Below are 144,179 nucleotides of genomic sequence, written 5' to 3'. Positions count from 1 at the left end.
CTTGAATAAAAGTGCACTTTTGTTATACCTTTACACCAATATATGTTCCTGTGTTTGAACGACACGGGCAGATGGGGAGTGTCTGATGATTGCATATAGCGCCGAAGTTACTGCTCTTTACCATTCTTTCCTCTGCATGTCCTGGAGTACAAAAGAAACAGCATACAGCAACATGCGGGGACTGGCAGGAACACTCAATAAAACTGAATAAAAAGATAAGCAAGTGACGGTGAGATACGAAGACGGCAGCTTCGCCAGCGTTTGTTTGTCAGAACCCGGGCGGGGGATGGGGGTGGGGTGTCTTGTTTGGCGTTAGTATGCATCGTGGTACACTGCAGAGCTATAGCGCGTCTTTAGTGAAAACAGCCGTGTCAGATGGGTTTGTATGGATTGATTCTGAACGCGACTGAGAGAATGAAAAGTGAATTATAAAAAAAAAGCTAACCTTTACAAGGATCATAAATTGCACCGGCTGTTACAGACTGAAATCAAATGTATGCTTTTATTCTAAAACAGTAAGACTAAGAGCAGTTTACTTCTCAAAACGGAGGGGTGCAGGATTGAACTCGTGATCCCCAAGCGGGGGCTGAGTCTATTGAACCACGGAGGCAGTTACAATAAACTGCTGTCAATGTCAAATGTTAAAGCTGACTTTTGTTTCTGCAGTTATATTTTTGAATACAAGCGCAAATGTGAAAATGTTTCTTTGCTATTTGGACTTCAGGCTTCATACATTATATAGTTTATGCCTACATTTTGTCATCTACTACTAGAATATAAAAAAACGTTTCTGTTTTAAAAATGTGTTGACACAGATTACTGTAGAAACGGAACAGACATGAAACAGACGTGTTCTGTCCTCTACACAGACTACGTGCTTTGACAGGCAGATAAACACCTTTCCATATCCAAAACTCTATAGACTTTGTTTCTTTATCCACAGGTTTATTGGAATTAAAAAGGGTGAAACTAAAACAGAGAAAAAAAGGATACAAACACTAAGTGGCTTTATATTAACAACAAACATATCCTCTAAAATTATATTACTGTGCCTTACATATGTATTATTAATAAACTAGTAAAGAGTTACTTTTCACTGCAAATATATATATATATAGTGAAGGATAACATTAAAATAAAATAATACATACAGACGATGCCATCAAAAGCACTAAAGATAAGCACAGATGACAGAGGATTTGACTAGTGCGTTTCCATGCACATGACAGCAGCCTTCCTGATTCTTAAATTAACTTCCTGATTACCTCACATGACAGGAAGCAAGGGAGGGGAGGAAAAATACCAGCTGCACCCACTAGATGGAGCTAAACTGCAAATCTTAATACAAAAACAGTTTTAAAAGGTTGTAACAGAACAGCGTGTGTTCCAAATAACGATCTATTATTTCCACTCTAAAACTCCACTTCACTCCCACATACTCAATCAAGGCATGAGCTGAGAGAAGTTCGTGCACGTTCTAAATTGGTGGGGGATGGAATAGCCGGCTGCTCCTAGCTTCTCTTTATCAGCACATTTAGAAGACAAAGGGCGCTGGCGGAGAGGTGTGAAGGGATTTAAGAAGCGATTTAAGGTGGGGCGGAATTACGAGTTTTTTCGTAGGCTCTGGTAATTCTAGTGTTAAGTTGTTTTTTAAAAGAATTCATGGAGTCAGCTGACCTGATTAATTTTGGTAGGTCATTCCAGAGTCTAGGCGCTATACAGCTAAAGGCCCTGTCACCGTGGAGTGTAGATTAGTGTGGGGCACAAGAAGATTGCCAGAAACAGAGGACCTTAGTGGGCGCACAGGCACATAGTGATGAAGAAGGTCACTGATGTAGTTTGGCGCAAGGTTATTTAAGGCTTTGTAGGTTATTAGTAGAATTTTATATTCGATTCTGTAAGACACAGGGAACCAATGAAAACGGAGCAGGATGGGTGTGATGTGCTCGCTGCTGCTGGTTTGAGTAAGGACTCTTGCAGCCAAGTTTTGAATAAGCTGGAGCTGTGATATAAGATTAGAAGGGCACCTGCCAGCAGCGGGTTACAATAATCAATGCAGGATGTGATAAAAGCACGGACAAGTTTCTCAGCATTAGAAAACGAGAGGAAAGAGCGAACAAGTGATATGTTGCAGAGGTGAAAGTAAGAAAGTTTCTTAATGTGATTTATGTGGGCGGAATAAGAGAGGGAGGAATCAAAAATGACACCAAGATTCTTTGCAGTAGAGGCAGGTCTGATGAGATCACCACCAAGATGGACTGGGAAGGAGCTCATTTTATTAAGTTGCATTTTAGTCCCAATTTGCAGGAGTTCAGTTTTGTTGCAATTTAATTTTAAAGAGTTCTGCTCCATCCAGATTTTAATTTCACTGAGGCAGATTGTGAACTGAGAAAGCTCTGATGAAGTTCCACTTTTAACACTGAAGTAGAGTTGAATATCATCTGCATAAAAATGATAGCCCAGTCCATAGCTATGAATAATATGGCCAAGGGAAGCATATAAATACAGAAGAGAAGAGGGCCGAGGACAGAGCCCTGAGGAACTCCTTGTGTGACGGTGCTGTGCTGGATCTGCTGTTGCCAAGACTAACAAACTCTTGCCTATCAGTCAGATAGGACTTGAACCACTGGAGGGCAGTGCCAGAGATACCCAGCATGTTCTCCATTCTGGACAGTAGAATGTCATGTCTGACAGTGTCAAATGCTGCACTGAGGTCTAATAGAATTAATATGCTGGTTTGTCCAGAGTCTGCTGCCAAATCATTGGTTACCCATAGCAGAGCAGTTTCACCGCTGTGCCGTGCCCTGAAACCAGATTGAAAGAGTTCCATCAAGTTATTAGTGGTTAAGTAATTGGTGAGCTGGGAGGCTACAACACGCTCAAGAACTTTTGACAGGAAAGGTAAGTGGGAAATAGGCCAGAAATTGTTAAGATTGTCAGCATCAAGACCAGACTTTTTAACATTGGGGTTACAGAAGCGATTTTAAAAGTGACGCACAGAGCCAGTGTCAAGGGATGAGTTTATTATTGTTGTAACAGTCGGGATTATGGCATGAAGGCAGGATTTAAGTAGTGTGCTGGGGATGGGGTCCAGTACACAAGTAGTCGGCCTCATCTTATAAAGCAGGTTATTAACAAACGCAGATGTGACTGGTGAGAACTTAGAGAAGGAGCTGGATGGAGTGGGAAAACAGAGAGATATAAACAGATGATGTATTTATGTTAGTTGAATTATTTAGATCTTTAATTTTGTTACGGAAAAAGTGGAGGAATTCCTCACAGACTTCAGTAGAAGAGGTAGTTGGGCCAGATGTGGGTTGAGTAGTAGTTTATTAACTACAGAAAACAAAACCCTTGGGTTATCGTGGCGACTTTCTATTATTCTGCTATAGTGGGTGTTCTTAGCAGCAGTTAATGCTTCTCTGTAAGCTCTTTGGTGGTCAGAGAAAGCCGGGATGTGCACGGTGAGGCCAGTCTTACATTCTCTCAAGGCGTCAGCCAGCTGCTTTCATAGATCACAATAACGAATTATACCAAGGAGCTGAACGTTTAAAGGAAACCTCCATGTGTTTTAAAGATGCTGTTTTATCTAATGCTGAATGAAGGGCTGAGTTATAGTGGTCAACAAGACTATCTAGTGTTGACGGAATAGGTGCAGACAGTAAAAGATCAGAAATGGATCCAGAAAGGATAGAGGGACAGATATTTTTAAGGTGTCTGTAAGAAATTTGTCGTTTACAGGTAAGAGGAGGGAAAGGCAGTGAGACAGTGAAAAATACTGCTTTATGGTCAGAGAGTCCCAAATCAGTGCTGTAGATGTTAGCAACAGATAGTCCAGAAGTGCAGATCAGATCCATTATATGACCACCAGAGTGGGTGGGATAATCAACATGTTGTGTCATTTCAAAACAGTCCAGTAAGGATAGGAATTCATTTCTCAGTTTAGATGTAGTAGTGTCAATATGGATGTTGAAATCACCAAGAAGGATAATTCTCTGAGAATAAGAGCTTAGGTGGGTTAAAAGTTCAATCAGATCAGATAAGAAGGATGCATTGTATTTTGGGGACGATAAAGAACAATGAGTGAGACAGGACCTGATTCCGTTATTAGTTTAAGAGCCAGACACTCAAAAGACAGTGGACAGTCAATTGGGATTTGTTTGATATTCGTTTGATATTTAAGTCTGTTCTGATAATTACTGGTAGCCCACCTCCTTGTCTAGAGCTGCGAGATTCTGTATGGAAAGTGAAAACAGGTGGAGTCACTTCCGTGAGAGGCGTAAATTCATTTGGTTTTTGCCAAGTCTCTGTTAAACACAGTATATCAAGTTTGGTGTCAGTGATGAGTTCTGACAGCACCAATGCTTTTCCATTAAGAGATCTCGAGTTAAACAGTGCAATATTAGTTAATGAGGCTTCTTTTTTCACAGAGCCGTGATCAGGGTTTATTTCCACTGTCGAGGATGCCAGGGGCCACAACCCGGGCCGGGATGCCTTGGAGGACCGGAAGTGGGCGTGCGTCCAACTGGGATCACGTGGGGGCTGCCTTCCTGGTTGCTTTGGGGGCTACGGGTTCAGGGCATGGAAGCCCCACTCTGTAGGGGCCCGTGGTCACCGCCAGGAGGCGCCACAATGCCTTGGGAACCCTGGACCCCAGTACTTCCACCATACCAGGAAGTGCTGGGGAAGAGAAGCAGGGACACCCGGAGAGCTTCGGGGAGAACAGCCGGCACTTCTGCCACACTGGGGCGGAAGATTGCCGGGGAGCACCTGGAGCTCATCCGGGTGCGGATAAAAGGGACCGCCTCCCTCCAGTCGACGGCAAGAGTCGGGTGGAAGTGGACGGAGCTTGGAGGAGAGGAGTGGAGGCGGTCTGAGGACTGAGCAAGGCATCATTGTGCGGCCAGGACTTGAAGATGTGATTGGTGCTGCGGCACTGGGTTTGTGCACTTGACTTTTGTAAAATAGTTGATAATAAACATGTGTGTGGCGAAACAACATGTCTGCCTGTCTGTGTCTGGGCTGTACCCCACACCACATAATGTAAATTTGGCACACTGACACTTCTATTTCCAGGGCCATGAGAAGGACGGCTTATTCCTGAGCAAATGCTGGCAGTTGTCTTTTCATTCACAGCCCGCTGTGGCGGTGACCTGACCCGCGATGTATATATTTCGGGTGCTGCAAAATACCGCCGTATTTTAGGATGTTCCAGTCAGACCATTTGCTCTGGACAAACTGTTTAATAAGAAGGAGTTTGTCATGAGAGTATTTTAGCATGAAACTGGACTATACTTATCTAATAGCAGTGGAGAAGCAGCACATCACAGCGGAGCCGGTAGGACAGACAGGTGTGGTAGCATAGATGAGATGAGCGGCGATAGCAAAGCAGCAGAAAGCATAGCAGGAGGAGGTAGCAAGATTTGGAGGTTCTGTAAATATTAAACCAAATCCATGCAAATCAAGTCGGCTGTATCCACGAACTATATGTACAATAAAAGAAATAAAATAAGTGTGAGAAAGTGTAGAATTAAGATGAATTTTGCGAAAAGTGTTTTTAACAGGGAGGAGCGGCAGCAACTTGCATGCGCCAGCGTCCCCTCATCTGCTAGATTTTCTTATACAGCTGCCAATTAACAATTAAATATAAATGACAAATGAATCAGCAGCTCATGATCTCACTTGGTCCAATTTAGGCCTGTGTGCTCATTGTGAAGTATTAATTAATGGACAGATGTTGTTGCTATCCTTTTGTGTTAATCAGTTTACAGTAATCCCTCGCTATATTGTGCTTTGACTTTCCCATCTTCACTCTATCGCGGATTTTATATGTAAGCATATCTAAATATATAATGCAGATTTTTCGCTGCTTCGTGAGTTCTGCAGACAATGGGTCTTTTTACTTCCGGTACATGCTTCCTCAGTTGGTTTGCCCAGTTGATTTCATACAAGGGACGCTATTGGCAGATGGCTGAGAAGCTAACCAATCAGAGCATGCAGTTAAGTTCCCGTTTGCTGACTGGCTCAGCGACGGAGCGCTGAATTCAATTCTGCGGCGTTTACCAGGAAGTCTCGTCTCGTTCATTCAGCATCAACGTGTTTCACTGTGTAAAGAGTTAACTTTTGTGGTCTTTTGTGTTTATCTTTGTGCGTAGTCAAGCCCTTCATTATGGCTCCAAAACAATCTGCTCCTGCAATTGCTCCAGGGGCCGTGCCCAAGTGCCAATGGAAGATGTTAACTATTGCAGAAAAGGTAAAAGTTTTGGATATGTTGAAGGAAGGGAAAAGCTATACCGCTGTAGGACACCATTATGGCATCAATGAGGCTATGATTCTTTTTATTTTAAAAGTAGGAAAAGAATATAAGATCTACTGCCACAGTGTCCTTTTAACCAGGGAGCAAAACAAGTTGTAAGTGGATGTAATAAGGCAGTAGTCTGGATGGAATCTGCTTTAGGGATTTGGATTGAAGACTGCCAGAAGAAGAACAACGGCGGTGCTACACAATCGCCTGAATCGCTCCTTTAGAAGAGCTGTAACACTCTCCTTTGTTGTGCATTAAAACTAAATTCATCGTTATCGGACAAGTCATCGTGTCATTGTTGGTGAATAACCATAATAATTTTTTTACTTGCAGTACTCAGTACATGTACACATGTTTAGTGTCACTGTACACACATTTACTGTATACAATTTTTCTTACATTGTACGTATTTATTGCTGGTGGCCAGTCAATCGTAATGTCTGTAACATATGTGATATTTCTAAAATAATATTTAGGTTTTACTGTATATAAACAGTGTGTTTACATACATCATTTCAATGAATCTTACCTACAAAGGGTTTATGCTGTATAACTGTGTGGGGAATATATATAAACAGTGTGGCAGAGTTTATAAGAGCTTAAATTATATAAAAATAACCATACAAACATATAGTTTCAACTTTGCCATTTTTCAACTATCGAGGAGGGATTACTGTATACTTTGTTTTCTGTGTTTTTAACAAATCTGTATCTTTATATGTACTAATTCTTTAGTTATTAATATAATCTATACTTGTACCTGAGAATTTGTTCACAGTGCTCTGCCCCTGCTGTCATCAAAGAGCTCTATACAAAAATAAGTTGTATTGTGTTGTAATAAAATCTTTGAAATAAAATGGAAGACAAAAAGAGAAAGAATGAGAATTACTAATATGTCATAAATCATTTGGAAGATATTCTCGAAAAATAAAAATCTGTAATAACCTGAGATGGCAGAATAAAATGACATTTCTTTTAACATTTAAGCCCCTTAGTAGATAGATAGATAGATAGATAGATAGATAGATAGATAGATAGATAGATAGATAGATAGATAGATAGATAGATAGATAGATAGATAGATAGATAGATAGATAGATAGATAGATGCCTTTTAACCACACACCACCACCACCAGCCCCAGCTGACGACATACACTCTCCAAGCCGCTAAACAGCAATCACCATGTTAAAGCGAGTGCACTTGCATGCAGGAAGTGATTCACCTGTAACTAAAACTCTAACAATAATAAATTTCCCACAATGCATCCCTCTGTGACAGGCCCATCCACATCCTTTCAGATGTACAAATAACATTTATTAGTAATACTTGTTAGAATCTCATTGAAGACACCATGAAACAATAGACTATATATATATATATATATATATATATATATATATATATATATATATATATATATATATATATATATATATATATATATATATATATATATACTGTATACAGTTCACTGCTTTGATTATATTTTTAAACAATACAGTCACCAAAACAAACAATTGTGCAATTTAATTTTATGTACCATAACAAAAAGTTTTGAGGAAAATGTTACTTTTAATAATTTAATTAGCCTAAAATATCTAAAGAATCGCAATAGAAATGAATGCAGTAAAAACACACTTCCTGCCTCAACACCCCACAGGACAAAAGTTGCCATTTCAGGGAAGAACAAAACTGTAATACTGCTTTAAATAACTCTTGAAAACTGTTGTTTATTCATGCAGTAAAATAACAATTGCTTTGAAATTAAGATAACACTTTCTGGTTTAAATTATTAAAAACCACCACTCAGAAGTCAATTCTACAAACTAACATTGGAATTCTAACTCCGTGTGATTTGCAAAGTAACCTTACAAAACCATGAAAAAACAACAATATAATTTGTTTCTGTAATTTAATGCTGCATTTATTGTTCTCAGACAGCTTAAGGAAATCCGTCTCCAAGAATGTTTCTGTAATACGAGTCCCAAAAGGCAGCTGCAAGACATAATGCCTCCAGCATTTTCCTGTGTGAAGTGTCCATCATTTCTTCATCCCTAAGTTACCTGAACTTGCATGGCTTGCTCTGGACAAGCACCATGTGTAGCCAGAAGCTAAATCCGACTTTGTACTGGTAATACATAAGACGGACAGAAAGACAGACAGACAGACAGACAGACAGACAATGCTTGTTCTTTAAGCTGTCCTTCTTTATCATTGAACTGCAAACATTTAAGTACTGTGTTTTTTCTAACCACACTGTGTGAATCCAAGTAGACACAAAGGGCATACCTGCTCTTGTTCACTCTCTATGATCACCAGGTGTGCCCCATTTTGTCTGCAGCCATCAAGGCCTTCTGCCCAGGTTAGCATATTACTGGAGAAAAGGTAACACTTTGAGTTGAACAACATCCAGCTCTGTGGACAAACATAACGAGTCCTGCCTGTGAAAAAAGAACAAATGAAGAGATAAAGAGTAGCTGAAGAGATGATATCACATTAAGAGCTGGGTCATTGAGAGCCACATTTCATCTCCTAGACATGTACTTTAAACGACAAGCCAGTTTCTCCATCTATCCATCCATCTTCCTGCCCCTGCATTTTCCAATTCAGAGTTAAAGGGAGTGGGAGGCTATCTATCCTTGCAGCCTTACAAGAAAAGCCAAGATGTTAAATTATTACAGGCAGTCTGATAGATTCACACAAACTCAAACAGGCAGTTCAGGGTCATCATTTAATGTAATTTCCACATCTTGGGATAGAAACTGGAATATCCAAATGGACACTAGGACAATATGCAGACTACACACAAACAATGACCAGGCCGAATTTTGAATGCTGCTTCCTGGAGTTGTTAGATAGCAGTTTGAAACCATATTAACTTGCTATATTTATTTGGAAGAAAATATATAAATAATAAATAATTAAAAATTTTCAAACAAATTAAAATGCATTACTTGTGACCTCTCATTGTCAAGGAAAACAATCTGTTATCCTAACTCTAAATTAATAGTAAAGCAATGCATTAACAATCAGACAGCTTGAGCATGTTTGATTGGTCAGTGGAGTTTGAGAACAACCCATCCATCCACTTTCTGTATTTCTTAGCTTACATTAGGACTGGAATAAATTGGGAACCTGCTCCAGCAGTAATGCTGGGACACAAGAAGCAGCCCAGCATGCAATCCTCAGCATCACACACCCTCAAGCCCTGAGGGACAAAGACTCAGCAAACAATCCATGTAAACAGGCTTCTGTTTTCCCATGAAGGACAGCCAAAAAACTACAATGAAGAGGGATTGTTGATGGGTCAGTTGAATGCATTTGTACCTTAGCAGTTAAACATGATCAAGGTCATTGCATGGAGAATCTTGAGCAAATTAATTTACATTGCTAGAAATTTCAGAACCATTTCATAACTGCGGACAACACTTGTTACTCAACTGTGACTCAGAATCCTAAGAACATCAATAATAATAGACTGAGGGGAAATCTCTAACAGCAAAAAATTCCAGCCCAACACACTGCAGGAATGATCAAATACACAGTTCTATATGATTCTGAGGATTTCTTCCATATTGACTGCATACCTCAAAAAACCCACACAACTGCTCGATATTCCACTCATATTGTTTGGTGTTTGCAGCCAGTAATCAGGGAGAAAAATCAATGAAACCCATAAACTATTCCACTTTGTGCTTCACAGGAATGTCCCCATTCACATCACAGAGGATCCAAAATCTTCCTTATGAAACTGTGAATTTAAAGAGAAGTCCAACCCACGACATGCTCCAGACCAGGCCCACTATAACTGCAACCTGCTTCCTAATTTGAACAGATTCCTCTGAGGGATGCGATGTCAAATATTAAGACATCAAGTCACCTATACTAGGTTGTTTATTCAAGAAAGCAAATATTTTCTTTTATTTAAGTGACATAGAAATGCTTCTTGAACTTTATAACAAAACCTAATTAATCAAATTTAGTTTCAAAGGACCAAACAGCCTTAGTGTGGAATTTTATTAAGCTTATCAGTATGAATTATTTATGAATTATACTTTATGGGCTTTAAATTTTATCTGCAAAATGTATTCTTTGTTTTACACTGATGAATCCTATTAAATTTGGATTCCTTTTGAAATTGCTAATAACCAAGTCTGCTGTTATGCTAGAGGTGAAATTTTAAGATAAAACATAAATATTTTCAGGTACCAAGGTTAGACTGGTTATTTATTGTGTAGATAAGCAAAGCATTTCATGAGAGTAACTAATCAAGCTCAGTTTGTGGTCTCATGAACTGAAGCCACATTAAATGCTCTTTTTGAATATCCAGTCCTGGAATAACAGCTAAGAAGAAATCAATCAATTCTTTGGTCAAAAATGTAATTCATTCTGCTTTGATTATTGCTTCAAATACAGCAATTCATTATACAGAGAGAATGGGTTTGGGAGGAGGGACATAAACGCTTTTTTTGATAACTTATACGTTTATTCAAGACTTATTACCTTGAAGCTATAAATGTATGATAAAGACCACCTATTTGATCATTATCTGATGTGGCTCTCTTTATTTTCCACACTATGTCCAATGCAGGATAGAATCCTGGATGGGGGGCCAGTTTATCGAAGGACATGTGGATTAGTGATCATGCAGATTATGTTGAAAAACAAAACTTGTCTGAAAGCATTGGTGTTTATATTAATAGGTCTGGCTCAAACCATTTTGGCCACCACTAGTATATTATTCGATTTTAGGACATTACAAATTGAATTAGGTTTAGGCATTGGCAAATATGCCAGTGTTGCCATCTGACGGCTCCACGAGACCAAGTTTACATCCTGTGGCTTTTCATTGCCTGTGTGTAGTTTTTTACATTGTTCATGCATCTTCATGGGTTCTTCCAAAGTTATGCATGTTAGGTAAACTGGCAATTCTAATTTGGCATAACATGAGTATTGGTGTGTGTGTCCATTTGCTTGGATCTTGCAATGAACTATCGACCAGTGCAGGAGTGTCTCCTCCTTTCTGTCCACTACTCACAGGATAGGCTTTGACCCTTATTGACCCTGATTCTTAATTGGGTTTAGGATGTTATGTTACTCTAAATATTTGAGGTAAGCATGTTACATTTTAAAATTGAAACTCCCGCCTTCCTCACAAGTGGAATGGAAAGTGATAAGTGGGTTGGAAATAGATTTGTGGATTATTTGTATATTTCTAAGAAGTTTCCACTGCATAACACAAGCTAAGGGAGGTTATAGACAGACAGATTTCCAAAAACAACAATACAAAATTATTAAACTTCCACCATTAGAAGAAGAAAACCAAAGTGAAACTTGACCTTCTATAATGTTTCATTTACGCCCGCTGACAGACAAAGGCAAAAAGGTATTCAGTGGTCATATCTCGCTCATGTTCATTTCCTTCTGTTCTCTGCCTATATTTCTGTCATTGAGGAAGTTTTCACCACAAACCACCGAACATCAAGAAGCTCTGAATATCCTAAAGTTCCCCCAAAATACCACTACAGTTATGTGCCATTCCTATGATTAGATGAGTTCATTTCTAAACTTTGGATCATTTAAGTCATCTTGAGTACTGACCTTTATAGTAACTGAAATTCAAGCAACTAGTGTGAAGCTGCTTATTCAGATATATATATATATATATATATATATATATATATATATATATATATATATATATATGTCACAAACGAGTCAAAGACAGAAAAGGTTTGGGGCAGCCACCCATGTAATTTGGTATCCTGGCTGCAACTTCGTTTTCTTTCAAATACCAGCACTGAAGTGCTACAACAGAGTCCAAAACAAGACTGACTCAGAAGGGAAAAGGGAAGGCTTTTAAAGGGGAGACAGGAAGTGAGGTCATAAGGGTGGGCACGTGTTCATTGTTCATTGGTTTAGTCCCGGATGTGACATCAGGGGGCGGAGCTGGCAAGGTCTGTCTCCATTGGCTCGGTCCCAGAAGTGGCGTCCAGAGAGACAGGTGGAACCTCCCGGGTTAGGTCTACAGGGAAGTGAGAAGAGAGTTAGTGCGCTCTGCCACCTCCCGGCATGGCTGAACTGCCTTCACTCGAGCCCTTTAGCTGCCTCCCATGCTGGCGTGTGTGACAAGATATATATATATATATATATATATATAAACTACAGGTAATCTCATGAAGAAATGAGGATAAGGAACTGGAATTCACTTACTTTGAGAAGATGAATTTGATATTGGACATTGTTTATTCAGCTTTTCAATTATTGCAGAAAACTCAGCATTCTCCTGGGTCAGTGCGGAATAATAGGACAGCAGTTTGGTGTGATTTGCAGACAGGTTGAAATAGAGAGACTGCAGGCTGGAAAGGTTCATCTGCAGAGCTTTCTGGTACTCTGATAGGTTACTATGCTCTCTATTTAAAGAGTCACATTGCATTCTCAGCTGCATCAGTTGTTGCTCATTGATAGAATAGTTCTGTTTCATTTCATCAACAGCACCTTTGTCCTTGAAGGGAAATCAAATCTGAGGGAAGTGAGACAATGCATTATAGTTAACTCCAAGAATGATGTGTCATTATAATCGGACTAACCTATGAATACACTCGATAGTCGATATATTGGTACACCTTGTTTTCCTTGTAGGCTAATTTTTAATGGTGCATACTGTGAAAGTTACTATAAAAAGTAAAGAGTGATTCATGACATCAAGAACATGGCAAATGCATTACATTCTGGAAAATTAGAAATCACAAAGATTTTAGTTCCCAGTCTAATGTTCATCATTGTGTGAAAGTCTATTGTGGTTTTGTTCACTTTTTAAAAAAAAATGTTCAGAATAAAAATACATACCAAGATGTAAGTGTAAAACACATTCCAGACACATACTGTAAAAAAGAATGATGCTCATGGAGGATTCCGCTGTCTCTAAATAAACTTTCCCAGCCTGGACCCTTTACTAAAGACTACACACATAAGTCCACTCTTGTGCAGTAATGAAGTGGGACATCCCTAAGCTGCTTATCTCCTGTGATTTTGATCTTGCCTGTGTTCTGATTTAGTGTTTTCGGTTCTCCTGATTTTTGGGTCCAGCAGATTTTTCCTAATGTTAATATTTTTATCATTATATTGGTGACATCATCACTATCTTATGATCCCAACCCTGTTTTCTAATGTATTTTGTGGTGACATTATTATGGCATAACTTTGTGACTGCTTCTACATGATGGCAGTCATGTTGTTTATGGTTGCTATGCTTGTTGCCAGTTATGTCAGAAGTGATACAGAGTTATTACTCCCTGCCTATTTAAGTTGTTTAACGCAGAGATCCCAAACTTCTAGATTCGTAAACCAATTTTAACAAAAACGAGCTATTAAATTTATTTAGAAACACAGTTTTGCTTGGCCTTTTTGATTTTGTTGATTAAGATTTTTGGATTTTATTTTGGCTTGACTTATATATTCTTTTTAGGACTCTTAATCACTTTGGCTCATTGTTGACTTTTAATTAATCCACTAATCTACATTGAGACCACTCTGCTGCCATTTACAACAGCCTAGTCTCATCTTGGGGTCTCTCCTATCTTCTTCGGCTGATTTTGAGCCTTATCAGTAATACAAGATCTGTCATAATGAGTTATTTTTAATTATTTTATGACAAATTACACTATGTAGTAATATTTTAAGCCGGTTTGGTAAAAAAAAAGCAGCACATCAGCAAAATCCTCAGGAGGCTACCTCGCAGTCCCATCAGCATCAAGGCCAAATTAAAGATACTTACTGTAAATGGCCAACAAGACAATTGAAGCTAATATGGAACCACAAAGGAAAAACAGAAACTTCAAAAGGCAGACTTTCTTTTTTGAATTTTCAGAATGTTCTGATGCTCCTGAAAGAGGGAAAAGAAAAAGAATAGATGCCAGTGAGGACTGCGTTAAGTAGAATGGCACTAGTTCATTTTATCTCAAAGATCTCATCTTCTTTTGCTGGGATGTCTTTTTTGGCCCGTTCCCATTTTAAACTGCTGTAGGGGTCACTCTCTACTTTACGTTAAATGGGCTGAGAGATGCCTGAAACAGGACAATTGTTAGATGTGCTGGGTGAAGAGACCTGCTTAGTAGTAACAAAAATAAAAGTAGTTGTAGCAGTAGTAGTAGTATTAGTAGTAGTAATAGTACCTGTAATGGTGATCGTGGTTTTAGTAGCAATAATGGTAACAGCAGTTGTAGTATTGTTGTTAGTTGTAGTACCTGCTGTGTTAGTAGTGTGATGGAGGGCCAGGGTCCATGACCGACCAGGATGCCCCTTCGTTATATGCTCAGGGGGAGCAGCCATGGACTGTGTAATACCTCCCTCTGGACAGTAGATGGCTGCCCTCCTGGGTCGGAGCGGTGCCTCGGTTTCCTGCAGGGCTTCATGGGAATTGGAGTTGGGTGCAGCCCTGTTGGGTCCAGGAGGCACTGCCAGGGGATGCTGCAGCTGGAACTCTTGAGCCCTTATGTGTAATGTTTTCACCACACCCGAAAGAGCAGCCAGAACTCGGCAATCAAGTACCTGGAGAACGTCCAGGTGAACCAGAAAAGGGGCAAACAGCCACCACTCCGAGAGCCAGAATCGGGAGGAGGAGGACGAGGTTGCCTGGGAGGAGTGGTGGAGGAAGACGGAAATAGTGCTTTGCTTTGTGTTGGTGTTTATTTGCTGTGCTTGGGACTGTGTACTGCCTGTGGGACACGGGGAAGAAACAAATTTATTTTTAGTGTCCCTCCATGTCCAGTCTGTGTCGGGTCGGGTGCCTATATAGTGCATTTTCACAGTAGTGTTTTGTGACAACTCTCTGGCTGTACATTGCATGTCAGCCATACAAAGAGCACAATAGAGTAGGGCTGCAGACATACACTGTGAATCACAGCCTCAGTTCAAGTGACTGTTGTGATCATTATGAGGAAAGAAGGCAGCCCAATTCATGCTACTGTGAGGGCTATTATCGTTGAGTGTCACTCTCTCTATTTAGTGTGGCAATATTAATGGAAGAAATTATCTATGTGATGACCCGTGCCCTGACATTATCCTTTCGCAGAATATCTAGTAGTTTGTTGACCAAGGATGAACCAGTAGCAAGTGAGGAAACAGACAAGATTTAAAGTGAAAATAGAGCATAGTGTTTTTTCCACAAAGAATTAAGGTGTCCACAGTGCAGCAGAAATATCAGTGTCATGAATAAATAAATAAAAAGTTAACACTATCTCATTAAAAGCACAAGAGACAAATAAAATAGTTACGTTTAGAAAGATCAGAAGATTTCATTCTATTAATAATAAATTGAAAGGAACCTCTAGTCCCATTGAAGCCATCAATACTGAGCCAGAGTGTCACACACAGTTCAGCCCATCCTAGGAGTTCAGGTCAAACTCTGACAACTTGCCACGGCCACATTTGCCCCAAGCCCTTCACACAAGCAGCAGCTTTGCTCATTTCCCTCTGGACCATTACTTGAATCCTGCCATCCCCCTTCTGCCTTCACTGCCACTGGGTAAATAATAGCAGATGTGGACCTCTCTTCACAGCTGGACTGCACATTGCCCTCATTCACACCCCTAATGATAACCTTTTTTAAGCTAAATCTCCTGCTCCACTACTGTCTCATCTTGTCTCGTCTCTCTCTTTGCAATTTCATTCGATTTATTTCATTCTATTTCTTTTTCTCCCATCTTTACTTGCTTCTCTGTTTTTTAACCACACACCATCAGCCCCAGCTGACGACATGCACTCTCCAAGCAGCTAAACGGCGATTACCATGTTAAAGTGAGTGCACTTGAATGCAGGCAGTGATAAACCTGTAACAAAACCTCTAACAATAATAAATTACCCACAAAGCATCCCTCTGTGACAGGCCCCTCCACACCCTTTCAGATGTACAAATAACATTTCTTAGTAGTCACCCTAAGTTCTTGTTAGAATCTCATTGAAGACACCATGAAACACTAGACAAAATTTATACTATATATACAATTCACTGCCTTGATTATATTTTTAAACAATGCAATCAGCAAAATAAACAATTGTGCAATTTAATTTTAATGTAGCATAATAAAAAAGTTTTGAGAAAGATATTAACAATTTAATTTGCCTAAAATATCTGAAGAATCACAATAGAAATCAATGCAGTAAAAACATACTTCCTGCCTCCACACCCCACAGGACAGAAGTTGCCATTTCAGAAAACAACACAACTGTAATACTGCTTTAAATAACTCTTGAACACTTTTGTTTATTCATGCAGTAACATTTCTCTTGTTTTGAAATTAAGATAACACTTTCTGTTTTTAAAGAATTAAATACCCCCACTTGGAAGTCAATTCTACAAACTAACATTGGAATTCTAACTCCATGCGATTTGCAACGTAACCTTACAAAATCATGAGAAAACAGCAACATCATTTGTTTCTGTGTTTTTATGCTGCATTAATTGTTCTCCAAGAATGTTTTTGTAATATGGGTCCCAAAAGGCAGCTTTAAGACATAATGCCTCCAGCATTTTCCTGTGAGAGGTGTCCATCATTTCTTCATCCCCAAGTTATCTGAACTTGCATGGCTTGCTCAGGTCAAGCACCAGGTGTATTGTAAAGCCAGCAGCTAAATCCGACTTTGGATTGGTAATACGTCAGACAGACAGACAGAATGAGATTTACTAATATGCCATAAATCATTTGGAAGATATTCTTGAACAAAGAAAATCAGTAATAGACTGAGTTGGCAGAATAAAAAGACATTTTTTTTTTACCTTTGAACCCCTTGCTCAATAGTTAAACATTAGGGGGCATGACTTTAAAACAATTACATAAAGAAAGAATAGACCTTACTGTATCTCTGTAAATTATTTCCTATTCAAAAATTTTACAATAACTCTTAACATTATTTACTCCTGGTCCCTACAAATTCATTCAGCTACCCTTATAATTCCCTTTTTACAGGCTAAACAAGCTTCAGAACTCTTACCTGTTGGACCTCCAGATGCTCCTCTGTCCTGGAGTTGCACTGTGGTCGTGTAGACGTCTTCTGTTGGCTTTCTCAGTGAACAGTAACTGTTTTCAGCCTCCATTGCTTGATGCAGTTTAAAAATGAGTGAGTTACTATATGAAGGAAGTATTGCTTAAGTGTTAAGGACAGGAAAAATTTTACAATAACCACAAGAACAAGTTTAATGTTACTTCATGGGAACATCCTGTAAAAGCTAGAATATATATAACTAAATTCAAAAAAGTATGAAACAATTTAAACTGAATAAAGAAGCATTAATCCATAAAAAAGAAAAGAATACATTTGCAATTAACAATGGCTGTCTTTAATAAGACTGTTGGCTCTGAAATTTGTTGTTTCATTATTAATGTTGCATTTGCGGATCCAAAGTTCCAGATATGTGTTGCTCTAAGATTTCATAATGGCAGTATAAATGTTCAGGTCAAGCATGGCGTATAGAAAGTTTTCCGTGACTGTTGCTTCCCTAGAATGATGTGCCACCTATCCTCAGTTTTTTTTTTTTTTTATTAATTTTATTACAATCAATACATAGCAATCAAGTTTTACAAAAAGAATTATGCTAAGAACAGATCGATCCCCACCCTTGAGAGAGAGAGCAAGCCAAACGGTGTAAAATTTAAGGCTTGTAAAAATACCTAAATCAACAAATTCTCTGTGCTTTATAAACTCATTTCAAAATATTACTGATTAGATCCTGCCATGTTTTGAAAAAAGTCTGTACAAATCCTCTAACTGAGTATTTGATTTTTTCCAATTTCAAATAGTATAACACATCAGTTTCCACTGACTTAAAGAGGAGAGTTTGGGTTCTTCCAGTTTATTAGAATAAGTCTGCGTGCCAACAGTGTAGTGAATGCAATCACAATTTGTTTGTCTTTCTCCACTTTAGGACCCTCTGGAAGAACACCAAACACAGCTGTTAATGGGTTAGGAGGGATTGTGAGTCCAAGGCTGTCTGAGAGGTAATTAAAAATTTTTGTCCAGAATAATGTTAATTTGGTGCAGGCCCAGAACATGTGACCTAGTGAGGCTGGGGCTTGGTTGCAACGTTCGCAGGTTGGATCATGTCCTGGAAACATTTTGGAGAGTTTTAATGTTACTTCATGGGAACATCCTGTAAAAGCTAGAATATATATAACTAAATTCAAAAAAGTATGAAACAATTTAAACTGAATAAAGAAGCATTAATCCATAAAAAAGAAAAGAATACATTTGCAATTAACAATGGCTGTCTTTAATAAGACTGTTGGCTCTGAAATTTGTTGTTTCATTATTAATGTTGCATTTGCGGATCCAAAGTTCCAGATATGTGTTGCTCTAAGATTTCATAATGGCAGTATAAATGTTCAGGTCAAGCATGGCGTATAGAAAGTTTTCCGTGACTGTTGCTTCCCTAGAATGATGTGCCACCTATCCTCAGTTTTTAAATCAGCTTCAAATGTGACTCCACCTTGTTGCTGCTGCTTTGGACCTCCACACAAATTTCTACAGGACTGAGATTTCTGTTTTCTTACACACTTGCCTCTGACGTCACCCGACAGACACCCCACCAGGGTGAAGGACGCCCTTGTCCTCACTTTCTGTAATTTGCAAAGTTTAATCAGGTCTAGTTGTATGCATTACTTGAGGATAAACAGGAAGTTTTATGAAAACAATACAGAAATTCAAAAGACCTTTCTGAAAACAAAAGGTAAATGGAAAGAGAAATTGAGGCTGGTGTGAAAATCTCACAGACACAGGATTTAGTCGCTGAATCATTTACTCCATCACAAAAGCTTTACATTCTACCTTAGATCAAAAGAACCACCAGGTACTAGAAATCAAATATTATGGAATTTGGGAATTGCGAAATACCAAGTTCTTCCATAAAGAAGAAAATTGGTTAATGCCTTTAATGTGGTATATGATATTAGCTCACTCCTGGTACATGTTTTCCAACCAGAATACCACCTGATTAGTTTCTATGTTTGAGAAACACCAGGAAGACCAAGCATACTGTAACTGAAGAGTGAGTGCAATTTAACAAGCTCCCTTAACTTGAACTGGAATTAAATTTTTACTTTTTGGTCAGAGTTTAGAGAGTTTAATGGCATTAAGCTTGATGTGAATTTAATCTTTTTGCTGTTTTTTAGTCCACTAAATTTAATTATCTATATTAAAGGATGCTCAGCTCCCTCCAAACAATGGTGCCAATGTTCTAATTTATTCACTAAATGTTCACTAGATGTAACCCACCACGATGTGCTACATCTGAACTGGAGCACCACCAATGTGTTGAGGAGGTATATGAAAATTATTTAAATTAGGGAGTGGGAGGACAGGATGTTTAAGACAGGACAGGCTAACAATTGTGCATAGACAAACAACAATAGTGTAAAAATAAAAATGCAGAGTAATATAAATTCTAACCCAACATTTAAATGCAAAATTAAAATGAGTAACAGCTTGCCTTAATGCTAAAAGGATCAAAAATAAAACAAGTGAGTTGTATGTAGCAGAGAATAATTATAATATTTGTAGCCACAGTTGGTCTTCAGGACAAAAAACAACCTGAAGATTCGTTAGCAGTTTTACTATATTGGTGAACTTGCTGAGGCGTCAGCTAAGTGGGCCTGGACAGGACATGTCTTGTCCGAGTCGAGTGCAGTTGTGGCACAAACAGATCAGCACATTCTGGAAAAAATCTGTCTCAGGAAAACATGCAGTATGTTAGCTCATTGTGTGAAAGTGCATGTACCACTAAGCTGAGTTTGTCTGCTTTGGGTGAATGAGAAGTAATGTGCATAGAATCACCAAGAATATTTAAAAGCACATGCATGCACCATCTCACCAAGTGCAAGTCACACTTGTATAAGCTCCTACATGTTCCATAGAATTCACACCGATTCACATGGCTGTCAAGCGTAAGCCCAGCAGACTGCTGCATAAACACTACACACAGAGGCCCTTCGTTTAAATCTCTCTATTATATAAAACTATCTTGGGTCGAAACGTTCATGTCGAACAGAATTTAAACACAAGTTCTCTTCAGTGCAGACAAGATGAATTCCATTTTAGTGAGGACATCTGGCTTCATCTGGAAAACATCAGGGAAAGAAGTCTTACTTTAAGAATGTATTATAAACTGCCCAATGTAGAGAAACAGTAATTTCAATGTGTATATTTTTAATTATATTAAAAGGGCAAGTTTACAGTTTATATAGTCAGGAGGGTGGGGGGGAGCGCAGTGGGTAGTGCTGCTGCTTCGCAGTAAGGAGCCCTGGGTTCGCCTCCCAGGTCTTCCCTGCATGGAGTTTGCATCTTCTCCTTGTTTCTGTGTGGGTTTCCTCCGGGTACTCCAGTTTCCTACCACAGTCCAAAGACATTCAGGTTAGGTGCATTGGCAATTCTAAATTGTCCCGTTTGTGTGTGTGCGTGCGTGCACACCCTGCAGTGGGCTGGCACCCTGTCCTGACTTGTGCCCTGTGTTGGCTGGGATTGGCTCCAGCAGACCCTTGTGACCCTGTAGTTTGGAATTAGCGGGTTGGAAAATGGATGGATGGATAGTCATGGGCACTATAGCTTCAAAATTATGAACTGGGAAAACATTGCAAATAGTGGAGTACAAGAGCAGAAGTTTACAGACATAATCAGTGACTGTTTTTTTAAGATAGAATGTTAAGACAACAATGTGGGGTGAAGCCTGCTTAGATTTAATATTATTTAAGAAAGCTGATCCCGGGACTATTCTGATACATAATTGTGAGTCATGGCGGTAAACGATAAAGCTAGGATTAATAATCTACTGTCTGATCTATTTGTTTTTAAAATACGGGTTTTTTATCAGCATATATTCTCATATTCTTATATTATTATTACTTACTTATTACTTATCATTACTTAGTATTACTAGGGCGCTAAATGTTTATGTTTTATTGTGCTTAATTACGTTTTCCTCCTCTTTTTTCTTTTCTAATTATTTCATGTGTACCCTAAATGAGACTGTTCAATATCATACCCTTGGTTTGCTGTTATTGCTATTACTGCATTAAGACTTGTTATGCTTGTTTTGGACACATCTTTAACACCATCACCTGGGTTTATTATCTGGGGATATCATCTTAATGCACTAAAATTGATGAAGATTATATGTATATATGTATGTGTATATGTATGTATATTGTATGTATATATATATATGTATATATGTATGTATATATATATATATATATATATATATATATATATATATATGCAAAATTCTTTTCTTTTTTTTTTTTTCTTTTCCTCTTTTAAAGACTATATTGGTAACAGATATCTCTATCTTTTAACCTTAAAGCGCCACTGCATGGGGGCTTGATGTGCTTTGGGCGTGCTCTGTCTCTGGGTATGTCAGAGGACTGGGACTGCATGAAGTGGGTTTTAGCCTCACCTGGGGAGGCAAAAGGGAGGGTGGGGGGTTAAGGGGGGAAGAGAAAGAGAGCAGGCTTGATCTATATCTAATCTATCATCTCAATCTTTATAATTATAACTATCAACGTAATAATAAGCTGCATGGCAACAACTCTTGGGGGAATAGGAAATTAAGACCTAAACTATTTCACTTCCAGTTAAGACTATAATATGACACCAAAAACTCAGAATCAGTGTCTCCATGATGGGACAGTTAACTTCGTAAGCTGGAATGTTAAAGGCCTGAATCACGAATTAAAGAGAAAGAAAGTACTTTCTCACCTAACAGGTCTAAATGCTAAAATAGTATTTTTACAGGAAACCCACTTACTAAGTAAGGATCAGTTCCGGCTGCAAAAGACTGGACTGGCCAAATGTTCCATTCTAGTTTTACAAAGAAAACTAGAGGGGTGGGAATTCTCATACATAGAACAGTACCATTTGTAGCATCAGATGTAGTATTGGATCCTGAAGGGAGATATGTGATGGTCATGGGAGACTTATCTAACTGTAAAATGATTTTGATAAATGTTTATGCACCTAATGTTGATGATAAGGAATTTATACAAAATTTATTTGCATCCATTCCCAATCTGAACACTCATAAACTTATAATGGCTGGGGACTTTAATTGTGTTCTAAATCCACTTTTAGATAAGACTTCCTCCACAGGGGAGCGGCAACTAACACCGCAAAGATAATTACAAAGTTTATAACTGATCACAACTTATCAGATCCCTGGAGGTTTTAAACCCAAATTCAAGAACATATTCTTTCTACTCACCAGTACATCATTGCTACTCAAGGATTGATTACTTCTTTATAGATAATAACTTCTTGCCTAAGATTAAATCTTGTAAATACGATGCTATTGTTATTTCAGACCATGCTCCGATGATCTTGGAGCTGAAATTACTAAGCCCCATACACTCACCCCAGATGGCGTCTCAATCCGCTTCTATTAGCTGGCGAGAATTGTACTGAATTTATATCCAAACAAATTGAATTCTTTCTAGAGACAAATACATCCCTGAGATCTCTGCAGGAATACTCTGGGAAACTCTTAAGGCCTTCTTAAGAGGACAGATTATCTCATATCTTTCCCACAGAAATAAATCCGAAGCGAAGAAAGTAGCAGAGATAAAAGCGAAATTACTAAAATAGATGAAGAACATGCCAGACTACCAAGCGAGACTCTACATAAGAGGAGGCAGGCTCTACATTCAGAATTAAACCTCTTGACAACTAAAGAAACCGAACAACTAATTTACAAATCCAGACATCATTATTATGAACATGGAGAAAGCTAATAAGCTTTTAGCGCAACAAATTCACAAGCAAGATATGCATAGCGCAATCTCGGTAATTACTAACACGAATGGAGATAAAATCATCGAACACAAAAATATAATGTACACTTTTAGAGACTACTATAAATCCCTATATACTACTGAGTTTAAAGAAGACAATATACAATCTAATGCATTTCTGGATAAATTACAGATACCACAAATTGACGCTATTAGTGTGGAGGAGCTCGATAAACCTCTGTCATTATCAGAATTACTGGATGCTATAAAGTCACTCCAAGGTGGAAAAGCAGCAGGCCCTGACGGCTACCCTGCAGAGTTTTACAAGAAATTCTCCGCTCAGCTAGCTCCTCTCCTATTAGCAACATTTACAGAAGCCAGAGATAACCAATCTCTTCCACAAACCTTTAAGCCAAGCACTAATCACTGTCTTTCCAAAACAAAATAAGGACTTATTACAATGTGCATCATACAGACCAATTTCACTTCTGAATAACGACGTTAAAATACTCTCTAAAATCATAGCTAGAAGGATGGAGAAAGTGCTCCCCTCAGTAATATCACAAGACCAAACTGGATTTATTAGGGGCCGACACTTATCTTCAAATCTTCGACGCCTGTTTAATGTAATATACTCACCAACTAAATCAAACACCCCAGAAATATTATTATCATTGGATGCAGAAAAAGCATTCGACATGATTGAATGGAAATACCTTTTTACTATTTTGGAGAAGTTTGGGTTTGGCCCGAACATTTGTGCATGGATTAAATTACTGTATACTAACCCAGAAGCTTCAGTTTGCATCAATAACATTTGCTCAGACTACTTTAAACTAGAGCGTGGCACAAGACAAGGATGCCCTTTGTCACCACTGCTGTTTGCAATTGCCATTGAACCACTGGCAATACATTGTCGAAATACTGATCAGATAAAGGGGATTAGCAGAGAAGGACTGGAACAGAAAATCTCATTATATGCAGATGACATGGTACTGTATATATCGGACCCAGAAAATTCTGTGCCTGCAGTCTTAGCAGCACTCACAGAATTTCAAAAGCTCTCTGGTCTCAGAATTAATCTGAATAAAAGTGTACTCTTTCCGGTGAATTCGCAAGCATATAATATTAGATTAGACACCCTTCCTTTTATCATTGCAGAACAGTTTAAATACCTCGGGGTAAACATCACAAGTAAACATAAAGCTCTTTATCAACAAAATTTCGTCGTCTGCATGGAAAAAATTAAACAAGACTTGCATAGATGGTCAACCCTTCATCTCACACTAGCTGGAAGAATTAACACTGTTAAGATGAATATTCTTCCTAAGCTCCTTTTTATTTCAAAACATACCAATATACATTAATAAATCGTTCTTTAAGCAATTAGATTCAACAATAACCTCATTTATTTGGAATTCTAAACATCCACGCATCAAAAGAGCGACCCTACAAAGACAAAAGGCAGAAGGCGGCATGGCTCTACCTAACTTCCAGTTTTATTACTGGGGCAAATATACAGTCGATAAGAACCTGGACACAAATAGAAGAACATACACAGGCATGGACCGCAATAGAAGTAAAATCCTGCAGTACTTCTTTGTATTCCTTGCTTTGTGCTCCAATAAACACACGTTATCGGCAATACACTAATAACCCAATTGTGCTCCACTCACTTAGAATCTGGAACCAATGTAGAAAGCATTTTAAGACGGAGAAGCTTCTTTCTGTGGCACCTGCAAAAGAACCACCTCTTTCAACCCTCACAAACATATGCAGTTTTAATATCTGGAAAAATTTGGAATTAACTTGCTTAGAGATCTTTATATAGACAACGTCTTTGCATCCTATGAACAATTACATTCCAAATTTAACATTCCAGCTACAAATTTCTTTCACTATCTTCAAATCAGGAACTTTGTTAAACAGAACCTTCCAGATTTTCCTCATCTTGCACCCTCATCCACGCTGGAAAAATTATTGCTCAATTTCAAGGAGTTAGACTCCATCTCTACAATATATAAAATCCTTTTACAATCCCTTCCTTTCAAAGATCCAAGAGGACACTGGGAAAATGACCTCTCAATTAATATATCAGAAAAGGAGTGGAAAGTAGCAATGCAGAGAATTCACTCAAGCTCCATATGCAAAGCATACAATTATACAACTCAAAATTATATATCGAGCACATCTGTCTCGACTAAAACTCTCAAAATGTTTCCAGGGCATGATCCAACCTGCAGCGCTGCAAAAGCCCCAGCCTCACTAGGTCACATGTTCTGGGCCTGCTCCAAATTAACATTATTCTGGACAAAAATTTTTAATTACCTCTCAGACAGTCTTGGACTCACAATCCCTCCTAACCCATTAACAGCTGTGTTTGGGGTTCTTCCAGAGGGTCTTAAAGTGGAGAAAGACAAACAAATTGTGATTGCATTCACTACACTGTTGGCACGCAGACTTATTCTGATAAACTGGAAGAACCCAAACTCTCCTCTTTAAGTCAGTGGGAAACTGATGTGTTATATTATTTGAAATTGGAAAAAATCAAATACTCAGTTAGAGGATCTGTGCAGACTTTTTTCAAAACATGGCAGGATCTAATCAGTAATATTTTGAAATGATTTTATAAAGCACAGAGAATTTGTTGATTTAGGTATTTTTAAAAGCCTTAAATTTTACACTGTTTGGCTTGCTCTCTCTCTCAAGGGTGGGGATCGATCTGTTCTTAGCATAATTCTTTTTTTTTTTTTTTTGTAAAACTTGATTGCTATGTATTGATTGTAATAAAATTAATAAAAAAAAAAAAAAGATTTGATATTATTTAATAATCAGGATAGAATTGAGGGTGTAGATGTGACTGAACTACTCGGGTCAAGTGATCATAGTATAATACTCTTCTCAATGTTTTGGAAGAGTGCGGGTGCAAAGAATAAAACTAAGTTTAAATTTGGTAGATTTTGAGCAGATTTGGAAAAGTCAGTCTAAGAGGAATACACTTGGATAACAGTGGATGAGATTTCAATACCTCATTTAAAAACAATTTACATAGAATGCAGGACAGGTACATAATTACATCTGGAATTAATAGGAAATTAAAAAAAAAAAAAACCTCTGTAGTGGGTTAATTAAGAGTTGAAAAAGAACCTGTAAAGAAAAAAACAGCTGTATTAGGTGTAAAAGACTAGCAACTCCAGTGGGAATCATAGGGCGTATGAAAACATGGGGGCCACCATTAGGTAGGCTATTGGGGGAGGGGGGTCTAAAAGACAGTTAAAGAGGAATATACCAGATAAGGCTAAAGATGACCTTAATAGATTCTTTCAGTAACTTAGTAATAACAGAACAATCAACTAAGGGGCAAAATATATCAGGAATAGAAAAGGAGAATTTAAAAAATACAGACAGTGAAATAGCAGATGCTCTGAGCTCCAATTTTTCTAAGATCTTTATATGTGAGGAAGTGGAAAACCTCTGAGAGTGGTAAAATTGAAGATGGAGAAGTACTGCTATTATTAAATGGGCTGAAATCAAACAAGTTGTTGCGTGCGGGCACATGAGCAGGTAGTGCACTTGCCTCGAGAGCGACGGTTGACGCGGGAGGAGGGTTAGAGTTGGCGGGTGGGGGTCTGTAGAGTGTATCCCATAGTCTTAGAGTTGGTGGGCGTGGCTCTCTGTCTTGCATGCATCTTGTGTGCCCTTAGTGAATTATATATGTAGATTATTTATTTTCACTTTCAGAAAGCATTTGATAAGGTGCTACATGAGAGAAGTGATTGTTCAGGGTGTTGTTTGTAGATGAGTAAAAATTGGCTCAGGAACAGGAAGCAGAGGGTGATGGTGTGAGGAACCAAATCAGAATTGGCTGATCTTAAGAGTACTGTCCTACATTGGTCAGTGTTAGGGCCGCTGCTGTTTTTAATATATAAATGATTTGGAAATGAATATAAGTAACAAGATGGTTAAGTCTGCAAATGATGCCAAGACAGGTGGATTAGCAGGTAATCTGGAATGTGCTAAGTCATTACAGAGCTACTTGAACAGAATTCTGGAATTTTTATCAAGCACTGGTGATGGTGAGGCTTCATCTGGAGTACTGTGTTCAATTTTGGTCTACAGGCTACAAAAAGGAAATACCAGTAATGGAAAAAGTCCAGAGAAAAGTGACTTGGCTGATTCCAGTGCTAAAGAGGATGAGTTATGAGGGAATATTTAATGAACTAAGAATTTTCAGTTTATGCAAAAGAATATGAAGAAGTGATATGATTGAAGTGTTTAAAATTATGAAGGAAATGGATTGAGACTGTTACTTTAAAATGAGTTCATCAAGAGCATGGGGACGCAGTTACGAAATTATTAAGGTTAAATTTCACACAAACATTATGAAGTTTTTCTTTACACAGAAAACCACAGGCATATGGAATTAGTGACCAAGTAGTGTGGTAGATAGTAGGACTTTTTCTTTTTAGAAAGAATTAAGTGGATAGGAATGGCAAATATTAGATTGTTCTAATGTTGTAATATTATAATCTGTTAAAATGGCGATGTTTGCACATTAATTCTCATCATTTCTAACTTTTTCTTCATACTTTGCATTGAATGATAAAATGTGGTAGAATTTTTGTTAATGTCAACATTTTTGAATTACTTCAGGTTGCTTCATTGGTTGGTCATCTATGAATTTGGTTTATTGCAATTTATATGATCTTGTTTTGAAGGTAAATTTAAATGAAATAAAAGCATGAATCAAGACCAAGTACTCTAAGAACGCATGATACATTTCTTAGCTGATGATCCCCTGTATAATTGTCCATGTCTATCAATTTGTACATTTTGACATTATTGTGCTATTTTCCTTTTAAAAAAATTCCTTCCATCCTTCATTTCTGTTCAGGCCACGTTTTACTACTAAATAAAAGAAAATCATAAGAATGTTCCATAACCCCTTCTTATAAACATAGAGTAAAAATAATTTAATATTAAAAATAACATTGTTATTAACATTAAAATTACACTGTTGGAGAGCAATGTATATTTCATCCTATTTTACTAGGTGCTTTAGAAGGCAGGAGGCAACGACAACGACAACATAAGCTGTACAGTCTCCAAACATGAGACTCAGTTTCACAAATAAAGTGGTTACTGATGAAAAGACCAGGGAAAATTTCCAGCACTGACATTTTAAAATGTGTTTAAAAATATTTGGATAAAATCTATCATATATAATGGATGTCCAAAGCTTTAAAAACAACAGATTAAAAACTTGGGGAGTGAGCAGGCCTGTACTAGAGTGCAGGTTTAGAGAAGGGGCACTTCTTAAAATGATGCAGAGAAATGGGAGTCGCCCCGTTGACACTGACGGACTGGCTAAGGGAGAAGTAAGTGGGGTTTGGCAGGGAGTCCAACAGACACCAACAGACTGGCAGTAGAACCCCGAATCTATGATAACCTGATGACTGCATCTTTTGGCAGGTGTTTCCTCGTGGTTGGGTTAAGCTGAGGAGACACCAGATTTTCAGAAGATGCATTTGGTCTTGTGCCTGTTTTAACATTAGAATTACCAAAGCCTGGGCAGCACGGTGGCACAGTGGTAGCGCTGCTGCCTCGCAGTTAGGAGACCCGGGTTCACTTCCCGGGTCCTCCCTGCGTGGAGTTTGCATGTTCTCCCGTGTCTGCATGGGTTTCCTCCGGGGCTCAGTTTCCTCCCACAATCCAAAGACATGCAGGTTAGGTGGATTGGCAATTCTAAATTGGCCCTAGTGTGTGCTTGGTGTTTGTGTGTGTCCTGCGGTGGGTTGGCACCCTGCCCAGGATTGGTTCCTGCCTTGTGCCCTGTGTTGGCTGGGATTGGCTCCGGCAGACCCCTGTGACCCTGTGTTCGGATTCAGCGGGTTAGAAAATGGATGGATGGATTACCAAAGCCTATGAAAAACCTTGTAATTCTGGCCCACCTAAAATCCCTTTGCACCTCTCCGTCAGCATCTTTTGTCTTGTGAAGGTGTCGATTAACACAAGTGGTAAGCAGCCTGCTTTCACATCCCCCCACCACTGCAGATAGGGTAAAAACCTCTTCCAGCTAAAGCCTTTATTATCTGGGAGTGAGATACCCTTGAGCTGTATAGGGTAAATAATATATCGTTATTTGGAACACATGCATTTCATGTGTGTTATGTGTCTACAGCAATCTATATCTAAACAGAAATGTTTTTCATGTTTTATTAATAAATGACAAAATGTAGACATAAACTGTATAATGTGTGAAGACTGAAAGCCAAATATCAAATAAACACTTTCACAAAAGGTACAAGGTTAATACAACAGCTTCTGTGGTTCAGTGGTAAGAACTGGTGATGTGTAATAAAGAGGTCCCCAGTTTGATTCTGGCTGCATCGCAAATTTACCCTTTTAAATAATGAGCTGTTCTGATTGTTAATATTATACAATAAAAGAACATAAATTTCATTTGTGTCTGTAACAGACAGTGTAAATTTATAGTACTTCTAAAAGTAAGCTTTTATTTTAAAATTTTTATTCTCTCAGTCATGATCATGATACAACTAACCCCCAAACCCAGATCTGATGCTGTTAGTTTTTATTTGAAAAAAAAAAGTTAGCTTTTTTCAGTTGTTAGGATCAAATGAGGGGGTGGGGGGTGGGGAGAGCATTAATGTGACTGAGAGAATAAAACTGAATAAAAACTAATTTTTATAAGTACCATAAATTTACACATGATCTGATGCAGTTCGCTTTCAAATAATATTGTATTAGTGCGATGATGTTTTCTGATTGGTACTATTCAGTTCATAAAATGATTTCTTCAAAATGTCACATGTATTTGTCTCTTTCTTTTTTTCTCTGGTGCTGCATTGACATCATGCCCCAGGAGGTGTGAGTTTATTCAGTGGGAACATGCAGGTTGCCAGTTGCTCTGTGCTACAACATGCTGACGGCGATCAACACACATGTACTGTGCAGGGTATGCACGGGGTCCACTGAGAAACGAAGGGTGTTCTTGGCTCACCTTGCACAGGAACTTCATTGCTGCTTCTTACAAGAAAAGGCGATAGAAGCAGAAAAAGTGGATACAACATCGACACGCTTCTGTTTCAAGACCGCTGATCCCCTAGGAAAGCAAACTGAGTGAGTGTCAGGTGCCCCTTCAGTGTAATAGGTTGCAACAATTGCAACAGGTACACATGTCGTAAATGTAGGAAGGACAGTCCTTGGGTGTGTGGGAACTGTTAACATTTGAATTTGATGATTGTAAATAGAATGGAGCTGACCTCTCTGTATTATTCTTTCCTCTGAATGTCCTGGAGTTCAAAAGAAACACCACCACGCACCAAACGCGGAGACTGGGAAAGGTCAGAGAAACAATAACACGGTCACTGATTACAACTTTCCTTGGGAAAACCCATATAAACATAATGAGAACATCCAAAATTAATGTGCGGCAAAATACACATGTCAGTTAAATTCTGGGAGACATCAATGTTACTCCATGTGCCTAAATGAAGAATGTTGTATGTTTGAAAAAAAAAACATTTCAACATTTGCAAAAAAATGGTTTTCAGAAACAAATGCACCATGGACTCTATCATGCTATGAGGAAATAATTTAGGCAGCTAAATCGCCATATGGGGTGGCTGAAAACACCAGTAGTCTAACTGAACCACAATGTCAATTTGTCTAATGTGTTAATTTAACTTTAATAAACTACCTGCCACATGTTGTCCTCAATCATTTACGTAGCATGCTGAACCATGCAGTGATTTTATTGTTTGCTATTTTCCCATCAATCATATATTACATATTGTGCAGTTTGGGGAAACATTTATAGAGCTTAGGCATCTGAAATGTGGCCAGCCAGTAAGAGCTGTGATTGCCCAACCTGGTGATGTAATTTCTGCCATGATTTTGTGGGAGCTCAGGCCTGTCCACTTTAAGGTTTTGGGGGTTATGAACATCTCAAAGACTGATTGAGCAATTGATTTGCAGCTTTTGCAGTAATAACATGAAAATTAAAAAGAGAAGAAGTTCTTGTTTGTTTTACTTTAGCTTGATGGGTTAAGATAATTTATTTTTGCTTTCCATATTGTAGTCAGAAAGGAGAAGACTAGTAACAAGGAACACCCTCTGAATTACCAGACAAAGCAAAAATATGTTCTTTGATGGTACTCATTGTCTTTCAGTGTGCTGAAGTGGACAGAGATGATTACATAAAGCATCAGAGATAACTGGTTGCTACAATTACAAACAAAGAGCTTTTTATATGAATTTTTATATTAATCTTTTTGTGAAATGTTCTTGCAAGTTGTAGAAGGCATTTCTTTGAAATCAATCCAATTTTTATACTTTTCCCTAATTTTAGTGTGTAGGAAAAAAAAATAAGATGTGGTAATGGTCAGTTTGCAGGTCAGTGCAGACTTTGCAGTCCCCAGCTACAGATCACAATTCTTCTTAAGGAAATCTCGGGCATTCCTAAGCCTTCAGCATTTTCTGGGTATTCCACAGGGTCTCCACCCAGTGAAACATGCCGGAAGAAGCTCTATCAAGGGATGCCTAGAGGGTAACCTTATGACATTCCTAAACTACCTCAAGTGGTCAAATGTACTCTGAAGCTCTCCCAAATCCCTGAGGTTCTCACCCTGTCATGGAGTGTCAGCCTACCCATCCTGTAAAGAAACTTTATGTCTGCCACTTGTACTCACAATCTCCTTCATTTAGCCGTTACCCACAGCTCAGGTTTATAGGTGAGGACAGGAATGTAAATTGACCAATAAACCAAAGGTTCTGTCTTTACACTCAGCTCCAGCTTCACCACCATGGAGCAGCACATTGCTCTCAGGACAGCTGAGACCACTAAAATGCATTGGTCAGTGTCACGTTCTTTTTTTCCATCACTTGTGAACAGAATTCCAAGATACCTAACTCTTCCACTAAGGGCTGTTTTTCCACCTTAAATGGAGAAATAAATCCATTTATTTCAGATTAAAACCCTGACCTGATACTTAGAGGTGCTGATCTTCATCACAGCCACTTGACACTGGAAGGCGAAATGTTCAAGTTTGTATTGATTTCAGAGAGAACAACATCTTCTACATAAAGAAAGCAATGATGTCACTCCTATCACTGCTAACTGTATACCCTCTCATCCTCGGCTACTCTTTGATATCCTGTCCATGAAAACCACAAATAGGAGTGGGGATAAGATAGAGTCTTGATGGAGGCCAACACCCACAATGAACAGATTTGACTTAACACTACTGTAAGTACGATTTGAACACAGTTCTCACTACATTTATATATGGAATGAACATCAAGCAAGAGCTGCCCAGTTTCTCAATATTCCTGCAGCACCTCCCACAACAAGATAGGATAGGAATGGCAAGATTAATTTGGCCGAATGGCCTGCTCATTTCTAAATTTTCTAATATTCTAACACATTCGAAGGAACACGGTCATATGATTTTTCCAAATCTAAAAAAAACACAAGGTTATCACACTTCCACGCACCCTAAAGCAACTACACCAAACAGAAGAGCTGGTCTAACGTGCCATTGCCAGGATGGAATCCACATGGTTCCTTCTGTGTATTTGGTACAATCATCAGATTGAGCCTTCCCTTCAGCACTGTTGTACAGTATGCCTGACATGAAGGGCTAAGGAATGTGATCCCTCTTTACTTGGAACACACCCTCTGGTCAGTCTTGTAAAATATGGGGACTGCCACACCAGTCGTTCCAAGGGTACCTTACCAAAACATTTATGAGACATTGAATGTTAACCATGCTAACTCTAAAATGTCCAGGGCTTTCAGGATCTAAGGTCAGATATCATCCAACCCAGCAGCTTTTTCACCATATAGACCTTGGACCACCATAGTGATTTCAGCAACAGTGATGGGATGCCCCCATTGACCATGTCCAATGCTGCCTCCTGGTAGGACAGCACATCTACCAAGTTGATGAGTTCTATCCAGCATTCTTTCTATGACTCCATAATTTCACCAAAAGAGGTCAGCCCCTTGCCATCCCTGCTTAACACAGTCTGGGCAATGACACCCCCTCCCTTCTGAGGATTTGCACAGTTGCTAGAACAGTCTCAAGGCCATTTGATCGTCTTTCACAGTGGCCTCCTCAAGCCTTTGCTTCCACTAGCACTTTTTTTAGCAGCCCTCTTATCCTATCAGTAAATCTCAACCAGGACAGGAGATCCCACAAAGAGAATTTCCCTTATTTGTAAAAATATAGAATTATAAAAAATGGGAACATAAAGTGAACAGATTGAATTGTAGTAAGTTTAAAATGCTAACACCAACTTAATCCATGTTGTCTTTTTGCCGGAATTCTCCATGTAGCTTTTCCCTCTCGCACACACAGCCTTCATGACAATGTCATCAGTCTGCTCACAAAGAAAAGCTCTTTCTACAAATGCCCTGTGCATCTAATGGCTCCTTGTATGCACTCTGAATCGTTTCATTACTACTTACATTAGTTTTCGTGGTTATTTATACATTTTTATTGCTATTCTATCAATGGCATTTTTTGTTTTACTTTTTTATTATAAATTAATTATATTATGTTATACATTATCATTATTTTTATTATTATTAATATTATTTTATTTATATAATTTCCTAAGATGATATCCTAGCTTTGGGTTAAAGACATTTTTACAAAGTAATTTTTACTTTGTTTTCCTGTAAGTTAGGGAAAGGCCATTAGACTAGAGATAAGATTTTTTGACTTTTGATTTTTGAATTCCACTTTTGTTTTTGATTTCAGTTTGATTTTCTCTTCTCCTGCTACTTCAAACTTTTGGCCATTTTCTGGATGCTTACCTCCATCATATGTCCTTAATATTTTACTTATCAACATGCATTTTTCTTCACATATCATTGCAATATCAGGTATGTTAAAAGTGTCATTCAAAAGACTCAAGGAAATGAGATAAGGGTGACTTTGTGACCAGGTGACAATGACAGCAGATGCACTTTATAAAATATCTCAGTGACCTGGGTGTGCAGACACCTGTGAACTCAGAGAAACTGCAAAATAAATCAGCGCCTCTGAGTTAGTGCTCTCCTTTACAGTCAATGTAGAGTGTCCCGGTGATGCTGTAGATTCTGTGTGATTTATCACTTAAAGGTCACAGTGTAATTCCTTCTGCTGCTCTTTCACAGATAACGTTGTTTGTCTCTAAACAGTAGGCATCATACCAGCCACTAGCAGTAGCGGTTTTCTGTATTTTCACACAGTTTTCTTGATTTCTCCAGTTATCTGGCTCCATCGTTCCATCCCAATTCACACCCCAGAAGCTGAAAGAAAAGACAAGCCATCAGAACTTCTGTTGACTATCAAATCTACCAAATACACATCCAAAATGAACTAAACACAAAAGGGAGATTTTGGGTTTTTTTGAGGGCACAAAGGAATCATGGAGATAAATAAGGAAAGTAAACCAGAAAGAATGTGGGAGTTTTATGAGTAGATAATAAGAAAGCAGAAAAAGATAAGGAAAAAGGATTAAAGAAGTGAAAAGACCAAAATTCATAGCAAGTTGGGATAAGGCATGAGAATTAGAAGGAGCAAAAGTGAAAACAAAGCAAAGTGTGGCCATTAAGACTTGTGATGTACAAGTGACCCAAAGCAAAAGCAAACACCCACATTCTTCTGTTTCTCAGTCCTTAAAAAGACAAGACCAGAACATTGAATTTGAAAATAAGGACAGCACTTTGTTGAGACCACGGTTTCCTCTCACCTTCACTTTCTCTTTGTCTTTTACCATTGATTATTAAATTTGAACCAGATGTCTGTTAAAATAGAGTGAAGTTACAGTAGCTGTATTTTACTTCAGTTTTTGGTGCTGTTTTTATTGTGGCCACAATTTAACTGAATGTTATTTGATTTGTCCCACCAGGTAGACTACATCTTTAAAACTTACACATATAGAGGGTTTGCTTAATGCCTGTACCTTTTGCTTCGGTCCAGACGTTTGTTGTCCACCCAAACAAATTGACCTTCATTCGCGATGTCATTCAATCCAATCCAGTAGGTCTTCTTGGGACTTTGTTTGCTCAACTCGTTTAATAAAAATGTCTAAAAAAAATAAAATATATATACATATATATGTTTAAATAAGCAGACCTTGAAGAACAAAATGACACATACAGAAAAGGTGGTCAGGATTTTTTTTTTTATTGTCATTTTATTTTCTTGTAAGTTTAATGGAAGCAAAATAACACTTTTCATATATTCCTATGGGTAATTAGTAATGTTGCTATTTCCATAGAAGGGACTTCTATTTAAATTCGTTACTTTAGTGCTGCCACTTTCCATGATGGCATGTCCATCTTATCTCCTGCTCTCCCATCTTGGTCTTTTATTTGACATCAGTCTCTTCTTCAATGAGCCCACTTCTCTCATGACGTGTGTGAATTAATTTCTGCACTGCTAGGCATATAAAAAAATGTTTAATCTGACAGAATGCTGACTTTTTTTCCAGCCTTCAGCCTGTGCGCAGTTTTCTGTGCCGATAACACAGCTTTGTATTTTGATTGCCCTGTTGCTTGATTTTGTGCAGCCATTTCAGAAAGTCTAATTAATAATAACCAGTATAAGCAAGTATTTGATATAAACAGTAATAATAAAGTCATATCTTTAAAGTAGATAATAAAATCATAATACACCTATATATTCAAATAAATCTACATAAACTGAGTTAAATAATCAAAATCCAATGAGGTAAACATATGTGAACTTAGTAAATGAAGAACAATAAACATTGACAAAAGTAACAATGGGAGTGTAGTACATTTTATAACATTTACTGTTTCTAGAGGGTTTGTTCCTCAGAGTGATAGGCACCATACAGTTATTACAATTTCAGAATTAGAGAGTCACACAGTTAAGGTGAACTTCAGAATGAAACTGCTGGGCACAGAAATCCTACCTTGTCAGAGACACACAGGAGCTCTCACTGGCCCGGGACTACAGGAACTAAAGTTGTGGCTTCAGGTTTTTGTTTAAACTCAGTTTCATATTTAGATACCAATGGTTCTTGCTGAAGTAACATTTTGTATACTTAATTTTATTTAACTCTCCTGTTCAATGCTTAATTTCTTCTTTTAGTCTTAAATAACTACATTCTGTATTTTAATTGCTTCTTATTTTCATATTCAGCTGCCAATTAACAATGAAATGTAAATGACAAATGAACCAGCAGCTCACCATCTCACTTGGTCTAATTTAGGCCTGTGTGCTCATTGAGAAGTATTAATTAATGGACAGATGTTGTTGCTATCCATTTGTGTTAATCAGTTCATACTTTGTTTTATGTGTGTTTTAACAAATCTGTATCTTAATATGTACTAATTCTTTAGCTATTAATATAATCTATACTTGTACCTGAGAATTTGTTCACAGTGCTCTGAACCTGCACTCAGTGAAGAGCTCTATACAAAAATAAGTTGTATTGTGTTGTAATAAAATATTTGGAATAAAATGGAAGACAAAAAGAGAGAGAATGAGATTTACTAATATGCCATAAATCATTTGAAAGATATTCTCGAAAAAAAAAATCTATAATTATTGGTGACAGCAGAATAAAAAGATTTTTTTTTTACCTTTGAACCCCTTAATAGATAGATAGATAGATAGATAGATAGATAGATAGATAGATAGACAGATAGATAGATAGATAGATAGAGGTAGAGTTAAGCAGTGAAAGCACAGATTATTCATCAAGAGGTTACATGGGGTAGTTTGGCCGGTTAACTCAGTTGGTTAGAGCGTGGTGCTAATAACCCCAAGGTCGCGGGTTCTATCCCCGTACAGGCCAGCAGCAATTTGATCAACACTGACCGTTTGTTTCCATCGCATGCTTACCATGCTTTCATTCACCCTGCATGCTTTTTCATTTAAATTAAAACTAATTGAAAATTAGAGACAAACAATTTATTTACCATCCAACACAGTTTCTATTCAATTTTGATTCAGCAACTTTAATTGAAATGAATATCGCTCCATCATTCACCGAGAGTAGACAAAAATGACAGTCCATCCAGAACACTCAAGTGCAGCCCTCAGTCTGTGAGCAATTTATAGCAAAGTCCTCTGTGCAAAACAGGAATATTCTCTCTTTACAATCTATTCTAATCTTTATAGCATTGCTTTAATTAATTTTTGATTTCATTCTAAGCAAACTGTACATCTCCAACTTTCAAAAAGAGAAAGAGAGAGAGATAAGAAAATAAACAAATGAATAAATATAAACTCCATTGCCTCCTTTAACATTCCTGGAAGGAACATTCCTGCTTGTACATAGAATTATATTCTCACTGCTGAAAAAAACATGTCGTATCTTAAGATGGGTGCATCCAGGCAGCCCAAATGAGACAAGAGCTGCAGTAGACCTGCAACGCTGATAGCTGCATGAAGCATGAAGCTACTGCTCATAAGTTTAACATGATTTAACATGAATATTTAAACTAAAAAGCTGAAAGAACCATTTGAATACATGTTAAACCATGTTTATCTTAGATAGATAGATAGATAGATAGATAGATAGATAGATAGATAGATAGATAGATAGATAGATAGATAGATAGATAGATAGATAGATAGAACTTTATTTGGCTTTATGCTTGTTCTATAACCTGTCCTTCTTTATCACTGAATTGCAAACATTCAAGTACTGTGTTGTTCTAACCACACTGTGTGAATCCAAGTAGACACAAAGGGCATACCTGCTCCTCCTCACTCTCTATGATCACCAGGTGTGCCTCATGTTGTCTGCAGCCTTCAACACCACCTGTCCAGGTCAGTTTATTACTGGAGAATGAGTAACACTTTGAGTTGAACAACATCCAGTTCTGTGGACAAACATAACAAATCCTGCCTGTGAAAAAAGAACAAATGAAGAGATAAAGAGTAGCTGAAGAGAAGATATGACATTAAGAGTTGGGTCAGTGAGAGCCACATTTCATCTCCTAGACATGTACTTTAAACCACAAGCCAGTCTCTCCATCTATCCATCCATCTTCCTGCACCTGCATTTTCCAATTCAGGGTTAAAAGGAGTGGGAGGCTATCTATCCTTGCTGCCTGAAAAGAAAGCTAAGATGTTATTCTAATCACAGGCAGTCACACAGAGACACACAAACTCAAACTGGGCAGTTCAGGGTCATCATTTAATGTAATTTCCACATCTTGGGATAGAAACTGGAATATACAGACAGACACTTGGACAATATGCAGACTACACACAATGACCAGGCCAGATTTTGAATGCCGCTTCCTGGAGTTGTTAGATAGGAGTTTCAAACCATATTAACTTGCTATATTTATTTGGAAGAAAATATATAAATAATAAATAATTAAAAACTTCCAACCCATTCATTGTCAAGGAAAACAATCTGTTATCCTAACTCTAAATTAATAGTAAAACAATGCATTAACAATCAGACAGCTTGAGCATGTTTGATTGGTCAGTGGAGTTTGAGAACAAACCATCCATCCACTTTCTGTATTTCTTAGCTTACAGTATGACTGGAATAAATTGGGAACCTGCTCCAGCTGCAATGCTGCGACACAAGAAGCAGCCCAGCATGCAATCCTCAGCATCACACACCCTCATACCCTGACGTACGAACACTCAGCAATCAATCCATGTAAACAGGCTTCTGCTTTCCCATGGAGGACAGCCAAAAAAATACAATGAAGAGGGATTGCTGATGAGTCCGTTGACTGCATTTGTACCTTAGCAGTTAAACATGACTGACAGTATTCAGGGAGAAAAATCAATGAAACCCATAAACTATTCTACATTGTGCTTCACAGGAATGTCCCCATTCACATCACAGAGGTTCCAAAATCTTCCTTATGAAAGTGTGAATTTAAAGAGTCGTCCAACCCACCACATGCTCCACACCAGGCCCACTATGACTGCAACCTGCTTCCTAATTTGAACAGATTCCTCTGTGGGATGCGATGTCAAATATTAAGACATCAAGTCATCAATACTAGGGTGTTTGTTCAAGAAAACAAATGTTTTCTTTTATTTAACTGTCATAGAAATGCATCTTGAACTTTATAACAAAACCTAATTAATCAAATTTAGTTTCAAAAGACCAAAGCCTATCACCACAGCATTAGTGTGGAATTTTATTAAGCTTATCAGTATGAATCATTTATGAATTGCACTTTATGGACTTTTAATTTTATCTGCAGTATGTATTCTTTTTTTTACACTGATGAATCCTACTGAATTTGAATTCCTTTTAAAATTGCTGCTATGCTGTGGTGAAATTTTAAGACAAATCATATATATGTTCAGGTGCCAGGCTTAGACTGGTTATGTATTGTGTAGAAAAGCAAAGCATTTTATGAGAGTAACTAATCAAGCTCAGTTTGTGGTCTCATGAACTGAAGCCACATTAAATGCTCCTTTTGAATATTCAGTCCTGAAATAACAGCTAAGAAGAAATCAATCAATTCTCTGGTCAAAAATTTAATGCATTCTGCTTTGATTATTGCTTCAAATACAGCAATGCATGACATAGAGAGAATAGATTTGGGAGGAGGGACATAAACTCTTTATTTGATAACTTATATGTTTATTCAAAACTTATGGCCTTTAAATTATCAATGTATGATAAAGACCACCTATTTGATCATTATCTAATATGGCACTCTTTATCTTCCACACTTTGTCCAATGCAGGATAGAATTCTGGATGGGGGGCCAGTTTATCAAAGGACATGTGGATTAGTGATCATGTAGATTATGTTGAAAAATAAAACTTGTCTGATTGCACTGGTGTTTATATTAATAGGTCTGGCTCAAACCATTTTGGTCACCCCTTGTATATTATTGAATTTTAGGATATTACTAATTGAATTAGGTTTAGGCATTGGCAAATATGTCAGTGTTGCCATCTGATGGCTCCAGGAGACCAAGTTTACATCCTGTGTCCTTTCATTGTCTGCCTATATTTCTGTCATTCAGGATTTTTTCACCACAAACCACCGAACATCAAGAAGCTCTGAATATCCTAAAGTTCCCCCAAAATATCATTACAGTTATGTGCCATTCCTATGAATAGATGAGTTCATTTCTAAAGTTTGGATCATTTAAGTCATCTTGAGTACTGACCTTTATAGTAACTGAAATTCAAGCAACTGGTGTGAAGCTGCTATCCTTATTCAGATACATATATGTGAACCACAGGTAATCTCATGACCAAATGGGGATAAGGAACTGGAATTCACTTACTTTGAGATAATGAATTTGATATTGGACATCGTTTATTCAGTTTTTCAATTACTGCAGAAAACTCAGCATTCTCTTGGTTTAGTGTGGAATAATTGGACAGCAGTTTGGTGAGATATGCAGACAGGTTGGAATAGAGAGACTGCAGGCTGGTAAGGTTCATCTGCAGAGTTTTCTGGTACTCTGAGAGGTTGCTGTGCTCTCTGTTTAAAATGTCATATTGCCTTCTCAGCTGCATCAGATGTTGCTCATTGATAGAATAGTTCTGTTTCATTTCATTAACAGCACCTTTGTCCTTGAATGGAGTCAAATCTGAGGGAAGTGAGACATTGTATTATGGTTAACTCCAAGAATGATGTGTCATTATCATCAGACTAACCTATGAATACACTCGATAATCGATATATTTGTATACCTTGTTTTCCTTTTAGGCTATTTTTTAATGGAACATACTTTGAAAATTACTAAAAAAAGTAAAGAGTGATTCATGACAACAGGAACATGGCAAATGCATTACATTCTGCAAAAGTGGAAATCACGAAGATGTTAGTTCCCAGTTTAATTTTCATCGTTGTGTGAAAGTCTATTGTGGTTTCGTTTACTTTTTAAAAAAATGTTCAGAATAAAAATACAAACCAAGATGTAAGTGTAAAATACATTCCAGACACATAATGTAAAAAAGAATGATGCTCATGGAGGATTCCTGCTGTCTCTAAATAAACTTTCCCAGCCTGGGCCCTATTCTAAAGACTACACACATATGTCCACTCTTGTGCAGTAATGAAGTTGGACATCCCTAAGCTGCTTATCTCCTGTGACTTTGATCTTGCCTGTGTTCTGATTTAGTGTTTTCGACCCTCCAGATTCTTGGATTGAGTAGATTTTTCCTAATGTTAATATTTTTACCATTATATTGGTGACATCATTACTAGCGTATGATACCAGCCCTGTTTTCTAATGTATTTTTGTCGTGACATCATTATGGCATAACTTTGTGACTGCTTCTGCATGATGGCAGTCATGTTATTTATGGTTGTTATGCTTGCTGCCAGTTATGTCAGGAGAGATAAAGAGTTATTACTCCCTGCCTATTTAAGATGTTTTCCGTTGAGATCCCAAACTTCTGGATTCACAAACCAATTTTAACAAAAATGAGCTATTAAATTTATTTAGAAACACAGTTTTGCTTGGCCTTTTTGATTTTGTTGATTAAGATTTTTAGATTTTATTTTGGCTTGACGTTTATATATTCTTTTTTAGGACTCTTAATTACTTTGGCTCATTTTTGACTTTAAATTAATCCACTAATCTACATTGAGACAACTCTGATGCCAATTTCAACAGCTTAGACTCGTCTTGGGGTCTCTCCTATCTTCTTCAGCTCTCATTTATAAAGGACAGCTAACCAAATCAGTCGGATTTTGAGCCTTATCATTAATACAAGATCTGTCATAATGAGTCATTTTTAATTATTCTATGTCAAATTACACTATGTAGAGAGATTTGAAGTGAGTACGGCAAAAAAGCAGCACATCAGCAGAATACACAGGAGGCTACCTCACAATCCCATCAGCATCAAGGCCAAATTAAAGATACTTACTGTAAATGGCCAACAAGACAATGGAAGCCAATAGGGAACCACAAAGGAACAACAGAAATTTCAGAAGACAGGCTTTCATTTTTAAATTTGAAGGATGCTCTGATGCTCCTGAAAGAGGGAAAAGAAAAAGAATAGATGCCAGTGAGTACTGTGTTAAGTAGAATGGCACTAGGACATTTTATCTCAAAGATCTCACCTTCTTTTGCTGGGATGTCGTTTTTGGCCCGTTTCCATTTTAAACTGCTGTAGGGGTCACTCTCTACTTCACTTTTAATGGGCTGGCAGGTGCCTAAAACAGGACAATTGTTAGATGTATTGGGTGAAGAGCCCTGCTTAGTAGTAACATAAATAAAAGTAGTTACAGCAGTAGTATTAGTAGCAGTAATAGTAATAGTACCTGTAATGGTGATAGTGGTATTAGTAGCGATAATGGTAACAGCAGTTGTAGTACTGTTGTTAGTTGTAGTACCTGCTGTGTTAGTAGTGTGGTGGACAGCTGGTGTCCATGACCGACCAGGACACCCCTTTGTTATATGCTCAGGGGGAGCAGCCATGGACTGTGTAATACCTCCCTCTGGACGTTAGATGGCCGGCCTCCTGGGTTGGAGCGGTGTCGCAGGGCTCATTGGGAATTGGAGTTGGGTGAAGCCCTGTTGGGTCCCGGAGGCACTGCCAGGGGATGCTGCAGCTGGAACTCCTGAGCCCTTATGTGTAGTGTTTTCACCACACCTGGAAGTGCAGTTGGAACTCGGCAATCAAGCACCTGGAGCACTTCCAGGTGAACTATAAAAGGGGCAAACAGACACCACTTCGAGAGGAGGAGGACGAGGTTGCCTGGGAGGAGTGGAGGAGGAAGAAGAAAACAGTGCTTTGCTTTGTGTTGGTGTTAATTTGCTGTGCTTGGGACTGTGTACTGCCTGTGGAACACGGGGAAGACGTGCGCCCACATGCGAAGAAAAATAAATAGTTTATTTTAAGTGCGCCTCTGTGTCCAGTCTGTGTCGGGTCAGATGCCAATATAGTGCCTTACACAGTAGCTGCAGTAGAAGTAGCAACAGCAGCAGCAATGGTAATGGTAACAGTAGTGGAACTGGTGATAGTAACACAGTTGATAAAAGCACTGGTAGTAGTAGTTAGTAATAGCAATAGTAATAGTATTGTTAGTTAAAGAAGCTGTAATGGTAGTGGAAATACTTGCAGTAGCAATCATATTTGGTAAAAGTATTGGAGAAGGTAGCGTAGTAGTTGGGCAATGTTGATTGATACCAGGGTTCGTAGTAGATGAAGTGGAAATTGTGGTACTGTAGAATTTTACAAAAATTTAAATGGGTTATTCAGTCCAACAAAGCTTGCCAGTCCCATCTACTTAAATCCCCTGAAATAACATCAAGTCTAGTTTTAAAGGTCCCAAGCATCTTACTGTATGCCATACTTCTTGGTAAGTTCTTCCACATGTCTATGGTATTCTCTGTGAAGAAAACATTTCTAAAGTTTGTGCAAAATTCATCCTTAACAAATTTCCAAATTTTAAAGTAAACAGTTTTGAGCAATTGTACAAATTCCCTTAACAATTTCATGTACTTTATGTCTCCTCTTAACCTCCTAAAAAAATGAAATGAAATTAAAAAGATTATTTTCTGCATAGGGACCTCCAGACAAAATCCAGGTGTCCTCACTAAGATCCATCATCCAGCAATAGAAGACCTGTTTTTAAATTCTGTTTTACATAAACATCAACCTTCCATTGTTTTGGTCTGATGTTCTGTCTATTCGTCTTAAAAATGTGTATCCCTCTATATTATTTTCAGCCAGGTTTCTGTTATTACTATGATATCATAATTATGCTCAGCTACATACAACATTCACTCACTTGACTTATTTTTGATACTTCTAGCATTAAGGCAAGCTATTTATAATATGTTAATAATTTTACTTTTCAGCTTAACGTTTAGGTTAGAATTTTTGTTACAAATGCATATTTGTTTTTATGCCATTTTTCCCTTCATGTACAGTTTCAAACCTGGCCTGTTCTAAACATCCTGCTCCCTCATTCCCTAGTTTAAACAATGCTTGACCAAGTAACTCATACACCTTCCCAGCACTGGTAGTGTGTTGCCATGAATTTAAAAGTATTATTCACTATTGTAAGCTTAGTTTTATAGTGCATTTTTGTGTACTTTATGGTCTTTGCTGCCACCTATAGCACATGAGTTGTAATAACAGTGATTATTCCTAACCCAGCCACAGGGGATGCACAAACCAGTGTGTTTCTTCATGCCAATCCCAAGCTCAGATAAATGAGGAGGGTTATGCCAGGAAAGGCATCCGGTGCCAAATCAATATGTGGACAACAATACAAATTTTCATACCGGATCGGTCGAGCCCTGGGTTAACAACAACCGCCACCAGTACTGTTAGCCAACACGGTGCTGGCAGAAATTGGGCTACTGTTGGCTGAAGAAGGCATATCCTAACTGGATATGTATGGGTAAATAAAGAAGTTATGACTATGAAGGAAGACTTTGCTGTAGTTTTTACACACTCTGTTTTCCTTTCAGATTTAGCATTCATCCCAGGAGCATTCATTGCTTGTTTTTTTCACAATGAGAATTTCCGTAAATGTCAGTACAAGAAAAGCCAAGCCTTGTCTGCCTCAGTGGAATGTCCCACTAGGACAGTATAGGTAGGCATATTAGTAGTAGTCATAGTAGTAGCAGTAATAGTTGTGGTAGAGTTGAAACAGGTTTTTTTTTAATTACCTGCATATTATGAGTATTGCACTACTTAATATCTTGTTTCTTCCATTTTACCTCTGCACTTTCTGTTACCCGTACAACTTGCTATGGATTACTGTATATGTCCTCTCCTTGTCTCTTAATTCACTTTCTGCAAACAGAATGGCAAGAATTTGACTAAACCTTCAAGCTTATGAAACACAAATGTGCATCTTAAAAGCCTCAGCACATTTTCCACATGTTCTGGAGCTATCTTCTTATATAATATGCTACAGTGGCAGTCCGTTTGACTGTCCAGGATTTTAAATCACCTGTAGCTCACAAACCATTTGACCTGATATTTGGTACGCAAATATACTATGTGATAATTTGTATTACTTTTTTTATTTTTATTTTATTTTATTGTAGAATCGACTCTCGGCAGCAGGGTGGCCGTGCGGCACATGCGCACAGGAGCCGTTCTCATCCCTACCACCTTTGCCATCTCTTCCTCTGCCTCTTCATATCTTAAATCATTCTTGAGGCACATTGAATACTCAAGTGCCAGTTTAAGAAAAATGCACTAAGTAATTGCAACACAAAAACCGACTTAATCAGTTTTAACGTGAAAAGATGCTGACAGAAGAAGAGAAGAAGCGGGCCACTAGGGTGGAGAAAAGAAGAGCTGGTCAGGAAGCAGCAATCGCATCAACCTCTGAGCAAACAAATGTTAAACGTACAGAGAAAGAATACTAAATGTCAAGTGTATTCACTTCATATCGTGCTGTCTGCCGCTACTGGCACTCCTATATTTTGATACTTGTCTCTTATGTTGATGTGGGTTTATGAATGTTCCTTTTCCTCTTTGTACCTTTCTCCTTCTGGATCTCTCTTGCCTCTCCAGCAGAGGTCCTTCCTATGGGAACTATAACAGCCAAATTGATGCTAACTTCTTGCTAGAGAGAGATTGATTCTTTACTTCTAAACTAATGCATATTTTCTATGTATAGGTTACTGCTCCTCAAACTATTAACACTAAAGATTAAAGTTTCTAACAATACTGAGTAGTCTGAGTAGGCTCCATCTATCATTGGTTGTCCTCATTGTCCCAGTCTAGTATTTACATTTTGTTTCAGTTTTAGCTATCATTTTTTTTAAGTTCACCTTAATTTAGGACCCACATCAACTGTTAAACATTTTTTAAGTAGAGATTTTTCCCTCTTCTTTTGACTTGGTTTTTCCCCAGTGTAGCACTTAAATGGTTGAGGTGTTAATAGCTACAGGTGGGCCTCCAGAAACAAAGATCCCACTTATCTGACCTCCATAATGTCTGCCACTTAAATATATAAGTAATTTTTGAATTTACATTTCAGGCTAAACAAAACAGTAAGAAAGTGCTGTGTTGTGTCCTATGACATTATAAATTACCCATTGCCCATTACTAAGTTCAGAAGAAAATATTTTAACAGTGTGCTGGAAAATCTTTACAGACAGCACTGAAAGATGGCCATCTCAAAGAGTCTGGAGAGGGGAGATGAGTGGCTAGGAGCAGACTGGGGGGAAGTTGGATGTTTTGAGTGGCTACAACCCATAGGAAAGGACCGAGAGTGCATTATTTAAATCATACGAGACTTTCTTCAGAAATGAATAAGCCACAATCTCATACAGGCATTAATACTGGTCTGTAGGAGACATCTTCTTAGTGAAGATGAAAAGTGTAATGTAAAGTACTGATACTGCGATAATAAGAAGTTGGGAACAGCATAAGCCAGACGGGTCTTTCTACCAGTTCATGTCAGTTAAGGATTTGTCTTTTGTCAGCTGTAAAAAGGGGAAGGTAAAATCATCGGCCTTGTTACGATTAATGGATGGAATTTTGCTGTATTAAATTGTTAAATAAACTAGTCATTATTGGGATGATCTTGTTGCAGTTCAACCAGGGGTAACTGTCAGCTATCCAAAATGTACAAGGACCAAAGACAGATTGGCAGGTGTTTTAAAACAAAGTTTCTATTTAGACTTCAACACTGAACAAAACACTTCAGTTGTCTTTGACAAATAAAGTTTAAGTGTTGTGGGATAAGAACGGGCATCCCGGCCAGGGAGAAGCACAGGTTATTATCTAGACAGGAGGCCCGAGAAGAACATTATATGGGTTGGCTGGCTGGGAAGAAGGATAACTCTGTGCCTAGCCAGTATAAAATAAGGGAAGCATCAGTGGAGGCCAGAACTTGGGAGTGGTTCCATCCCACATGCACTAGGTGGCAGTGGTCCTTATATGACAATCCACTTGGGACACCTACAAGAGTGCCAGGGAAATGGAGTACTGAACTGCAGCCCTGTAATTGTCCCTTGGGATCGACAGAGGGTGTTGTCAGGGGAGGACCACTCTACTTTGTCTGTGGCCCAGAAGTGCTTCAGGTGCTCCATGACCTTCTTCTGGCAGCACTTCCAGATGTGGCGGAAGTGTAGCAACCAAGGGTTAAACAATCGTCCAGGCACTCCCTGGCAGTGGCAACGGGCCTCAGCAGGGGGGGCTGCCCTGTAGGGTGCAGGGGGAGATAATGTCCTGGATAAGCTCTCTCCCCCAGTCCTTCCAGTACAGATGCATCCCAGCCAGGCAAGGGCCCTGGCTGTATTCCACAGTGTGTATATATCACAAAAGTGATGACTTTGTGGTTTATGCTTTCAGACTAAATATTAGAATGTAATGTATATTTGTGCCTAACGGATAAAATTCTCCATATTTTCCACAGATTCAGAATACAATTTCAATATTCAGCCTACGGGACTCCTCCAGTTGTCATGGACTATTCCGCACACTGACCACAAACCTATTAATAAACAACCTGCCAGCCCCAGACCCAGGCAGAAAAAAAATATTATCATCTGAACAACAATAAGTCAATAAAAACACTGATATCTTGAAATGTTTCATTGTTATTATATTAACAACAAAACAGTTTTCCTCCAAAGTTTAGTCACTGAAAAAACTTTGAGTAGTTTCTGACTTCAGCAGAAAGGCAGGCAAGTTTAAATTTAATGTTTTTTGGGAGTTGGAGGGCAAACCACAAAATGTAGGCTACACCAGTGGGCCATGTGAAGTCTGCATGTTTTGCCTATGCTTGTACCAGTTTTGCTGCTTCATCTCAAACATGCACAGATTAGGTTAGCTGCTTACTTTATTTAGGTGTGTGAGCTCAGGATTCCTGTTTAGGGCACTCAGTACTGATGGCAAAAGTGAGTTTGATAATGAGTGGATATATCAGAGCTTCTGAGATAAAAGTTGATGGTAATACCTTTAAACTTGAACGTGAAAGACACACACACACACACACACTCCACACTGCAGCCATGGATATCATTCAAAAATCAGGCTTTGCCACAGTTCTAGCCAGTTGGCAAATGGTACCATCTCTTTCAAGCTGGTACAGGCACAGAAGGTTAAATATTCATGTTTTTGCTGAACTTACCAGCTTCAGTTTCCTCCTTTTGTGTTTCCTGGCTATTTGCTGCTTTGACTTCTGCGTAGATGACTTCATCTCTCTGGTCTGTTTAAAACAGATGCACAAATAGATAATCAGTAGACTTGATATGAACAATTCCTCTCATTCATATGGGCTTCAATTAATTATTTCTATGAATGCTTTAAAGCAGGAGTCTCCAAACTTTTTTTCCCCTGAGAGCTACTTTTACAAAATTAAAACGGCGGAGAGCTACTCATGTTTTCTAACTTTTATTCTCATAGCTTATTTCAACCCAAACAAACTGAATAAGTTTGTTTTGCCTGAACATTTACAAAATGATGGTGTCCAGAACTCACATTTTGCATTAAAACATCACAAAAAATATTTAGTTCACCTGCAAGTGCATTCTGTATGTCTGTATGCATTTTCTAATGTATCTCACACTATTGTATTAATACATTAATGCTGTCAAAACAAAACAATGCAATTACAAATACACAGATGTGACTTATTCATTTGTCATTTTGTTCCATGTCACTGTTTCACTTCACAAGAGTATTCACATATCCAGTTGCATGTGTCATGTGTTTTTAGTTAGTCAGATGACTCAAACAAAGAGGTGTAGTGGAGTGTAGCCACTTAGGTTCACTCTTCTGGAGTCATTTTAATGTTCATCTCTCAGTCTTGTTCTGAACTTTGATTTCATGACATTCATGTTAAGACTCACAGGGGTATGGAGACCCAAACAGAGCAGATATTTTCAGAGCTGTTTGGTGAAGATTCTTATAGTTATCTGGCTCTACTAAGCTCCAGAAGTGCTGAGAATGCTGTTGAGACTTTAACTGATAGATAGATAGATAGATAGATAGATAGATAGATAGATAGATAGATAGATAGATAGATAGATAGATAGATAGATAGATAGATAGATAGATAGATAGATACTTTATTAATCCCAAGGGGAAATTCACATTTATTAATCCCAAGGGGAAACTGCACATTATTTTGAAGGTTTACTAATATATAAAATATAAAATCCAATGTCTCTCTGTCTGTATGTCTGTCCGCTTTTTACGAGAGAACTACTTAACGGATTTAGATCGGGTTTTTTTCTATAATTTACTTGAACATTCCGGTTGATTTTGTGACTTCTCCCATTTCGCAGTGTATCATAGTTCACTTATGGTTTCGCTTTATTTGCGCGAATCTGAGATTCTTGCAACGGGCCGAGGGGATGGGACTTCCTCACTCACTTGCCAGTGTTTGATATTTAAAATAAAGTGTTACTTAGGTATTGATAAGTTTGAGTCCAGATATTCTCTTAAATGTATGCCACATTGAAAAGAGATTGCAGTTCAGATTGTGGATCATATGATTTTTTGGAAATATCGCCCACCCCTAATTTGACTAATCAAGTTTTCAAATTTATGTAGGATTCATTAACCCTTTGCCGAGCTATTTGGAAAGGGGTTTGGTCAGATTAGATATTTAACACACCAGCCATTTTAGCACACATAGCACTGATCTTAGTCTGTTTGTCATAAATTCTAAGAAATGTTTTACAATCCTGCTATCACTGGACTGTGGCTGTCACCTGTGAGATCAAGCGGGTCTCTCATTGTCAGCCACTCCAGCCACAAATCAAGGGCGGCCATGAATCTTAAGAGGTGCCTCAGCTTCCTTTTTGTACTATCATACTCTAAATTGAGAAAGATGGCCTAAAAAAGCTCATATTTTTTAACCTCCTGACATCACTAAACATTTGATCTTGTTACCAAAAGTGCTGTTTTTGTGCTTACTGAAAGATCTACAGAGTGATTTCAGATACTGTTATTTCCAAAACATGTACAAAATGCTGCATGAATCAGAAACAGATGACACTATGATTAGAGCTGCTGACTCACAGCTCCAGGTGATTGGGTTCAGATCCATTTACATTAGAATAGATTGGAATAGATAAACGTTATTAATCCAATGGGGAAATTTAGATGCATACAGTAGCAGAAACATAAAAAACCAGGATTCAGACTCACTCTGTAGATATGTCAAAATGAACTTCACAAAAACACTGAATTGCCTGCTAGCAGTGGGCAGTAAAGATTCCCAGAGGTGCTTCTTAGCATACAGTGGTGGAAAGAGCTTTTGGCTAAAAGTGCTTCAGGAGGTTGTCTCCTGGAGCTGCCAATGGTGTCCAATTTTTCCACTATCCTCTTTTCCACCACACTTTTCCGTGTTCACCGTCACTTTCTGGGTGGGGTTTGCCTTTTCACTTTGTAACACTAGGACTTTTGTTCAGATACTCGAAATTCCCCTACAATCTGCAGGTGTGTGGCTTAGGCTAGTTGGAAACTCATAATTGGTTACCTTGTGTTCATGTGGTCCGTACTAGACTGGAACCACCTCAGGAAAGGCTCCTACTTTTTTACCAGATTATTGCCAGGATAGGTGCCAGGTCTGTGCAACCCTTAAAACTGGATTAATCAGGTTCAGTAAATGCAGGAATGAATAGATTTAGAGGGGATGGATTAGATTAGGCAGCAGTGGCAGTGCTGCTGCCTTGCAGTAAGGAGAATGGAGTTCATAGTGGCGATCCCTGTGTGGAGTTTGCCAGTCTCCCAGTGGCCATGTAGGTTTTATTATGGTGCTCCGCTTTCCTCCTATAGTCTATAGACATGCAGGTTAAGTGAATTGCTGTTGCTAAATTGGCCCATGATGAGTCCATTTGTGTGTGTGTGTGTGTGTGTGTGCGCGTGTGCATGCGTGTATGTGTGCGCTCACAATCTGGTGGGCACCAGTCCAGGTGTTGTTCCTGCTTTGAACCTGATGCTTGCTGGATTAGGCTCCGGCTGCACCACAACTATGCCCTGGATAAGCACATTTAGCTTTAGAGGAAACAATACAAGTGTGCCTACCTGGGGTCTTTTTCACACCTCATTACTTATTCCTCAGTCAGACATTAATGCGTCAATGCTCTCCTGTTTAATTAATCTTGAAATTTACCTAGAATCATTTTTATCTCCATTTTTCTCTTTTAGGTCAAACTGCCAGTGAACTGCGAGTAACATTCTGTGCTTTGTGTTTTGGGAAAATAATAATGATGGCAAGTTCTTCTTTTACAGTTGGCGTTTACCATTTTACTATTTTCCAGATGCGTCAAGTCATTATTTTAAATTCTGCCATTCAAATCCCATTTTCAGAAGCTTTGTTCTAATTATCAGGCAATAAAGCACCTGAATATGAAAGAGTCTTGCTTTGTAATCGTCATTTTTTTAAGCCATGCAATCATTAAACATTCCTGACTTCCTCTTTATGATGAAGCAGATTATAAGAGAAAGTTGTCAGCCTTCACGACGTGGCTGTCAGAAGATTTATTGCGACACTTTATTTTATTTATTGCTTCATGTAGGATGCATTCTTGCTTAAGTCGGTGTTGTCCCATTTCAGTGGCTGAAGGAAATGTAACAACCTCTTAGCAGATCAAATGATTGCACAGCAGGTCGCATTTCTAGCGTGGATTTCCCCCTCCTTATACTTTTAGGTTTGTAACAGATGCTTTCACATGTGCTTTGCTCTCTTTATGATGCCAGGGTCCGATGAAAAGCTTTTCTATGGAAAATACAAGAGCAACAAGAAAGCCTTTCTAAAATCCCTTAAACAATATGATCAATCTTTCACCACAGATATTATTTTATTAGTGAAGTCCACTGCCTTGTTTGGTTTTGTTGGGAGGCTGGTATGCCAAAAAAAAATATGAAAAAAGCTTGTGCTTTACGATGCTATCCACAATGGCTGTGTATACTGTGCTCATAGCTTACCGCAGCTTGCCTTGTCAATGCTACCTGTGATATTTTAGGGTCTATGCAAAACCCATAAAAATAGGAAGTTAATTGCAAATCTTTTTAAAATTGCTTAATACAATTCAGGCTTGTGGGAGGCAGGAGCCTAACCTGTCTACGTCTGGGAAAAGACAGGAATCAATGCTGACAGTAGTGCCAGTGTGGGATACTGGAGTTCATGATATTCAATGGTCCTTTATAGAGTATGTGAGCACTGAAGTCGGAAAACAACGGAAGAACATAAACCCAATTAAAAAAATAATTTCTTTATTCTTAATTCTTGGTGAGTAGAGAGAATGTGAGACTGCCTCTTTCCAACTCAGTCGACTGATTTGGGTTTTAGCAGAATACCTAAAGTAAAAACGTTCTCTCTTTTATATCCTAGAAAAGAAAAAAAAACCTCTAGCAGTTCATTCCGAGGTTATACATAGCTTAAGGTTAAATCTTAATTTATGACATACTGGAGTGTCCTAAAACATGAAACAAACAGCAATTTGCATTCCTAAGGAATACACCCTTCTAATTATACACACTTAGAATCAATTTAAACATTCTTAGAGTCCATAAAGATCTTACATTCTTCATCAGAGGTCAGCATTTCTTATAAATGATAAAAGTTAGTCCCTTAATGCTGTACACACAGCCCAACTCCTTTTCTGCATAAATCAGGAACAAATCATATAGCTCTCTGCAGCATGATCAACTCAAAACACAGTCCTTGATATCTGTGAGTTAAGTAATAATGTTTTCTCTTCCTCAAGTATGATGTATAGTTTGGTACAAATTATATCAATATGTTTATTGATATACTAGTTTAGCAAGGAACATTATACTACTACACTTTTTTATCTAATTAAATAAGCTTATAAATTGTTTCTACATCTATTTTTATATTCGCCATGCAGCTGAACCAACATTCACAAAATTGTGCATGTCCATTAGCGTTGTCCCAATAAAAATATTGGCCATGTAGCGCATTGGGGTGAAGGCTTGTAATCAAAGGGGTGGTGCAGCCCAAAAACAAGTGCCAACGTGGGAGTTAAGTTCTCATCAGGCAGCTGGAGTGTGCTGGGGCTGATGGGAGGACATTGTTATCATTGCACACAAACCTTTCTATTGGTCAAAGCAGAATCTCTTCTATGACCGCAGGCACAGCATTTTTGTCTTGACTAATCTGGATAACAATTTTATTGTTTTGCTGAATTCCAGCTTTTGTTTAAGAGTAGAACTTTTATTTAAGAGTACATCTTTTTATCTCATTGCTAGCTAAGTTTAGCTCTGTTGAATTTTCAAAAGATTGTTTTTCCCCTTTGATTTCTGCCTTGTCAACACCAGATACTTTGGCTAATTATTAATGAAAAATATTTAGAAGGATATAAAAAATAAGTTAGCCATCTTTGCATTATAAAATTTTACATATCAGGTCTCGGCATTTAAATCTCTGGAATGATGTTTCTGTTGATACTAGAGAAGCAATTAAGTCAAGGCTAAAAGCAGATTATTTTGGCATTGCGTACACCTATTAGACCCACAGATTAGTTTGTTTTACATACCCCTTTACACTTTTTAACTACTTATGTTAATTGCTATTTTAATTGCCATTAAGGAGGCTAAACGTACAGTGCAGCTCAACTCAAGATTTTTTACTCATATTTGAAACAGATTTGATGTGAACAGAAGAAAAAAAAAATGGAATAACAAATGTTTGTTGGTTATAAATGACTTTTAAATGTGGTATTAAATCTAATACAACCAGATGTGACTTGAACGGGACCATTTGAATCTGAATTCTATGGAAACGTACATCGTCAACTCAACATCCCTAGGGTCATCTGGCAGCACCTTTTATATTCTGTAGACAAATAGACAGACCCTTGAGTTGCCAACAAGTTGAAGAGGCTTGTTAATGTGTTTCTCCAGCTAATACAGCTTACATTCTACAGGAGTGATCCTCAAGCTTATATTTTTTAAATGCAGTCTTGTGGTCAGACATTAATGCAAATGATCAAATGCCCCCCTTGATATTCTGAAATTCAACTGCTTTGCATCAAAACTCTCCACACACAACTCACTCCCACCAGTCCTTGTTCCTCTTTTGTGACCACAGGTTTTTATGTTCAGATCTACACTCACAGCAACAGCTATAATTTTTGTTTTCTGTTTTTCTTACTTTATAAGATGATCAATACACAGATGGTCTGCTCTATAAACAATTTCCACAGCCTGCTGTCAGTGTTTAATTTGTCTAATGAGTTTATTTTTATTAATTTTCCATTTTCAGCACATTCAGTAAAGATACCTGTACACACTCATATCCAATTTAGATAGTTTGTAAAACTAATTTGAACAATCAAATTAAAAAAATTGACAAAAACTGGAATTGAGTCATTTTTAGCTGTAATGTGAATATAGTGTTTATATTTTCCATTGTTTTCTCCTATAGACATCTATGACCTGTCTTAGATGGAACTATTGTTTGTGTGATGATCCATTCCATAATGCTTGGACTGTCCAAATTTGGACTCAAAACAACCATAGATACATTTAACTTAATTTGTATACTTTTGTAAATATCACATCATGTGTTTCTTTTTTTCAACATTATGCTTTATATTTATGTTGTATTTCTTTTTATACAATAGTTATAATTATTCTATAATTCATTGGGTTCATAAGTGGAAGAGCGTAATATAATGAGTTTAAACTGAAGTGAACTGAATTAAAATGAAATCCTCTATCAACTTCCAGACAATGTTCAGAAGCCATTAAGAAGGCGTACAGAATTTTAGGCTATATAGTGCCCTGACGTTTAGAGGAATAGTCCAAAATGGTTATGCTGAAGATTTATAATGCACTGGTGAGATCTCATCTCAAGTACTATGTGCAGTTTTGGTCTCTGGGACACTGGAAAAAGTCCAGAGAAGAACAATTAGGCTCATTCCAGGGCTACAGGGTTTGAGTTTTGAGGAAAGACTACAGAACTCAGTCTCGTTAGTTTAAGCAAAAGAAGATTAGGAGGAGACATGATTGAAGTGTTTAAAATTATGAAGGAAATTAGTACAGTGGATCGAGACGGTTATTTTAAAATGGGAGAAGCAAAACCACGGGGACACAGCTGGAAAACTTGTTAAGGGTAAATTTTGCCCAAACATTAGGAAGTTTTCTTTGCACAGAGAACCACAGACACATAGAATAAGCTACCTAGTAGTGTAGTGGAGAATAGGACTTTCGGTACCTACATAACGCAACTTGATGTTATTTTGGAGGAATTAAAGGGATAGGATTGGCAAGCTTTGTTGTGCTGAAAGGTCTGTCTTGGTCTAAATCTTTCTAATGTTCTAAAATAAAATAAATAATAATTATCTGGTCTTCACAAAATCCTAAATTTGGTGTATCTGACAACCAGCATATGACAAATTTTCTTTGTCATTATTTATTCAGCAAAATATTAGCCAAATATGTAAAAACAATGTGTTGCAACCTGACTTAGCTGATTTGACTAACTTGTCAGGCTCAACTAAAACTGAATCATAATTAGTCAAGAAAATGGTGCAATGCTTTGCTTGTTGTTTCAATGAGACTATAAGCAAAGAGTGGAGGTGTGCCAATCTGAATTTTATAGCTCGCTCAATACACAGAATGTTTTATACAATCAACCAGCCAACTTGAGTTTAAATGCCAATTTCAGTGCAAGCCTGGTGAAAGAGGTGGTGAACAAATTCCGTCTGTAAGAGCAATTGAACACAACAAAGAAGAAAGAAACAGTTCAGTGAAACTCAACTAAAATCAGAATTTCTTCAGCCATTTCATTAAACACCTTCGCTAGTAAATACAAAATATTCAATTTACTAATGTTGGAGCCATCAGAATGAATGGCCTAGCAGCTATCTGCAGCAACTGCCTATTTCACTTATGTACTCAATGCTGCTTTCAGTAAGTAATGATGCTACAATGTCATCCTTCAACAGTAACCTTCAATAACAGAAACATAGTTCATGTGTTTATACTGATGTGGGAAACCACTGTAAGCCATACACTTAAATAACGCTCCTATGGAACCATTTCTATTAACATGATGTAGCATTTATTAAAGTCTGTCACACTGTCTTATGCTGCTGAATGTCTTAAGGAAAGATCCATCTAGTGGAAACTGATTTGAGGAAGGTTGTTTGAACTGAAGGTCCACATTTGGCTCTGAAACCTTACAACTACAAAAATATTTAATTGCAAACTTTGCAGTCAGATATTTGATTCTTTCTGAGGAGGTTAAAGGTCAATCAATAAATGATCACTTTAGAGAGATGTTCAATTAAATGGTGCACCACTAGAAATAACATTCCCAAGAAGCATTAAAGACAAAAACAAACTTCAATCTGCTCATTGTGAACTCTAAGGAGTCTTTGTGGACCCAAACTAAGAGTGCAGGTAATGACCAAAAATGTATTTTATTATAAGGGAGGGATCTGCACAAATTTTAAAAGAATAGAGCCTAAAGTTCAATGGGTCTACCTGTACGTTAAAGGAACCATGTGTACCTCGTGAGGTAGCTAGTGTTCTTACCCACATGAACAACACAACCATTACAACTTGTCTAGTACTCACCCACCATTCTCTGTAAAGATTATTGACATCCTCCGTTCTGGCAAGTCCTTGTCACTGACTCCACTCTAGATGCCAAGATCACCAGATTTCTAACCCAAACCCAAGACCACCACCATTACAACTGCATGAACTAATTTTAGGGATCAGGTGAATTGAATAAAGGCTCTGATGATGTGTGCCTAGACGTCTCTTTGATAACCCCAGTTTCTTCTGTGTTCCCAACTCAAAGTACTACTTCAAGGGCCAGGTGGCTACAAGATGGTTGTCCCTCTAATTAGTAACCCTTCTGTTGCTTTGGAATGGATTAGGGAACTAGTTGTTCTTTAATAATATAGATCTAAAGTTACTGTCTTAAGAAATCTTTCCCTGGTACCCATGACATTATATAAAGGACCAACACTCCCTCTTGGTAAGCCAAAAAGTCAATATGCCTATTTCCACAGGATGTTCTACTTTTATTCTCAGACCCTTGCAAAATTGTATGGCTGTCTAATATTATACTCAGTATTGTCAGTGTATACAGTTCCAGTACCAACAAATAATGGCAAGTCATACAAAGATTTAGAAGTCCTCTGCTGAGATGTTAGAAACTGTCAGAAGGATGATCATCTCAGCATCACTCGACCAATCAGGCAATTATGGTAGTGTGGGTAGATGAAAGCCATGGCTGAGTAAAATGTATATGACAGTTTAAAGGACTCTGAGAGCACAAGGAAGAAAATTCTCTTGTCTCATGAGACAAAAACTGAAGTCTTTGGGCAGAACTCCAAGTAGTATATGCAAAATACCATTTCTACAGTTAAGTAAAGTGTTAGTAGCATCATGCTATGGGGTTACAGGGACAGGGAGGTCAGAACTGATTGAAGGATGAATGCAGCCAAAACCTGCTCTGGAGTGCACGTGACCTCAGACTGGGGCAATGGTTTACTTTTGAGTACAACAATGACCCAAAGTTTACAGTCAAAGAAAATGCTAGAGTGGCTTTGGACAAGTCATTGACTGTCCTTGAATGGCACACCCAAACCCAAGACTTAAACACCACAGAAGATCTGAAGTGAGGCCTAAAGATTGCAGTTTATAGACACTACCCATCTAATCTAACAGAGCATGAGAGGATCTACCAGGAGTACTGGAATAACTTGTCCAAGTATGGCTGTGCAAAGCTTATAGAGACTTTACCCGAGAAGACTTGAAGCTGTAATTACTGCCAATGAGCCTTCTACAACTTACTTATTTAAGTGCCTGAATACTTAAGTGAGAGATTTCATCTTGTAATTTTCAATAAATTTGCAACCTTTCTAAATCCATGTTTTCACCCTGACATTATAGGTTATTGAGTGTAGATTGATGGGCAAAAATGGAGAATTTATTCCTTTAAAATTAAATCTACAACACAGTAAAGTGTACAGAAAGTGAAAAGGATCCACTGTATGCTTAAAGACTGTACATGAAAATGAGTAGATATCATGAAGGACTACTAGTCAGGCATGGTTACCAATTCCTAAAGCTGACAAGACATTGACATCAGTGATTGCTGATTAGGAATACATGGCAATGTTTTAATGTTGGCACAATCAAATACCAACTCTTTAAACAAAGTAGAAGAAATGACTGACTGTTGTTAATTTAACAGAGATAGCAATTACTGTAGGTGACCAAAAGCAAATATCCATATGTAAGGTTGGCTAGAGATGCATTTTAGTGGCCAATCGTTCTCACACAAACGGCTGCTTAGTGCTACCCAGAGACTGACTGTAATATGTCATACTGATCAGACACAGATATTGGATCCACAAATATGCCTTACTGACCACCTTACTGACCTCACTGAGTCATCAGTCATCAGAGATTTGTGTTGAGATTTGTGCTGATCAAGCACAGACAAAATGAACTAACACACTTGAGAGATTCCAAAGGACTGAAAAATGGCAACTATCATCCAAAGCTTAACATGCATCACAGGAAAATTAATGGAAGGAATTATTAAGCATAAGATTGAGCAATAACTGGCAAAGACAGGAGTTATTAGAAACAGTCAGCAAAGGGTTCAGAAGGTTGTGTTTTACTAATATGCTGGAATTCTATGAGGAGGCTACAAAATGATACAATCAAAGTGGAGCATGTGATATTATTTATCTTGACTTTCAGAAACTATTTGATAAGGTTCTGCATGAGAAGTTGGGCATCAAACTTAAAGTGGAAGTTCAGGGTTTTGTTTTTAGATGGCTGCAGAATTGGCTCAGACACAGGAAGCAGAGGGTGATGGTGTGAGGAACCAAATGAGAATTGTCTGACATTAAGAGTGCTGTCCAGAAGGGGTCAATGCTAAGGCTGCGGCTATTTTTAATATATCGTATATAAATAATTTAGATATGTATATAAGTAACAAACTGGTTAAGTTTGCTGATTATACCAAGATAGGTGGATTAGCAGATAATTTGGAATCCGTTATATCATTACAGAAGAACTTGGAAAGTATACGGGCTTGGGCAGATTTGTGGCAGATGAAATTTAATGTCAGTAAATGTAAAATATTACACATGGGAAGTAAAAATAATAGGTTTGAATACACAATGGGCAGTTGGAAAATTGAGAGTTACCCTTTATGAGAAGGATTTAAGAATGAATGTGGACTCTATGCTATCGACATCCCGACAGTGTTCAGAAGCCATTAAGAATTCAAATAGAATCTCAGTTTACTGCTGCCAAAGAGATAGGATCCAACACAGAAAACTAAATTTCTCCATTTAAACAACCCGAAAGCTCAAGAGCAACAGAGGCCTGGCTATGAAGTGAAAGGACTAGGAAACTTCAAATAGTGGTTTGTGACATTTTGAAATATGGTCAGAAAACCACAGTCCAAGTTCATAGCTGAGAGCTGGAAATATGATGTTTCTGCTAAATTCTTATCTACTTGTGATAATCATCAAGGAATATTATTTACTGCTTATTATAGCACCCTAAGGTTAGGACATGCTGAGCACACATATTCCACAAGAAGAGTGTATGGTTAGAAGTTTCTGGTATAGAATCCTCCTACAAGCAAGGCTTTGTTAGATTTATTTAATTCAATATAACAAGCACACAACCAAAAAAATGCTGACCTCTTGTAGCCTCTGTATCCTGTTCCTCTTGTTTTCTTGGCTGCCGGTTCTTCTGAGAGAAGTTTACTGATGCATAAAGGACATCATCGGCCATCCTGTAGTGAGTGTAACAACAGAGGTGATGATGATGATGAGTATCTGATGAATGGCCTAAGACTGGCCATAAACATCAATGAAGCACTGCTTTATATTGAAGCTTTGTTGGTCATGTCATACTCAGTCCTCCATAATCCACAGTCTATCCCAACACCACATTCCATAACACAAGAAAAAGTCCTGGACTGGCTGTCAGTGCATTGTAGGGGCCATACACATATGAATGGAGAAATATTTTACATGAACAAATAAATAAAGTTTTACTTTAAGAAACAGTGTAGTACTTTCAGTACAGAGATTATATTCTGGAACTCAACAAGTTTAAGAGAATTATTTATCCAGGATAGTTTGATATAACAAAAGATACACCCTTAACAAACAATTATATATACTAATTAATCCAAGTGTCATAGGATGTCCAAGAACTATAAATACTCAAACTTTCAGTACTGTCTCAAGTAGGTCTGAAGCCTCCATTACGTAAAGGTGCTACGCTCCCTTGTTACTGGTTTAAATAAAGGAACCTTTGAATCATCCAGAACTTTGACTGATTATTTCATAAAGACAAAACACCTGTCAACAATCACATCGGGGCCAATTTGAAACTGACAAATGACTTGCACTTTTTTGGGGGTGTGAGTCCTAAACCTGAGTACCTGGGGGGAAAAACACAATGATGTATGGAGACGATGCAAAGAACATCCCAAAAATATCCAGACACGGGATTCAAACAAATGATTCATTAAGCTGCTGCACTAAGCACTAAGGTACTGCACCACATTTTATTATTAGTACAATTTATTCCAACAATACACTGAAAATAAAATTATATTCTCATTGCTGAAAAAACCATTGTATCTTAAGATGGGTGCATCCAGGCAGTGCAAATGAGACAAGAGCTGCAATAGTGCTCATATGTTTAACATGAAAATTAAAATTAGAAAGCTGAAAGAACCATTTAAATACATGTTAAACCATGTTTATCTTAGGTAGATAGATAGATAGATAGATAGATAGATAGATAGATAGATAGATAGATAGATAGATAGATAGATAGATAGATAGATAGATAGATAGTGTGAATTTTTATTTATCTACTTACGCGGCTTATGGCTGCTGACTAGAATAGGCTCTGGCCCCTTTGTGACCCCTTGTGGTATAGCAGGACCACAGCTCACGTCAAAGGCCAGGTTTAAATAAATAAGCACCGCGCTCGCGGCTTGGTGAGGGGGCGTGGTGGTCGTATGGCTGAAGCGGTTCTCGGGGCAATTCGCGATGTGGGCATTTCTCACCTAAGTGCACAGGTGGGAAACTGTCCACATCCATGATTGTTCCTGGGGCTGCTGATTTGGCACAGCTGCCATGCCCCCTTGATAAATAGAAGTGCGAGTCGGCTAAGGGAGAGGAAAGAGAAAAAGAAATGGAGGTTGTTGGAGAGCAGGAAGCAGTGTGGCGAGAGAGAGCCGGTGTGAGCGAGTGAGCGAGTGCTGGCTCGCAGGTAGGCAGCTGGAAGGTGAGCCCCAAGAAGGTTGTTTGGCCAACACTCAGTGGGGCCAGAAGGAAGCGGTCGCTCCAGCTGAGTGAGTAAGGAACTGGTGTGACCAGTTGAAGGACGACAGGCCACGTGAGGCCGCGAAGGCAGCGGGAGTCGGAAGGCTTGGTTGGTGAAGTCTTTGACGTGAGCGTCCTGGTCATCAAGTAAACCAAGTCTCGGTCTGGGATGAGTGCGCGACTGAAGCCAGGGATCGGGAGGCCTCCAGACCAGTCGAGCAGAGAAAAGTTCAGCTGCTGAGAGGGCGACTCCCCTGTTGAGAAGCCCAGACGGGAGAAGCAGGGGAGCTGCCAGGTAGAGAAGTCACCGGGCTTGTTTTAAAAAGACTGTTTCCTGCATTGTGTTTTAACTTCGTTTTTAAAAGGATTGTTTTTCTATTTATTCGTTTTAACCTCCACCATTTCACAACTGATTTTATGGATTATTTATTTGATGATGATTTTGGAAGACACTGCACTTTATTTATTTAATGACTTTTTGATGTTATTGGTTTCTAAATAAAAGCACTTTACACTTTTATACCATTCCCTTGCTTTGTTGTGCCTCACTGCTAAACTCATCGGTAACATTACTGACAGTGTAGGGTTCAAGGGCTCCTGGACAGACGATGGGAGCATGTAACCAACCCGCATTGTCACACCCTAATCTGGATCTGAATGTTTTCAAACTATATTAGTTTTACATAATAACAATAGCCTACCCATCCATCTTTTAAAAAAAAAAAAAACACCTTAAAGTAGCTTAGGGTTTAATGATCCTGACTTTGGGGAACAAAGAAGTAAAAAACAGCAGCCATACAGAAAATATGCAAAGCCCACACACTCTGAATACACCTGCTAATACTATTTATGTTAGATAATTAAATTAATTCTTGTATATTAAATAATTATTGCATATTAATTGATCAATTTCTTAAACACAATGTCAGGAGGAGCTGGAGCCTATCCCAATAGCACTTCTTAGAAGACAGGTACTAACCCAAAATAGGATGGATGACCATCACTGGGTACACCTAAGAATACACCCATTTTTACTAAGATTCGGCCAAATTAAAATCATTAGTCCATCTAATCTACACATTTGTGGGATTTGATTTGAAAATGAAGTACCTGAAGAAGACAAACATAGACATAAGAAGTACAAGCAGTGACCAGAATGGAAATCAAGCCCAGGTCCTGAAAGCTGTAAGCTGTAGCAGTGCTAAATTTTACACCTCAGTTGACTCATTTTGTTATAAGTAAAGTAACAGTTTAATAATTAGATTATTTAAAGATATTTCAAAAGCTCCAAACCTGTTGATGTTAGTCCCCTTCTCTCTTCTTTCAAAATGTTTATAGCTGTAGAGTCCACTAAATGATATGGTAAAACATACAGTTTGGTACAATTATTACTTCCCTAAATGTAGCTGGACACTTTGTTAGGCAAGCAGAGTATCAAGAAGGAAACAAGCTGGGCGGTGACAATAAAATGTTGCAAACTACAATACTAGAAGGAAAGAGTGTTGGTTTGTCACACTCAGACTGCTTCAATTGTATCTCCAGATTTGTCAAAGTCTCTCTTTCCTGTCTTATAGTAGATTGACTTACATCAGGAAAGGAACGGAAAAAAAAACTAGATCTGTCTGAAAGCACAGCACCTACAGCTTTCACATTAAACTGCAAGTCTTTGAAATGTTGAAGGAAACCTATCAGGAGTATAAGAAAAAGAAAAGAAAAGCAAAAAAATAATAAAATTTAGGGCCAGTACATTTACTACATGGATAATTAATGCAACACTTTTTAAAGTGAACATCATTAGAAATGCTTGGTAAATTCATACTGCAGTATGGGATAAGTAGGCAGGTACACTTGGAGCAATGCAGCACAGCTTTTAGTGCTAAATGTGATCTTAATCAGAATTAGAACCAGCTTAATTTTGCCAAGTTCTGCACATAAGTACAAGAACTGTGTTTACGTGTGTTTGACATTTATGCAATATTTTAAAATTCAGGCTGGGTTTGCATGTACAACAAGACCTATAATATACAAGGAAGGCAAAGGATATACACACACAGAAAAAAGAAATATCATGGAATGACCTTTAATTGGAATAAACTAAACTAAATTAAAATAAAATTCCTTTACGTGGTTATTCATTTATTTTTAAAAAGTGAATGAAGGTGGATGAAACACTGGGCTGTATTAGCCACATGGGAAATCAGGCAGGTGCCCAAAGCCATTGGTACCAAAACCCAAAATACAGAACAGTGGGTTTATGCTTCACACAATTTCCAAGCTTCTTGATGGTCGAGTCTACCAATGGGAACACAAAAAAGTCACATTAAATTAAACAAAAACCCTTGCAAAAATTTTTAAATAATAATTGTTAATTCCTCACTTGAATGCAGAATTGCTAGGCACCTGCTTTCTGTATGATGGTGGTGGCAATTAAGAAAATCAAGTGGACAGACATCAACTTAGGGGCAGGCATGCATTGCGTGATTTTCTCTAGGATTATGACATCAGGAGTTCAGGTACTCTCTCATACTTAATGACACAGTTGTATTGATGGCTGACCAGAAGCAGGCACACACTATGCAATGTTCAACAATTTTGCATAATTATGCAGTAGTTACAGTATGTTTTATGGTAACAACAACAACAACATTTATTTATATAGCACATTTTCACACAAATAATATAGCTCAAAGTGATTTACATGATGAAGAAAAGAAAAAAAAAGACAAAGTAAGAACTAAAATAAGACAACACAAATTAACATAGAATAAGGTCCGATGGCCAGGGAAGACAGAAAAAACAAACAAACAAAAAAAAAAAATCTCCAGACGGCTAGAGATAAAAAATAAAATCTGCAGGGATTCCAGATGATGAGACCACCCAGCCCCATCTGGGCATTCTACCTAACATAAATGAAACAGTCCTCTTTGTATTTAGGGTCCTCATGGAAGGACTTGATGATGATGGTCATGTAGACTTCTGGCTTTTAATCCATCAATGTAGGAACATCATGGTGCTTGGATCAGGTGGTGGTTGCGCAGCACGCCACTACAGAAAACCGGGAAAAGAAACAGAAGAGAGAGTAGATTTTGGTACGGATTTTAGAGCCACGATGAATAGTTATGATAATTAATTGAATATACAGAGCATCAGGATTAAACTATGAAGTTATTAAGATAAGGAATTTGCAGATGCTGGGCAACAACCCTCACTATTTCCTCTTTGTAGACCCAATTGTGGTATTTTTCACAGAAAATATCACATCCGTGATGGTTTTTCTTGCCACAACAAGCCTATCCTCCTCACTTCTTGGTTGATCAACAGAAAGAGAAATGAAATGCAAAATCTACTCACATGTCCTCTCACACTCAATGAAGTCAAGCCAATAGTGCCCATTTTTTTGTTAGGTCAAACAAACCATTGGGAGCCCATAATCCGCTTAGATCATGTTAGAATATACCCCATATGTTATGAATAGCAACTTTAAAACCTTCAAAGACTATCTCATCATTTTATACCCATTAGATAAACCACTTGAGAGTTTGTATGTTGGTCTTGAAGAAATATAAATGGCCAAATATAGAAAAAGGAAAAAACCTCACATCATCAACAACAACAACAACAACATTTATTTATATAGCACATTTTCATACAAAAAAAATATGGAGCTCAAAGTGCTTTACAAAATGAAAAATAGAAAATTAGAAGACACAATAAAAAATAAAATTAATTCAACATTAATTAACATAGAATAAGTAAGGTCCGATGGCCAGGGTGGACAGAAAAAACAAAACAAAAAAAAAACTCCAGAGGCTGGAGAAAAAAAAAATAAAATCTGTAGGGATTCCAGACCAAGAGACCACCCAGTCCCCTCTGGGCATTCTACCTAACATAAATCAAACAGTCCTCTTTGTATTTAGGGCTCTCATGGAAGGACTTGATGATGATGGTCACGTAGACTTCTGGCTTTCCATCCATCAATGTTGGAGCATCATAATGCTTTGAGTAGGTGGTGGTGGCGCAGGCCGCCACAACAAAGAAACCGGAAAAAGAAAAAGAAGAGAGAGTAGGGGTCAGTACCATTTTAGAGCCACCATGAATAGTTATTATGATGAATTGAACATACAGAGTATCAGTATTAAGTTAAAGTGAAGTTATGAGAAGGCCATGTTAAAGTAATGTGTTTTCAGCAGTGTTTTAAACTGCTATACCGTATTAGCCTGGCAAATTCCTATTGGCAGGCTATTCCAGATTTTAGGTGCATAACAGCAGAAGGCCGCCTCACCACTTCTTTTAAGTTTTGTTCTTGGAATTCTAAGGAGACACTCATTTGAAGATCTAAGGTTACGATTTGGAATATAATGTGCCTGACATTCCGATATATAAGATGGAGCGAGATTATTAAAGGCTTTGTAAACCATAAGCAGAATTTTAAAGTCAATCCTGAATGACACAGGCAACCAGTGTAGTGACATTAAAACTGGAGAAATGTGTTCGGATTTTCTTTTCCTAGTTAGGATTCTAGCAGCTGCATTCTGCACTAGTTGCAAATGATTTATGTTTTTTTTGGGTAGTCTTGAGAGGAGTGCGTTACAGTAATCTAGTCTACTGAAAACAAAAGCGTGAATTAATTTCTCAGCATCTTTCAGTGATATAAGAGGTCTAACTTTACTTATGTTTCTTAAGTGAAAAAATGCTGTCCTAGTGGTCTGATGAATATGCGATTTAAAATTCAGGTTACAGTCAACGGTTACCCCTAAGCTTTATACCTCCATTTTGACTTTTAATCATAATGCATCAAGTTTATTTCTGATAACCTCATTGAATCCATTATTGCCAATTACGAAAATTTCAGTTTTCTCTTTATTTAGTTTGAGAAAATTACTATTCATCCATTCAGAAATACCAGTAAGACATTTTGTTAGTGAATCGAGATAGTCGGTTTCATCAGGTGCTATTGATAAGTACAGCTTTGTGTCATCAGCGTAGCTGTGGTAGCTCACGTTGTGCCCTGAGATAATCTGACCTAACGGAAGCATGTAGATTGAGAACAGCAGCGGACCCAGGATAGAGCCTTGTGGAACACCATATCGGATATCATGTGTCTTTGAGATTTGATTACCACAACTCACAAAGAATTTTCTCCCTGCCAGGTAGGATTCAAACCAATTTAAGACCCTGCCAGAAAGGCCCACCCATTGACTAACGCGATTTCTAAGAATATTATGATCAATGGTGTCAAATGCAGCACTCAAATCTAAGAGGATGAGAACAGATAAATGGCCTCTGTCTGCATTTACCCGCAAGTCATTTACTACTTTAACAAGTGCAGTTTCTGTGCTGTGATTTGTTCTGAAGCCTGACTGAAATTTATCAAGAATAGCATGTTTATTGAGGTGGTCATTTAACTGCATAATGACTGCCTTCTCTAGAATTTTACTTAAGAAGGGCAGGTTAGAGATGGGTCTAAAATTTTCAAAAGCAGAGGGGTCAAGATTATTTTTCTTGAGCAGGGGTTTAACTACAGCAGTCTTAAGACGGTCTGGAAAGACCCCCGCATCTAATGATGAATTTACTGTGTCAAGAATATTGTCAATTAGCACGCCTGATACTTCTTTGAAAAACCTGGTTGGTATTGGGTCAAGAACGCAGGTGGAGGGTTTCAATTGAGAGATTATACTATGTAATTCACGTAAATCTATCCTGGTGAAAGCAGTTAATTTGTTAATACATGGGGTGTGATCAGGGGTGTCCTTCGTGGGTCTCTCCTTGGATCTTTGCCTTTCTAATTAATATTACAGGCTGTAGCTAATAAACATGTGTGTGTGTTTGCTCTAAAAAGGTCTGGTGCCCGGTTCAGAGATTGTTCCTGTTTTGTACATGATGCATGCTGGGATGGGCTCGACTTGTCCTGCAACCTTGATCTGAATAAGCAGGTTTAGAAAATGCATGGATAGAATTGTAAATAGCTACACACAGTCAAAAGTAATATTAATTATTAATAAAAGATGAGCTAACCAGCAAAAAGCCAACTCTTGAAAAGTTTCTGATTACAATATTCTCATTATCTGGGAGATATGGAGAACCAAATAAAAGTGTTCTGCAAAACTGTATATATTAGCTGACTACTGTTACGTAGTAAGAACTTAACAGTGGTATCTTTTGGTGTTAATAACACTTAACAAAACATTAGTAAAGTGGTTACTCATTACTGCCATGTTTCCTACTTAAATAACTTCACTTTTCAATGGTCAAAGGTAGCTCAAGTGAGACAGATTTCTCTTACTATTGCATATTTCAGTATAAGACCTGTGAATCCTTCATATTTACTAAGTACTGTAGTTTTACAAGCACTTAATATGCCACACTGCACAGAAATGAACATTCACTTTACTGGCGCTTTGTGAGTGTCATTAAGACCAAAAGAAGCCTCTGTTAAGGTCTTATTACAGAGCAGTATTTGAGTATGAAATGCACTATTCAAACACCAAAACTAAAGTGTTATCAAATAACACTTGATTACAAGTCAGCAATTCTTACCTCTGTGCCACAGAAGCTGTTGGATCATCTTTGAACCTTTTCTGAAAGTGTATATTTGATCTTTCGGACTTCAGGCTTCACACATTATACAGTTTATGTCTACATTTTGTCATTTATTACTAAAATATTTAGCTGTTTTAATGATGTGTTTACACGGGTTATTGTAGAAACGGAACACACATGAAATAGATGTGTTGCACATAACAATCTATTTCCATTCTAAAACTCCAGCACTTCACTCCCAGAAAATCATGGCATGAGCTGGGAGAACCTTGTGCACGTTCTGCAGTGGTGGGGGGATGGAATAGTAGGTCGATAGCTGCTTGTCTTGATTGGCACATTTACAAGATACAAGAAGTTTATTGTCATATACATAGTAAAAACACATGTTAAAACCATGTAATGAAATTCTTACTTTGCTTGCTCACCTTCATATACAAAGACAGAAAGACTAAATAAGATTAAAAACAAATAGCAATTACAATTATAAGAATACAAAATAAGGTGCATAGTGCCTGATGACATACCACAGCAGTCAGTACCATTTACGAGGCTATGAGTCGTGGTTTGGATTGACTTTAACTTTTAGAACTGTTGAGGAGTCTGATTGCTTGTGGAAAAAACTATGTGGCAGTCTTGTGGTGCGTGATTTCACACTCCTGTAGCACCCTACTAGTGTAGATGTCCTGTACGGAGGAGAAGGTTGCTCCAGAGATGTGCTGTGCAGTTTTAATTACACGCTGGTGTGTCTTCTTTTCCTACAAGGAGCAGTTACCGTGCCATACAATAATAGAGCAGGTGATAATACTCTGTATTGTACCCCAGTAGAAATTGATGAGAATTTTGGTTGGCATGCCAATTTTCTTCAACTTCCTTGGAAAGAACAGTCTTTTGTATCCTCGGTTAATGAGTTGTTGTATATTGTAAGACCAAGTCAGGTTCTCACTGATGTGGGTTCCAAGGAATTTGAAGATTTTTACTCTCTCCACCACAGCCTCACCGATTTAAATGGGAGTGTGCTGCAGCTTCCTCTTCCTTGGGTTGATAATCATCTCCTTGGTTTTATCTGTATTCAGGGAGAGGTTGTTTTCCTGACACCAGGCCACGAGTCCTGCCACCTCTGTCCTATATTCTGCCTCCACCCCCCAGTAAGCAACTCTATGACTGTACTGTCATCAGCAAATTTAATGATGTTGGTGTTGTTCTGAGAGACCACACAGTCATAGGTAAACAGGGTGTAGAGAAGCGGACTCAGTACACAGCCTTGGGGGCAGCTGGTGCTGACTGTTCTTGTGCCTGATGTCTGGTTTCCCACTCTGACTAACTGTCTGCAAGGAAATTCAGCACACAGCTGCAGAGGGATGATGTCAGTCCAAGGAAAACAAGTTTATTGCACAGTTTCCATGGGACAACTGTATTGAACGCTGAGCTATAGTCAATAAACAGCATTCTTACGTATGTGTCCCTTTTCTCCAGGTGTGTGAGGATTGTGTGGATGACAGCATTGACTGCATCATCAATGGACCGAGTATGGCATTAAACATACTGTAGGGGGTTGAGGGTTGCTGGAATTGACTTCTGAATGTGTGCCACGACTAGTCTCTCAAAGCATTTCATCACAATAGGGGTGAGTGCAATGGGACGATAGTCATTTAGACATCTCACTTGGGATTTCTTTGGAATGGGCACGATGGTAGTGGTCTTGAAGCAGAAGGGCACGGGTGCCTGTGCCAGGGACAGATTGAATATGTCCATGAGGAACCCGGTCAACTCTGATGAGCAGGCCCAGTGTGCACGCCCTGGGATGGAGTCAGGGCCTGCTGTCTTATGGGGATTGCTTCAACTCAAACCCTGACACACCTCGTCTGGTGTTACTGAAAACAGTGCATCATACGTGCCTCCAGTGACTGGCGGCCCCCCATGGCGATGGGTGTTAAACTCCTCGAAACGAGCATAGAACTCATTAATCTCATCTGGCAGTGTTGCCTGGCTTGCTGTAGCCAGTATATGCTGCAATCCTTGCCACTTGTGCCGGGAATCTGAGGGGTTTTAATAATCCTCCAGCTTCAGTCTGTGCTATTTCTTACCTTGTTTGATAGATTTACACAAGTTGTATCTGGTCCTTTTATAGTTATCTTCATCACCAGAGACAAATGCAGCAGAGCGGGCAAACAGCATAGACCACACCTCCCCATTAATCCACAGCTCATTATTAGGATAAAGCCTACAGCATTTTGTGGGAACAATGATGTCAGTACATGTGCTGATATACCCAGTTACAGCAGCAGCATACTCCTCCAAGTCAACTGTGGAGTCTCCCCTCAGAGAGGTAGTTCTAAAAACACCCCAGTAAGTACTCTCAAAACAGTCCTGAAGAGTTTGCTCAATATCTTCATTCCATATCTTGATTGTTTTATTTACTGGTGGAGCTTTCTTGAGGAGTTGTCTGTAGGCTGGATGCAGGAACAATGACAGATAGTCTGACTGACTGAAATGGGGGCTTGGCACTGCTCTGTAGGCATCCTTCACTGGTGATATTTGGGTAGGATGTTCCTCAGGTTGCAGTGATTGAAATCACCGGCCACAATAAAAACAGCAGCAGGGTGGAGCGACTCATGTCTGCTGATGACATCATGCAGCGCCCCAAGTGCAGTTACGCAGTCCACCTGCGGTGGAATGTAAACAGACAGCAGATACACTGCGCTGATCTCCCTCGGTAGGTAAAAAGGTCTGCATTTCACTACTAACAGTTCAATATGACTCCTTTGTTCTTCCCCGAGTCTGATGTATGGTCTCTGTGGTGCAAGGAATATCTGTGCAGCTGAAGTGCTGAGTCCGGTGTACAGTCCGAGAGCCAGGTTTCCATGAACATAAGAGCACAACAATTCCTTTTCTCTCGCTGGGTGGTTACTCTGGTTCTCAGCTCATCCATCTTGTTTACAAGTGAGCAGACATTAGCTAGTAACAGGCTAGGCAGCGGTGGTTTTGTAGCCCTTGCCTTTACCCTGGCATGTAGCCTGCCTCTCTTTCCTTGCCTCTGCTTCGGGTGTACTGAGTGTCGGCTATGCCGCTTACTCGAGGACGAAGCTACTGTCTCTTGCCTGCTGATGTTAGTTAAGTCCAGCCTTGGGAAGGAATCCAAATCCAGCAAGCTGGATTTCTGCACAATGTAGGCGGTGCGAATTTCTAGATGCTCCTTACAATTGTATCGCAATACTAAACAAACTAGTTGTAAGTTTAAAACACAAAAACACGCTGAAGTCAGGAGAGCAAAGCAAATACATCAGCCACAGTGGGCGCCATATTGTACAAGACAAAGACGCTGCAGGAGAGGTGCGAAGGGATTTAAGGTGGGCAGGATTTATGACTTTTTTTGTAGGCTTTGGTAATTCTAGTGTTAATCCAACACAATTTACAAAAGACATAATTGAATAAAGATGTGCTTTGTCCACGTGAATTTGAATTAATTTTGTAAACAGATACAGCAAAAACTGTTCACAACCAGTGCTCCCCCTGAGCTGAGCACATGAGCGATCGCTCATACATTTTAGGAGAGCCGCCCACAGATTTAACACGATCAATCTCAAAAAGAGCAGACTTTCAAACAAAATGAAAGGATTATAAAATTTTTAAAAATTAATTAAAGTAAATCAATTACCAAAATTGGTACATTGAAGAAACAGTATTTGGGGCTTGAGACGGGTTGCTTGACTTAATGTTTTGTTAAAATGGTTAATTTGTCTTTAAGGCACTGAAATCCACTCACGTGAAAGTTGGCATAGTGTGCAGTGCTCATGTGAGTCAGAGAGGCGTGGAGCATAAAAGCTGGAAATAGTGGAGACACTAAAGAAAGTTTTAAGTTTGTGTGTTTGTTGACCAAGTGTAAGTTAGTATAAGTTGTTATGCACAAGTTCACAAGTAGAGGGTTAAATGTTAGAGAGAAAACTGTACTGAACTAATAGTCATGTTAATACTTTACATCGCTTAGTGTTTATTACAGCAGTAAATGTCTTTAATACCCTGTAATAATGACAGGATATTGCATTAAATATTCAGGAGATGTTATGTATTAATATGGATGTAAACTTGTTATACTATAGCACTAAGTTTGCAGTTGTAACTAACCTTGTGTTGATAGTGTCTAGCTACAGTGCCATCTATTGGATGTTTTCTGTATTGCATAGTTTGTATTTCAGAATAACATTTAAATACATAGTATATTAAATGTTTTATTTTTGTTGTTGTCTCGTTAGATTGCACATACATAAACCTATCTATATAGCTGTACTGTTTCATGTGCAGTTCTGGTATTTCAGCATTAAAGCAATGTTTCTGTAATATTTGGATTAGTTCCTGTGTTCTAACCGACACACCACAGCAACTACAGCTAACTGCAAGTCTGCCCTCTCCTACGTTTTAAAGCTACTTCACTTCAGACTTACTGCAAACCAGCGGACAGTATGTGCTTCTGGGAGAAATTTTTAATTACTCAGAGATGGATGGTGTCATCTGCAAAATTTGCTTTAAAAACAGATGAGCTCAAATAGTTATTTTCCCATTTAAGCACTGGTGCACACTCCACTGTGAAGGAGGATTTAGACTGATAAACAATATAAACATTAACTCTAGAAGTTGTTTAGAAGCGGAACATTTGAAATAAATGACTAGAATGAACAGACTGTTAATGTTGACAGAGTTTATGAAAGAAGGCAAAAAACGTCAGAAAAGAAATTTTAAATATTCAGGGAGATTTTGAGCAGAAATAATTTATTAAAAAACAATTCCTGATACACTGAAAAAAATAATAGCTTTTAGAAAAAAAATAAGCCAATTTCTTCTTGTCCCTTTTAAAGTAAATGTAAAATAAGAGTTTCTGTTTAAAAAGGAAATATATTTGCAATGCATAACTTTTAAATTTAAATCAAAATGTTCACCTAAATAAGTTTCTTAATACTAACACAACTAACACTAAAAGCAAAGCCTTATTAATTACATGTTTTCAGTTGAAAACATATTATTAAATTACTTGCAAACATTTTAATTATTTTATATACTGTTATGTAAGGTATATACATTTTATTTTCAATGACTACACTTTCTGTGTACTCTTAAAATTAACTACCACAATGCACTGGAAAAGAAGAAAAAGATGCTTTTGTGATGTAGGGTATATCAAAAACAAAGTCACATATATTAGATTCACCAACCACCAATTCTACAGAATTTACAAAGTAATTGATTTACTAAAAGTCTTTAAGTTTCTTTCCAGCTGTACAAAGGTGTGTGTCATTGGGCAACCGTTACAACATATGGTCAACCAAAGGGACAGTTCTTTATGAAAAATATCATACTCTATACAAATATAGGATAGTGATGTCCATTAAAGTTATTTATTTTAACTTAAATGAAATTAGATAAATAAACATCCCAATTAGTTCATCCTTTTAAATGAGTATGGCCACAGTACAGGCCAAAAGTTTGGACACACCTCCTCATTCAATGTGTTTTCTTTATTTTCATGACCATTTACAGCACTCCATCACTCTCCTTCTTGGTCAAATAGCCCTTACACAGCCTGGAGGTGTGTTTGGGGTCATTGACCTGCTGAAAAATAAATGATCGTCCAACTAACCTGACTTCTGCACAACACAACTTCTGGTCCCAACCCCATTGATAAAGCAAGAAATTACACTAAATAACCCTGAAAAGGCACACCTGTTGAAGCTCATCGAGAGAATGCCAAGAGTGTGCAAAGCAGTAATCAGAGCAAAGGGTGGCTATTTTGAAGAAACTAGAATATAAAACATGTTTTTAGTTATTTCACCTTTTTTTGTTAAGTACATAACTCCACATGTGTTCATTCATAGTTTTAATGCCTTCAGTGAGAATCTACCAATGTAAATGGTCATGAAAACACATTGAATGAGGAGGTGTGGTCAAACTTAAATAAATACTTAATAAAATATATATATATATATATATATATATATATATATATATATATATATATATATATATATATATATATATAATATTTATATATAAAATATTTATTTTGTGTATAAAGTGCTATATAAGAGCCCAACCTGGCACAGATTCACACTGAGGCACGTGTAAATGGAACAGAAATCTTTTTATTTTCTCTTCAGCCGTGGGGCACGTCTTCCCCATGTCCCACAGGCCCAACACATTCCCAAACACTTAAACACAGTCGAAACACTCTTCCCCTGTGGGGCACATCTTCCCCGTGAACCCCACAGGTATAAAACAGTCCCAAAGCACCTTACTTTTAACACAGTAATCCTTCCGCTGGCACCACAACTCCTCTCAGGCAACCACGTCCTCTTCCCCCCGATTCTGGCCCCGAGTGGTGGTTTCTGGCTCCTTTTATGGCCCTCCAGGGAGTGCTCCAGGTGCTTGCTCACCTGTTCCCAATTGCACTCCCGTGTGGGGCAGATAATTAGACCAGCTGGGCTTAATGATCTCTGCAACACCCCCTGGAGGCCATCCCAGGTCCCCACAGGGTTGAGGAGAACTCCATCTCCCATGAAACCCTGAGGGAAATTGAGGCATCATCATCAACCAGGGAGGCTGCCACCAAGCGTCCCGGGGGAGGTACTGAGGAGACCATGGCTGCTTCCCTGGAACATAAGCAGAAGGGACGTCCTGGCTGGGCAGGGGCCCCCGGCCCATTACAATATATATATATATATATATATATATATATATATATAAATATAGATAAATAGATATGAAAGACAGGACAGGACACAGGAAGACTAAATCGACAAACAGACTGGCTGTTTACTGGCTATTTAGAGGTCTAATTTAAAGAATTTTGGCAAAGATACACACTTTTAATATACTATGTCTTTAAAGATGATGTCCAATGTTGTGTTCAGTTGGAGGATTCTTGTTGTGTTGGAGTGTACTCTTTTTCCTTGCAGCATGATCCTTTGTTTGTGGTGTTCTGTGATGTTACTTTCTCTGTTCCCTTTCTTCTATGTGGCCCTTTGCTGTGCTGTCTGTAACTTAGGGAAAAGCATTAGTCATTCTGGCACAAAAGTTTAGGTGCTGAAGTTCCTTTCTTGAAGTTTCTCAGCCTTTTCAAATCACTGGCCCACAGCTTGGCTTGACAGAGAGATTGTCAATTTCTGATCCACAAAGAGAAAGAGGTTACCAGTTTTCTGTTCTACTCAGCGTTTAGTTTTAAAGAGAAATTTCATAAGGTCATTTTGCAGATTTCCCCCTCCTTGAGAAAATCCCCAGGTAGCTCAGTGAGAGTGTCCAGAGAATATTCTTAGATTGGATGATGCAGAGAGTCTTAAGGGAATGTATAACTTCTCCAGTTTGAATTAAAGTCCCTTCCAATAACAAAATCGGTATGTCCTCATAGGTGAGCTCTTCTGTCCATCAGAGTTGTTATTCCTTGAATTATAGATTTTTGCCCTTTGTTTGAATCCATTTTGTGCCTTTTAGATCAAGAAATCTGCAAAGGGACATTTGGAAACATGTCAGCTGAACTCTGGTTTACACCTACATTTTCAGGCACTCCACACCTGGTACAAACTGAAGTTCAGTCACTTGGATTGCAATGCAAGTAGGGGAGAAGCAGCTCGATGCCTGCATTTTTGTTAAAACTGCTTTCTTAATAGACATGGTATGACACCTGATGCCTAGCAGAATAGACAATTCCCACTTTGTCCCATAACTTATTAATAATCATGAAAAACGATAAAGAATCATATGAAATCACATGATTTTTTGTGCTGCGTTAAATTCAGAAATACTTTGCAGATATTGGCTCTCAAAAATTGCTATTTTTAAGAACTTGATCACAGGAAGAACATTTTGCACACATCAGGCTACACCTTAGAGGGAACATTGTTGACACTCTTGGTACTTGGAACAGAAACTTCAGTGCCCATAGTCATGTCTAATATGAGCCACATGCTTTTGGAGGTTTAAAAATGACAGTAATTATACAGTTTAACCTGACACATTTGGCAATCTCTGTTTATTGCACTTGCTTTCATAAGGCCCGCTTATGTAATTAGGAAAGTGTCATAATCATGTAACTTTGTTCTGGTGCATTCAAGTGGGTTTTGAAATTGCAGATGTTCTCTGACAGTTACCAGTTATGCAAGACATAAGTTGTTCATAGTTAGCCTACTATATTCTTAAAAACACTACAACAAAATAAAGTAATTTTGTCTATTCTGATATGATTTTCTCAAAGGAATAAGTCATTAACACGTATTTAACCTAAAAAGAAAATCAGTCATTAGTTTCAGATCAATTGCATGACACAGAGATCATAGCTTTAAAATGATTTTGGTGAGCTGTGTGTGTAAAAGGGATCATGGGGAACGACATCTTTTGGCATTAATGATAGAAAAAAAAAATCTGCATTGTCTCCAATGAATATTTTCCCACAGTTTTGGCTACAATAGAGTAGTCAAGTGCCTTTTGGTGTTCCCAAATCTATAAACTGTTCTGCTATCAACTTCATATTCACTGTTGTATCCGTATGCCCATCGTGTGTGATTTACTCTAAGCTCTGCCACTCATTTTGGTTCGGCTGGCAACAGTTGTGTTAGTCACATAGTTCCAGTTGTACTAAGAAAACTAAACAGACAAACATATAACATATAGAGGCTGGCTATTTACTTGCTATTTAGAGTTCGAATTAATTTTGGCACAGATAGTTTTATGATACCAAGTCTTTAAAGACGTCCAATGTTTTGTGCAGTTGTTGGTATTGTTTCTCTGGGTTCAAGTGTTGGAGTGCACTTTTAGTGTTACTGGATGGTCCTTTGGTGTGGTGTGATGCAGCATTCGTCAGCTCACTGTTAGGTCATTTGCTGTGTGTTACTCTTTCTGTCTCCGAAGTTCCCTTCAGGAAGTATAAAGTGCTTCTCGGTCTGGGATCAGTGATTGGCACAGAACTTGGTTTGTCAGAGTGCATCTTAGGCCTTGTTTAGTGGCTCAATAGAAACTAGCTTCCTGGCCAAAGAAGGTTTGTGAGCACTTTGCTCTGCAAAGAGTGAATGGTTCATCTTTCAGCTTTAAAACAAAACAGGTTGTCATCTTTCATCTCCTCCAAATAGAAGAGGATTGTCAACTTTCAGCTCCCCAAAGAGGAAATCAAGTTTTATGTTTAACACAGAATCCCTGAAGCCTACAAAACAACTCGTAATGTCAAGCCACCTTAAATTCCCTCGCACCTCCTCATCAGCGTCTTTTATTTTGCAAATGTGTCAATCAGCACAAGCAGCAAGCAGCCGGTTATCCCATACCCCACAGATGCAGTTTTAGTCGTACACAAAGTTCTCCCAGCTCAAATGTGTTTATCTGGGTGTAAGGTGCCTTGAATTGTATAGGATAAAAACTAAACAGTTATTTGGAAAACATAAATTTCATGTGTGTTCTGTGTCTATAACGATCTGTCTAAATGTAGGATGACAGGAAATGCGAGGCAAAAAATTTTGAACTCATAACTAGAACAGTAACTTTTTTCATATTCTGTTAATAATTGGCAAAATGCTAACGTGAAGTGTATAATATTTTAAGACTGAAGTTCAAATATCAAATAAACACTTTCATGAAAGGTACACATATAACAAAACAAGTGCACCTTTGCCCCGAATTTAAGCAAAATAAAAGAAATTGGGATAGAGTATGACACACAGAAAGAGGTTTTGCGTCATCCTGCCAGTGAATCTGCCACACGCATGTCCTGAGTGTCCATTAAATAAAAACGAAAGACCTTGAGTGTTCCTTTGATGCTTTCTTGTCTGAAGGATCTCTGCAAATCTGTCAGTTCAACTAAAATTTACACCTTGGTTAGGAGATGAAGTACAGGTTTGGTACAAACTGCAGTTCAGCCACTAACGCTGGCATGCAAGTGGGGTTTTGGTGCAGCTGTATTTCTGCATCCCTGTTGACAGGCCTCGTGTGCCACTAAGGAAGCTAGAATAATGGGCGATGCCCAATTTATCCTACACATATAAAAGTTTAAATAGTCTTGCTCACCTTACTCACTTACATGATTTTATCAATACATACATATGTACCAGAGAACAAATTAAGATCTTAAAATGCCAATCCATTACGGACACAGAAGATTAATAAAACTGCACTGTTATTGACAAATCAGTTTTCTTATGGTATAGCCAGAGTTGCTGCTATCGCTCAAGTATAATACTTTTTTGTTTCTTATTATGTTTAATTCTGTTTTTATGTTTTGTCATTATGTGTTGATATGATTTTTATTAATTTAGTTATTTTATTTATACATATTATTATCTTCTGTCTGATATTTGTAGTATTTTGTGGGTAGTACCTCAAGATTTGGGACCACCCTTACATCTCTGCTAAGGGAATGCCAACAAATTCAGGCTGGGAAGTGAGTCCTTTAGTGGTTCATTAATTCTTTGTCTTTCATTGAAAAAACAGCTATTGGAGATTTTGGATTTTCTAGTTATATCAATTTTTGCTTTAGTGCTTGAGTTTTGTCTTTTGGATTTCTGGATCATTCCTGGGCCTATTTAGGCCACAGCCTCAGGTAGTAAGTAGGGAGAGGGAAGACTGGGTAGGGAAGAGGTTATTTTGGACAGGCCAGTGGAGACCCTGCCTGTTCTGGTGGCTTATTTGAAGGTCTCAAGGCCTTTCATTATAGTTGTTACTCTCAATTGTATGTCAGTAGCCTTATTTATTTCTCTGTTACCTTTTGTTGCACTTGGTGCCACTGCTATACTACCAAGCTGCTACTCCCTCCCATGGGGAAGACACCAAAGATACCAGAAGAATTAGATTACAAAGCTGAAAGGTAATAATAAGGGAAACTATACAGTTTCATTTATATTATTTTAGCACAATTTCCCCTGAAATTTGTTTTGGGTACTAATTCATTATTCTGAAAATAAAAGTTTACTAAAATGGGGTTCTTGGGGTTTTAAAAAGAGTTTTGTGCAGATAAACTTGGAAAGTCTGCCTTATCTGCCATCTTTCAATGCCACCCCAATCTCTAGTGGCTTTTTCCATTCAGCGTCATGCCCTCTCATCTGACTCAAGCACTACCTTATGTCACCTGTTCTGCCTCACACCTCTCTTTTGGGGTCAGAGGTAAAATCATCTGTGTTTAGTTTCCTTAGCTTCATAATCTGATACAATCCAGGAAGCTTGTTGGGAACCAAAAATTTGGGCCAACAAATTTTAGTAATGCAGGTAAATGCTAGCTGTGCTTTCTCTTTCCATAAGAAACATAAGAAATTTGAAAAAGAAGAGGAGACCATTCAGTCCGTCAATAGCTCATTGCTTAGCTAATAGCAAAGCTGTCCCAATATCTCATCTAGACATTTCTTAAAGGTTGTCAAGGTTTCTGCTTCAACTTCATGTCTTGGTAGTTTCTTCCAGAGTCCAACAACTCTTTGTGTAAACAAGTGCTTCCTGGCTTCATTTTAATATACACTTCACCTTAACTTACACTGATGTCCTCAAGTACGTGATTCATCCTTAAGCCAAAAGAATATTGCTAGGTCTATTTTATCAATGCCTTTGAAGATTGTAAATACCTGGATTAGGTCCCCATGTAGTCTCCTCTGCTTGAGACTAAACAGGTTTAATTCTCTGTCTGTCACAGTAGGACATGTTCTTATGTCCTGGGATGCACTTGGTTGCTCTCCTCTGCACAGCTTTTCTTTCTCACCCCAAGCTTGCCTCAGAAAATTTTCATTGTTCCATGCTATTGCACATGGAGAAACATTTTGCAGATGAGATAACAATGTATGCACTAATGATGAAAAGTTTGCTTAAGGTGAAACAGTTTGTTTTGCAAATTGTCTGAAACAATGCTCTTAAGATTTGTCAGAATTTCAATTTCATGCTGATTGTTTTACTCAACTCTCGTCTTCTTATTAGACTGCACAATGCAGATGCGTATAATGTCATAGAATGATTCGGCTCTGATTTGGCCACCAGAACTATGGCTGGGTCTGACTTATCTGTGCCTTTATTTGTTAGATCAATAATAGATACTCCAGAGGTTTACCTTTTCAAGGAATGCATCCGAATGATTTTTTTGTTTCCCTCGTCTCCATTGTAAACTGGCCATATCTCAATTATAATATTGATTGACGTATCTCGTTAATCTTTGTTTATGCTAGTTCATTTTAAATTGACCCCTCCTTGAGCCGCCACTTTATCGTGGTGGAGGTGTTTACGTGTCCCAATGATCCTAGGAGCTCTGTTGTCAGGGGATTTATGCCCCTGGTAGGGCCACCCAAGGAAAACTGTTCCAAGGTGAGGGATAAGACAAAGAACGGTTTAATAGACCTTCTATGACGGGGCCCCCTCAGGAAAAATGGAGGGGGGCTCGATGGCGTTTTCCTTCACCCATGAAGCTCGGCCAGGTCACTGAAGAGGGTCCCCCTCTGGAGCCAGGCCTGGAGGTGGGGTCCTCTGCAGTGTGGCAAGTGGTAACTGGTAGGCAGGGCCTGCACCCATGAGGCTCGGCCAGGTACAGCCTGAAGAGGTGCGTGGGTCCCCTTCTCATGGACTCACCACCTATGGGAGGGGCGAGAGGTTCAGGTAGATATGTCGGGCAGTGTGAGTTGGGTGGTAACTGAAGGCAGGGACCTTGGCGGTCCGATCCTCGGCTACAGAAGCTGGCTTCTAATTGCCCCCCAATTTGGAGCCTGTACATTGGGGTTTACCCCAGTGGGGGACGGGTGCTGACTGTTGTTTGTGCATATGCGGCGAACAGCAGTTTGGAGTACCCACCCTTTTTGGAGTCCCTGGAGGGGGTGCTAGATCGCATACCTTCTGGGGACTCCCTCGTACTGCTGGGAGACTTCAATACTCACGTGGGCAATGACAGTGAGACCTGGAAGGGCGTGATTGAGAGGAATGGCCCTCCCGATCTGAACCCGAGCGGTGTTTTGTTATTGGACTTCTGTGCTTGTCATGGATTGTCCATAACGAACACCATGTTCAAGCAGAGGGGTGTTCATATGTGCACTTGAGACCAGGGCCACCCTAGGCCTCAGTTCGATGATCGACTTTGTGGTTGTGTCATTGGACTTGCGGCCACATGTCTTGATCACCACCTGGTGGTGAGTTGGCTTCGATGGTGGGGGAGGATGCCGGTTAGGCCTGGTAGGCGAAAAACGTGTTGTGAGGGTCTGCTGGGAACGTCTGGCAGAGTGCCCTGTCAGAAGTAGCTTCAACTCCCACCTCCGGCAGAACTTCAACCCGTTCGAGGGAGGTGGGGACATTGAGTCGAATGGGCTATGTTCCGTGCCTCTATTGTTGAGGCGGCTGACCGGAGCAGTGGCCGTAAGGTGGTCGGTGCCTGTCGTGGCGGCAATCCCCGAACCCGTTGGTGGACACCTGAGAGATGCCGTCAAGCTGAAGAAGGAGTCCTACCAGACCCTTTTGTCCTGTGGGACTCTGGAGGCAGCTAATAGGTACCGACAGGCCAAGCAGAATGCGGCTTCAGTGGTTGATGAGGCAAAAACTCGGGCATGGAAGGAGTTTGGGGAGGCCATGGAGAACAACTTTCAGACTCTTTCTGAATCGATTCGCAGCTGAGTGTGAAGCGGCTGGGATGGGAATCAGCACCTCCAAATCTGAGACCATGGTCCTCAGCCGAAAAAGGGTGGAATGCCCTCTTAAGGTTGGGGGAGTTCAAGTATCTTGGGGTCTTGTTCACGAGTGAGGGAAAAATAGTGCATGAGATCGACAGGCGGATCGATGTGGCGTCCACAGTGATGCGGGCCCTGCATCAGTCTGTCTTGGTGAAAAAGGAGCTGACCCGTAAGGCAAAGATCTCAATTTACTAGTCGATCTACGTTCCTACCCTCACCTATGGTCATGAGCTATGGGTAGTGACCGAAAGAATGAGATCGCGAATACAAGCGGCTGAAATGAGTTTCCTCTGCAGGGTGTTTGGGCTTTCCCTTAAAGATAGGGTGAGAAGCTCAGACATCCGAGAGGGGCTCAGAGTAGAGCCGCTGCTCCTCCGCATCAAGAGGAGTCAGATGAGGTGGCTCGGGCATCTGATCAGAATGCCTCCTGGACTCCTCCCTGGTGAGGTGTTCCTGGCACGCCCAACCGGTAGGAGGCCCCGGGAAGACCCAGGACTCACTGGAGGGACTATGTCTCCCGGCTGGCCTAGGAAAACCTTGGGATTCTCCCAGAAGAGCTAGAAGAAGTGGCTGGGGAGAGGGGTCTGGGCCTCTCTGCTCAAGCTGCTGTCCGACCGACCTCTGATAAGTGGAAGAGGATGGATGGATGAATGGATTTTAAATTGCTGTTTTACTGTGTATTTAACCTGATTTGTATTCTTGTTAACACTTCAGTTTAGGTACTGCAAAAATACATCCATTACTCATTTACTCTTATGTTTCAAGTCCTTAACAAACACTTCTTTGGGTCCTCATAACACTTACAAAGCATTAGTAGATTTCTGTAATATGATCTACTAACAAAACTTCACTTTGGAGTGGTGACTTAAATGAGACAAATTTCTGTTGTTATTCCATATTTAGCATAAGACCCATGAAGCCATCATGTTAACAAGTCATTTTAGTCGCATTTCAATATGACACACTGTATAGACATAAATAACTCATCTACTGATGTTTTGTAAGTATCACAAAAACCAAAACCTTTGTTAAGGTCTTGTTACATAAGAGCAAATGAATAATAGATGCATCTTTGCAGAACCTAAATTGAAGTGTTACCGAAGTATAGTATCATGAAAAACACTACCTAATGGACACTTTCTTCCAAGTAGTTGCTAGTCAGTTTTTTTGTTATTCCAGTGAGCATGAATGTCAGCTGAAGACATCAGTAGCTTTATATTCCCTCTATAATCAGCATATTAAAAAACATTGTATTTCTACCTTTTCACTATTTTTTTTTTCAAATGTAACATATTCACTTCCTTTGTGTAACAATTTACATTGTTCAGGTCCTGAAACGGCATTTCAGCTGATTCTACATCATCTGCACTGCCCCCAGTTTAATATCATCTGCAGATTTATATGGTATAAATACTCTATAAAATTGTATTTCTTTTGTTGAATTGATCTAAATCAAAACCTGTCCTAATCTAGTAGATAATAGATATCACATCGTACATTAGCCTCTTAAGAAACATAAGAAATTTGACAAACAAGAGGAGACTATTCAGTACATCAAGCCTGTTTGTTTAGGTAATAGCAGAGATTCCCTGACATCTGGTCTAAATTCTTCTAAAAAGGTTATCAAGGTTTCTGCATCACCTTTTTGTTGTGGTAGTTTGTTCCAGAGTCCCACAACTCTTTATGCAAAGAAGTGCTACCTGGCTTCAGTCTTAAATGCACTTTCCCTTAATTTTCCAATGATGTCCTCTTGTACATGATTCACCCTTAAACTGAAGGAATGTTTGCTAGATCTACTTTATCAATGCCTTTGAGGATTTTAAATGCCTGGATTAAGGTACCACACAGTCTCCTCTGCTCAAGAGTAAACCAGTTTAATTCTGGGTCTGTCACAGTAGGAAGTATCTTGAAGTTCTGGGATGCATTTGGTTGTTTTCTTCTACACAGCTTCAAGTGCTGCTATATCTTTCTTGTACTGTGGTATTCTCCTCTTATCTGTACTCTTTGTTTCCTACCAGTTAATCAACTAGAGATCTCTGAGGATTATGGGACAATTTTCTTATCACTTTTATGTACTGTGTGCTCAGGAACAAAACCGATATTTTTTATTGCAAAGGTGTGGAGATTCCTTAACATTTTCAAGAGATCGACTTCAGATAAAAGGTGTAAGCCTGAGTGTCATGTCATGATGAATAGGAGTGCAGAACATTCTAGGAAAGGCAAAGCAGGGTTCAGAATATTTTGCTTAGTTAGAAAGTGCTGCTTTTGATTCCCTTGGGAATCGAACTTGACCTTGTATGAAAATGAATTATACCAAAAAGTACAATTTACAAAAAGTGTAACTTGTGAAAGGATCCAAATCCAAAGGACTGTCCCCACCTTATGCCATCTGACACCACCCTCTGCCCTCAAGTATATCTCTACTTCAGTCTCTGTCTAGATCAATATGACGATGGATTAAACAAAGGTACATGTCAATTTTCTGAGCTTGACAAATAATGTAAACACGGGTTAAACAAAAAGTACTGTTGCCAACTACAGAGTACACATAGTACACAAACCAATATTCCCAAGACATTTTCATTTTCAAGCCAGGTAAATAGAAACATTTTCCAAGGAAGGAGGCAGTTCTGTTATCACAATATTGCATTGTATGTATGTTTAAGGAGTTCAAAACTCAAAGCAGGTGACTTTTTAGCAAAACAGGCAAATATCTGTATCCTGTAGACAGCCATCACAATAACAAGTAACAGGATTATTCAGGACATTTGCCTTTTCACTTATCATCCTGGCAGTCTGATCTTCAAAGCAGGTGACTTGTTTGCAGCAAAAACATCAACAATGCCCTATAACAGCATTATTCAGATAATTTGCCTAAGAGAAAAAAAAATCACCCATTGTACAAAAAATGTTCCCCTGTGACATGCAAGCATAAGTGTGCCATGCAAACCAAGGATCTTCTGGTCAATATCTTTTAATAGTCATTGTCATTGTGGAACCTGAATGTTTTCACGATAGATAGATAGATAGATAGATAGATAGATAGATAGATAGATAGATAGATAGATAGATAGATAGATAGATAGATAGATAGATAGATACTTTATTAAAGGTTATATAAAGGTTTTTCTATGGGCTGTATGCTTTTTTAACTGAGTCTGGAAAGATTCTCCTGTGAGGGTGCATGGGTAAAAGTGGTCCTTGCAGTAGATTAATAACTTGAACCCACCTGCTTCCTGCCTTATGCCCAGTAATGCCAGTATAGGCTTTGGCCTCCATGACCCTAAATTGGATTAAGCGCGTTTGAGGTTATTTTCTGTTATGTGTGAGGGTAAGGGATATGTTATAATATCTGATACAGCAAATATCAGATGAGAAAAGAAAAAAATAATAATAATAAAAAATATTTGATCGTTATTGGCAACTGTCTCCTGTTGAGTTAATACAATGAAACCTGACCTTACTAAACTTTACACTTCACAGTGTTTGAAAAATCTCTTTCTGGTAGATAATTAGAGCACTAGCACAGTCTTATATTGGGCTAAACACATTGGTCCTATATTGTGCCATGTTTAAAAAGACTGGCAACTTCTGTATTCTGTATTCTTCTATGAATGGGCATCTCTTTCACAAATTCTCCTTGAGAGTGTTTTACATGAATAGTCATGCCATCCAGTGAATCCTTCTAAATTTAGAAGCAGTACACAGTCCTCCCCAGGGGGCAAGTTGTTAGGCTGCTTTGGGCCCCAGAAGCTGAAAAAAAGAGAAAAAGACATAAAGGATACAAAACCCCTGGAACATGGATCATTACATTTGTAGTATGAACAGCTAAGCAAAAATCACTGTAGCACTTTTTAGAAATTCTAAATTTGATTTAATACAGTGCTTTTCAAAGTGCTTACCAATATAGTATAGTATAGTATATAGTATAGTATAAACCAGTAACAGAATTACAAACCCATATAACATAAACCTATTAAGGTTTAATTATGACTTTTCTTCACATAATAACTGCATACTGCAGCGACTTTCTTCTTCCTCAATAATTGAATTAGTTTTGATATCAGGTAATTGACATATTACTGATATGTTTTCCATTTATTCCATTTTTTAAGGTTTCAGAGACGCAATATTTCCCTGCCATGTCAGTATCAGTTTGATTAAGTGTAAAATATTACCAGTCACAAAGTGAAAAAAAAATCTTGGAAGAAAATGTTTTCAAAAGCTTTCTGGCTCATCCGTTGCTTATGGTGGGTATCATACCAAGTAATGATATTGTATCTCATGTATCGCAGGAATTCAAAATGACACCACACTGTAAGATTTTTTAATGTTAAATGTTGATATCAGATTTTCAATTTGTATTCTCTGATGCAAGTCTCACAAAAATCAACATCTCCAAACTGTCTCTTGCAAATGATCCATAATCTTTTAAAAATTTGTTCCATGTTTCCAAGCTTTTGTGTTGATGAAAACACTGGTCCAAAAGAATCGTTAATACGATTTTTTTAAAAGGTCATCTGACTTTCTTTCCACATTTGAAAACTATATTATCTGTAGTGTATTTTATATATAGCAGAGGAATGGGGGAAGGCAGCTTTTTTAGGACACTGCCTCCCCCAAGATGCTAGAGGGCAGCTTCCCAGTTTTACAATGGTGCCCTGGTATCTCAGCCCTGTTGAGTGCCATGGGTGCTATGGATGAACTGGGAGACATTCATTATCCGCCTGACCCAGAAGTGCTGGCAGGCCAAGTGGGCAGAAGAGCCAAAGCACTTCCGGGTTGGACAGTATATAATGGACTGCCGTGAACCCAGCCAGCAAGCCAGAGCTGGGAGGAGGTGGACAATTCTTGCTGGGAGGTGCAGAGAAGAAGAGAAAAGAAAAGGAAATATTTGTGTGGTTAGTGGTGCTTTATTGCCTGTTTACCTGTGACTGTGGTGACTGGAGAGCACTGTGATGAACTTAAAACAAATAAAAAAATTCTTGCTGCTTTTAACTCGTGTCGTCAGTGTTTGTCCATTGGGTCAGAGGAGCGAGAGTGCCCTCTAGTATTTTATACACACACACACACAATATATATATACAGTAATCCCTCCTCGATCGTGGGGGTTGTGTTCCAGAACCCCCCACGATAGATGAAAATCCACGAAGTAGAAACCATATGTTTGTATGGTTATTTTTATAAATTTTAAGCCCTTATAAACTTTCCCACACTGTTATTATTAATATTATTATTAATTACCATTATTAGAGCCCTCTAGACATGAAATAACACCCTTTAGTCAAAAGTTTAAACTGTGCTCCATGCCAAGACAGAGATGACAGTTCTTTCTCACAATTAAAAGAATGCAAACATATCTTCCTCTTCAAAGAATGCGTGTCAGGAGCAGAGAATGTCAGAGAGAGAGAGAAAAGCAAACAATCAAAAAATCAATATGTGCTTTTGGGTTTTTAAGTATGCCGAAGCACCGATAAAGCGGCATTTTTTAGAGAAGCGTCCGTATCCTCTTGGCAAACAGCCTCTGTGCAAACAGCCCCTCTGCTCACACCCCCTCCGTCAGGCAGAGATAGTGAGAGAGACAGAGAAAAGCAAACAATCATGCACCACGTGGGAAGCATATCATATATCATTGAGGAGTTTTATTTAATACGTAATAAATGCTCTGATTGGGTAGCTTCTCAGCCATCCTCCAATAGCGTCCCTTGTATGAAATCAACTGGGCAAACAAACTGAGGAAGCATGTACCATAAATTAAAAGACCCATTGCCCGCAGAAATCCACGAACCAGCGTAAAATCCGTGATATATATTTAGATATGCTTACAAATAAAATCCAGCGATGGAGTAAAGCCGCAAAAGTCGAAGCGCTTGATATAGCGAGGGATCACTGGATATATATATATATATATACAATATACTGTATATATATATATATATATATATATATATATATATATATATATATATATTGGCTAACAACTATAATATCAAACTTCTGTTCCACCTCCTTAGATTTGCTTCCTTGACACCTGATCCAAGCATCTAGAATCGGGCTTAGTCATGGTGGCCTCTGAGTGTCTTAAATTGGTTTGAATCCACTCGGGAAATATTTTGTTAGGATTGCAGATTGTCAAACCACACATTTATATCTAGTGTGGTTGGTCTAATGCTAAAGATCCTGGGACGTGTTATCTAATCTAGTCAGTACCCTTGGAGCAGGTTTATCTCAGGGATTACTGTAATGCTGCAGCATCCTTGATGACTCAGCTCCGTTCCTGCCAAAACCCCAGATGATGCTCCACCATGATTCACTAACATGTGATGGTCTGAATGATGAATAGTACTGTTTCTCAAATAGAGAAACGAAATTTGGACACAATATTATTTGGATACAATGAGGCTAATTTAGAAATAACATGGATACATTGATTAAGCAATGGCACAGCAAGGCTAGGGTGCCTTTTGGATGTAATCTATTTTAAATCCACGAATAGCCTGCCAATAGGAATTCGCCAGGCTGATACAGTAGAGCACTTTAAAACACTGCTGAAAACACATTACTTTAACATGGCCTTTTATAACTTCATTTTAATCGTAATTTAACTTAATCCTGATACTCTGTATGTTCAATTCATCATAACAACTATTCATGGTGGCTCTAAAATCGGTACTGACCCCTACTCTCTTTTCTGTTTCTTTTTCCGGTTTCTTTGTGGTGGTGGCCTGCGCCACCTCCACCTACTCAAAGCTTCATGATGCTCCAACAATGATGGACGGATTAAAAGGAAGAAGTCTACGTGACCATCATCATCATCAAGCCCTTCCGTGAGAACCCTAAATCCAAAGAGGACTGTTTCATTTATGTTAGGTAGAATGCCCAGAGGGGACTGGGCGGTCTCATGGTCTGGAATCCCTACAGATTTTATTTTTTCTCCAGCCATCTGGAGTTTTTGTTTTTCTGTCCCCTGGCCATTGAACCTTACTCTTATTCGATGTTAATGTTGATTTATTTTTTTTATAATTATGTCTTTCATTTTTCTATTCTTTAATATGTAAAGCACTTTGAGCTACTGTTTGTATGAAAATGTGCTATATAAATAAATGTTGTTGTTGTTGTTGTTGTATCATGCTTTGTACTGGTTATGGCAAATTGCAAAATCAAAACCTATATTTTTTTTTTTTAAATCTTTCCTATATACATTGTTAGCACTCTTTCCTATATTTGTTATAAACATCAGATATCAAGCATCTGCAAACCCTTGCATTTAATGCTAGTCATACATTGTGTAATTTTGGCTTGACTTAAAACCCAATTTGTAGTTACTGAGTTATTTATGAATCAGCCTGAATTTCAGCTTTATTGGCCATCGTTTCACATTGCATCTTATGACTGGGCTGTCAGATGATCAGAAGAATTTCTGTCATGTCCTTTCCATTTAAAATTGGAACCTTTATTATCATAATAAGAGATTCTTTTTCAGTTTGATTAAGTGTAAAATATTACCAGTCACAAAGTGAAAAAAAAATCTTGGAAGAAAATGTTTTCAAAAGCTTTCTGGCTCATCCGTTGCTTATGGTGGGTATTATACCAAGTAATGATATTGTATCTCATGTATCGCAAGAATTCAAAATGACACCACACTGTAAGATTTTATTATGTTAAATGTTGATATCAGATTTTCAATTTGTATTCTCTGATGCGAGTCTCACAAAAATCAACATCTCCAAACTGTCCCTTGCAAATGATCCATAATCTTTTAAAAATTTGTTCCATGTTTCCAAGCTTTTGTGTTGATGAAAACACTGGTCCAAAAGAATCGTTAATACGATTTTTTTAAAAGGTCATCTGACTTTCTTTCCACATTTGAAAACTATATTATCTGTAGTGTATTTTATATATAGCAGTCCCGGATATGGAGGAATGGGGGAAGGCAGCTTTTTTAGGACACTGCCTCCTCCAAGATGCTAGAGGGCAGCTTCCCAGTTTTACAATGGTGCCCTGGTATCTCAGCCCAGTTGAGTGCCATGGGTGCTATGGATGAACTGGGAGACATTCATTATCCGCCTGGCCCAGAAGTGCTGGCAGGCCAAGTGGGCAGAAGAGCCAAAGCACTTCCAGGTTGGACAGTATATAAAGGACCGCCGTGAACCCAGCCAGTGAGCCAGAGCTGGGAGGAGGTAGACAATGCTTGCTGGGAGGTGCAGAGAAGAAGAGAAAAAGAAAAAGAAATATTTGTGTGGTTAGTGGTGCTTTATTGCCTGTTTACCTGTGACTGTGGTGACTGGAGAGCACTGTGATGAACTTAAAACAAATAAACAAATTCTTGCTGCTTTTAACTCGTGTCGTCAGTGTCTGTCCATTGGGTCAGAGGAGTGAGAGTGCCCTCTAGTATTTTATACACACACACACAATATATATACAGTAATCCCTCCTCGATCGTGGGGGTTGCGTTCCAGAACCCCCCACGATAGATGAAAATCCACGAAGTAGAAACCATATGTTTGTATGGTTATTTTAGGCCCTTATAAACTCTCCCACACTGTTAACATTATTAGAGCCCTCTAGACATGAAATAACACCCTTTAGTCAAAAGTTTAAACTGTGCTCCATGCCAAGACAGAGATAACAGTTCTTTCTCACAATTAAAAGAATGCAAACATATCTTCCTCTTCAAAGAATGCGTGTCAGGAGCAGAGAATGTCAAGCGAGAGAGAGAGAAAAGCAAACAATCAAAAAATCAATACGTGCTTTTGGGCTTTTAAGTATGCCAAAGCACCGCGATAAAACGGCATTTTTTAGAGGAGCGTCCGTATCCAATAGGCAAACAGCCTCTGTGCAAACAGCCCCTCTGCTCACACCCCCTCCGTCAGGCAGAGAGAGTGAGAAAGATAGAGAGAAGCAAACAATCAAGCACCACGTGGGAAGCATATTGTATATCATTGAGGAGTTTTATTTAATACGTAATACATGCTCTGATTGGGTAGCTTCTCAGCCATCTGCCAATAGCGTCCCTTGTATGAAATCAACTGGGCAAACAAACTGAGGAAGCATGTACCATAAATTAAAAGACCCATTGCCCGCAGAAATCCGCGAACCAGCGAAAAATCCGTGATATATATTTAGATATGCTTACATTTAAAATCCGCGATAGAGTGAAGCCGAAAGTCGAGCTTGATATAGCGAGGATCACTGTATATATATATATATATATATATATACTATATATATATATATATATATTTACAGTATATATATATATATATATATATATATATATATATATATATATATATATCTATCTATACTAATAAAAGGCAAAGCCCTCACTGACTCACTCACTCACTCACTGACTCACTGACTCACTCACTCACTGACTCATCACTAATTCTCCAACTTCCCGTGTGGGTGGAAGGCTGAAATTTGGCAGGTTCATTCCTTACAGCTTCCTTACAAAAGTTGGGCAGGTTTTATATCGAAATTCTACGCGTAATGGTCATAACTGGAAGCAGTTTTTCTCCATTTACTGTAATGGAGATGAGCTTCAACGCCTGGGGCGGAGTTTCGTGTGACATCATCACGCCTCCCACGTAATCACGCAGTACATAGAAAACCAGGAAGACCTCAAAAAAGCACTCAAGAAAACATGCATTATATAATTGAGAAGGCAGCGAAACAATAAGAAGCGAGCGAGTGACATATACAACCATATTCATGAGTTCTGCTACTTCGGAAACAAAGCACGATGTAAACCTACACTTTAAATTAAGTTCATAGACAGGCTGCCGCTGGCGTTTGTAATTTAGTGCCTGCCCATATAAGGCCGTCCGTCAGCGGCAATCCAATAGCAAACTGCCACGGGTAAATATTCACGGGTGAAGGACTGTGCTTATGGAGAGGAAGATGAGATGGTCAGGGTGGTGTTTGACACAAACTCAGCGAAACTGCGAGAGAAAGTTTTAAGTGCCAGGACTAAGGTAACATTAAATAAAGCTATTGACATAGCACGAGATGGCACCAGCACAGCTGGGAACCTTCGATGCAAGTACACCGAGTGGCTCACGTGAACTGACGCAGTGCACAGATAAAAGCACAGTTCCAAAGAGCTAAACAAAACCGAATTACACAATTGAAAAGGCAGCAAAAAATATGAAGCGTCTGATAAGCATATTCATAAATGCAGCTACTGTGGAAACAAAGCACACGGTGGAAAAAGTCAATGTCCCGCTAAAGGAAGACAGTGTAAAAAAAACCCGTGCATGCAGTGTGTCAGGTCTCAGATAAAGAAGAAGACGAGCTGTTTATTGATGCAGTAAGAAACGAATCGATGAATGAAACCTGTCATCTTTACAACGATTGACAAACACGGAATGTAACTTGAACACAACACATCCTACAAATACGAACCTGATTGAAAGAAATAATGATAATCAAATCCTTGATGACAGCAACACTCAGTAACACTCACAAAACAAATACTGTATATTGACAGTCATGTTACGTTATTTTTAAAATGTCCCCTTTCTTTTTCTACCTTTTTTAACACACTACTTCTCCGCTGCGATACGCGGGTATATATATATGTATATATATATATCCCGCTCTACATACTCGAATAATGGATACTTTATTCGCCATCAATGATTGTTTTGGTAAAGCCATACTCAGTGTATTCATTAGATGAGCGGTAAAAAGTAAGAGCGAGGGAGGATGACTCATTGAGGCATGCAGGCTGTAGCGCGTCAACTCTATCTGAATTGCGCGATCACATTTGAAAAAATATATCTTTTCAAGTATTTAGTCCATATGTGTCAAACTCAAGGGCCGCGGGCCACATCCGCCCGTGTAATTATATCCGGCCCGCGAGATCATTTTATATACTGTATTATTGTTATTAATGGCCGGGTATATGAAGCGCTGGTAACACAATAAACTACAGATCCCATAATGCAGCGCTTCAGCTGCCTTGCCAACACTACTGCAGCATCATAAGGTAGACTTGATTAGCGGTAAGTTATTGCGAAGCTAGAGTTATTGCGCACTGAGTTTGCACGCGCTTTGGTGACTTTGAAGAACAAAAAAAGTCCGTCTACATGCGGCTCGAACCTTGTGCATGTTTGGTAGCACATATCTGTGTGAGAAGCTCTTCTCAGTGATAAAGACTAACAAAACAGCACACAGGAGTCGCCTCACTGATGAGCACCTGCAATCCATCCTGAGAATCTCCACAACACAGAACCTCACACCAAACATAAACGAACTTGTGGCCAAAAAAAGATGCCAGGCGTCCAGCTCTAAAATGACATATGAGCAAAGACAACTGAATGATTTGATTTGTTATTGCGTAAGAGCGGAGTCAACCGTTTTAACAAACAGCGTATTGCACTGATACTGAAATAGCTGTGTGTGTATATATGTAGATATGTATGTATATGTATATATATGTTTATATATGTGTGTGTGTATGTATGTATATATATATATATGTATTTGTGTGTATATATGTGTGTGTATATATGTAGATATATATGTATGTATATATGTGTATATGTATAGATATGTATATATATATATATATGTTTATATATATATATATATATATATGACAACAACACTCATCACTCACAACAGTGACAAAACAATTACATTGACAATCAGGTTACGTTATTTTCAAAATGTTTCCTTTTCTTTTCATTGCTTCTTTAACAAACTACTTCTCCGCTGCGAAGCGCGGGTATTTTGCTAGTGTATATATATATATATATACAGTATATAATTGGCTATCATATACTATAATATACAGTGCATCCGGAAAGTATTCACAGCGCATCACTTTTTCCACATTTTGTTATGTTACAGCCTTATTCCAAAATGGATTAAATTCATTTTTTTCCTCAGAATTCTGCACACAACACCCCATAATAGCAATGTGAAAAAACTTTACTTGAGGTTTTTGCAAATTTATTAAAAAAAACTGAGAAATCACATGTACATAAGTATTCACAGCCTTTGCTCAATACTTTGTCGATGCACCTTTGGCAGCAATTACAGCCTCAAGTCTTTTTGAATATGATGCCACAAGCTTGGCACACCTATCCTTGGCGAAGTTTCACCCATTCCTCTTTGCAGCACCTCTCAAGCTCCATCAGGTTGGATGGGAAGCGTCGGTGCACAGCCATTTTAAGATCTCTCCGAAGATGTTCAATCGGATTCAAGTCTGGGCTCTGGCTGGGCCACTCAAGGACATTCACAGAGTTGTCCTGAAGCCACTCCTTTGATATCTTGTGCTTAGGGTCGTTATCCTGCTGAAAGATGAACTGTCGCCCCAGTCTGAGGTCAAGAGCACTCTGGAGCAGGTTTTCATCCAGGATGTCTCTGTAAATTGCTGCAGTCATCTTTCCCTTTATCCTGACTAGTCTCCCAGTTCCTGCCGCTGAAAAACATCCCCACAGCATGATGCTGCCACCACCATGCTTCACTGTAGGGATGGTATTGGCCTGGTGATGAGCGGTGCCTGGTTTCCTCCAAACATGATGACTGGCATTCACACCAGATAGTTCAATCTTTGTCTCATCAGACCAGAGAATTTTGTTTCTCATGGTCTGAGAGTCCTTTAGGTGCCTTTTGGCACACTCCAGGTGGGCTGCCATGTGCCTTTTACTAAGGAGTGGCTTCCGTCTGGGCGCTCTACCATACAGGCCTGATTGGTGGATTGCTGCAGAGATGGTTGTCCTTCTGAAAGGTTCTCCTCTCTCTACAGAGGACCTCTGGAGCTCTGACAGAGTGACCATCAGGTTCTTGGTCACCTCCGTGACTAAGACCCTTCTCCCTCAATCGCTCAGTTTAGATGACTCTAGGAAGAGTCCTGGTGGTTTTGAACTTCTTCCACTTATGGATGATGGAGGCCACTGTGCTCATTAAGACCTTCAAAGTAGCAGACATTTTTATGTAACCTTCTCCAGATTTGTGCCTCGAGACAATCCTGTCTCGGAGGTCTACAGACAATTCCTTTGACTTCATGCTTGGTTTGTGCTCTTACATGAAGTGGCAACTGTGGGACCTTATATAGACAGGTGTGTGCCTTTCCAAATCATGTCCAATCAACTGAATTTACCACAGGTGGACTCCAATGAAGCTGCAGAAACATCTCAAGGATGATCAGGGGAAACGGATGCACCTGAGCTCAATTTGGAGCTTCTTGGCAAAGGCTGTGAATACTTATGTACATGTGCTTTCTTAATTTTTTTATTTTTAGTACATTTGCAAAAACCTCAAGTAAATGTTTTTAACGTTCTCTTTATTGGGTGTTTTGTGTAGAATTCTGAGAGAAAAAATGAATTTAATCCATTTTGGAATAAGGCTGTAACATAACAAAATGTGGAAAAAGTGCTGTGCTGTGAATACTTTCCGGATGCACTGTATAGAAGAGATGTATGTATTAGCCAATTATTTCATCATTTAGCTGTGATTTCATTCAAAGGGAACACCCTGTCTCCAAATCTTCAAATTCCTATGGGATGAAAGACAACACTTTCCTAAATCAATAATTTCAGACTTGTGAAGTCTGGTATGCTGTCCATGTGAGCTATTTTGTTGTGTTGTGGGTGTTACAACGTGCTGTATTAAGTGCATGCTTTCCAGCTTGACCTGACCAGACGTGTGCATGTACTCTAGGTAATTACAGAAAGTAGGAAAAATTTTTAAAAAAACTAACATTTCATTAGCCTTTGGAATTGCTTTGGCACATTGTCTGGTTGTGGACATCAATTAATCCACTATAACTAATAAGTCAACGTAAGAAATTTGAAACATGAGTCAAATTTCAAACAGTCCATCAAGCCTGTTTGTTTAGCTAATAGCTAAGCTTTTCCAAAAAATGAAGATAAATCCACGAGTCTGTCATCGTTGAAACCCCCCTGGTCCTGAGCCTTCCAGAATGTGAACACTTGCCTCCTGATCTCCATTGCGTAATTGATTTAATATTTTTCTGTATGCAAAATCTTATATTTATTTGCATTAAACTTCTTCTGTCCCTAAGTAAGAATTATGTTTGTATCCTCCTATAATGTTTATTATAGTTTATCCATCTATCTGCTTAGTTTGGTTTTGTTTACAAACTTATTTTTCAGCTGCATACATAGCTCCATAATTTATATAAACTAAAAAATAACTGCAGCCCCACACCTAATTCCTGATGGATACCACATTAACATCAACTGATCAAATTTTTATCATCAGTCCCTTGTATGGTATTACACTTAAAAACTGTTTGAAACAAGAAGATAAATAATAATATGTGTTTTTGGTGTGTTTTTATATACTGCTATATTACTAGCACCATGATAGTCATGTCTATCTATGATCTGCGTGTCCAACTGTCTCTCTGTCTGCATCTGTCCACATGAAACAACAAGACTAGCAGTCCAATCCATTTTGCTGAAATTTGGCACACTAATTGTCCTTGAAAATTTCTCAGGATAAATCAACTTTCATTGAACTATTTTGACTACAGCATGCTGTACACATTTATTTATTGAAAACCAGAGGCAAGTGTGTGTACTCATCAGTCTTACAATGTAAAATAAAAACATTCTGTCTGACTTCAACACAGAATTAGTTTACTGTTTTGTTTTAACCTTGAGATCAGCTACTTCAGCTTGTAGACTTTATTTGCTTTTCCTCTTTTGCTTGTTCAACATCCTCTTATAACAGGCAAAGCAATAATTCATCTACACTCGTGCTGAAGTAAGTACACCTCACTGCAGAACATGGGATTAGGTTGGACTGGATAACCAACTGTTACCAATTAACACTAAAATCCCTAAAGCCTTTGAAAAAGCTTGTAATCCCGGGCAACCTTAAATATTCCTTCACACCTCTCCATCTGCGTCTTTTGTTTTGCAAATGTGTCGATCAGCACAAGCAGCAAGCAGCCTGCTATCCCATCTACAAAATGACGGAGCTCAAGTCAGTCACAAACTACTCCCAGCTCAATTCTCTTTATCGTGGTGCAAGGTGCCTGGAGTTGTATAGGGTAAAAAAAATATATCATTATTTGGACCACATGCATTTCATGTGTGTTCCATGTCAACAAAGATCTCTGTAAATGTAGGATGACAGGAAATGCAAGGCAGGAATTGTTGAACCTAAAAGGAGGGGGGATGGGATAGCAGGCTGCTTGCTGCTTGTGCTGATTGACACATTTGCAAAACAAAAGACGCTGATGAAGAGGTGCAAAGGAATTTAAAGTGACCCAGAATTATAAGTTTTTTCGCAGGCTTCAGGGATTCCAGTGTTAAATGTCTATGAGTTTACTCAGTTTGCGAATAAGGATATTCATTATTTATTCAATACAGTAATAATGATTTATTGAATCATGAATTATTTATTTATCACCAGACAAGAAAGTATCATTCTTTACTCTCTACAAATGCAGGGGTGGTATTGTTATATGCTATCAGTCTGGCTTCAGCCTGTATCTCATTATTATGGGATGTCAGTTGAGAGAAAGCTATACACATGTAGTACATTTACATTTACTTATTTGGCTGACACCTTTATCCAAGGTGTCCTACAACATTGAAAACACAATTGGTTACATATCTTCTGGTTTTCAAATTAGAGCACAGGCAAGTCAAGTGACTTGCTCAGGGTCACACAGTGTCAGTAGCGGGATCTGAACGCACAACTACAGGGTTTGAAGTCCAAAGCCTGTATTACCTATTTGTTATACATTGAAAAGGTTACACTCCTTTAAGTGCATTTTTTACTGCTCAGTAACAAGAAATAAGGTTTTCATTATTGATGTGTACAGACAATAATGTTTATATCATCAGTATTTAAATGTTGCAATGTTTATGTAATGCCTTAAATTGAGTTTGTTTGTATTAATACATTTAAATTATTAGTAATTAACTTCTGTTCTTTCAAATTTACTATACGTAGAGAAGAGCCAAGCAAAATGACACCTTTTATTGGCTAACTAAAAAGATTACAATATGCAAGCTTTCAAGGCAAACCATGATTATGTTTCTTGCCCAGACTGGTTATTCATATACTGGCAAGTTTGTTCACTATGGAGGATGTTTGGGTAGAGACAAACTCAAACAAGTTATACTGAAACATATCCTGGCTGAACTCCACATGCACTGAGTTGTAATTTGTCATCCATCTGTTCTTTGCTGCGTGTGTGCATCTGGCATCCACCCTGATATTTTATATACGTAGATATTTTCTCTACCTTGGTTATGCTCTATTCTGGTGTTAAGTGTGTAATTAATAGCAAGTATAATATTCAATTAATATAACATTTGATTAATTTGTTTTTGTATTATGTCTACAAAATCTGCCGTGGAGTTAAAAAATATATACTTTTACTGTCTGGTTGCATTTTTATGTCGTTCTTTGGTTACATGTAATGTGACTTATGTGTAAAAAATCTTTTTTTATACCAATTAACCTTTATTCATTTCCTAAAAATGGTGTCCAAGGATTCATTAGGCTACATCCATACTACTACAGAATGCTTTTGTTAAATCAGAGCATTTTTATATGAAACTCTTTCTTGAATCCCTTCTTGGGAAACGTTTTTCCCACACTGCTTTTTTCGATTTTACAGTGTTTGGATTTCCAATAAATGAGCCTTTAGCATAAGTTCTGTTAAGTCTTTAATAGTATATTCCTTTCAACAGTCCCTAAAAATAACACATATGATGGATCACATTCATGTTACACCAATTTGGCCAACAATTTGTTTCTTCATAAGTGTGTCAGCACTTATCAAACATGCAGCAAGGGTGTTTATAGATCTGGAGAAATTTGTATTATTTAAAATTATTTTTTTGTCCATTACCCCAAGCAAAAGCTCCCCGTCCCAACAAAGATTATTTGATTTATTCATGTTTGGAATGGAGGCCCCCGAGTCCTTGTTTCATTCAATAAGACAGATTCTCATATGGTACTGTATATTGAATCTTTAACCAGAATACCTAAAGCTTGGTATGCTGGTCTGTCATACCTGATATTCGTATCAAGATAGGTCCCATCTATCCACTGAAATTGACCTTCATTATCCACATCTGTCAGTCCAATCCAGTTTAACATGTTTTCCCCTCCTTTGAGCGCAGTGAAGGATTTTACAAATGTCTATTGAGATTAAAAAAAAAAAATCCAGTGAGTCAGCCATGCTATTTACTGCTCCACTCCAACCCTTTCACCATCAAAATCTGGATGAATGGAACAATCATTCAATTAGCTATTGTAGTTTTTTTCATTGTTTCTGCCATTAATGAGCTCTGCCTGAAACCTACAGTGATGAAGGGCGTACCTGTTCCTCCAAACTCTGTATAATAACCAGTTTTCCACCCTGCAAGATGCAGTCATCACGACTTGAGGTCCAGTTCATTTTATTAGTGGAAAAAAAGTAACATTTGGAGTTAAACAACAGCCAACTGTCTGGGCAGCTATGACAAGTACTTCCTGTAGAACAAGAACACAAAGAAATCTTTGAGCTGGTTGGGCTACTTTAAATCTTTAAATACTTTACTTTACTTTACTTTAAATCAAACTTCAGTCCAATATTAGGACTATGAACAAACACTTTTTTTAACTTTAACACTGCATGGCCATCTAAATGCATTGTACAAATGTAGAGCTAGAAAGGAATCTCTGAAGAACTTTAAGCCCTGTTGCTGTCAATATTTTGAATTTCCAAATTTTGTTTCAAATCTTGGCCTGGTCACTGACTGTATGAATTTTGTATGTTCTACCTGTGTATGGAAAGCGTGCATACTCTAATTTCCCCCCAAATCCTTAGGAGATATGGGCTATTTTAATTAATATCTTAAATCGTTCTAAAAGTGTTGATGTTGGTGTGTGAATGAATTAATGTTCCATCTAATGATCTGCTACCTCATTCTTGGCTATTTATGCATTGGTCTAAGCAAGGGTCTGACAATAAGTAAAATTAAATTTAATCTGATATCAGTGTTGTGTCATAAAATGCCTACATTTCTTTTTTTTTTTTTTTGCGGTGTTATATTGCTGTATGTCAAAGGTACATAATTTCACTTCTAAACTAATGCCAGCTGCCATGCTATGGAACTGGTAACATTCCTCACTATGACTGATTCTGCCGGGCAAACCAGGAAAACAGGACACCATTCATAGTTTTATTAGTGGCATAAATTAAAACAAGCTTTGTGTAACATTGAGGAGTGTTTGGCAACTAAGTTAACTAGTATGAAAGTTGGAGCATTTAACATTTTTGTTTGTTAAAAGTAAGTCATATTCAAAAATGACATGTGTTAGTGGATTAAATTAAGCATATGGTTTTTAACAGCACTTTACAGTGTCATATAGTTAGAAATTTAACTTACATAGGCTTGTGGTGGCTAAGAAGCTTTCAAACCCATCAGATTGCAATTCAAGCAATGGAAAAATGGCATTGATTGATTTGTGTTAATGGTGAGGGGTCTGCAACTGTTTTTCGATTTTCTTAAACATAACATTTTTTAAGGCATACTCAGTAGATTAGTACTGAATAATAAACAAAAGAAAAATGATTATTAATACAAAATAACCAAGTCAATTAAAATTAATGCAAAATAAGTTCATTAGAAGCTAAAATGGAACACTAATTAAGGCAAGAGTTAGAATAAAAACCTGCAACCACTTCAGTCCTCTAGAACTACCTCAACCACTCCCATTTGAAATCTGTCCTGTGTTTATATCAGTTAGTGGAGCTGCACCATTTTCAGGTAATTAATTAGTTCAAACACGATTTAGCTGAATGTTGATAACATTGTTTCTCTATAATAATGATATTAGAATTGTAAAATATATATAAATATTATTAATAATAACATTATAACATATTAGTTTAGTCAATTCAGTATTATATATGCTGACATAATTGCCCTTGTACTTTTATGGCTAACCTGCTTTTCAATGGCAGATTTTGAAATTTACAAACTTTGTACAGCATGATCCGTTTGAGATATCTCAATGAAAATTGAACAGACATTTTTTGAAGAATAAGCTTGGAAATTTTCAAAAAAATTGGTCCACCATTGGGTCAGGTTGTTTCATGTGAACAGAAAGACATACATCGTTATTTCAATAAGTGCTTCTCAGACTAGAACATTAGAACACTCTAGACGAGAACAGGCCATTCAGCCCAACAAAGCTCGCCATTCCTCTCCACCTATTTCTTCCAAAAAAGCATCAGGTCGAGTTTTGAAAGTTCCCAACGTCTTACTGTCTATCACACTACTTGGTAGCTTATTCCAAGTGTCTTTGTGGACACTTAATGGAACTGTTTAAAATAGGAATTATTAAGGATTCTGAATTCAAACAAGTTAAGTAAAGCAAAGCACAAAAAATATTGCTTTTGTAGTAAATAAATGAGTTCTAATTAAGAAACTGGTTAAAGTGAAAACCTGTAGCCACTGTGAACCTCCCTGGTATGTGACGTTTCAAAAATGTAACCACGGAGTGTCTTTGAAATGGGGAGGAACCCAAAAACTGTACATTACTCCAAAATGGCTGACTCTGTCTTATTGAACTTTAGCATTTATAATAACGCTGAACCAACTTAAAATCCAGGCTACACAACATTTGAAAAGTTTCATAGGGATGGGTGGTTGAAATGGGGACCGAGGCCAAAACTAAATCACTCCAAAATGAGCAAATCAAGTTCATTTCGTAAGCATCTGCACTTTAGTTCCATTGTGAAATGGGGTTGTAATGGGGGCGCAAAACAAAAATCGCATTATGATGGCAAAACAGTTTAGCTGATAGTAATAAATCTGGCATAGTGTTTAGGTTTGACCCTATTTATTGTAAAGGCTACATTCCACATCAGTGATTCAGTGAACATGATCTTGTTAGTGGTACGACGATGAACCAACACAAAAATCATGCAATAATCAAAAATATCTAAGTGTACTTTCAGAAAAATTTGCATTTATGTTATTGTTCATGCAGTTTAAAATAATGGCTTCTTGGAGTTTGAAGAGCTTAATTGGGTGGTTGCAAAGGGAGGACCAACATCACAAAAACCAAGCATTTTTCCAAAACAGCTGAGTGGATGTTCATGAAATGTTGAATGTATGTTCTAGTGTACCCAATTTAACATAGAGAGTATGTAGAATTTCAAAAGTTACATCATGATTAGGGCTTCAATGGAAGGAACAACATTAGAAATGGTAGTTTTGCTCAGCTTACATGCCATATCAGTGATTCAGTTATTCACCAAGCCATCCAGTTTATTAATGTAGGATTAAACATCTGTTTGTGAAACCACAGTAAACCCATAAATACAAAGAAGAAGCGTTTATGATTCCAAATCAGCAAGGAATTACCAAAATTATAGAATTCTATCATACACATCATAAACAGTAAACTAAAGAAAAACTAATGTGTCCCAGTGTTCTTGATGAACTCATTTTAAAATAACAGTCTCGATCCACTGTACTAATTCCCTTCATAATTTTAAACACTTCAGTCAGGTTACCTCTTAATCTTCTTTTGCTTAAACTTTAAAGGCTTAGCTCTTTTAATCTTTCTTCATAACTCATCCCCTGTAGCCCTGAATCAGCCTAGTCGCTCTTCTCTGGACCTTTTCTAGCTCTGCTATGTCCTTTTTATAGCCTGGAGACCAAAACTGCACACAGTACTCCAGATGAGGCCTGATCAGTGTGTTATAAAGCTTGAGCAGAACCTCCTTGAACTTGTACTCCACAGATTGTGCTATATAACCTGACATTCTGTTTGCCTTCTTAATGGCTTCTCAACACTGTCGGGAAGTTGATAGCTGAGAGTCCACTATGACTCCTAAAGACTATATGCGATCACACCTAAAAATAAATAATAACAAAAATTACAAGGCACAACATGTGCTGCAGAGGTTTCTCAAGTAATATAGCAACAATAATGTTGGCAAATGGTGCCTCAAAAAAGTATTAGACTTTGTTTTGTTCATGTGGCCCTACACAGTAAATGTAAGTGCCTGCCTACTCAAACTACTGCATCAAATACGATCTCAATGATGAAAAATAACAGAAACACTTGGATACATCAAGTAAATGGAGCAAAAAAAAGTGCTGAAAATATAATGTGTAACAGCAAATAGCAAAAGAAAATGAGCTTCAAATAATAATAAGACAGTCTTTCTGATGAATATTAGAAAAACGGCCAAATTCAAGTCAGACACCAACACCTGTGTGCTTTGCTGCTACTATGCTCACTTGCATCTTGCCAGCTACAGACAGCATCATTGTGATGCCAAGACCATACTGGAAGGTGGAAGATAATGGAAAATTGCTAGAAACAAACAGAGAAAGAAATGTCCAAAGAAGCAGTTAAATATAGCATGAAAATGTATGTACAAAACTGATGACTTTAACCAACATTCTTTAATTTACATTCTCGATTAATTATTGGATAATATATTGTGATCATATTTCATACTCAGGATGCTACTGAAATAAACTGATGGAGAAATTTAGAGTGATTGTTATGAACTATGTCAGCAGCCAAGCTGGAGACAAAACAAAGAAGTTTCATAAGAAATGGTAATAAATTATATACTATTTGAAATGGGAAAAAAATCTAATTCTCACTTAAGGGATCTGTGTAGAATTTTTTCAAAACCTGGCAGGATCTGATCACTAACATTTTAGAATAAGCTTTTAAAGCACTGAGGATTTTTCTTCTCCATTTATCTTTATTCACTTATCAATTCATCCACTTACTTATTTCCATTAGCTTTAAGTTTTACTCTGCTGGCTTAGCTCTCTTTCTCAGGGGTGGGGGTTGATTTGTTTTCGATCTTATGTTTGTAAAAATTGATTTATTTGTATGGAATGTTGTGTGATTTTAATAAAATCAAAAAAAAAAAAAAAAAAAGAAATGATAATAATATTTTTAATATACCGGGAAAGATGAATGGTGAAATGAATTGTTGAGAATTAAAATGAGAATGAAACATCCTAATTTGTAACACATCCATTTGAAACAGTGTAATATCATGAATAACAATTGGCATAGTTTGACCTGCTGATCACACAATACTCACCCTCCGTAGGCCTTGGGCTGCAGTGTTTACAGTACATGACCAGGAAGATGATGGCAACCACCAGTATGGCAAACAGAAGCCCCAGTGGCAGTTTTAGTAGGCAGCCTCGTTTATTCACTTAAAGAGAAAATATGAAGGTATGTCTGAAGGTAAACCTCACTGCAGTGAGACAGACGTCTTACTACCTGAATTTGATTTTATTAGCCTCACCTTGAGAGGTACGTTCTGTGGTTTGTTTGGTATGTCCAGTTCCTTGCTGACAGAGAGTGTTGTAGATGTTTATCTCGGTTGCAGTTTTCTGTGAGTGATAGTGATCTGGAAAACAAGCCTGTATTAATCTGTACTGTATGAGTAGCTGTTATAGATAAAATCCATCCATCCATTATCCAACTCACTATATTCACGGGGGTCCGCTGGAGCCAATCCCAGGGCACAAGGCAGGTCACATCACCACAGGGCACACACACCCACCCACTAGGGACAATTTAGGATCGCCAATGCACCTAACCTGCATGTCTATGGACTGTGGGAGGAAACCAGAGCACCTGAGGAAACCCACACAGACACGGGGAGAACATGCAAACTTCACACAGGAAGGATGCGGAAAGCGAATCCGGGTCTCCTAACTGCGAGACAGCAGTGCTACCACTGCACTACCCTACAGACAATATGAAGAATTAAATATACAGTATAAATATACGGTATACATAGAATATGTAAACAAAACTAAATGTCAAGACAGCCATATTTCTTAAAACTGTTAAATTTAATAAAGTATGGTTACTGCCTATTTTACAAATAAACTCAAAAAACATTATTATGCAACAGTTTTAAGGCTAATCTCTATTCTCAATTATCAATGGAATGATTGTGAATTTTCTTTCACTGAAAATAAAACAACAATTAAAAATACAGAATTAAACATGTATGTGTGTTTTTTTTTAATTAAGAAAAAAATGTCAGTGTAATGGGTGATTTTCAAGATAGGCATCATGCCCCAGAAGTTACTTCTGAATGAGCTCAGGAAAACTCTCCTGACCACAGGGTGACAGCACAGCCATTGCTATTAATTATGTTTTCTTTTTTTATTTCTTTTTGAATAAGTTATTTCTTTATGAATATTGTTTTGCTTATTACCTGTATGTTTTCTTGTCCACTTTATGTTAAGCCTAATGCTGCAGGTATGGAATTTCTCTGAGGCCTTATACAGTAAGCCTGTAAAAGCCATAGGGCTAACATAGCACCATTAGTTTCCTACATCTGTCTTTCAGCTCCTGTTTGACGTTTGATTTATTTTTTTTTTTTATCATTATAAATTCTGTATTTTGATTCTGTAGTTTTTTTGACTTCTTAAATAATTAGATTCTGGATTACAATCTTCCTTCTGAGATTTACCAGTATTGAAACTTTTACCCATTTTTGTTGGGCCTGTGCAGGTCAGAAGCCAGCCTCTAAACCTTGGGGGTAAGGCTTACTTTGATAGCAGCTTTGAGCTCTGTAGTTCTGAGATACGCCTCAAATATGAAAGGGAAATCTGGAGTACCTGCATAAAAACCCATGCTCTCTCACAATATAACATAATAAATGTTACTCTGGCTGTTTGTAAGTAACACTGTAGATCTTTTAATAGCCAGCAGAGAGTTAAGTTAATGTAGTAATGTAAGACCCTTGAGATGGGTTGGCCTACTGGGTCGGGTTCATTTTGCTTTTAGCCCACTGCTATTCTAATAAAATGAGAAAAATACTCAAATATATTTAGATATCTCCAGTTTTGTGTTAGGCTTACCTCCCAGTCTCGTCTACAGTATCTGATTGTGTTAAAAAGGAGTAGAACATGTATACTGTTGAAGCACAGACTAATAAGTATAGCTGGAATTGGCTCTAGTTGAACTATTACACTGTGTGAGATAATTTTGAACATACATAGGCAGTAACAGCACAAATACATACAGAGCACTGGAAGGAGAGTGGGCATTGGCTGTCATCATTAAGCAAAACTAGTGTTTGTATTAGATTAGACACCCTACCTTTTATCATTGCAGAACAGTTTAAATACCTCGGGGTAAACGTTACAAGTAAACATAAAGCTCTTTATCAACAAAATTTTGCTGTCTGCATGGAGAAAATTAAACAAGACTTGCATAGATGGTCAGCTCTTCATCTCAGTCTGGCTAGATAAATTAACACTGTTAAGATGAATATTCTTCCTAAGCTCCTTTTTTTATTTCAAAACATCCCAATATACATTAATAAATCATTCTTTAAGCAATTAGATTCAACAATAACCTCATTTATTTGGAAGTCAAAACATCCACGCATTAAAAGAGCGACCCTACAAAGACAAAAGGCAGAAGGCGGCATGGCTCTACCTAACTTCCAGTTTTATTACTGGGCAGCAAATATACAGGCGATAAGAACCTGGACACAAATAGAAGAACATACACAGGCATGGACCGCAATAGAAGTAAAATCCTGCAGTACTTCTTTGTATTCCTTGCTCTGCGCTCCAATAAACACACGTTATCGGCAATACACTAATAACCCAATTGTGCTCCACTCACTTAGAATCTGGAATCAATGTAGAAAGTATTTTAAGATGGAGAAGCTTCTATCTGTGGCACCTCTGCAAGAGAACCACCTCTTTCAACCTTCGCGAACATATGCAGTTTTTAATATCTGGAAAAAATTTGGAATTAACTTGCTTAGAGATCTTTATATAGACAACATCTTTGCATCCTATGAACAATTACTTTCCAAATTTAACATTTCAACTACACATTTCTTTGACTATCTTCAAATCAGGAACTTTGTTAAACAGAACCTTCCAGATTTTCCTCATCTTGCACCCTCATCCACACTGGAAAAAATATTGCTCAGTATCAAGGAATTAGACTCCATCTCTACAATATATAAAATCATTTTACAATCCCTTCCTTTCAAAGATCCAAGAGGACACTGGGAAAATTACCTCTCAATTAATATATCAGAAAAGGAGTGGAAAGTAGCAGTGCAGAGAATTCACTCGAGCTCCATATGCGCAAAGCATACAATTATACAACTCAAAATTATATATCGAGCACATCTGTCTCGACTAAAACTCTCCAAAATGTTTTCAGGACATGATCCAACCTGCGAACATTGCAACCAAGCCCCAGCTTCACTGGGTCACATGTTCTGGGCCTGCACCAAATTAACATTATTCTGGACATTTTAATTACCTCTCAGACAGCCTTGGACTCACAATCCCTCCTAACCCATTAACAGCTGTGTTTGGGGTTCTTCCAGAGGGGCTTAAAGTGGAGAAGAACAAACAAATTGTGATTGCATTCACTACACTGTTGGCACGCAGACTCATTCTGATAAACTGGAAGAACCCAAACTCTCCTCTTTTAAGTCAGTGGGAAACCGATGTGTTATACTATTTGAAATTGGAAAAAATCAAATACTCAGTTAGAGGATCTGTACAGACTTTTTTCAAAACATGGCAGGATCTAATCAGTAATATTTTAAAATAAGTTTATAAAGCACAGAGAATTCATTTAGGTATGTTTACAAGCCTTAAATTTTACGCCGTTTGGCTTTCTCTCTCTCTCAGGGGTGGGGATCGATCTGTTCTTAACTCAATTCTTCTTTTTGTAAAAACTTGATTGCTTTGTATGGATTGTAATAAAATTAATAAAAAAAACAAAAAAAAAAACCTAGTGTTTGGGCTTCTACAATAAGCCAACGTTGTTACTAAACATAAACACATTTAACTCTATCTTATTCATCTTTGTCTTGTAGCACCTTTAAATATTTTACCTTTTTTTTCTTCTCTTCCCATTCATTCCTTCAGAATTATTTTGCAAGGAAGCTTCTACCTAATTTATCACTCCTAAGTCATTCTCTGTTTATTTTTACTTTTCTCTACTGTTGCTTAATCTTACTTAATACACACTTCCTGAGCCACATGTATCTTCCACTTTTTCAATTTGTTCGTATTTCATGTTTAGGATGCACCCTCTTATATGAACTGGCATTGCACCACCGCCCAGCAATCAGACTACTGCAATGTGTGTACAAAGTCTGACATACAGTAATAGCAGCACGCTTAAGAACAGAAAAAGGAGCATCATACGCATTAGTTGTAGGCAGCATGATAAAAGTGTCTTGATAGAAGAGTAATAATAAGCAGAAATAATAACAAAAACAAACTCAGTAAGCAAGTAAGGAAACACAATTAAAAAGTACAAAAAATGTAGATAACACATGAATTAAATTATAATTAGAAAGAAAACAAAAGAAAGAAAGAATCAGTGTAGATGTGGTTCTGTATAGAGTGCAAATGAAAGTATTCTTGATTAGTACAATGGAAAGAAAGAAAGAAAGAAAGAAAGAAGCAATACTTGGAGATAGATAGATAGATAGATAGATAGATAGATAGATAGATAGATAGATAGATAGATAGATAGATAGATAGATAGATAGATATACCAAATTAAAGAAGAATGGCATGAGAGCAAAAACGAAAACAAAGAACATATAAATGTATCAACCTCTAAATCAATAAACAAACTCAATAAAATGGCATAAACATTACAAGAAAAATAATAGGTTTATCCATTTGTCCATTAATGTACGTATATAATACATCATATCCCTGCAGGTCAGGTCAACTGCCTTACTAGTCACAGAGCTACCACCCTCTAACAGGATTTCTTTAAGTTATTAAGTTTAAGGACAAATAATTTTCTTTTATCAAGTATATTACATCAATGAAGCAGTTTACTTAATGATGTAATTGCAGACATAGCATTAAATCCCCAACAAGCTTTACAAGTCAAGTTGGGGAGCATACACTGGTACAGTGCGTTGCCGCCCCCACTGCATGACGAAACAACTCGGGATCCTGGTTGGCAACCCCCCAGGCAGACACACAGTCCAGCCCCACCCTCCGGAAATGACCCTCTATCTGCCGCAGGAAAGTGTTATGTGGGCAACCTCTTGGCCAGGTCCAGTTACTCGGGTCCCCAACAATGAGAATCTTACAAGCTGGATCCCTCAAGGAAATGTGCCACATGGCCATAGTACCATAACTGAGTCTCTCTCACAGTGCAGGTAATGTGCCTCATTCAGGACTCCATGAGGAACCACTCATTCGACACAAAGTCAAACCAATGGTACCCAAGGATTTTCCGGAGAGACACAATACCAAAGGAGTCCAATCTTCGTCTCAGGTCACTGGACAGCGTCCGTGTCTCGCAACCATATAGCAGGACAGGAAGCACCAGGACTCTAAAGACTTGGACCTTCGTCCTTTTCCATAGATATTGGAAGCGCCACACACCCCTTTCTAGCGACCTCATGACCCCCTATGCTCTCCCAATCCGTCTACTGACTTCATAGGAAGAGTCATGCTGCACAGAGAGAGAATAAATAATTGGACCCAGGACCCAGGACTGAGCCCTGAGGCCAATAGGCCAACATAATTAACCAACCTATATACTAAAACCTGCATGTCTATGTATTAAATTGAGATACAGAGAAATATCTCTCATCATTAGACCAAAACAGTCAATAATACTGAGCTTAGGTTGCAGTGGAAAGAGTGCCTTGTTACACCTAAACATTTAGTTTTAGGGAATCATTTGCAAAAAACACACAACCCAAAAATTCTCAAATAACAGTTTAAATATGAATTCTGAGGTTTTTCAGGAAAGGAAAACAGAAGGTTTGCATTAAGGTACCTATTTAAAGTAAGGAAAGCAATGATTTCAATGTAAGATATCTAAATCACTATTCATGGTTCTGTGTTGCATACTGATAACACATGAAAATAATAATTTCAGTATACTCTATACATATGATAATAATGGGCATATAAACCTATAAGTCAAGAACCAGTCATGCTCAATATTTCAGTTCCTGCACTCACATGGAACCATTTTAGAGCCGTCCATTGCATTGACCTAATATGCACAACTTTATGATGTGGCTAGAAAACTAGCATATTCAGAGAAAAATCCTCAAAGGTGTGAGGAATGTGCAGACTCCACGCAGACAGTAACTTATCATATGACTATTAACTGTGGACTCTTGAGCACTACATTACCCATGGATGGATGGATGGATGGATGGATGGATAGATAGATAGATAGATAGATAGATAGATAGATAGATAGATAGATAGATAGATAGATAGATAGAAAGCAAGTCAAATCGGTTTGTCAGTCAATCAATACAAGTTACGTTTCTTTGGGTAGACCTGAAGATCCTGATATGTACCCCCTGGCTGCACAGCTGCTCTTTTCTCCCGGGACTGTCCTGCTGTTGCATAGCTGTCAACAGAGTACTTCTCCAGAGATGTGTAAATCCCCTCTGTGTCCATGGCTGGTAGTCTTCAAAGTGACAGCAGAAAAGAGGTAGTGGTAAACATGATGAATTCTGTAGACAGTTCAGGGCCCCAAGAGGCATTATCTTCAAAGTTCACTCGATGAAGTCGAGGCAAGAGCATGATAAATAAATTATTAAGTCTTGTGCGGAAGGAAAGCATTTTACTGATACTGCACTTGACAGATTTTGGGGATGGCTTTTTATTGTCTTTAGGCAATGAACTGAATTAAGCAAGTTTCATGGATGTGTAGATAATTTCTTTTTTAACTGTTGTTTTTTTTTTGTTTTATAAGCCTGAGACTGCTACTTCAATTAGTGATGTTTGAGCTGACCAATTTAGTCTGTTGCCGCTAAGACCCTCAGCAGAAAAAGAAAATAATAATAATAAATCCAAAACTATTAATTTTGGTATATGTATAAACTCACTGAGATAATTATTAGGAACACCTGTATACTGGCTTATCCATACAATTATCTGATCAGCAAATCATATTTCAGCTACTAAATGCATATAACCATACAGATTCAGGTCATGAGCTTCAGTTAATTTTACTATATTTTTCCAATGACTGTGGCAGGATTGTTGGTGTCAGCTGGGCTTTTTGGAGTATTTCTGTAACTGTTAACCTCCTGTGATTTTCATGCACAAGAATTTACTCAGAATGGTGCAAAAAACAAAACAAAAAAAAAATCCAGTAAGCAATGGTTCTGTGGATGGAAACACCTTGTTAATGGCAAAGGTCTGAGGAAAATGACCAGGCTGGTTTAAGCTGCCAGAAAGGACATGGAAGTGCTGGGGTGAAGAGGACCGGGAACACCACACAGGGGAGTGTCTGCGGAGAAGTGTCGGGAAACACCTGGAGCACATCCGGGCGTGTATATCAGGGGCCGCCTCCCTCCATTCGATGGCTGGAGTCGGGTGGAAGAGGACAGAGCTCGGAGGAGACGAGTGGAGGCGGTCAGAAGAAGACAAACGCATTGTGAAAGGTCAAGACTTGAGGGGTGATTGGTGCTGGGGCACTGGGTTGTGCTTCACTTTAGTTGTAAATTCCTTGTGTAATAAATATGTGTGGTGCATTAAGAACATGTCTATTTGTCTGTATCCAGGGCTTGTTCCAACCCTGTTGTGATGAATCTTGAGGCAGACTGAGAGTAAGGATAGAATTTGGGGTCAACAGCACAAATCCATGCACCCAGCCTGTCTTATGTCAACCAACAGGTTGGAGGTGGTGGTGTAATGGTGTGGGAAATGTTTTTTTGGTAGACATTGGACCTGTTAATACCAATCAATCATTGCTATCCCTTCATGGCCACAATGTATCCATCTTGTAATGGCTACTTCCAGCATGAGAACCTGCCATGTTACACAGCAAAATTTGTCTCCAAATGGTTTCATGAACATGACAATGAGTTCAGTGATCTTCAATGACCTTCCACTCAGCAGATCTGAATCCAGTAGAACATCTTTGGGATGTGGTAGAACAAGAGATGCACTTCATGAATGTGCGGCTGACAAATCGGATTAATTTGAGTGATGTAATCATATCAACAAGGACCAGAATCTCAAACATGTTTCCAACATCTTATGGAATCCATGAATGAAGAACTGAGGCAATTTTGAAAGCAAAAGGAGGCACTACCCAGTATTAGTTGAGTGTTCATAAATATTTTCTCAGTAAATGTGTATATATAATTATATTCAGTGTATACATAATATCTTGTTTTTTCTTATAATTATTGATGCTTAAATACATTCTTTGCCTTGCCTCACATTCTGTCACTTCAATTATTTATTCTTGTCATATTTGTATATCCATCCATCCATCCATTATCCAACCCACTATATCCCAACTAAAGGGTCACGGGGTCTGCTGGAGCCAATCCCAGCCAGCACAGGGCACAAGGCAGGAAACAAACCCCGGGCAGGGCACATTTTTATATAATCTTTTTTTATTTTATTCATTTTTCTGAATGTACTGTACATGTTAACATCATACACAATTTATTTATAACCTAATGTCTTTCTTCATTTATTGTGCTTTTGTAAAGCTGTTACCTTTTGACATTAACGTATATAGTATGAGAAAAAATGCTTTTCAATAAATATAAAATGTACTTGTTGATCTTATTTGTTTCTTCAGAGAGAGCACGCACTTATACAGTTCATTGCTGTATCCACCACACGACAAACCAACTCAGGATCCAGATTAGGACCCGAGTGCAGCCATGCAATGGGCGATACCTCAGCACCACACTAGTTCAGGTGGAATGGAACACTGGGAGGTTTTTTATGGTGACTGGAGTGCCAATTCTGACACCAACCCCCCTGTTTTTCCCTGCAGGTTGGAGGGCCTACATGCAGGGATGATTGGAGATTAATGTCATACCCAGGATGGAGTAATTGCAAGTGAAGGGCCTTGCTCAAGGGCCCAACCGAGCAGAGTCCCTGATGGCATTTACCTTCCGATTGCCGGTGCAGATCCCTAGCCTCAGAGCCACCACTCTGCCTATGCAATTGTAATTTAACCACTTACTGTATCCAGGAGGTATTGGTCACTCTTGACCAATGAATGTGCAGGAGACACAGGTCTTCAATTAAAAAGTGTGATTCTGTGTGAAAAGTCTGTTTGTTGACTACTTTCATTTTTGGAAGGAGCTTATTTAACATTATTCTAATAAAAAATAGATTGCACTTTGTGAGTATACAACTAGATGACACGAAATGTGGATTATGCAACACAAGTACCTAGAGATTGTTTCATTGATGTTTTAGATATTCTTTGCTGTTGTCCAGTATTGGTGATTACAGTGTTCCTGTTTCATCAGAAATGTTCTTCTCTACATTCTCCACAAAAACATTGCATTCATTTTTTTCTCTGCCTTTAATGTAAACTGCAAGGGGTAAGTAATGCATAAAAAATATCATTTTTGGACAGACTACTCCTTTCAGATGGTAGCACTTCTTCACACAAAGAGGTTTGGGATTTGAAATTAAACTACCAAGTCATGTAGTTGAAGCGGAAACCTGGACAACATTTTAGAGTATTTGAATGAAATATTGGGACAGCTTAGCTAGAAATGTGAAAGAAAAAAACTACTTGCAAGCTACGAAGGGATGAAAGCTGTTCTGCTATAGTAAAGGGTTATTAATAAGCTGACTTAGGGTAACTTCCTTTCCTAGGAACGTGTCTGTTAGAAACAGAAAAGATGACATTTCCTTCTTTTGGGCCCCTATGACACGTACATAAAACAGAAACGGTTGGCAGATTTGCGCAATATAAAATGAAATGCCTAGGTAAACGCTATTATGCTTTTTTATAAGTAATGGAAAGGGAGACAGAAAAAATTTTAAAAGCTCACTGAAAAGCCGAACTTTGATCTTCTGCCTCGCAACGTAGAATCCATGTACTTATCATTGACTGAATAAAGACTGATTGATTGAACAATTCCTGTCCTCGGAGATCTCCTTCCACAATAGTCAAACAAGCCTGAGGGGCTAAATGGCTTTTTTTTTATTTGTGGCCTTTCTTATGAGAGAAAAAACAGTCTACTGACATGTTCTGGTCACTGCTTACTGAATTTTAACTGGTGTTTTAAATTCAGATTAACATCTACTTTCTCATGTGCTCCTTTCTTCACTGCTATGCCTAGATACGAACCTGTTTGGAGATATATGCACTCTGAGGAGTATTTTACTGTCCTGCAGACTTCCTGTTTTGTTGTGGATTATGAAAAATGCAAATAAATAGTAATCAAAATATATAGATTTCTATAACCATTACATAGCTTCAGCTTTATTTTTAGTTGCATTACTCTTTACCCCTACAGTTTAGTGGCACAGGCTGAGGACTGTAATTTCATCTCCGATACTCTTTTGCTGCCCTCAGATTCACGTGCTTATCTGTGATATGCTGTACTTTGTGATCTGGCATATCTGCTACTTTTTGCCTTAACCCTTGTAATGAAAACAAAGAGACACATAAAAAGGTTTGGAACACCAAGGTGAACCCTGTATATTGTAATGGCAAATAAAAAGGAAGTTTGCAAAAAAGAAAATAATAAATTACTTCTTATTCAAATGGGAGCCTTCTTCAGACTGATCCAAGATGGAGGTATGGTAGGACCGAGAAAGGGCTGGTTCAGTAAGATGGGAACTGGAAGTGACGTCATAGGTAGAAGGACTTTCAATCATTCATTCTTCAGAGAGAGGAACAGAAAAGGCATTAGGCAACAGTGCCACCCTCTGGTTCGGAGTGCAAAAACCATTACATGAGCTCTGAGGTTGTCTCCCAACACACACGTGTGTGAGTGACACCCTATAACAGTTTGACCTTGTTGCTACTTTTGATACTACAGATCACAGCATTTATCTGCATTACCTGAGATTTATTGGAATCATTAGTCCTTTATTGTTTGGTTCAGCTGTTATCTTACTGAATGGAAGAGTATGTTACCATTGGAAGGCATAAAATCCACCTTTGGGTCAGTACTTGGCCTAGTGCTATTTGCGATCTATATGTTGTCCTGGGTAAAAACAAGTTCCTTCTATTGTTATGCTCTGATGATACACACATTTTTATTCAGACGTTTAAACTGAGCCTCTCAAAGTTTGGATGACTTTGAATAAAGTCTTCTGTTATTTATATTTCTAATAATAACATGTGATTTCTCTTTTTTTTCTTCACTACATATCTTGGGGTCAAAAATGACCGTTCACTTTCTTTTCAAAGCCACGTTGCCTCATTTTGTAAAAACCTCCTTTTATCATTTAGGGAACTGAGCAAAATGTATATTGTCCTTATCTGTGCATGACGCCGAAAAACTGGTTCCTTCTTTTATCTCACCCCATCTTGACTAATGCAGTTCTGGATTTGATAGTCTTCCCCTAAAAACCACCCAAAGGCTGCACCATGTCCAAAACACATTCACAAAAGCATACTGGTATAACACTAGTTTTGTGTATTAATGAGAGGATTCTCTTTCAGATCCTCCTTCTTTTTTTCATAAATGTGTAAGTGCTCCTGTTTACCACTACTTTCGCCTCACTGTACAAACACATCTTGATTCTCTGAGGTTGGGGGTCTTCTAACCCCTTGGCTCTTATATGGACAAAGCTTTGTACTCTGGATGACCTTGCTTTCAGCTTTATTGGTCTACTCCTATGGAACAAGCTCACATTATTTATTAGGTCTGTCTGTTATTAAAGGACATCTAAAGAACTGTCCATTTTTTATAGTTAGCTTTTTCAACATGCTTCCATTAATTCAGAGTGATCAATATCTATCAATGCCTTTTCATACTTTATTTATTGTATATTTTAAGTGTTGCATTTCTTTCTTTTTCTATGATTTTTTATTTGGTGAAACCCATAGAGATAACTATGCTATTTAGTATACTATGTAGGTGGAGTGGTGGCTCTGAGGCTAGGGATCTGCACTGGCAATCGGAAGGTTGCCGGTTTGAATCCCGTAAATGCTAAATGGGACTCTGCTCTGTTGGGCCCTTGAGCAAGGCCCTTAACCTGCAATTACTGAGTACTTTGAGTAGTGAGAAAAGCGCTATATAAATGCAAAGAATTATTATTATTACAAATAAAATGTATTATTATTACCAGTGCATTTTCTACATTATTTGGACAAATGTTGTGCAAACCAAGTAATAAGCTTCCCTCAGTCATTTAATCTACTATTAAAGTGTTTAGAACTAGTGATGAGTGAAATAGACAGTTTTGTTACACTTACAACAAAATCTATTTTGCAGGCAATTTCATAATCACGATGCATGAAACTAACTAAAAAGAGTCTCAGAGCTGGAAACAAGTTGATAAAAGCTTGTTCACTTTTCCATGTTTACTCATGATCTTATCTGCCACTGTGTAATGCGTGCAATTTGTCGCACAGTAGTAAAATCAATTCTATCTATGTCTCTCATTCACATTACAATGGAGAAGAGCAGTGTGTTTTTTAAAAGTTACACACAAAGATGCAAATGTTTTTTCCACTGGAAAATCTCGCTACGTGGGAACCATCGTCTTTCTTACTTAGCAATGCATTTCCTGTTTCTTAATTCCTTCAGATGAGGTGGTGGATATGCACTTTCTAGGAATTATGGACCTTCAAGATTCTTTTCTGTCTCTGATGCATCTTTAGGGTTGTGAGCACCAAGATTGTTATCACAATTAACAAAGTGGGAATTGGAATACCAGAAGATGTCTGGAGGCTTAACAAGATGTCTATACATGACCAAAAATTAGTCCAGTGTTTATTAATTAAATTATTTATTTCTTTTCCAAATAATTTCCTTTTTAAATACTAAATGACTGACAGATGCATGGGAAATTAATGCATGAAAAAAACATACAGACAGGACTAAACATCTTTATTCTTCTGTCAATAGCACAAATTTTGATGAAACATAATTTGTTTTGTAAACTTTTTGTGAAGCAGAACATGCATCCTGTTGTGTGGGTATTCATCACTGTTTATTACAACAATCAGCTTTGTATTGTTAAGCATTTTTTTGTCTAATTTTTATGTCAAATGGTTGATGTAATCTAGAAAAATCTTGCTTCTTGTAGGATGTGAAATGGTCTTTGTGCTAGGCACAGCAGGCCTTTGTCCAGCTCAGGGGTTGAACAAATTGGCCTGCAGTGTTTTCTGTAACCTTGATTGTGTGTGCATAAGTACAAACTGAATCTTCCAGTTTAGCAACTGGAGTTGAAGGTCATCACCCATATTAAAATTTGGTAAACCTGTTGTTGTTGTATTTTCTGTACTTGTTTTTGTTTAATCACGTACTTTGGTTTGAGCTTCTCTTAGTTGATGCCATGCAAAATATGCCAGTAAAGAGGTAGATAAAGACCAGTACCATTTACTTGAAATCTGAAAACAAGAAAGGTGATCAATTCACTAGACATTTCACTGCCTCTTGACTTTTACCCACATGCTAAATTTAAAAAATATACCAAGAAACCTACTTCTACACCGCTATGATGGTCCTGTTTCAAAGAGGAAAAGATCCTGGTCTGGTATTGTGAAAAGATCAAAGTTCAAAGTTTATTGTCATATGCACAGTAAGGAAATACGTTTCCCTGTACAATGAAATTCTTTCTTTGTTGTCCACAGAAAATGACAAAACCAACATATAAAGATAAACATAAATAATAAGTAGCAGACAGATAATATGTAACAGAGTCAGCATAAAGTATAAAAACAGAATAGAAGTATAAAATGTAATGTGCAGGTAGGTGTGTGACGGACAAGTCAAATACAGTTACAGTTGTGTGAGGTAGATAGAATGAGGTGGACCATGGTTATAAACTCCAGTCAGTTATTTAGGAGTCTAATGGCCTTGGGAAAGAAAGAATTCTTTAGCCTGGAAGTCCTGCATTTCATATGTCTATACCTCCTGCCTGAGGGTAGAAGTGTGAACAGTTCGTGCTGGGGGTGGGTGGGGGTGGGTGGGGTCCCTGAGCAGTCTTTACCACTCTCTGCAGGCATTTGTGGTCCATTGCTGTAGTGTTGCCATACCACACGGTGACGGAGCTGGTCAAGATGCTGTCAACAATGCAGCTGTAAAAGTTTCAGAGGATCTTAGTCGACATACCAAACTTCCTCAGCCTCCTCAGAAAGTACAGCAGCTGTTGAGCCCTCTTGACCAGCTGTGTGGTGTTAATTGTCCAAGTGAGGTCCTCACTGATGTAGATGCCCAGGTATTTAATGCTGCTCACCCTTTCCACTTCAAGCCCTCGGATGAAGAGTGGCCGGTGAGGTCTCCTCTCCTTCCTCATGTCCACTATCGTCTCCTTCATCTTCTCTGTGTTGAGGGTGAGGTTGTTGTACTCACAATGATGCCAGACTGTCTACCTCTCTCCTGTAGGCTGCCTCATCCCCATCAGTGATGCGTCCAATCACTGCGGTGTCGTCTGTGAACTTTAGACTGATGTTGTCTTTGTGGGAGGCGACACACACACACTGATGTCAGTCGAGGATCCGGAACCGGAAGTGACTTCCTCCTAGGCACCGGAACCAGAGTCACGTCTTTAATGCTGAGTCAGACAGGTTTTCCCACGGCTGGTCTGTAGAGATATCAGGAGAAGATTTAGTGACCCAGCCACCCGCTGGCCTGGCGTGGAAATACCTTCACTTGGCCCACACAATGTCCTCCTATTCGCACTTGCGTGACAGTATGTATCATATGTAGAAGTATTTTTTTTAATTATTTGCTGTCCTCACACTGACCAGCAGACATATGGTCACATTAGCACCGCTACCAGACAGGCTCATGTCATGTAGTATGTGTACTCTTGAGTGTTCTGTCCATGTTATTTTGGCTTGTTTGATTCTATACTTGAGGTGTTGCCTTTTCAAGTTAGGCAGTTCATAGCCAAGCAGCAAATGGTTGTGAGGTTCCTAATTTTTTACTTACACTGATTAAATCTACGTGGCTGCATTTTGTCAGATGACAACGTCAGAAGGTATCACAACACTCTGATGTCAGTCGAGACAGACCATGCACAAACATCCCATTGTTTGATTTTAATGGTCATGTGTAAGGTGTGTAAACTTGCATAACTCACTAGTCAGTTAGGCAAGTTAATGTTAATTTTAGGAGAGGACGTCTGGACATACAGTATATAGTAAAATTATGGTATGGCTCCACCAGAATTTTAATGCCTAAAATGTCACTGATTATTACTGTTAATAAAAGAAAGATGTGTTCATGTATTCCTTTGCAGAAATTAGACATTCATGATAGCTGGCTGTTGCAGTGTGTCATGTCTAGAGCTGAGGTACTTGCACGTGACATCATTAATTGGTTTGAAATTAAGTCTTAAGGGTGAGATCTTCGGAGCCTGGTTGACTGAAACAGTCATACCACACATTGTGTGTGAGGCTCCATTACCAGCTCTTCATTTCAAATTGTTTTCTTGTTAATGACTTAGACTTGCAGTTAATGAGAGGCACAGTAACATTTATACAGAGGATTTCCCGACAGGAAAATTTTATTCAGAGAAAGTGTTTGTAAGTAATCAACAAATGCTGGGAAATCTGCAGTAACTGTTTGCTCAACTTTCAAGGCTTCGTTAACTCCCATTAATGCAAAATAAAAAACCCAAAACTTTAAATTGTTAATCCAATCACTTGTTCCCTGAAAATGGCCACTTTGTATAACTAAAAATGATATTATTTTTCAGTTTTTGGTAGCCTAATCTTTTTTAACCTCTGACAGTTTACCAATTACTTTTTTTACAATTCCAGATTATTAACAGGACTTCAACTACTTAGAAATGAATAAAAACTGGAAAAATTGAGATGTTCTAAAACTTTCAGCCAGTAATGTATGCAAAAGTCCAATGAGGAAAATCGATATAGTCTGTGATTGTGCATTTCATTGAAATTATTGGTGCTTAATCCATGAGGTCCTCTTGCTAAAAACTGCACCTTCAACACAGTTAATATTTAGACTTAGACTGTTACTCATTAAATGAAACAGGCAGAAATATCCTATATTTAGAAAGTGCTAGTAAGCAGTGTTGCCGCAGTAAGTGTAAACTTTGTCATGTCACCTTGCAGTTCATTTTCCCAAAATCACAAGAAAACAAAACAAAATGGGTACTTTTGAATGAAACTGAAAAGGCTTTATTAGACTTTATTCATTACTTTATTTATTTGACAAGCCACATCTCTTCATAGTGTGCCTCTTCAATGAATTACAAACAACAAAGCTTTTAGGTGAAAAGGAAACTGAAGACACACTTACTGACTGATTGAGAGCCAGTGCTGAATCATTGTGGTGAAAACCGCAGTATCATTTCCTCGAAACATGCCTGTGAGGTACTGTTGCTCAGCTGTGGTTTACTATCACACATAAAAGCAGCCACTTGTTTTTTTTTTTTTTGTTTTTTTTGTTTTGTTTTCTTTTTGTGGGAGTGGGTGTAGAATAACAGCTGTAACATTAAGCAGAAATGAAACCATTTTACTGGGTAGAAGTACTAGGGACAAGTTTTGTGTTTCTGAATGAATGCTGAGAAATTAGTTCATGCTTTTGTGTTCAGTTGGCTAGATTACTCTCAGGACTACCCAAAAAAGACATCAATCGAATGCAGCTGCAAGAATCTTAACTAGGAAAAGAAAAACCGAGCACATCTCTCCAGTTTTGATGTCACTATTCTGGCTACCTGTGTCATTTAGAATTGACTTTAAAATGCTGCTTATGGTTTACAAAGCCTTAAATAATCTCGCTCCATCTTATATTTTGGAATGTCTTACACATTACACTCCAAATCCAAGACCTTAGATCTTCAAATGAGTGTCTGCTTAGAATTCCAAGAGCTAAACTTAAAAGATGTGGTGAGGCGACCTTCTGCTGTTATGCACCTAAAAGCTGGAATAGCCTGCCAATAGGAATTCGCCAGGCCAATATAGTGGAGCACTTTAAAAACCTGCTAAAAACACATGACTGTAACATGGTTTTCTCATGGCTTCATCTTAGTTTAATCCTGATGCTCTGTATATTCAATTAATTATCATTATTGTTCATGGTATTCATATTCAAAATCCATACAAACCACTACTTTCTCTTCTGTTCCCTTTCTGGTTTTCTGTGGTGGCGATCTGCACCACCACCACCTAATCAAAGCACCGTGATTTCCCTACATTGATGGATTAAAGGCCAGAAGTCCATGTGACCGTCATCGTCAAGTTCTTCCATGAGAACCCTAAATACCATGAGGACTGATTGAGGTCATTTATATTAGGTAGATTACGTAGAGGAGGCTGGGCGGTCTTATGGCCTGGAACCCCTTCAGATTTTATTTTTTTCTCCAGCCATCTGGAGTTTTTTATTTTGTTTTATCTGTCCTCCCTGGCTATTGGACCTTACTTTTATTCTATGTTAATTAGTGTTCCCTTATTTTAATTCTTATTTATTTTGTCTTTTTTCTCTTTCTTCATCATGTAAAGCACTTTGAGCTGCATTATTTGTATGAAAATGTGCTATAGAAATAAATGTTATTGTTGTTATAATGACCTGTCTGTTTTCCTTTATTTTCCTTTGTTAATTGCGTTTTACTCATCTTTATAATAGTGATATACAGCACAGTATTTTCACAAAAAATGTGTCAGTGTGGCTATACAGTCTGTTCCAACTCTGCTTTTATTCAGAATGAGGGTTTGTAAGTAATCAACAAATGTTAGGAACTGTTTGCTCAACTTCCAAGGCTTCATTAATTTCCATTGATGCAAAAAACTTTAAATTATTAACCCTTAACTTCTTACCTGAAAAAGGCATCTTCGTATAACTCTAAACAATTACATTATTTTTCCGTTTTTGGTAGTCTAATCCTTTTTAATCTGTGACAATTTGCCAATTACTTTTTTACAATTTCAGATTATTAACATGACTCCTGCTACTTAAATATGAATAAAAACTGAAAAACTGGGGGTGTTCTAAAACTTTAATGTACGGTATACAAGATTCCAACGAGGAATATCGATATACTGTAGACTGTGACTGTGTATTTCATTTAAATTATTGGTGCTTAATCCACGAGGGTGTCTTGCTAACAACTGCACCTTCAACACAGTTAATATTTAGCCTTAGACTGCTACTCATTGAATGAAACAGGCAGAAAGATCCTAAATTTAGAAAGTGCTAGTAAGCAATGTTGCTGCAGTAAGTGTAAAGTTTGTCATGCCACCTTGCACAAAAAAAGTTCATTTCCCAAAATCAAAAAACAAAACAAAACAGGTACTTGTGAATGAAGCCGAAAAGCCTTTATCAGACTTTATTCATCTTTATTTGACAAGCCATATCTCTTTGAGCACACTGTCACAAATTGCTTTTCATGGCACATAAGAATACAATTCAAACCACCATTATAAAAGAGATCAATGCAAAATAAACTTAACGTTGATAACAAAAACTAATTAGCAACAAATTCTAACAAGCATTCAAATGGCATGCCCTGCGATGGACAGGCGGCCTTTCCAGGGTTTGTTCCTGTCTTGCACCCTATACTGGCTGGGATAGGCTCCAGCACTCCCCACAACACCATTCAGGACAAAGCAGGTTGGAAACTGACTGACTGACTGATTAAAATGGCAGATTTCTGCAGCTGAAAGAACAGTGAAAGAGAATGTTGTCCTTTGTGATAAAGAATGGAAAATGTCACTACTACAAGAAGCGCTTAAAAATCATTATCAGTGACTACTTGCAGTTGGTATAAACAAATTAACAAGAGATAAAAGATGCACTGAGGCTAAAGCACAGATTAAATTGCATATAATACACCCCACTTAACCTGTGCATATCATTACCATCATAGTTCTCTTCAACTGGCATGAGAAAACTTGTTAAATCTAAAATAAAAGCTAAAACAGTAAATTCTAACTCTAGAGTGGCCTATTTAAAGTGCTAAGATTAACACCAGCAGCACTCTGAGAAGATGAGTTTAACTCTCTAGAAAACTGTTGTTCAGATCACCACGAAGTGCTGAAGAAAACGCTGAAATAGGCAGTTACCCAAAATGAGTTCAAGTGCACTAATTTAAAGTGCATATTTCATTTTAAAAACTTAACTGCAGTGATCTCACACACTCTTTTTGCTTCAATAGCACATTCGAAGTCATGCCAACGATTCCATGGAACTGTATCCATAATTGCACACAGTTTTCCTTTTTAGCACCGTCAGGTTGCTTGCTGCCCCAGAACCTAAAACAAAAGAGGAGCCATCAGTCACTAACCTGACCAAATAGTTTCAATAAAGCACCTCACATATACAGTATGTCAGCTGAGTTTGTTCATGTAACGTGTGAATTGCTGGAAGATTGTGGGGATAAGAGAAGCATGCAGTACATTATAATAAGGCTAAGTTAAAGGCACTTCACAACAGAGGGGACAATCAACAATGAAGCACAGCAACAAACGCTGAGAGAAGGTACCAGAAAAAAGAAGGGTGGAGGCTTCCAACTGTATACTGTACATTATGCCTCTATTCTTCTGCATGAGCATTTTGGATTACAGTGTACAGTGATCCCTCGCTATATCGTGCTTCGACTTTCACGGCTTCACTCCATCGCGGATTTTAAATGTAAGCATATCTAAATATATATCACAGATTTTTCGCTGGTTCGCGGATTTCTGCAGACAATGGGTCTTTTAATTTATGGTACATGCTTCCTCAGTTTGTTTGCCCAGTTGATTTCATACAAGGGACGCTATTGGCAGATGGCTAAGAAGCTACCCAATTAGAGCACGTATTACGTATTAAATAAAACTCCTCAATGATATACGATATGCTTCCCGCGCAGTGCTTCGCACACTTAAAAGCTCTAACAGCACCAATTGATTTTTGATTGTTTGCTTTTCTCTGTCTCTCTCACACTCTGACATTCTCTGCTCTTGACGGAGGGGGTGTGAGCAGAGGGGCTGTTTGCTCAGAAGATACAGATGCTCCTCTAAAAAATGCTGAAAGGCTACCTTCACATTAATCCCTTCCTTGCAGCCCTTTATCGCGGTGCTTGGCATACTTAAAAGCCCAACAGCCCTATTGATTTTTGATTGTTTACTTTTCTCTCTCTCTGTCTCTCTCTCTCTCTCTGACATTCTCTGCTCCTGACATGCAATCCTTTGAAGTGGAAGATATGTTTGCATTCTTTTAATTGTGAGAAAGAACTGTCATCTCTGTGTTGTCATGGAGGACAGTTTAAACGTTTGACTAAAGGGTGTTATGTCATGTCTGTAGGGCTCTAATAATGTTAAAAAACGTATTTAGAAGGTCGTAAACAGGTTTTCTATGCTCTAACTGTGAAAATATTAGATTTATAAATAAAGAATCCTACTTTGTGAAAATTCATTTATCGCGGTAGAGTCTGGAACAGATTAACTGCGATAAATGAGGGTTTACTGTAAATGCAGTTGTTGTAAATGACTAGAATTGGTTAGGTTTGACTACAAAATGCAAGACCAAAACATCACTGATCAGCTCCAGTAAAATACAGCTTTTCTATTTTGTAATGGAAGACATAACTTCTGACAATGCTATGTGTGTACAGGCTAGATCACCAATGTCATTTTTGTGTTTGTTTGTCCATCATAATGAGAATAATTAATATCTGCTTTTTTTGCTGCATATGCAGTACTGAGTTACTTTACCTTGTCCCATTGTTCCATGAGGTCTTGAGCCATTGATTATATTTTATTCTGTCTTTTTGCCAGGATCGTTATTTGTTCCCTGGTCATTCCACTCTTTTTGGCTGCATCTCTGACATTTTCTTCCCATACCATTCTTCTTTCTGTCTTCTTCCTTCACATTTCATTTTGAACACCATGTCCATACCACTCTAGTTGTTTACTTCTGCTTATGAGGGGTTGTATTTCCAGTTACTTCACAAATTGTTTTATTCCTTATCCTGTCTCATTTTGTTTTTACCTACCAATTATCTTAAATACTTCATTTCAACTTCTGTTATTTTAGAGATTGATTTATCAAGCCTTACCCAATATTATTCAGCAGTTATTGCCGACAAATATAGGATTTTATATGGATGGATCTTTGCTTTCATACTTAATTCTTTCTTCACTATTAGCGTGTTGTTAATTTGATTGTATACTTTATTCGCCTTGTTTATTCTAATTTTTTCATGTGTCTTTCCATCTTCACATACAGGCGTGGACCAATGTGTTGGTCCCCTTATAGCTCACTGACAAAGTGCTGTATGCCTTCTGTAAAGTAATTAAATGAAAAGCGTTGCTCCATGTATACCTGTATGCCTTTGATATGTCATTGAGAAAAGAAAAGCAAGTGTGCACAAAGATCAAGTATTACTTATTCTACAACACCTTTATTGGCACCCTTAGAAAAGATCATAAATAATTGGATTTAAATGCTTTGTTAAGCTAACTGTTCTTAAATTAGTATCAAACATGCCTCCAATTCTGCAATCAGTCATTCGGCTAATCTCCAAGGTCAAGGTCCATCAGTGCTTGATTGCACCATCCATTGCACTTTGAGTGACAGTGGGCTTAATGAAAGAAGTCCAAGGTGGACTCCACTGTTGACACAAAAAACATATAAAAAGCCAGACTGGATTTTAGTCAAATGCATAATGACAAGCCACAATACTTCTGAGAGAACTGGAGCTTTTTTGTCACACCAGCTCTATGTGCACAGACAAAATAATGAAGCTTTCAAAGAAAAGAACACCATACCTAATATGAAACATGGAGGGAACTGGGTCTTGAGTCTGTGCAGGTAACAGTGAAATCTCCAGACTATCAAGATATTCTGGAGCAAAAAGTGCCAGGTGTCAGAAAGCTCTGTCTCAGTCGCAAGTCATGAATACTCCAAGACGATGAAGACCCAAAACGCACAGCTGATACAAAATTTTAATCAGTATTTTTAATCAGTACATGATATAATTTGACAATTTAACAGGCCGAGAGTCAGAAAGCTCTGTCTCAGTCGCAAGTCATGAATACTCCAAGATGATGAAGACTCAATACATGATATAATTTTACAATTTATTAGTAGTTGTGACACGTGACTCACTGTCTTGCACGCCAAAGACGACAGTTTTATTCAACTTGAAACAGGAACAGCAGGGTTATTTATTGTAGCAACTCTCAACAAACTTGGCAATAGGCTTCTGCACGTCATCCCATTGGGGAGGGTCTCAAAAGAGTGAATTATTAAACACTAGCTGTGTAAGCCCATGCTGTAAAAAAGCCCGGGGTCCTAGAAACTATTGAAATTGTCAGAAAAAAATTCTCTCTCCTAAGAGGATTCATTTTGCCGATGTGCTCATATCGCTTGTGCAGGAAGAAAAGTAAAAGGGATACCGTTTTTCCAATGTTAGTGGCTAAGCCACTTTGTCTTTCTTCAGAGGTTTCGTTTTGCTGACATGCTCGCCTTGCTTGTATTATTAGCGGCTAAGCGAGTTTTCTGTTTCCTCGGAGGTGGAGCCCTTACCCCGGCTCCACCTCTCACTTCCGGGCCGGACAAACACACACACTTCCACGCATAGATATTTATGTATAAGATAAAGATAGGAATTGAATGTAAATAAAGGGTTAACTAAAATGCTGTTTTAAGTCTATGCATGTGAGGCTCTTGCCTCATTTTAGAGGAGCCATCAAGATAGTTGCTATGGTTAAAATAAACCAGATGAGTAACAAGCACCTCCCTCTAGAAAGTGGGAATAAATTAATGGGAAAGTCCAAATACCCCTTCTATGTAGCGGTGCTAAAATCAATAGAAGAGTCCGCAGATCACCCCTATTTACAAGGCAATATTCAGAATAATGGGAGAGTCTAAAGGAGTCATAAACACTGATGCCACTCATTGATTGGATGAAGCTCTACATATTAAGCACATTAAAAGTCAGATGATGTGATGTATTGGATGAGGTAACGTAACAGAAAAGGATAAAGGCAGATGAACTGTTTGATTGAGTGGTCACTCTACAGACTGAGACATTTGTGCATACTTGTGTAATCCCCTGCACATGAAACATTACACACAATATATTATCACATTGTTTTCTGAACATTTTAAAACCATTTTTCTTATGCTTCAATGGATACTATACATTATGACATTGGAGCTTTTAGGATGTCTGGATTAAAAATAAACAGGAAATCCACAAAATGAATGGATTATGTCACTATTGTTTACAGTGAAGAAAGGTTTACCCTTGAATGTGATGCTGGAAATATTTTGAAAGTTTCTGGTTTCTGTTGTCCTTGAGCAGATGACTAACTAGTTAACTGAAAGAATGTTGCAGAATTTACTTTATTAGTTTTTTTTTTTATTATTATTATTTTGAAGACCTGGATTAAATTATTGGTCTTTTCTGTTAAAATAAAGGGAAAGGGTTATCCACAGGTAACTTCTCTCAGTCTACCTTAATTTTGTTAAGCATTTCATGTTAATTAAAACAGATTGTCCCACATTGAAAGATTTTTTTTTAGCTTACCTCTTCTTTGGATCTAGAGGTCTGTTGTTTACCCAAACATATTCACCTTCTTTTGCCTGATCAGTCAGGCCAATCCAGTAGGCTTTTTCATTACTTCCTATGATGAAAATTATATGTTCCAAAAATTCCTAATAAGAAGTAAAAATAAATTAATGAAGCTGTACTCAAATGCCTTTGTATGTTCACTTAGAGTTTCAAATAATGGTCACAATATACATTTATAAAAAGTCAAAAAAATGTGTTCATTTTGTTTCATACATCATTACTGACTGTGTGGCTCCGGTTAAACAACTTGTCTAGGAGAGAAATCATGAGCCAAAAAATACAAATTAGGTGTCTGAATCCAACTAGTCCACAACGCACTATGACAAAATGTTTGATTTCATCTTTAATTGTAGGGTCAGGCTGTGTGTACATGACAGCTGACAACAAAATGGAAAAAAGAAAAAAACGGAAATTACAGTGGAACTCGCCATATTTGTTGACCCTACGTACAGCATGGATGCCAAAAGGCAGCACATTATTGGCTCTCACAAAAAAGGACTTAGCACAACTGTGCTGGAAGGTCATCATACAGTTGGTAAATCTGACATGACAAGTGATTTTTTTTTTAATTGTGTGAATTGCCATGGTCCGGTGATGAGATCAGAAACTTTCGTCAACAAGTCTGACTTCCCCTGCACCTAGAATTGAATTTTTCCAGCAATTTCATTTAATCATCTTAGTGAGTCAGAGGCACTCTTTGACTATTAGTCATGTAGTCTGACATAGCCAGCAATTCACTCTAACTAGCCCCTGACTTGCTCTGACAAAAGAGAAGAGAAGCTGATGAGAAGATGCCTGATGTCTCATGTTTTACATACCTTAATAGAATAGAAAAAAGAAAAAAAAGGCAAAGATTGCAACTTAACTTACTGTACCTGTTAACCCTTCGTATAGCACCAACTCTGCAAGGCACAGCCCTATTGGCTGTTACAGAAAGAGCAGAGTTGTTAAATTTGACATTCCCTGTGATTTTACAGTCTTTGGCAACAAGATCAGCAACTTCAATCAGTAAGTCTGAAATACCCTACAAGCAGAAGTTGTATTTTATGACACCAACTTTAGCCTTAGATAGATAGATGACCTGATGACCTTCCTGTGGCATTTCCTAGTGTGGTGGAAGTGCTGCATACCATGGCTTCTGAACCATTCAGGTGCCCCAAGGTGGTGGCCATGGGTCCCCACAAGTTTGAGCTTCCTAGTTCCATGGTTCCCATGCAATCCCGGAGGGCTGCCCTCTTGCATCCCTAGGTAGGAATTGCCCCTCTCCCGGTCCCCTGCTTCACGATAGATACATAGATAGATACGGTACTATATAATAGATAGATAGATAGATAGATAGATAGATAGATAGATAGATAGATAGATAGATAGATAGATAGACACCAAATTGTTTGTTTCAAGATGAACATTTAGCTTTTTACAGAAGCTCAATAAATAAATATCTTCATGAGAAAAATTTAAAGAAAGATTAAGTGCTGACTTTGCCAAAGATAAAAAGAAAATCCCTATTCCAGTGAGGCATTATGCACACTTATCACCATTGGTACAATAGAGCCCCAGTAGCGTTTCTTGACACACTTCTGATGAATGATCAGTTGGCTGAAAGTCCTCATTATTAGTGTGTCAGATAGAAGACACAAAGAATTGTTTATAATGGTCATCACTTTTGTTTTCATTCTCTCCTTTGCTTCTGCCTCCAGTGGGTAGTGAATATGTCCCATGAAGCTGCCTTTTTAATTAGTTTTCTGAATTGGTGGGTCTCTCTTGATGTGATGTTCCCAGAGAGCTCACCAAAGCATAGAAAATCACAGAGCTATGGTTATCTGTACAGTATATTTCATATATTAAATACTCATATATTAAGTGGCATACCTGCTCCACTGAACTTTCTATAATCACTAGGTGTCCACCTATTCCCTCACACTGATCACGGCTGGCATTTCAATCCATTTTATTGGTAGAGAAGAAGTAACACTCTGTATGGAAGGGCACCCAACCCTCAGGACATATAGGGCAGAATTTCTCTGTTTAAAGAGAAAAAAAAGAACAAATATACGTGAAGAATTACATTAGGCTAAAAAACTCCCACAGTCTGATTCATTCTGCAGTAATGCACTTACCCTGTGACAGGTTTACAATAGGACTGCAGCATTCCTTCATTTTTCCAAACCTTGCTAACACTTCAGCGTTGCTCTTATTCAGAACTTCAAATTGAGACTGTAGAGTTGTATACTTTTCCATCAGAACACTGTAGTTAATATTTAGCTTTTCTTGGCCTTGATGCTTATTTTCAAATTTTGTGAAATCTGAGGAAAACATTGATATAATACAATCAGTAATAACCATTGACGTATCCTTTAGATTTCAATTGAGATTGTTGTACATTTTAGAGTGGAAATGGAAACTGTACAGTAGGTAGTGTAGCTTTGTGGCTAAGTAATTAGACTTTTCTCTAAAAAGATTAAAGGTTTAATGTACCACATTGAAAACAGTATTTAGGGTGGGTGCCCTGGAGCACCAAGATCTGGGGGTCACCTGCAACAAAGACCCTAAATAGGATCTCAATATTTGTGTGTGTGAGTTTTCTGAAATGCATACAACTGTAGGATGAGAAAAAAAAACAAAATAAACTGTTAAGTGCACACGTGAATACATACTTGCTAAGCACCCTACATTCACTGTACCACCTTTCCATACTTTCTGTATCACCTGTAACAGTTCCAGTCTAGTAAACAAAATGGCTAGGCATCAGCTTAGTGCAGGTTTTCTTAACTTCAGAAGCAAAAAAAAAGTCTTCTATTTTATTGTTTTATTTTTCACATCCAGCCTAGACAAGCCCCGGGGTGTTACTGTCAGGCAATCACAAATCATTTGTATTGTTTACTCACCTGTATATTTATGTAAAGCTGATCTTTGATGCCTAACTATATAAAATACCTCACAATCCTGTCAAATCAGTCAGTCATTTTTTAACCCGCTTTTTTCTGTACATGGTTGTGAGGGATTCTGGAGCCTATCCCAGCCAGCACAGGGCACAAGGCAGAAACAAACCCTGAACAGGGCCCTAGTCTATCACAGAGTGAACACACATACACTAGGGACAACTTAGTATTGCCAATCCACCAAAGCTGCCTGTCTTCGGACTGTGGGGGAAAAAAAATGAGCACCCAGAGAAAACCCACACAGACACGTGAAGAACATGCAAACTCCACTCATGGAGGACCCAGAACACGAAACCTGGTGTCCTTACTGCAAAGCAGCAGTGCTACCACTATGCCACCAGGCCACCCTTCTGTCAGATCAGTTCATTGGAATTAATGATATTGCCCTAAGAGTGCTTCTTGAGCAAAAACTTCAAATGTTGTGGGTACAAATATTTTTGAACTGTGCATGATCTTGAAGCTTTACGCTCAAGTGTTTGCAAGTTGTTGAACTTTCTCATTCCCAGTTGCTCTTTGGTTGTTTGCTCATAAGTGTTTTTTTCCTTAGTAAGGTGCTAATGTCTTCAAAGAAATTGGAAGTGGAAACAGTCTATTTTATAATTTTTTGGTCAAACTCAAACAAAGTCTATGGATGGTCTTTCACAGCCTTCCACTTCTGGACTTCTATAATATTTTTAAAAAACTAAAAAATAAAAATGGAAAGTCTCTTTTCAGTCCAGTCATTAAGCGCAATAACCATTTATTGACTCATTCGATGTTTATCAATTAGACATAGAGATATGACAACTTACGTTATTTTTCGTTACACAAAATCATCTAGCCCAAGAGAGCATCAGAAGGCTCACTGATATAAAAATTTGTTATTTATTAAAAGTTACCAATTTTATGTAGGAAGATATTGTAGTAAATTGCATTGGATTTTTTAAAATTTTAAATAAAAAAAACAGTGTGGGCATTTGGGGGGGTTGTTCTGCTAATTGTAAAAAGATGTTATACTGTCTCTTTGTTCAGTGCTCTTTTTCAATTTGATTTTTATGAAAATCTGAGTTCAAACAATATTAAATGAATGTTTATGTCATTAAATGAAAAATATTTTATGTGTAAGCCTAATATTTAATGTCCTTTTCAAACAGCCATATTGATTTCTTATTGTGTGGCTCATGTAGCCTGTTGACACCAGAGCTGCTGCCCTGAGCAAAAGAAGGTTAAGAACTTCTGGCTTAGTAAGTGTGCTAAAAGAAAAATGAAAAAGAAAAACGTTGTGAAATGTGATCACATTGCTGAAAACAATTCATTTCTTTTTTAGAAAAGATGAAGCCTAACAACCCTCAGGATTTAGCATTAGCAGGTAAGAAGCTAAGGTGAGTTTGGCCAGGCCTGAGGGGGCATCTAATGGTATTCTACCTTGTGTGGAAGCAACACAACTACCCATAAGCAAGTAGCCAACATTAGTGTGTAAGATAATTAACACTAGAATTACCAGAGCCTACGAAAAAACTCGTAGATCCGTCCTACCTTAAAACGCTTTGCACCTCTGCGTCAGTGTCTTTTGTCCTTTAAATGTGTTGATAAGTAGCAAACAGCAAGCAGTCTGCTATCACATCCCTCCACCGGCGCACAGTTTTCTCAGCCCAAGTCTGTTTACCTGCGTGTCAGTTGCTTAGTGTTGTACAAAGTGAGAAGTCAAGCAAAATGACACCTTTTATAAATACTATATTGTTATTTGGAGCACTTACATTTCATGTGTGTTCCGTGTCTATAACGATCTATGCACAATAAACACATCGTTAAAACAGAAATGTTTATCATGTATTAGTAATAATTGACAAAATGTAGACATGAAGTGTATAATGTGTGAAGCCTGAATTCCAAATATTAAAGAAACACTTTCACAAAAGATACAAGTATAACAGAACAAATGCGCCCCCACCCCACCCCCAAGACTATAACCGAAGAATAAGAAATTAGGTTAGTGTTGCTTGTTGTCCTGACTTCTCGGGTAGTATACTGGTTAGTGCTGCTGACTCCAATTCAGAAGGTTCTGGGTTTGAGTCTTAATGTCTCCCAAAATAAGCATTTTGAGTAGTGAGCTGTTCTTATTATACAATAAAAGCATACATTTGATTTGCATCTGTAACAGCCACTGTAAATGTATAGTACTTGTCAAAGTTAGTGTCATTTTTTTTAGTTTTACTAGTTTTACTGTTTGATCGTCAAGGGCATGCTCACAAATTACATGTGTAATGCCACCAAAAATGCCTGCTGACACTTTAGTACGCGAGCAATGGTATGAGAATGCAGTTAGACTTTTTTAGGCACATACACCATGCTAGTGTTTAGATCTGGACGGTGTAGCGTTGGCGAGCTCTGTAAGCCGTGGTGTTTCTTTGAAGGACAGGCGATTGGCAGGATGACGACGGACTTTCACTTTTATGCCTGGTGCAGCGGCGTTGTTCTTATATGTGAGTGGACATTTCTTGTGGGGAGGGCATCTGTTTTCTCTGATCTGAGTTCACCTCCATTATAGCGAGTCTTTATTTGAAAACAGCAGTGTCAGATCGGGGTGAGTGTGAGCACTAACTTTGACAAGTACTATAAATTTACAGAGGTTGTTACAGACGTAAATCAAATGTATGTTTTTATTGTATAATACTAACAATAATAGCAGCTCTCTACTCAAAATGGTAAACTTGAGAAGCTGCCAGCATCGAACCCAGAAGCTCTTTCATTTCCGGGCCCCTTGATGACCTGACTTCCAGGCCAGACGATATCACTTCCAGTTCTGGGACATTTGATGAAGTCACTTCCGGTTCCGGCCCCTTTGATGACGTCACTTCCTACACGGGCCTTTAAAACCACCATCTTACTTACAATGAAATAGTTCTGTTTTGGACTCAGTCTGGTGAACACCTCTGTTACTTTAAAAGCCTTTTGCAGCCGTTATACATTGTCCGAACCGGAAGTGATGTCATCAAAGCCCCCAGAAACTGAACTGACGTCGTCTGGGCCAGATGTGGCGTCTTCATAGGTGCCGAAACCTTGCAGGATTTCCCGGGAAAGACTGCAGGGAACTGAGAAAGATAGTCAGTGCACCCCGCCGCTTCCTAGTTGGATGTGTTTTTTACTTTAAGCCATTTAGCTGCCTCCTACTCACATGTGTGTGACAGCATTTAAATGAAGAAATGAGACATAAATAAATAAAGTTAAACAAAGTGATTCTTTAAAAAAACAGTGCTGTCATCTGTGATGGATTGCACATTTTTGCTATGGTAAGGGCTAATGCACCCTAAAGTCTTGTACTTCTTGCAGTTTCACTCATGACAAACAGATTTGGGAAGAAACTCCATGCAGTCAGCCATCCAACACATATGTAGACCTGCCAGATGCATTTTTATCTTTTAGGCTTGTTTAGAGATTTTACTAAATTCCTTAAATTTTCCCCCTTGGAAAATCACTGACAATCGTCACCCTGAGAGGTGGTGGCCATTATCCCTTGCCTATGGTGACCATTTGAAAGGTATTCAGCAAACTATTTGTGACCCTTTCCTATTCAGTGCAATTGTGATTCAAGACTCTGTGCAACCCAAGTTTAGATGACAAGAAACACTAATAAAATGTATTCTGCTGTGTATAAATTTAATTTACTCTTCATTAAACATAAGAGATGAAAACAGGCTGATCAAAGACCAAGTTTTAAGAGCTGAATTGCATCAAATGATAAAGTAAAGAAATATTTGGAGTGAGGCAAACAAATAGTCAAGCATGAGTAAAAAGTCAGTAAGAATGCCAGCAAGCAAAGACCGAAATGAGTTTTAAAAATCAAAGATTGGAATCTTAATTGAAATTAACAAGATATGCCTTGTTATTCACCCATAGCAATTCAAGGTTTTATTTTCAGTAGGCAAAAGTTTGGATATTGAGCGGCCATCTTTAATAATGGCAGAATGGTAATATCAAAAGACATGGTTCCATAATGTCACATGCCAGCAATGGGCATTGTTGCTATAATTAATGGGGCCAGTGGCAGGAAAAATAGCCAGTGAATGGCAGCAAACAGACATTAAAATAACATTAAAACAAAATAAGGAAAACATATATTGCTAAAAATAAAAAACAATGTCAATTAAAAGGGATTAACTACAAAACTAGTTAAAACACTTTTAATGTGCATGGCAACAACCGGCATTTTTCTAAACAGTCAGCATGGGTTCCGAAGAGGGAGGATATGTTTTACTAATATGTGGGAATTCTATGAGGAAGAAGCAAAAGAGTATGATCAAAGTGAAGAATATGATATTATTCATCTTGACTTTTAGAAAACATAAGTTACTTTCTAATTCTGCAACTTATTTTAATATTTGTGTGAAGTACTCATTTCTAATATTATGTCAAAGTAACTTATGAACCTTTTGGAACTGCACACTTTAACAATGACTGCCGTTTTGCACATCTCATTTTGATGATCGGTTTTATATTGTTCGTTTCAGTTTATTGACCTGTCTCGAGCCTAAGGTTTTTCCTGCTTCTATTAACATTTTAATTTCCTGATGATTCTCTTCGCTTTTTACCTCTAGGAAAACACTTTCTTGCAAGGCATGCATAACACCAAAGCTAGTTGTATGTGGCTTCAGTGCCTGCTAGTTCATTACTCCTGAAAGCAAACTAAAAGCAATGTGTAATCAATATAAATTGCCAAGTAAACAAATGATCTGTCAATTCTTTATTAACATATTAAACAAAGAGCATAGAAATTAGTATCATTATCACTATGCACATAATGCAGATACATTGAAGTGAGAACCAAGTCAAGTCAAGTTTCTGCAGATGAGTTGGCAATAATACAGTACTAACAAAAGACACAGACACACAAAAAGTATAAATAGCAGGTAGTTTATACTGTATATACATTTATGCTACAGAATGATAATTCATTTTAGAATTCAGTGATACCTGTTGTGCTGAAAAAGATCAATAAGACATGGCCAGTACAGTTTAATAACATCAGCACTATATCCCAGCCCATCACATTGGCTCAGTTCTATAAGACACTTACAAAATATTACCAGGATGATGATGGTAACCACTAGCACAGCACATAGGAGCACCAGCAGCCTGGAAAGATGTTTTTTGTTGTCTGGACTGACATAAGATTCTCGAGCTGATGAGAGAAGAAATAAGGATGAGTTTAAACAGAGATGGATCAGCTTCCTGTCATGCTATATGGTTGTGAGACATGCACACTATCCAGTGACCTGAGTCAAAGACTGGACTTCTTTGGTACTGTGTCTCTTTGGAGAATCCTTGGCTACCGCTGGTTTGACTTTGTGTTGAATGAGCAGCTGCTCATGGAGTCCCGAATGAGGCACATTACCTGCATTGTGAGGGAGCGTCAGTTTCATATATCCAGGACTTTAATCCACGAGGTATCTAGTCATGTTAATAGTGGCACACTGTTTAGCATTGACCATGTCAACTAAATCGCAAGTACTTCACGATCCCTTGTGATTTGTACTTTGCTTTGGGTGAAAGTATAAGCTCAGTAAATAAAAGTAAGTATAATCGGTAAATTACTGAGAAGAAAGACTACATATAAATCATAACATAAAAAGTTGCTTTTGTATACAATAGAAGATTTTATATGAAATTTGTAAAAGGTTATAATATTGAATTACTGTACAAATTAACTTGTATCCACCCAAATAACTTAAATTATTTCTTTTCATGTCGTGTTGTTATAAGTAGGATGAAACAGTAAATAAGGGATTTAATATTTGTTCTTGTTATAGGAAAATTTTGGTAGTTTGTACATGGAATTAATCCAATATAAAGGAATGGAAATGTGAAAATTACATTTAAATGTTTATTTTATGGTTAGAAAAGCTGGAAGGTCATTGTTATTCTTTGCCTCACATTTAGTAGTTGCAATAGACAATTACTTAATGCAGTTTGTTGACTGTCATTTGTCTGGTTGCAAATAATGATGTGTAATATTCAGAAAGGGATGAAAAGTCATGGTGCATTTTATCCAGTTGTAAGGATTTCTTACATACATACTGATAGGAAACACAGCCTATGAGTGTCTACTGAAACTTTTTAGCTTGTCTCTAGAAAAAAAAAATCCCACATAGATGCTTGTAGTATAAAACCCAGCCACAGGAGATGCACAAACCAGTGTGTTTCTTCGTGCCGGTTCCAAGCCCAGATAAATGTGGGGGGGTGGGGGGCTAACGTCAGTAAGGGCATCTGGTGTTAAATGTTGCTAAATCAATATGCAGACAACAATACAAATTACTATACTGGATCAGTCGAGCCCCAGGTTAACAACGACTGCCACCAGTACTGTTAACCAACAGGGTGCTGGCAGAAATTGGGTTATTGTTGGCCGAAGGCGAAGAAGGAGAAGAAGAGAGGGGAGTCATGTCCGGAGGCAGAAGGAGAGGAGGAAAGTAAAGAGAGTGGAACTGAGGGTAGGAACTTTGAATGTTGGCAGTATAACTGGTAAGGGGAGAGAGTTAGCAGATATGATGGAGAGAAGGAAGGTTGATATATTGTGCATGCAAGAGACTAAATGGAAGACCAGGTGGATCAGAGGTGAATTCAAATTGTTCTATCATGGTGTGGATGGGAGGAGAAATGGAGTAGTGGTTATTCTAAAGGAAAAGTATGTCAAGAGTGTTTTAGAGGTGAAAAGATTGTCAGACAGAGTAATGATTATGAAGCTGGAAATTGGAGGTGTGATGATGAATGTTGTTAGTGCATATAAACCGCAAGTTGGGTGTGCAATGGGTGAGAAAGAAGATTTTTGGTGTGAGTTGGATGAAGTGATGAACAGTGTACCCAATGGACAGAAAGTGATGATTGAAGCGGATTTCAATAGGCATGTTGGTGAAGTGAACAGTGGAAACGAGGAGGTGATGGGTAGGTATGGTGTCAAGGACAGGAAATAAGAAGGTCAGAGGATAGTGGATTTTGCCAAAACGATGGACATGGCTGTGGTGAGTATGTATTACAAGAAGAGGGAGGAACATAGGGTGACATACAAGAGTGGAGGAAGATGCACACAGGTAGATTACATCCTATGCAGAAGAGTTGATATGTAGGAGATTGAAGACTGCAAAGTGGTGTAAGGGGAAAGTGTAGTTAAGCAGCATAGGATGGTGGTCTGTAGGATGATGTTGGAGAGCAAGAAGAGGAAGAGAGTGAGGGCAGAGTCAAGAATCAAATGGTGGAAGTTGAAAAAGGAAGACAGCAAGGTTGAGTTTAGGGAGGAGGTGAGACAGGCACTGGGTGGCAAGTGAAGAGTTACCAGACAGCTGGGAAACTACAGCAGATGTAATAAGGATAACAGCAAGAAGGGTGCTTGGTGTGACATCTGGAAAGAGGAAGGAAGTAAAGGAAACCTGTTGGTGGAATGAGGAAATACAGGTGAGTATACAGAGGTAGAAGATGGCAAAGAAGAAGTGGGGTAGTCAGGGAGGTAGTCAGGTAGTCAGGGAGACAAGAGTACAATGAGATAAGGCGCAAGGTGAAGAGAGAGGTGGCAAAGGCTAAGGAAAGGCGTATGATGAGCTGTATGACAGGTTGGACACAAAGAAGGGAGAAAAGGACCTGTACCGATTGGCTAGACAGAGGGACCGAGCTGGGAAAGATGTGCAGCAGGTTAGGGTGATAAAGGATAAAGATCTAAATGTACTCACAAGCGAGGAGAGTGTGTTGAGCAGATGGAAAGAGTACTTTTAGAGGCTGATGAATGAAGAGAATGAGAGAGAGAAGAGGTTGGATGAAGTGGAGATAGTGAATCAGGAAGTGCAACGGATTAGCAAGGAGAAAGTAAGGACAGCTATGAAGAGGATGAAAAATGGAGATGACATACCTATGGAAGCATGGAGGTGTTTAGGAGAGATGGCAGTGGTGTTTTAAACCAGATTGTTTAATGGAATCTTGAAAAATAAGAGGATGCCTGATGAATGGAGAAGAAGTGTGCTGGTGTCAATATTTAAGAATAAGGGGGATGTGCAGGACTGCAGTAACTACAGGGGGAATTAAATTGATGAGCCACAGCATGAAGTTATGGGAAAGAGTAGTGGAAGCTAGGTTAAGAAGTGAGGTGATGATTAGTGAGCACCACAGATGCATTGTTTGCTCTAAGGATGTTGATTGAGAAGTTTAGAGAAGGCCAGAAAGAGTTGTGTTGCATCTTTGTGGACCTGGAGAAAGCATTTGACAGGGTGCCTCGAGAGGAGCTGTGGTACTGTATGAGAAAGTCGGGAGTGGCAGAGAAGTACATAACAGTTGTACTGGATATGTACAAGGGAAGTGTGACAGTGCTGAGGTCTGTGGTAGGAGTGACGGATGCACCCAAGTTGGAGGTGTGATTATATCAGGGATCAGCTCTGAGCCCTTTCTGATTTGCAATGGTGATGGACAGGTTGACAGACAAGATTAAACAGGAGACTACATGCATGATGTTTGCTGATAACATTGTGATCTGTAGCAATAGTAGGGAGCAGGTTGATGAGACCCTGGAGAGGTGGAGATATGCTCTATAAAGGAGAGGAATGAAGGTCAGTAGGAACAAGACAGACATGTGTGTAAATGAGAGGGAGGTCCGTGGAATGGTGAGGATGCAGGGAGTAGAGTTGGCGAAGGTGGATGAGTTTAAATACTTGGGATCAACAGTACAGAGTAATGGGGATTGTGGAAGAAATGTGAAAAAGAGAGTGCAGGCAGGGTGGAATGGGTTGAGAAGAGTGTCAGGAGTAATTTGTGACAGACGGGTATCAGCAAGAGTAAAAGGGAAGGTCTACAGGACAGTAGTGAGACTAGCTATGTTATATGAGTTGAAGACTGTGGCACTGACCTGAAAGCAGGAGACAGAGCTGGAGGTGGCAGAGTTAAAGATACTAAGATTTGCATTGGGAATGATGAGGATGAACAGGATTAGAAATGAGTATATTAGAGGGTCAGCTGAAGTTGGACGGTTGAGAGAACAAAAACACAAAACAGTGCAAATGTTGCTTCGGAATAGTTCAGGTATTACTGTGTGGTCACGTAGGCACAATACATAGAAAAGAAATGGCAGTATGATATTGTATACAATATGTCACTGTGTTTCATTTCTGGGCCCAGTGTTATTCTTCATCAACAATTCTTGCTTCCATGTAGACAGATTATTCTGAAGCACAAGGTAAACTACAAACAGGTTTACCTATCAAGTGTGCCAGATGACCCAGAGGTTCTAATCCCTCTGATCTATTGTCTTAGTGGCAATATAGAATGAATAAATATTACAAAAAAAGAAAAAAGAAAGTTATTCACAGAAATTAAAAGTGATTAACTAACATTACAAATTAAGCCATAAATTAAAGAATTTAAACAATACAATGGTCTCTGATCTAAACATGAAGTCACATATTAACCATATTAGTAAGACTATGTTCTTTCATTTAAGAAACATTGTAAGAAAAAGATGAAAAGTGAATACACAATGATGTTTTTACCTGACTAGATCACTGTAAATAACTGGAAACAAGACTTCCTAAAAAAGTCATATATCAGCTGAAGCCGGTCAAAATGCAACACCAAGAATCTCAACCTGGAGATGGGGCTAGATGGCGAGCACCTGGTGGCTGGGCCTGCACCCATGGGGCTCGACTGGGCACATCCCAAAGAGTCAACGTGGGTCCCTCTTCTCATGGGGTATAGAAGGGGCCAAGAAGGTCGTGTGCAGTGTGAGTTGGGTAGTGGCTGAGGGCGGGGACATTGGTGGTCTGTTCCTCAGCTACAGAAGCTGGCTCTTGGGACGTGGAATGTCACCTCTCTGAAGGAGAAGGCGCCTGAGCTAGTGTGCGAGGTCGAGAGGTTCCGGCTAGATATAGTCGGGCTCACCTCGACACACAGCTTGGACTCTGGAATCAATCTCCTTGAGAGGAGATAGCCCCAAGTGAGAGGCGCCGAGCGGGTGTGGGCATACTTATTGCCCACAAACTTGGAGCCTGTTCATTGGGGTTTACCTCGGTGGACAAGAGGGTAGCATCCCTCTGTCTTCAGGTTGGGAGATGGGTCCAGACTGTTGTTTGTGTGTATGCGCCGAACAGCAGTTTGGAGTACCCACCATTTTTGGAGTCTCTGGAGAGGGTACTAGAGGGCATACCTCCTGGGGACTCCCTCGTTCTGCAGGGAGACTTCAATGCTCACGTGGGCAATGACAGTGAGACCTGGAAGGGCATGATTGGGAGGACTGGCCCCCCCCGATCTGAACCCGAGTGTTGTTTTGTTATTGGACTTCTGTGCTCGTCATGGATTATCCATAACGAACATGTTCAGGCATAGGGGTGTTCATATGTGCACCAGGACACCCTAGGCCTCAGGTCGATGATCGACTTTGTGGTTGTGTCGTTGGACTTGCAGCCACATGTCTTGGACACTCGTGTAAAGAGAGGGATGGAGCTGTCAACTGATCACCACCTGGTGGTGAGTAGGCTTCGATGGTGGGGGAGGATGCCAGTCAGGCCTGGTAGGCCAAAACATTTTGTGAGGGTCTGCAGGGAACGTCTGGCAGAGTCCCCTGTCAGAAGTAGCTTTAACTCCCACCTCCAGCAGAACTTCGACCACGAGGGAGGTGGGGGACATTGAGTCCGAATGGGTCATGTTCCGTGCCTCTATTGTTGAGGCGGCTGACCGGAGCTGTGGCCGTAGGGTGGTCGGTGCCTGTCGTGGCGGCAATCCCCGAACCCATCGGTGGACACCGGCGGTGAGGGATGCTGTCAAGCTAAAGGAGTCCTATAGGACCCTTTTGTCCTGTGGGACTCTGGAGGCAGATGATAGGAATGCGGCTTTGGTGGTTGCTGAGGCAAAAACTCGGGGTTGGGAGGAGTTTGGGGAGGCCATGGAGAACGACTTTCGGATGACTTCGAGAAGATTCTGGTCCACCATCCAGCATCTCAGGAGGGGAAAGCAGTGCAGTGTCAACACTGTATATGGTGGGGATGGTGCACTGCTGACCTCGATCCGGGATGTTGTGGTTCGGTGGGGGGAGTACTTCGAAGACCTCCTCAATCCCAGTAACATGCCTTCCAATGAGGAAGCAGAGCCTGGGGACTCGGAGGTGGGCTCCCCCATCTCTGGGACTGAGGCACATTTTAACTCCTAGAGAACAACATATTCGATCTGGCTTTTATGTAATAACATATAAATGTTAATGTTTTGGGCACATGCACTGTCCTTTGTAGGTAAGAGCCAGATTGAATGTTATTTACCTATTTACCTTTATTTATTTACTTTCTTCCTACAGCATAAAGTCACGAGTGCAGAGCTTCCCATGTACATATACAAAGTACAGCAATGGCAAAAGTGCATTCTTCATCCAATATAGAACTGTCATCATGATTTGAGTTTACCTCTCTTATAGCGCGTCTTTGTGAAAATAGCAGTGTCAAATGGGGGAGGGAGGGTGTTGGGATCGTGAATGCGGCTGAGAGAATAAAACTGAATAAAAGAAAACAAAGCTAACCTTTACAAGTATAATAAATTATGCCGGCTGTTACAGACCGGAATCAAATGTATGTTTTTATTGTAAAATAGTAAGAATACGAGCAGCTCACTTCTCAGAACGGACTTGTCCAGGATTGAACCTGTGAAACTTTGATTACCAGTCAACAAGTTGATAACGCTGCGCCACCAAAGCCTACATTTTGTCAATTATTAAACATGAAAAAGTTTCTGTTTTAACAATGTGTGTACATAGATCAGGGATGCCTAATACGTTAATCACGATCGAGTGTTAGATCGCGTTGCATTCAAAATTTTTTTTTTTTAAATGTTAGTCTGTCATATATTCTCCCTATGGCATTTGCCACTTGATTGACATACAGGGCTGCCAGTCTGAGATTTCTTTTCTGTGTCCTGTCAGAGGAAGAGAAAGCCCATTTAAGAAGCACATAGTGATTCACACACATAGAGCACATCTAAGATCAAATACAAAACAAAGCATTTAGCGTGCTACTTTAGTTACAATGGGATTTGAGAAACTAGTTAATTAAACGATTTTAAGATTAAGTTTATGATGTTCTACTTTAATGACAAAATAAACTACGTGATCAGTTGACATTTTGTGCTTTTTCCCCACTGTGTGCCTTTTTTCTCTGTACCCTAATAAGCTTTCATATGACACTCAGATAGTGGGCTACAACTCGCCTTTTCACAGCGACTTTGATATGCGACTTCTTTTTTATTTTGGGCACTGTGCGACTTTGTGAACTTGAGCTTTTGAGTTTCTTTGACACGTTATGTCATTCGATCGACTTCCTTTTGTTGATTATACCACTGTTTAAATCAATAAATAGTATGTTTTTCCTTTGCCTCCATTTGGTATTCGCTGAAATTCTTATATTTTCCCCTGTGCTTTCCCATTGTCTTTTTATAGAACGCCTAGCTTAAGGGCTATTTATATTGATTTGCATATTCAAAAAGGCGTAATTCTGAGAGGAATTGGGGCGGGACAGCAGGCGTGTGCATGTGTGTTACTTTTCACGATGACCAGGATCTATGTAGCGGAAGAACGTGGAAGTTGGAGTATGCACAGATTCCTGCATCTGGATTTATCTGTGCGTAAGCACATTTCGGCTTTTGTGCTTACGTCATGTTATAGTGCGAATTCTACGCACAGCGTTATGCATGAGGCCCCTGGATCAGATAATATTTATCCTCGGTTGCTTAAGGAAGTTAGTGAGTTCATATATAAACCCTTGATGTATCATTCTAAGAAGTCAGGGGAAGGTGCAAAGAATGCCTTATTCCCCTGAGCCAAATCCAGCCCAGTGTGCTATGTGAATTTGCCGAATGCTATTCTGCACTGGGCTAACTCCTCATGTGATGTGCGCCATATATTAAAAACATCAAAAGCATAATGATCAAGTGGGTGTTATTCTTTACAATGTTGCTTCTTATTGGATGATGAACCCAATTTACATATCATTACCATGGGAGTACACCTCCTCCTGCAAAAGCAGGCACTCTGCAGCTCAAACTCTGCTGTTTCAGAGAAAAGGAAATTTTTGTTTAAGTCACCTTTAAAAAAACACGTTTTTTAACAGTGGGTACATCTGAAAGTGTACACTTTAAGGTTTCTGATTATGTTTTATATTGTTTATGTGACAAAGTAGCATTGAGTTATTGATAGAAATAGAAGGTAAAGTGCCTTTGAACAGGTTTGGAATCATCGACAGATGCTACATGGTCCAGACAGTTAATGACAGTGTAGGACTATCATTTAATCTCAGCCACACCACCCAGTAGTGTTAGAATGTTATGAAAGGGCTGTCTGGTCAGTTTGGTACAAGACTGTGAAAGGAGAATATAGAGTGTCACACACGTGCGACTAGGAAGACGTTGTGTGGACCAAGCAAAGGTAATTCCACGCCAGGCCAGGGGGTGGTGGGTGCACTAGAACCTTGTCCTATTATCTCTATAGACCAACCGCGGGAAAACCTGTCTGATTTAAAACAGATGACGTCACTTCCGGTTTCGGCGCCCAGAAGAATGTCACTTTCGGTTCTGGCGTCCAGAAGAATATCACTTCTGGTTCCGGCGCCCAGGAGAATATCACTTCCGATTCCAGCGCCTAGAAGATTATCACTTCCGGCACCTACTCTGACTACAGAAGAACATCACTTCTGGTTCCCTTGTGTCACTTCCTGTCCTATCCCTTAAAACCACCATCTTGACAAACCATCAACAGTTCTGTTTTTGACTCGGTATAGAGAACATCTCTGTATTCATTCACAAATCTTTTGCAGCCAGGAATTATATATGGGTGGCTGTCCCGAACTTTTTTAAGTGTGTCGAGTCTGTTCCTTTTACAAGACAATAGAAGCCGTTAGGTTATAGGTCATATATAGAGAAAGCTAAAGAACTGTTAAAGCATATCAGTGCACATCAAAGATAAGAAACTAGAGAAATCATTTTCTAAAAGTGACAATGAGAGGTGCAATTAGACATCACCACTTTGGAATAAGAATAAGAAAGCCTGAGATACTATTTTCAGTCTTCCAGACAATGAACAGTAAATGTTATTGCTGCTGTATGTTCCATACATTATATGGAAATAATGGTGTATATTGTTATTTCTGGTTAAATGTTACTGTAAAACAAGACCAAGTAAACACCTGATTTTCTGTAATTTTCCTGGTCTTACTTTCTATGACCAGTTGAGCATTTTTTGTATCTTCCAACTGCAACTTCACTGAAGCAAACAC

At 38.4% G+C, this 144,179-nt stretch overlaps 3 protein-coding genes and 1 non-coding gene across 5 annotated transcripts in view; 1 reads left to right on the top strand and 3 right to left on the bottom strand.

Annotated features, from left to right (window-relative positions):
• Window positions 1–17,398, bottom strand: part of LOC120528674 (C-type lectin domain family 4 member E-like) — a 22,034-nt gene extending 4,636 nt beyond the window's left edge. The window contains exons 1-4 of the mRNA XM_039752836.1: window positions 17,299–17,398; window positions 14,084–14,191; window positions 12,520–12,829; window positions 8,596–8,747 (exon numbers count right to left, since the gene is read on the bottom strand). Of these exons, the coding sequence (XP_039608770.1) occupies window positions 8,596–8,747; window positions 12,520–12,790 (423 nt within the window). The 5' untranslated portion in view covers window positions 12,791–12,829; window positions 14,084–14,191; window positions 17,299–17,398. The remainder of the gene's footprint in view (window positions 1–8,595; window positions 8,748–12,519; window positions 12,830–14,083; window positions 14,192–17,298) is intronic.
• Window positions 17,399–33,749: 16,351 nt separating this feature from the next.
• Window positions 33,750–62,734, bottom strand: LOC120528672 (low affinity immunoglobulin epsilon Fc receptor-like). The gene is made up of 9 exons (XM_039752835.1): window positions 62,617–62,734; window positions 59,677–59,771; window positions 48,141–48,218; window positions 42,150–42,242; window positions 41,954–42,061; window positions 40,357–40,665; window positions 37,831–37,982; window positions 35,058–35,182; window positions 33,750–34,401 (listed from the first exon to the last, which is right to left on the bottom strand). The coding sequence occupies exons 2-9, from the start codon at window positions 59,768–59,770 to the stop codon at window positions 34,233–34,235; spliced, it is 1,128 nt and encodes a 375-aa protein (XP_039608769.1). The 5' UTR covers window position 59,771; window positions 62,617–62,734; the 3' UTR covers window positions 33,750–34,232.
• trnai-aau lies at window positions 36,850–36,923 on the top strand. Its single transcript has one exon. It is a non-coding gene; the product is annotated as a tRNA-Ile (tRNA).
• A 20,552-nt stretch (window positions 62,735–83,286) lies between the features above and the next one.
• Window positions 83,287–110,039, bottom strand: LOC120528088 (CD209 antigen-like protein E). 2 transcript variants are annotated; one of them, XM_039752107.1, is made up of 6 exons: window positions 109,852–110,039; window positions 103,798–103,902; window positions 103,588–103,704; window positions 98,836–98,987; window positions 98,527–98,654; window positions 83,287–85,262 (listed from the first exon to the last, which is right to left on the bottom strand). In XM_039752107.1, the coding sequence occupies exons 1-6, from the start codon at window positions 109,952–109,954 to the stop codon at window positions 85,118–85,120; spliced, it is 750 nt and encodes a 249-aa protein (XP_039608041.1). In that variant the 5' UTR covers window positions 109,955–110,039; the 3' UTR covers window positions 83,287–85,117. The 2 variants fall into 2 exon arrangements, with proteins under 2 accessions (XP_039608041.1, XP_039608040.1); XM_039752106.1 differs by having other exon boundaries at window positions 83,288–85,262; window positions 109,816–110,039.
• Between the last annotated feature and the right edge of the window lie 34,140 nt (window positions 110,040–144,179).

The sequence above is a fragment of the Polypterus senegalus genome, chromosome 4 (genome assembly GCF_016835505.1).
Source record: "Polypterus senegalus isolate Bchr_013 chromosome 4, ASM1683550v1, whole genome shotgun sequence".
Classification (NCBI taxonomy): domain Eukaryota; kingdom Metazoa; phylum Chordata; class Cladistia; order Polypteriformes; family Polypteridae; genus Polypterus; species Polypterus senegalus.
The sequence above is the reverse complement of the archived record's forward strand: the minus strand, read 5'-3'. Positions and strand labels throughout refer to the sequence as shown.

Excerpts from the sequence above, each read along its gene's own strand:
- LOC120528672 (XM_039752835.1), bottom strand. The coding sequence starts at position 59,770 with ATGGCCGATGATGTCCTTTATGCATCAGTAAACTTCTCTCAGAAGAAC. Across the intron at positions 40,666-41,953 it reads TGTCTTGTTGGCCATTTACA|ATTTGACTCCATTCAAGGAC; the intron begins GTAAGTATCTTT and ends CACTTCCCTCAG. Across the intron at positions 34,402-35,057 it reads CGTCTGGACCGAAGCAAAAG|CTTCTGGGGTGTGAATTGGG; the intron begins GTACAGGCATTA and ends CTTTTCTTTCAG.
- LOC120528088 (XM_039752106.1), bottom strand. The coding sequence starts at position 109,954 with ATGGACACAGAGGGGATTTACACATCTCTGGAGAAGTACTCTGTTGAC. Across the intron at positions 103,705-103,797 it reads CACAGAACGTACCTCTCAAG|TGAATAAACGAGGCTGCCTA; the intron begins GTGAGGCTAATA and ends TTTCTCTTTAAG. Across the intron at positions 85,263-98,526 it reads TATCTTGATACGAATATCAG|CTTCTGGGGCCCAAAGCAGC; the intron begins GTATGACAGACC and ends TCTTTTTTTCAG.